This window comes from Salmo salar, chromosome 01 (genome assembly GCF_965601325.2).
Source record: "Salmo salar chromosome 01, fSalSal1, whole genome shotgun sequence".
Taxonomy (NCBI): Eukaryota; Metazoa; Chordata; class Actinopteri; order Salmoniformes; family Salmonidae; genus Salmo; species Salmo salar.
Window position 1 is genome coordinate 99144738 of NC_138291.1, and position 144179 is coordinate 99288916.

General features: G+C 43.7%; 1 pseudogene; it reads right to left on the reverse strand.

The window, feature by feature from the left end:
• Positions 1-17326: 17326 nt before the first annotated feature.
• LOC106610944 (toll-like receptor 13) lies at positions 17327-20039 on the reverse strand (annotated as a pseudogene).
• Positions 20040-144179: the final 124140 nt, after the last annotated feature.

Below are 144179 nucleotides of genomic sequence, written 5' to 3' on the forward strand. Positions count from 1 at the left end.
ACCACAGACCACTTCTCAGTTCATATGCTTCCTGGCTGATGTTTTGGTCACTTTTGAATGCTGGCGTTGCTTTCACTCTAGTGGTAGCATGAGACGGAGTCTACAACCCACACAAGTGGCTCAAGGTAGTGCAGCTCATCCAGGATGGCACATCAATGCGAGCTGTGGCAAGAAGGTTTGCTGTGTCTGTAGTGTCCGTAGTGTCCAGAGCATGGAGGCGCTACCAGGAGACAGGCCACTACATCAGGAGACGTGGAGGAGGCCGTAAGATGGCAACAACCCAGCAGCAGGACCACTACCTCCGCCTTTGTGCAAGGAGGAACAGGAGGAGCACTGCCAGAGCCCTGCAAAATGACCTCCAGCAGGCCACAAATGTGCATGTGTCTGCTCAAACAGTCAGAAACAAACTCCATGAGGGTGGTATGAGGGCCCGACATCCACAGGTGGGGGTTGTGCTTACAGCCCAACACTGTGCAGGACGTTTGGCATTTGCCAGAGAACACCAAGATTGGCAAATTCGCCACTGGCGCCCTGTGCTCTTCACAGATGAAAGCAGGTTCACACTGAGCACATGTGACAGAGTCTGGAGACGCCGTGGAGAACGTTCTGCTGCCTGCAACATCCTTCCTCCAGCATGACCGGTTTGGCGGTGGGTCAGTCATGGTGTGGGGTGGCATTTCTTTGGGGGGCCGCACAGCCCTCCATGTGCTCGCCAGAGGTAGCCTGACTGCCATTAGGTACCGAGATGAGATCCTCAGACCCCTTGTGAGACCATTTGCTGGTGCGGTTGGCCCTGGGTTCCTCCTAATGCAAGACAATGCTAGACCTCATGTGGCTGGAGTGTGTCAGCAGTTCCTGCAAGAGGAAGGCATTGATGCTATGGACTGGCCCGCCCGTTCCCCAGACCTGAATCCAATTGAGCACATCTGGGACATCATGTCTCACTCCATCCACCAACGCCACATTGCACCACAGACTGTCCAGGAGTTGGCGGATGCTTTAGTCCAGGTCTGGGAGGAGATCCCTCAGGAGACCATCCGCCACCTCATCAGGAGCATGCCCAGGCATTGTAGGGAGGTCATACAGGCACGTGGAGGCCACACACACACACTACTGAGCCTCATTTTGACTTGTTTTAAGGACATTACATCAACGTTGGATCAGCCTGTAGTGTGGTTTTCCACTTTCATTCTGAGTGCGACTCCAAATCCAGACCTCCATGGGTTGATAATTTGGATTTCCACTGATTATTTTTGTGTGATTTTGTTTTCAGCACATTCAACTATGTAAAGAAAAAAGTATTTAATAAGATTATTTCATTCATTCAGATCTAGGATGTGTTATTTTAGTGTTCCCTTTATTTTTTTGAGCAGTGTATATCTCATGATCACTACATAACAAAAGTTGTTTTGTCAAGATAATCAAAAGTACCAAGCATCATCCATTAATTTGTTCAGATGCATGATAACCACCTTATCAATTGATGGCAATATGCTTGTGGGGGATTTAAGCCCTAAGATAATCAAAGACCACATCCATTCGCATGCAAGGAACAAAGCAGCTAACCTTCCTAGTTTAATGAGCTAGCTAGTTAGCTAGGTAGTCTTATTAGCTAGCTTACCTAGCTAGCTAGCGAGCTATCTTGTCATCTATGCTGGTTGTTAGCTTGCTTAACTGATATGTGTATAATTAGAAGGGACACTTCATGTTTGGTGGATAATATTTACATTTACATTGGGGTGAGCTCCATTTCTGACAGGCTGCTCAGATTCTATTTCAGCCTCAGAGGCTAATAAATCGGGATGCTGTAATCTCCTTGCAGACAGCATATAAAGTAACATCCTGACTTATCAGCCTCTGAGGCTACTAATGAATCTGATCAGCCTGCCAGGAATAGAGTGCACCCACTGTTGATCATATGCATAATGCACTGACTGCTATCTGCCTGCCAGGAGCTTTACCTATAAAGGTGAAACATCTGTTGAAGTGCTCTTGAGCAAGGCATGTAAACCTAATTGCTCCTGTAAGTAGCTCTGGATAAAAGCATCTGCTAAATGACTAAAATGTTAAATGTAAACAGCCTACAAGGCAGAATCCTGACTTATCAGCCTCTCAGGCTACTACTGAATCTGATCAACCTGTCAGGAATGTATTGTTTTATTTTACCTTTATTTAACTAGGCAAGTCAGTTAAGAACAAATTCTTATTTACAATGACAGCCTAGGAACAGTGGGTTAACTGCCTTGTTCTGGGGCAGAACAACAGAGTTTTACCTTGTCAGCTCAGGGATTCGATCTAGCAACCTTTTGGTTACTGGCCCAATGCTCTAACCACTACCTGCCGCCCAGGAATAGAGCTCACACAAATGTAAATGTTATCCATAAAAAATTAAGTGTCCCTTCCAATTATACACATATCAGTTCTGCAAGCTAACAACCGGCTCAGATGACAAGCTAGCTAGCAACAGTCCAAACAGACCGGGTTTGGGGTATGAGTAGTCAATGGGAAAAGTGAAACATTCTTCTTTAGATGTTAACCTGCTCAAAATCTAGATTCGAGACAATGTCTTAAGCAGTTGAACATGTTATTACTCCAACCTTTAGAAAGTGACAAACTGACACATAACTTTGATTTGACGGCCTGGTTATGTGCAGTTCAGCGCAAGACGGCTGTTAGACAAAATGAGTGTTTCTACACATAACTTGCTTACTTACTGACTATATTGTCCCTATGGGGAAATTTTGTTGCAGTGTCATGTACTTGTTTAAAGTGGCGTTTAAATACAAAACAAATTGACAATACAACTTTCATAACAGTTACATACCAAAGAAAAATATATTTTTTAAAAAGGCTAGCCTGCTGGCCTTACTGAGTCGATAGGAACATTAGCCCGAGCTATTTAGGAGGGATATCACACCTGGCACAAATGATTGTCTAGTTGTGTTTTTCCTGCTGAGGGGTGCCCTGTACCTGCGCCCAGAGGGGAGAAGTTCAAAGTCCTGGTACAGGGGTTGGCTTGGGTTTAAAATGATTTTGTGAGCATTGTGGAGGGCCTTGACCTTAAAGATCTCATCAAGGCCTGTCTGTTTGACTCCAAGTACCTTGCTTGCTGTGGTGATAATCCTTCTCAGCATATTTCTCTGGCTGACAGTGGCATTGCCAAACCAACAAACAATACAAAAAGTTAAAATGCTCTCAATGAAAGATTTGTAAAACAGAGTCAGTATAGTACAGTCTACATTAAAAGATCCCAGCTTTTTGAGAAAGTACAGTCTCTGTTGGCTCTTTTTGTAGATCAGGTCTGTACATTTACTCCACTGAAGTTTATTGTCCAAGAGGACACCCAGGTATTTGTATTCCTCTACAATCTCTATATTCTGACCTCTGATAGATGTTGCAGAGGTAGGTGTTGTAATATTCCTGAAGTCTATGCATCTCTTTGGTCTTGTTGGTATTGAGGACCAAGTGTGATTCCTCGTCATCATGCAACCGGCTGATCAAGGCAGTGTCATCAGCAAACTTAACGAGGTGTCTGTCAGGATGGGAACTAGTACAACTATTAGTGTACAAGATGTACAGGAGTGGGGACAAAACACATCCCTGAGGAGAGCTTGTGTTGGTATTGCGTATGTCCGACACGTGGGAACCTATTTTGACTCGCTGTGAGCGTAAGCTCAGGAAGTCCAAGCATAATCTTAGCTAGCCAACGTAGCCATGATATCGCCTACAAGTGTGATCGGGGATTTCTATTGGAGAAGAAGTTTTAGCCATACTGTAAGGTTCTTTGATTGTGTGATTACGAGTAGTAGCAGTTCCTGGTTTGTGGGTTTTGTCATTGATTATTTGGACAAATCAGAATTGGGCGAAGGCAGTGCCTAAACTGTTGCAGTGATTTTCAAGACTGCGTGTGGATTATAAACGGTTTACACTAGATTCCACAGCCAAAAATTCTAAATGAGCTATATCGTAAAAATGGATGGAAATGAAAATGCCTTTTTTTGCCAATATAGACACCGGTGAAATTAGCGGAAGGGAGGAGTTTGGCTGAGCTTGAGTTTCCGTTTGCACAATTGTTAACTGCATTCCCCCGAGAAGTAAAACAGGAAATTATAAACTTTCGCAAGATAATTTTACTTCTGGGTAACTGAGATTAGCATGAAATGTGTCATCTCTTAGTGTAGCAATCAATAAAAACATATGCACTGATCCACCGAGTGCTCTGCTGCCTCAGCCATACTGTCAATCTATCATCAATACTTCCACTCCTATAGAGTACCACGGTATGAGTTAATATACCCATAAAACTTAGTGGTCAAACAGGGAAATGGTTCCAATCGTTTTTCCACCATTCATTTTTCCTATAGAGGATTTTAGAAAAACTTCAGATAAGGGCTGTGTTTTGTGTAGGCTTACACTGGCATGATGTTTTGATAACAGTGTAAATCTTTCTAGGACAAAGTGACTTTTATCAACATATTCGCTTGTATTCCCCCCCCCCCAAAAAAAATATCAAATGTTAATTAGCTGCTAATGTGGCTTTCATAAAGAACTACACATGCCGTTATGATCTGGACAAGAATCGAGGCAAAGGTAAGAATCTCTGGATTAACTATCTAATATTTGCTAAATGTAGTAATGAATAAATTGGCAACATGTCTTTATTCTGTGAACAGTCTAGTGCAAGTTTTAAACTAGCCCAATACCTGTTAACAAAGGTGTTAGCTAGAAATGATGTACAAGAGCTTGCAGGGATTGGTAGTTTTGCATGATGTCTACTTTGATGCAATTAGCATTTTCAATCTGAGAGTAAATAGAGCTGAATATATTGATAAAATTCACCTTGTCCTAGAGAGATTTACATGGTTATCAAAACGTCACGCCAGGGTAAGCCTACACGAAACGCAGCCCTTATGTTAAGTATTTCTATAATCCCCTATGGGAATAATGAATTGTGGAAAAACGATTGGAACCGTTTCCCTGTTTGACCACTAGGATTTATGGGTAAAATGACACCTCCAAAGTCGGACTTTATTTATAGTGTTTATCTTGTGATCTTGACAAAACAACTTCTGTTATGTCGTGATCATAGGATAAATAAGTTGTGATCTTGACATAACGAGGGAATATTTTTTTTATTCATATATCCTCTCTGGACTTCCATACATTTGATATTAAAGATGTTGAGCTTTGTGGACTTTTAATGTTATGTATTAAATTATAAGTTGAGTCACAAAACAACAGTGGGGCACATGGAGCGATAAGTTTGATATTCAGTGGGGTGTTAATATATAATAATATATGCCATTTAGCAGACGCTTTTATCCAAAGTGACTGACAGTCAGTCATATGTTCATACATTTTACGTATGAGTGGCACCAGAAGGAATCTAACCCACTACCCTTAGCATTGCAAGCACCACGATATACAGTTGTGTTATTGTCAGCAATAACACGTTTTTGACTATATAACACCTTATGTATGATACTTAATCTCCCTAACAAGGCATATATACAGTTGAAGTTGGAAGTTTACATACACCTTAGCCAACTACATTTAAACTCAGTTTTTCACCATTCCTGACATTTAATCCTCTTAGGTTAGTTAGGATCACCACATTATTTTAAGAATGTGAAACGTCAGAATAATAGTAGAGAGAATGATTTATTTCAGCTTTTATTTCTTTCATCACATTCCCAGTGGATCAGACATTTACATACACTCAATTAGTATTTGGTAGCATTGCATTTAAATTGTTTAACTTGGGTCATACGTTTCGGGTAGCCTTCCACAAGCTTCCCACATTAAGTTGGGTGAATTTTTGCCCATTCCTCCTGACAGAGCTGGCGTAACTCAGTCAGGTTTGTAGGCCTCCTTGCTCGCACATGCTTTTTCAGTTCTGACTACAAATTTTCTATAGGATTGAGATCAGGGGCTTTGTGATGGCAACTCCAATACCTTGACTTTGTTGTCCTTACGACATTTTGTCACAACTTTGGAAGTATGCTTGGGGTCATTGTCCATTTGGAAGACACATTTGCAGTCAAGCTTTAACTTTCCGACTGATGTCTTGAGATGTTGCTTCAATTTATCCACATAATTTTCCATCCTCGTGTAACCATCTATTTTGTGAAGTGCACCAGTCCCTCCTGCAGCAGAGCACCCCCACACATTTTATCATAATATAATAACATTACAACTGGTATATATAATATAATTATATTGTAATTGGTATATATAACATAATGATATTATAACTGGTACATATTAGAAAATATATTTTTTGACTGGTATGTTTAAAATAATAACATTACAACTGGTATACACAATATAATAACATTATAACTGGATTGTATAATATAATTATATTAAACTGTTATATATAATATAATAACATTGTAAATGGTGTATATATAATACTATTGTATTGTACAATATAATAATATCATAATGGGAATATATAATAACATTTGAACTGGCATATACAGTATAATAGCCTTATAACTGGTATATATGTACTATAATAACATTTATAACTGGTATATATAACAAAATAACATTATAACTGGTATATATAATATAATAACAATATAACTCGTATATATAATATGATAACTTTATAACTGGTGTATATGATATGATACTATTATAACTGGTATATATAATATAATATATAACTATTATAGCTGGTATACATAATATAATAACGTTATAACTGGTATTTCAAAATATAACATTATAACTGCTATGTTTAAAATAATAACATTATACATTTTAAATATAATACAGTCGAAGTCAGAGGTTCACATACACTTAGGTTGGAGTCATTAAAACTCGTTTTACAACCACTTCACAAATTTCTTGTTAACAAATTATGGTTTTGGCAAGTCGGTTAAGAATGTACTTGTGCATGACACAAGTACATTTCCCAACAATTGTTTATTTAACTTATAATTCAATGTATCACAATTCCAGTTTGTCAGAAGTTACATACACTAAGTTGACTGTGCCTTTAAACAGCTTGGAAAATTCCAGAAAATTATGTTATGGCTTTAGAAGCTTCTCATAGGCTAATTGACATAATTTGAGTCAATTGGAGGTGTACCTGTGGATGTATTTCAAGGCCTACCTTCAAACTCAGTGCCTCTTTACTTGACATCATGGTAAAATCAACAGAAATCAGCCAAGACCTCAGAAAAAAAATTGTAGACACAAGTCTGGTTTATCCTTAGGAGCAAATTCCGCACGCCTGAAGGTACCACGTTCATCCGTACAAACAATAGTACGCGAGTATAACACCATGGGACCACGCAGCCGTCATACCGCTCAGGAAGGAAACGCATTCTGTCTCCTAGAGACGAACGTACTTTGGTGCGAAAAGTGCAAATCAATCCCATAACAACAGCAAAGTAGCCTAGATGTAGCCTAGTAGGCTCACGTTAACTAGCTAGCTAACTATATAATGTAGCTTTGTTGATTTGATTATGCTTAAATGTTTAAGTGTAAATGGTGTTGGAATAGCGAAGCCAGTGCTCCTGTTGTATGTGCTGCCTTGCGGTAACTCCATGGTTCTAAATCACTAGTTGTTTAGGAAACTGAAACTCAGGCAACTCTCTGTCGGTGATGCTGATGTTAAATCACAGTTCAGAAAATGCCAAATCATATGGGAGACAAACAACTCTGTACCTTCAACATGCACAAACACACACGCACACACTCATGTGCACGCACGCACGCACGCATGCGCGCACACACACACACACACACACACACACACACACACACACACACACACACACACACACAGTCTTGTACAGCTAACCTTGTGGGGACACACAACTTCTGGTCCCCACAAGAATAGTTAAACACGTCCACACACACACACACACACACACACACACACACACACACACACACACACACACACCACACACACACACACACACACACACACACACACACACACACACACACACACACACACACACACACACATTTATCAGCAGAGCAGCTGTTTATTTTAGGAACAGAGAGCTTTAGTGAAGCACAGCTCATCCTCATCTCAGCTAGATTCAGTGTCTTCACGGGCAGAAGATGCCAACTCTGGCTTCTCAACTACTGCTCTGTCTATGTTAAGTTGTTTTTCAAGACCTATAATCCCTGCAAAAAGCTTTCTGTCTGTAGCCTATTCCTCAACTCAAAAGGAGACAGAGATGAGATAGTGAGTAATAAAATACTAAAAGACAAAAATAAGGGAATTCACTTCATAAATGTCAACTTGTCACAAAGAAATCCCCCGTATGGAGAGAGGAAAGACAACGGCATTATTTATTTGTCTCCATATGCATACTTTAATCTAATGTGGTAGTCGGCTAAAAATGGCATCAGCTGGACGAAAACTGTGAAAAACTATTTAGCAACGGCTTCTGGAATAATGTGCTGCAGTATTGTCTTAGCCAGCAGATCCGAGCCTCTTGCTTACAGCTGCACTAGGGTCAGGCAGCATTCCTCTGTATATTAAGACACTGCAGAGCTGGCAACGAGATATTGCTCGGAAAACAGACCTCAATCCAGGGATGAGATATGCTTTCCACTCCGAATTGTCCTATTATCCCAACTGTTACACGAAGAAGATTGAACTACTGCTAGTTTTTCCGGAAAACTGTCCTTTTCATCTTCATACTAGGTAGCAGAAGCCACAGCAGCTATTTTTGAATCTGAGTGACAGCTAATCAGCTCCTTTGTTGTTCAATGCAACGTGCCATTCCAAAATATGATATCTGAGTGAGAGTGACTAATAAAATCAATGGGGGACCCCTGGAGGTCAGGGCCACTGGGCATGTGCCCTGTGTGCTCGGTATTCGGCCATGATTACTACATGTTTAGTTAGCTGGCTAGACTAAATCACCAATCTAAAAAATGTTAGCTGACATGGCTAATTGAGTGACTGTCACTGACTAACATAACAAGAGAAAAACTGTTGCACAATCAAATTTCGAAATGGTACCTTGTGTATTCTATTATTCTAACTCAGTTAGAAAGGTAACAGTAAATTGAGATCCCGACTGAGTTCCTAGCGGCAGGGGGCCCTAAGCGACTGCTTATGTCCCTTTTGCCTGGAACTGGCCCTGCCTGCATGTAGATTTATTGGCAACAAACCCCAATGATGATTATGCCATCGGTTTATCGATAGGCATAGGTTACTATAAACCCATACCATTTGCTATGATGATTACTGAACGGTGTTTTGTAACATTGAAAAACCTAAATCACCAATATCATGTAAAGAATGTACAAAGAGGGGCAGATGGGGCAAACTCTTTATTTTAATGTAACACGACACCAAAGATTGTGGATGAATTAAGATGTCTTACTCAGGCCGTTTACCATTGGAAGAAATGGTCACAGCTCCGGTGTGCATTAAGGGGGTAGCTCTCCCATAGGCACCAATGCGATTGCAGCTGGGTCTGGTCTGCTTAGTTCATTGACTGTGTATGAATCAGAAAAAAAGAGTAGGATGTCTCGCTTTCTCTTCCGTCTCTGATGACACCAACTTGACTTCCTCTGTTGTTTCTTCTCTGTTTCCATGACAGCTGGCAGCAGAGAGAGGACACAGGGGCCTAAGAAGGGAGGCCTACTCTTAACATCACCCATCCAGCAGGATACTCACTGTAAACAATGGCTAACCCCACCCCCATCTCCAGCTTCAGCCAGGTATTTATTGTTCTCTGCACTAATCCAGCTTCTTCCTGAGTCCTGTCTCTCTTCCTCCACTGTGTTACTCATGTCTCTGAAGTGATTTTTTTAGGTTTTTAATAGGGTAGACTACATAATGGGGTAAACTACTCTTCTTGAACTGCACTGTTGGTTAAGGGCTTGTAAGTAAGCATTTCACGGTAAGGTCTACACTTGTTGTATTTGGCATATGTGACAAATAAAGTTTGATTTCATTTGATAATGGACATTTACTACAAAATCGAAAACAGTGAGGTAAAGAATTGGAAAGAATATATTTTTATACCCTGTTGATGATCAGTCTTGATTGTCAGGGTATCGTGTGTCTCTGTATAACATACATGGATTTTAATCCAAGTAAACATTACATACATTTTTGTACCTGAATGAAATAAACATAGAATTGTATTGATGAACTAACCCTTTGACCTTGATCTTTACCGTTTGCCCAAAGCAGGAATAGAAGTATGAGGTCGTATCTGATTACATTTAGAGTTAGTAACAGTAAATCATGCTTTGAGGGCTAATCTGTTCCGCAATATAAAAAGGTTCTAGGCTATTTAGGTTATATTACAGGGAATCATTTCCCTTCCTTAGAGAAGCTGAAGTTTACAGAGACAGTTGAATATGAAAATGAAATAACTGTACTGTACTGTATGTGGTAAGCGAAACCCTCAACAGAATTGTTGTCAGTTTGTTACCTTGACTAGATGGCTTAGTGGGATGGTAACTGATCGTTTTACTTGGGAGGTGATAGATTTGAAGTCTGTGGCTATGCGGGCAATAACTTAAAACATCTTAGAAATATTATCTAGTTGTTTCATGAGTGTGATGTTCGCTTCTAACGCGTGACTGAAATAATTGACAAATAACGAGTGATTTAAAAAAAAGTAAAATTACCTCATGATAGTCCAGACAGAGATCATATGTGTCATATTACCTCCTGTACACACTGTATGAGAAGACTGTTTTGATTTGTCTTTACATTTCACAGAAATTGACCGACCACAGTGTATCTGGACAGAAAAGGCACCGATGCAGCAGGTTTCTTGACAAGGTCAAGACCTAGCGAGCGTGTTGCCTATCCGTGTTTGGGGGCGATCAGAACCAGATGGGTCAGGTTGTACCTTCCCGCCAGGCTAGGGCATTGGAGCGACTGTCACTCAGACCCCGGCTGTGTATGGTCGAGGGGGAGGAGGGGGGGCATGTTATGGCGCTGAGGTGTAAGTCTAAAAAGAGTCTCCAGGATATATAACTGACACTCTGCAACCATCTGTTTCAGTGGAAGACCTGCCATCCTCCATTTAATACAGAATCAAAGAGAAATGTAGCAACAGCCAGCTCGAGAGGATGAGAAACATGCTGTAGACAGGAAAGGACTGGAGAGGTGAAAAATACTGATTTTGGAAAAGTTTCAGCCAAGGGAGTCAGGTGACAGGAAGAAGTATCAATCAGGGGAGTCAGGTGACAGGAAGAAGGGAGATACCCATGTAGAAAAGGCTTTATAGAGATTATCATGAAACACAGACATATTCTAGCTCTGTCTGCACATGATGGGGTTTAAAGATGAGCACACATGGAGAGGGAATGGCGAGAGGGTGCAGTGGTGAGTGACTTTACCCTTCTCTTCTCCTTCCTCTCATTCTTTAATTCCGTCACTCTCTGACGATCAGGTTTCTCCCAGTCCTTCAGCTGAGTGGTCGGGTGGGGCTTGATCAATGGCAGGACACCAGCGGATCAAATGGTGATTAATCTGAAAGCGATAGGCCAGTATCTACACAACCATACCTCTGAGACCTCTGTGACTTTACCTCCATGTGATGTTGGGGTTGTGTGTAATCTTCTCCCCTAAAGTACACAGTAACCCTGAGGGTAGATGAATACAGTACACAGTCCTAGGGGTTGTTTATTATGCTCAATATGCTTATTACTCACTCACTCTCCGCCAGCTGTATGCAAATATAAAACATATTGCCTTGGGTCTCTGTGGAGAACCTCACTACTCGCTCAGACTCACCATAGGCCTTTATCTGTAATTAAACACACTAACTTCGTCTCTGGGGTTATTGATATTGATATTTGTATCATGAATAAAAAACGTGCTGTAAGGGATTGCACTGCTGTTTCCTTTTGGCGGCTGTTTGTCTGTCATTCTGAAATTGTTTAAATAACTTGATTATATTATGTATCTTCAATAAATGTTATGAGCTGATATTGGATTAATTGTCCACATTCTCAGAATGCTGTATAGTATTATATATTAAGGTACTTAAATATGATACCTCATGAATCATGGATTTGCTCATGTATAATAGATATGCTCATGTATCATGTATTGCAGCAGACATAGGCCCCCCTTCTTGTCAATTAGAACTACCCCAAGGGCAAAACTCCAACTGTACTACAATGCTGTCCAATAAACAAGACAATACTGTATTTTCTACCGCATATCTGGAAACACTTAATCCAATGTTTGACAACACAATTCATTGATCATTATCATGTTCTGTTGAATGACTGATTGAAAGACTGATTGATGGCAGGTTGTTCTGAAAAAATCTTTACTAATCCACTAACTGAGCTGGGGGATTGTGCTTTCCTGAGGAGAGGAGTGTTCCTAATATGGACCCCTTACATATATTATGGGGTGTTCCAAATCTGGACCCCTTACAGTGTGGTAGGGTGTTCCTGATCTGGACCCGTTACAGTGTGATGGTGTGTTCCTAATGTCAATCCCTTACAGTTTGATGGGGTGTTCTTAATCTGGGTCCCTTACATTGTGATGGGGTGTTCCTAATCTGGATCCCTTACAGAGTGATGGGGTGTTCCTAATATGGACCCCTTACAAGTGTGATGGGCTCTCCTGCCACTCCTGGTAACACTTTGCTTCTGTCAAAATAGACTTTCTTAAATTGAATTAAGGTCCTGTTCTGTGCTGCAGCCCCCTCGGCCCGGCCCTGTTCCCCTCATCTAGCCGCCTCAGACTACTTAAACCAGTGTGGCCTTGTCTTTGCTGGATTAAACCTAACGAGGGTCCACTGACTCCAACAACATGTGCCGCTTGATGAGAGATAGAGAGAAAGAGAAAGCCCTTAAATTGAAATTGAATTGAGAGAGGGAGAGAGAGCAATGGGGGGATTTGTCCAGGCAGCCTTGAAACCTAATACACTTAATTCCCTACAGATGATACAGAGGAGAAACAGACTATTTATGTTGATAGGTTAAATCACTAGGGTGTGTTTTAAAAACTGTTAGTGAACTCATCTAAATGTGGCATTATTGTGGAGAGTCATCTCAGCTTTTTATGAATCCATTTGATGCCATTATACAGACAGATGAATGTCTGTCTGTCTGTCTGTCTGTCTGTCTGTCTGTCTGTCTGTCTGTCTGTCTGTCTGTCTGTCTGTCTGTCTGTCTGTCTGTCTGTCTGTCTGTCTGTCTGTCTGTCTGTCTGTCTGTCTGTCTGTCTGTCTGTCTGTCTGTCTGTCTGTCTGTCTGTCTGTCTGTCTGTCTGTCTGTCTGTCTGTCTGTCTGTCTAATTAGAAACACACTAATTAGGCCATTGCAGTCGGTATACCGTCGGTATACAGTCGTTCTGGCATGGGTCAACCTGAGTTTCCCATGTCACTCATAGCCAATCTCTGGCTATCACAGATAAACGACTTTGTGAATGAAGTGTTCGAGTCCAGATAGTACACACATATCTGGGACATCGCCTTTGCGGTGACTATTGAGCGGAGCTGAGGCCACAGCGGTGCAATTCCACTCTGGCTTTTTGTCCGATGAAGAGCTTGCCATAGTAACCTGTCCAACTTGTACTGTGGCTTCATTTGCTTTTTAACCGTAATCCTTTAAGCACTGCTAACGGACAGATTTCAGGTCACCGTGTCATGAAATCTCAGTGTTTTTGTTATATTGGCGAACACTGGCTGCATTCGATTTCAAAAGACATTGCCTTACCTAAGCTGCTATGGTTATTCAATCTAGTGCACAATATTCGCATTCATTTTAAATTAGGTTATTTTCACTCAGAATAATTACTTTAAAAAATAATTTATAAAAAAATAAACGTCAGTAATAAATTCGGGAATAACTAATTAAAAATCAGTTTAATTTTGCTAAATGTTTAGACTAACATTCGAAATGCTAAAAAATTGTGATATTATTTCAAGACAAAGGAAGAAAGATGCATGCATATGTTGACCTAAACATATTGACCTAGGTATATTATTACAACAATAAAATTAACAGTTTAAATTAGTTACAAATTTCAAGTGAATTTCTCCCCAAGCTTAAACATCTGAATGCAACAGCAACAATTACACAACGGTTTCTGCAAGATATATTATGGCAATACAATTATTTGAAATAATTATAATTACAGTATAATGACATTTCAAATATTATTATAATAAATATTATTATTATTTTAGTTATTATTACAATTGTCATTATTACCATTATTATTATCATAATTACTTGTATTGAAAGAGAGAGGAATTACCAGGCCAAGTATACTGATCTTTAAAGTGGTTGTGAGTAAACCGTTTTACTCTATTGGTTTATATGTGTCACCAGTAATACTGAACAACGATGCAACTCTTTCTAATGGTGTAAATATGTATGTATAGCAGTCAATGTCCCTGACTGTTTAGTGTTGGTCATTAGGTTTGACTGGTGCGTGCCCTGCCTCTTATGGTTACTTCAGAGGAGCAGCATCATTGTTTGTTGTGATATTGTAATGAAGCCCTCAGGCCCTCTTTAAAGTAATTACCCACTCTGCCTACCTCTCTGCTTTGCGTAACCAGGCCTCCTGCTCAGTGCTTACTCTAGTCATCATAAAAGACACACTAAGCCTTCCTCTCTCATGTATCCATTCTATCCCAGTGTCAGTTGGCATCTGGCTGGGCTGTAGGGGCTTCTGCCAGCACTGGCCAGCAGTACACACATTCCCATGTGTTACTGTAAAGAAGCATCTCCAGGGTCAAGCTGTGCTCCTCTGCCACACGCCTGGCTGGCCTTCTCTCCCAACTTGTGGCACCAGGATTTTACCTTGCTGTCAGTATTCTACCACTCTCATTATTTTGCACTCAATGATGCCAATGCTAAACTGTAACTAACCAAACAAATCAATTCATATTTTGGGTTGGTGACTCCTGATACATATACACTTATTAGATATTCCAAATAGGTTGTTTTAACTTGAGTCAATAATCTTGTGTACATTTTATTCCTTTACTAACTTGAACAAGCAGCCTACATTTTTTGGGGTTAATGTAAACATTTACAAGTGATTTTAACTCGTTACTAATTTGAACAATTAGCCTGAGAAAAATAGTCCTCATGTTATGGTTGTTGTAGGCATGAGCGGACCAAATTGCAGCGTGTGTCGTTCCACATTTTATTTATACTGTGAAACTATGCAATACATAAATAAACTGAATGACAAAAAACAACAAACCGTGATGCAGAGGTGAAACATACACTACTCAAAATTAATCTCCCACAAACCCAGGTGGGACAAACACCAACTTAAATATGACCTCCAATTAGAGACAATGATGACCACCTGCCTCTAATTGGAGATTATCCAAAACACAGCCCAACATAGAAATAGAAAACTAGAACAAAACAACATAGAAAAACTAAACTAGAAAAAAAAACTGTCACACCCTGACCTACTCTACCATAGAAAATAACAACGTACTATGGTCAGGACGTGACAGTACCCCCCCCCCCCCCCCCCCCCCCGAAGTGCAGACTCCGAATGCAACTAAACAACAAAATAAAACAAATAAAAGGGAGGGTAGGGAGGGTGACAAGTATCTATGGCGGCTCTGGTGCAGTACACAGAATCTTATTATCCAGCGGATCCTCCAGCAGAGGAGGCGACTCCGGTTCAGGGCGTCTCAGGAGGTTCCGGACTGCGGGCCGTCTCAGGAGGTTCCGGAATATAGAACGTCGCCGGAAGCTCTGGACCGGGAACTGTCGCCGGAAGCTCTGGACTGGGAACTGTCGCCGGAAGCTCTGGACTGGGAACTGTCGCCGGAAGCTCTGGACTGGGAACTGTCGCCGGAAGCTCTGGACTGTGAATGCGCACTGGAGGCCTGATGCGTGGGGCTGGCACAGGTGGCGCCAGACTAGTAACATGCGCCTCAGGGCGAGTGCGGGGAGCAGGAACAGGACACCCTGGACTGGGCAGGCGCACTGGAGGCCTGATGCGTGGGGCTGGCACAGGTGGCGCCAGACTGGTAACACGCAGCTCAGGGAAAGTGTGAGGAGCAGGCACAGGGCGTACCAGGCTGGATAGACACACTGGAGTTGGGGTATGTGGGGCAGGGACAGGATATACTGGGCCGTGGAGGCGCACTGGAGGGCTTGAGCGTATAGCTGGCACAACCCGTCCTGGCTGGATGCTTACTTTCACCCTGCAAACGTGGGGAGCTGGCACAGGACGAACTGGGCTGTGAATACGCACTGGCGACACATTGCACAGCGCCGGTGCAGGATATCCTGGACCGAGAAGGCGAACTGGAGACCAGGAGCGCTGAGCTGGCACCACCCTTCCTGGCTGAATGCTCAACCTAGCTCAGCAAAATGCGGGACGCGGGCACAGATCGCACCAGACTGTGAATGCGCACTGGCGACACAGTGCGCCTCATCGCATAACACGGTGCTTGCTTCTTCACTCGCTTCCCACGGTAAGCACGGGGAGTTGGCTCAGGTCTCCAACCTGACTCTACCAATCTCCCCGTGTGCCGGGGGGCTGCCTCTCGCACTTGCCTCATGGTTGGTTTAGTGACTCGTAGTATCGCCGCTCCACTCTTGCTGCCTCGATTTCCTCTTTAGGACGGTGATACTCCCCAGCCTGCCTCCAGGGTCCTTTCCCATCCAATATCTCCTCCCAAGTCCATTTGTCCTGCTGATCACACTGCTTGGTCCTTTGGTGGTGGGAGATTCTGTCACGGTTGTCGTAGGAATGAGCGGACCAAATTGCAGCGTGTGTGTCGTTCCACATTTTATTTATACTGTGAAACTATGCAATACATAAATAAACTGAATGACAAAAAACAACAAACCGTGATGCAGAGGTGAAACATACACTACTCAAAATTAATCTCCCACAAACCCAGGTGGGACAAACACCAACTTAAATATGACCTCCAATTAGAGACAACGATGACCAGCTGCCTCTAATTGGAGATCATCCCAAACACAGCCCAACATAGAAATACAAAGCTAGAACTACCCAACATAGAAATTCAAAACTAGAACATAACATCATAGAAAAACTAAACTTGAAAACACCCCTGTAAAAGCCCTGACCTACTCTACCATAGAAAATAACAACTTACTATGGTCAGGACATGACACCTCATTACTAAAATTAACAATTATCCTAAGAAAATGGTTTGTTTCATTAGTTTGTTTTCTTCTTTATACCTACTAAAATGTCAAGAATTCTTAATGCTATGTTATGAATTAATTTATTACTTTCATGTGATATTTAATGCTATGTTATGAGTTAATTAATTGCTTTCAGGTGATGAGTAATCTTGCCTAAGAGCAAACATTGTGTTAGCTCTTAAAGATATCAAGGTTTTAGCTCAGTGGTCCAAGACAGTCTTGAGTAACTCTGACAACCTGGATTTGAGACCAGGTTGTTCACACAGGCCCTGGAGAAGCCAGTTTGGTCAACACGCAGTCCCATAAGTGAGGCTGCAAGTGAGTCCTGGGGCCAGTCCAGATAGGTCCTGGTCTTGACCAGTCTTGCCAGACGGTGCTGGACTGACAGTTGCCGAGGGGGATGTCCTCCAGGACGACCAGGATGAGAATGTTCCTGTGCTCCACAAGCAGACGGAGGGTGGCCAGGCGTAGCTTTAAAGAGCACCAGTTACTGCACAGGTAGTGACAACGCAGGGAGTAGCGCTGCCATAGAGGCTGTCTGTGATGTTGTCATGATGTCCTTCCCCAGCAGGAAGTCCCTGCTGTGCAAACTGAGATACAGGAATGGGGGCCTCCTCTGCTCCATGCCTGGCAGCAGCTTCTCCACCACCCAGTGTTTGTCTCTCCTGCTGAACGACACAAAGGCATCCACATGGCCTCCTCCAGACAGCTGCGGGCGATGTGTCCGAGGGCCAGCAGGTAGTCCCCGGCCAGCTAATGGAGCAGCACCACCAGCATGAAGAGGAGAAGGCCCATGGAGTTGCAGATGAACAGGACAAAGCCCACATCTAGGGAACAGTTAGCCTTTGAGTACCTATTACATTTCTGGATAGCATTTTCATTATTGTATGATAGCTCTGCCTCCCCAAGGTGATACATGATGACCTGGGCATGTCTATATTTTATTTATTTTTATTTCACCTTTATTTAACCAGGTAGGCTAGTTGAGAACAAGTTCTCATTTGCAACTGTGAGCTGGCCAAGATAAAGCAAAGCAGTTTGACACATACAACAACACAGAGTTACACATGAAATAAACAAACAAACATACAACCAATAATACAGTAGAAAAATCTATATACATCATGTGCAAATGAGGCAGGATAAGAGAGGTAAGGCAATAAATAGGCCATGGTGGCGAAGTAATTACAATATAGCAATTAAACACTGGAATGGTAGGGTGGGCAGAAGATGAATGTGCAAGAAGAGATACTGGGGTGCAAAGGAGCAAGATAAATAAATAAATACAGTATGGGGATGAGGTAGTTGGATGGGCTATTTACAGATGAGCTATGTACAGGTGTAGTGATCTGTGAGCTGCTCTGACAGCTGGTGTTTACAGCTAGTGAGGGAGGTAAGAGTCTCCAGCTTCAGAGATTTTTGCAGTTTGTTCCAGTCATTGGCAGCAGAGAACTGGAAGGAGAGGTGGCCAAAGGAAGAATTGGCTTTGGGGGTGACCAGTGAGATACATGCTGGAGCGCGTGCTACGGGTGGGTGCTGCTATTGTGACCAGTGAGCTGAGATAAGGCAGGGCTTTACCTAGCAGAGACTTGTAGATGACCTGGAGCCAGTGGGCAATCATTTGAGAAACCAAGGCTGTTGAGTCTGCCAATAAGAATGTTGTGATTGACAGAGTCGAAAGTCTTAGCCAGGTCGATGAATACGGCTGCACAATAATGTATCTTATCGATGGCGGTTATGATATCGTGGCTGAGGTGCACGCATGACCAGCTCTGAAACCAGAATGCATAGCAGAGAAGGTACGGTGAGATTCGATGTGGTCGGTAATCTGTTTGTTAACTTTGCTTTCAAAGACCTTAGAAAGGCAGGGTAGAATAGATATAGGTCTGTAGCAGTTTGGGTCTAGAGTGTCTCCCACTTTGAAGAGGGGGATGACCGCAGCAGCTTTCCAATCTATGGGAATCTCAGACGATACGAAAAAGAGGGTGAACAGGCTAGTAATAGGGGTTGCAACAATTTTGGCAGATCATTTTAGGAAGAGAGGGTCCAGATAGTCTAGCCCGGCTGATTTGTAGGGGTCCAGATTTTGCAGCTCTTTCAGAACATCAGCTATCTGGATTTGGGTGAAGGAGAAGTGGGGGAGGTTTGGGCGAGTTGCTGTTGGGAGCGCAGGGCTGTTGACCTGGGTAGGGGTAGCCAGGTGGAAAGCATGGCCAGCCGTAGAAAAATGCTTATTGAAATTCTCAATTATTGTGGATTTATTGGTAGTGACAGTGTTTCCTAGCCTCAGTGCAGTGGGCAGCTGGGAGGAGGTGCTCTTATTCTCCATGGACTTCACAGTGTCCCAGAACATTTTTGAGTTTGTACTACAGGATGCAAATTTCTGTTTGAAAAAGCTAGCCTTAGCTGTCCTAACTGCCTGTGTATATTGGTTCCTAACTTCCCTGAAAGGTTGCATATCACGGGGGCTATTCGATGCTAATGCAGAACGCCATAGGATGTTATTGGGTGCAGGGTCCTTGGGTCCAGGGGACCAGCCAGTTCTTATCACAGCTGATGACCTGGACATGTCACTGTCCTTGGGCCCAGGGGACCAGCCAGTACTTATCACAGCTGATGACCTGGACATGTCTCTGTCCTTGGGCCCAGGGGACCAGCCAGGAGTTATCACAGTTGCAATGTATTCGAGGATCATAGAATACAAGGGACCTCAGGCTGGTCAGGGTCTCTGGGAAGCTCTCTATCACATTGAACTCTTCTAGAGATTCCACCATCAACTGCCTGAGGGAGTGGAGGTCTCTGCTCAGCTCTTCCTCCAGAGTGAATTGAATTCAGGCTCTCCAGCCTGGTCAGGTTGTGAAACATGGTGGCCAGCCTTTCCCATCAGGTTCAGAAACCTCAGCTACACAAGCATGTTCAGGTCAGATAAGTATTCCAGGGAGGGAAGGTACCTTGCGGCGAAGTGATGCCAACATAGAAGTTGATCGACTACTGCCGTGAGGCTGACGACAGACTGGAAGAATGGCCTTCAGCAGTTGAGCACATAGCTGAAGAGTGAGGCCGGGTTTTAGGGTGCTGTTTCTGCCAATGATGATGGTAAGGGGGTACCCAATGGAGGAAATGTTCAAATTAGTCAGGCCTTGAGGGAAGGCACCAAATATATGTGTCACATTCAAACTGTTCTCCACCTCAGAGGGAGGAGGGAGAAAGTCCCTTAAATCTACGTTCTTCAGCGAAATGAGGTGGATGAATGCAGACACGTCGATATGTACAAGGGGGTTTTCTCACAACATGAGGGTATCCAAGCTGTCAAGGCCAAAGAAATGATTATCTGTAATCTGAGAGATCATGTTTAATGTTAGGTCTAAGAATCTCAATTTACCCAGTCCCTGAGATGTTAAGTCTAGAATAATGGTTATGGCATTGAGTCCTGAATCTAGCCACTCCAGATGTCTCAAGCAACTGAAATGCTCTGAGGTGATGTTTGTGATGCCATAGGCATGCAAGGACAATCTCTTTAGCCTTGGGACAGGACTTTTGAATGTCACAAAGCAAAATTAACTGAGGGATAACTTTCAAAAGAAAACTAACTGCCACATCGGTACGATTCTTCAAATAATGAATCAAGCCTAAATTGACACTGTCATTATCTCTAGAAAAGATTACTATTTCTCAGTGCAGACCATGACTAGTTTCCAATTTTATGGATCCTTAAATCAAGTTTTGTGATTGAGAGTTTGTGTACTGTCCCAAAAACAGACACAAAGGAAATGTTTTTGTCATCGAAATCGAAAGAACGCAATCTACTGATACCAGACTGCAGAAGCTGAGTCTGTCATTCATCAATGTCAGGCAAAATCAGAGATGAGATGTTTTCGAATCATATTTTATTGTGACGCGCTCCACTGAATGAAAAGTCCACTTCTTGCAGACAATAGAAATAAGGAAGCTCAAGAAAAGCTCTGTTTCTGTCAGAGCAGTTCTGGTGTCTCAAAATGTATATCTCTTCTGAGTGAAAGACATACATCCCAGCAGGAGACACTAAGCTGTTGTAAGAGTAATTTTAATAGATACCTAAAACCGGATTGTCTTCTCAGAAAGAATGCATTTGTTACTCAACCAACCCAAGGAACAAAAATCCAAACCGCATAAAATCCCAACAGAGGAAAGACCAACCACATTTTTCTCATGAAGTAGAGACACCTGCAGATTATGTTGGCTGTTTTGTTTGTCCAAGGGAATTGATTTCAGTTTCTTGTTCATTTTAATTCAGTTAAGGTCAGTTTATCCAATGTCTGGAATAGATGATTGAGAAGCAGGTTTCTGCTTTAAAAAATGGCATGAGACCCTGTTGGGATTACTTGTCAATGGATTAAAGACCTGGAGTTATTTCACTGCTTTGTCTGTTACCTGTGTTCTAGCTCCTCTTTGTCTGTTACCTGTGTTCTACCTCCTCTGTGTATTTTACCTGTGTCCTAGCTACACTTTGTCAGTTACCTGTGATCTAGATCCTCTTTGTCTGTTACCTGTGTCCTATCTCCTCTACGTCTGTTACTTCTGTTCTATCTCTGTGTCTGCTACATGTGTTCTTTCTCCTCTGTGTCTTTTACCTGTGTTCTATCTCCTCTGTGTCTGTTAACTGTGTTCTAGGTCCTCTTTGTCTTTTACCTGTGTTTTAGCTCTTCTTTCTCTGTTACCTGTGTTCTAGCTCCTCTGTGTCTGATACCTTTGATCTAGATCCTCTTTGTCTGTAACCTGTGTTCTAGCTCTTCTTTGTCTGTTATCTGTGTTCAAGCTCCTCTGTGTCTGTTACCTGTATTCTATCTCTGTGTCGTTTAGCGGGCTACAGTGCATAATTACCCACCGCAAATCTGCATGAAGACTAGGGTTGAGTTATTGTAGATTTTGGGGAAGCTCCATTTCTCATCTCTTTTCTGTGGTGCCCGGTGTGATTGTATTTTCTCTTTTTGTGGTCTGGTGTGTTCAGTAGAGGGGTTGAGTGAGAATTTTTTTGACTATGGCGTCTAAAGTAGACGAGTTCATTCGCTTTCCATCAAAGGAACTGTTAGATGTATGTACTAAAGAACAGCTGTTGAAGGTTGCTGAACACTATAAGGTTGAAATTAGTGATAAACGTAAAAAAAATTATATTAGGTTAATATTGAAAGCCAATCTGATGGAGAGTGGTATTCTTGAAGATACCACTGGGGCAGCCTCTGCTGAGGACACGCCGTCTACCCGATATGTTACAATTACCGCTCCATCGGTTAGTCCTAGTAGTCTTATTTTTGAACAGCAGAAAGAGCTGCTTCTGTTACAGCTAGAGCACGATCGTGAGAAGCTAGAGCATGATCGTGTAAAATATGAGAAGGAATTGGAATTTAAACAGGATATGGAGCGTGCTAAAATCAAGCTGCAACAAGAGCGACTAGAGTTGGTTAGGGAAGGAAAGCTCTCAGGGGAGAGTTTGCTCTGGGAAGGTGATGCAGATTTACTTAGGAGTCGTTCCTCTTTTGGTCGTGCCCCGGACACATTTGACATTGTTGGGAATTTACGGTTGTTGCCTCAGTTTAATGAAAAGGACCCTGAGACGTTCTTCTCGTTGTTTGAGCGTGTTGCTGACGCTAGGAGTTGGCCTGTTTCTGACCGCACTTTGATGTTGCAGTGTGTGCTGACTGGTAAAGCGCAGGAAGCATATTCAGCTCTTAGTGTAGCCGACAGTGTCAGTTATGTTAAGGTTAAAATGGCGGTGTTACAGATTTACGAATTGGTTCCTGAGGCTTACCGCCAACGATTTAGAACTTTAGAAAGGGATGATAGGCAGACTCATGTTGAGTTTGCGCGAAAATTATCTTCACAGTTTAATCGCTGGTGTTCCGCCTCTGCGGTTATGACTTTTCAAGGGCTGTGTGATCTGATTATGCTAGAGCAATTTAAGGACACAATCCCTGGTCATATAGCGACGTATATTAACGAACGAAAAGTAAAGACTGTCGCTGAAGCTGCGGTTTTGGCGGACGAATATGTTTTGACTCACAAAAGTGTTTTTGTAGAACCCCGTACTTGGAGTGAGTGGGGGCGTTCGGAGAGATTTGGGCCTCGCTCACCGAGATACTCTGGTTCACGGGCAGAGTTTTATTCAACTAGGGTTGAGCCTGACTCCCGTGGTAAAACTGACTTTGGTCAAGAGTGTCACTACTGTCAAGGCTCAGGTCATTGGAAAAACGAATGTCCGGTTCTCAGGTCTAGGGGTAAATTCAGTACGTGTGTTAACGTTAAGTGTAGGCCTACGGCGTTAGCTGCGTCTGTTCCACATCAGTTTACTCCTGACACATTGTCTCAGGCCCATGGGCATGTGAAAGTCCATATTGACCCAGGCTATTTACCTTTCATTACGGAGGGTTTTGTGTCTATGTTAGGAAGTAAGAACCTAGTGCCAGTGAAGATCCTACGAGACACAGGTGCCTCGGAATCGTTTGTGTTGGAATCTGTGTTACCTTTCTCTGCTGAGACTGATTCTGGGAATAGTGTTCTAATTAGGGGAATAGGTTTGAACAATCTGTCAGTTCCATTGCATAAACTGATATTGGATTGTGGACTGGTGAAAGGTGAGGTTGTTGTGGGGGTGCGTCCTTCGTTGCCTATTGAGGGTATCGACGTTATCCTTGGGAATAACTTGGCTGGTGAGCGTGTGTGGCCTGTCGTGTTTCCATCTCTAGTGGTTTCCACTAAACCGTCAATTGTAGGGATTCCTGATGAGAGTGCGCAGAGTTTCCCAGCGGTGTTCTCTGCGGGTGCAGTGACGCGGTCTATGAGCCATGGTGACCTGGTCCCTGCTCCGGTAAATGAGAATACCACAAAGAAGTCTATCACTGTTTTCCCTGTTATTCCGTTATCTGTATTCCGCTCCGATCTAATCAATGCGCCACGGACTGACCCCACATTAGAAGAGTTGCGTGACCAAATTGTGCCTGTGGAACACTTGGGAGATGTCGCACATGGTTATTTTCTCCAAGAGGATGTTCTGATGCGAAAGTGGAAGTCTACAGAGGATGGTAAACCTGTTCGTTTGGCTGATACCGTTACTTCCCTTAGTTCTTGCAATGCTAGGTCTGTGCATGAGGACGAAAATGTTCCTGGTCCCGATGATTGTATACTGCAGGGTAGATTGAAAAATTCAGAGACACTGGATATTTTGGATAGCCCTTTTACTCAGCTACCTGTTGACAGGCGGAAAGAGCTGGTTGGTCTGATTCGGAAAATTCCAGGTTTGTATTCTGTGACACCTACACGTACAAACTTGATAGAGCATGATATTGACATTGGAGATGCTGACCACATTCGTCAGCGGTTCTATAGAGTTTCTGTAGAGAAACTGCGTTGTCTGGATGCTGAGGTCAGGTACATGCTGGAGAGTAAGATAGCAGAGTCTTCTTTCTCCAGTTGGGCTTCTCCCTGTATCTTGGTCAGTAAACCGGATGGAACGGACCACCGTAAGGTAAACGGAGTCACTAAGCCAGATTAATTTCCTCTTCCTCGGAGGGAGGACTGCGTTGATCAATTCGGCGCAGCTAAGTTTGTGAGCAAATTTGACCTGTTATTGTGCTATTGGCAGGTGCCACTGACGAGTAGGGCACATGAAATTTTTGCCTTTATTACACCCTCTGGTCTGTACTCGTACTCGTATTCGATGAGTTTAGTGACTATGGATCGTTGGGAAATGACAACCGTTGAGAAGTGACTATGAACCGTTGGGAGATGTTGTTTGCGTTTGTAGCTGATGTGGTCTCTTGTGCGCCCTGTTCCTGAGTGTTATGTGACTGACCATTGTTTGGTTTTGTCATGTTCTAACTTTGCTGTCTGTTCCCTCCTGGTCTTGTGTTCTCCTTTCCTCTTAAATTTTGCTTCCTGTGCACAAAGGTTGCTGAGGTCTGGGGAGAAGGAGGTTGGCTGGGGCAAGTGGAAGGTGAACATGTAACCCCTCATAAATTTGGGACGCAGAGGCCTGTGTCAATTTGGGACGCAGAGGCTGGTACGTTGTTCCGGGGCCCTTGTTGGTCCCCGGTTTTATGGGGGGATGTGTGACGACCCTCCCACTGTCTGCCGTATTCTCTCTCTTTGTTCTTGTTTCCTTATTAGGATGCCGGTGGGCGGAGTTGGAAGGGTCGTCAGCTAAATGGGAAGCACCTGGGCCCGGCTGGGTCCCAGGATAAATAGACCTCTTCCACAGTCATTAAGGGGAACTCTCTCCATGCAGACACTTTGTTGATTTTGGTTGTGTAGTTTTGTGGCTTTTTTGGTTATTTGCTTTGGTACCTTTCAACACCCTGCATTATTACATTCAGGTATGCAAAACACTCACTTACACTACTGATTACTGATTACACACGCCATTGTTAATTATTTAGTTACTTTAGTTAATAAATATATATTTTGATACTCCTTGTCTCCACGTTGTCTCCCTTTTGTTGTGAACTCAGAGCCGGTTCGTAACACGTTTACCTGTGTTCTTTCTCTTCTGTGTCTGTTACTTGTGTTCTATCACTGTCTGTTAAATGTGTTCTTTCTCCTCTGTGTCCTTTACCTGTGTTCTATCTTCTCTTTGTCTGTTACTTGTGTTCTATCTCCTCTGTGTCTGTCACCTGTGTTCTAGCTCCTCTTTGTCTGTTACCTGTGTTCTAGCTCCCCTTTGTCTGTTACCTGTGTTCTAGCTCCCCTTTGTCTGTTACCTGTGTTCTACCTCCTCTGTGTATTTTACCTGTGTCCTAGCTACACTTTGTCTGTTACCTGTGATCTAGATCCTCTTTGTCTGTTACCTGTGTTCTATCTCCTCTGTGTCTGTTACCTGTGTTCTATCTCTGTGTCTGTTACATGTGTTCTTTCTCCTCTGTGTATTTTACCTGATTTCTATCTCCTCTGTGTCTGTTACCTCCTATCTCCTCTGTGTCTGTTACATGTGTTCTTTCTCCTCTGTGTCTTTTACCTGTGTTCTATCTCCACTGTGTCTGTTACCTGTGTTCTAGCTCCTCTGTGTCTGTTACCTGTGTTCTAGGTCCTCTTTGTCTGTAACCTGTGTTTTAGCTCTTCTTTGTCTGTTACCTGTATTCTATCTATGTGTCTTTTACCTGTGTTCTTTCTCATCTGTGTCTGTTACCTGTGTCCTATCTCCTCTGAGTCTGTTACTTATGTTCCATCTCTGTGTCTGTTAAATGCATTCTTTCTCCTTTGTGTCTTTTACCTGTGTTATATCTCCTCTGTGTCTGTTACCTGTGTTCTAGCTCCTCTTTGTCTGTTACCTGTGTTCTAGCTCTTCTTTGTCTGTTATCTGTGTTCAAGCTCCTCTGTGTCTGTTACCTGTATTCTATCTCTGTGTCGTTTACCTGTGTTCTTTCTCTTCTGTGTCTGTTACTTGTGTTCTATCACTGTCTGTTAAATGTGTGCAATCTCCTCTGTGTCTTTTACCTGTGTGCAATCTCCTCTTTGTCTGTTACTTGTGCTCTATCTCCTCTGTGTCTGTTACCTGTGTTCTATCTCCTCTGTGTCTGTAACCTGTGTTCTATCTCCTCTGTGTCTGTTACCTGTGTTCTATCTCCTCTGTGTCTGTAACCTGTGTTCTAGCTCTTCTGTGTATTTTACCTGTGTTCTTTCTCCTCTGTGTCTGTTACCTGTCTTTTTTCTCCGCTGTGTATTTCACCTGTGATCTGGCTCCTTTTGTCTGTCACCCATGTTCTTTCTCCTCTGTGTCTTTTACCCATGTTCTATCTCCTCTGTGTCTCTTACCTGGGTTCTTGCTCCTCTTTGTCTGTTACCTGTCTTCTATCTCCTCTGTGTCTGTTAACTGTGTTCTTTCTCCTCTGTGTTTTACCTGTGTTCCAGCTCCTCTTTGTCTATTACCTGTGTTCTAGCTCCGCTTTGTCTGTTACCTGTGTTGTAGCTCTATTTGTCTGTTACCTGTGTTCTAGCTCCTCTGTGTATTTTACCTGTGTTCTAGCTTCTCTGTGTATGTTACCTGTGTTCTAGCTCCTCTGTGTCTGTTACTTGTGTTCTATGTCCTCTGTGTATTTTACCATTGTTCTAGCATCTCTGTGTCTGTTACCTGTGTTCTAGCTCCTCTGTGTCTGTTACCCGTGTTTGATCTTCTCTGTGTCTTTTACCTGTGTCCTAGCTTCTCTATGTCTGTTACCTGTGTTCTAACTCCTCTCTATCTGTTAAGTCTCGTTCTGGTCTTTTTTTCTATTGTTTGGACATAGAGAGAGGCTTTGAGGCACAAATACTGTTGTTACTGATTACCACTGTCTAACTTCCCTTTGCACATGCGCCAAATACAACAGGTTTAGACCTTACTGTGAAATGCTTACTTACAAGCCCTTAACCAGCAATGCAGTTCAAGAAATTAATTCAAGAAAAACATTTACTAAATAAAAGAGAAAAAAAAGTAACACAATAACTGTACAAAACAATAACGAGGCTATGTACAGGGGGTACCTTTACTGATCCCTACAAAGAGGTAATGAGTTGTATGTGTTGTTGGTATATTTGACATGCAACACAGTCTAGGGTCACTCTCGACTAACTAACTTTGATAGGCCCAGGTCTATAGGTAACGTGGTACCTTTTTCAATAAAGGAACACATATTTTTTAACCAATAATGTCAGTTGTATCTTAATTTTCCCATTCAATTCATATCCATATAATGTCAAAATAGACCTTTCGCAATTACATCACATACAGTATGATTGCCTGCATATTTGGTGAGCTTCTCTCTTTAAGAAAAATGTAATGAAAATAAAGTAAACCAACATGGTGTAAACTATGGTTGGATGTGAATCACCCATGTGTGTTTTGTGTGTCTATGACAATGAAGACTATGATGATGATGATTGGTTAATTGCAGGCAGGTTGTAAAATAGCTTGCGCTGTGGGAGGGTCCATATTTCACAGATTGGAGGAGAAAGGACAAGGGTGCTGGCGATCGGCATGTAATATGTTAAACTACGGTAAAGTAGTGTTTTGAGAATTGGAAATTGCTTACATCCCTCTCTCTCCACGGGGACACTGTCCAGATCTCAAGGTACACACACACACACACACACACACACACACACACACACACACACACACACACACACACACACACACACACACACACACACACACACACACACACACACACGTTTCCTTATGTAGCGTGTTTCAGGGCCTTCATGGCATAGTGCCAAAGCGTCACTGAAATTTCAAGGCATTGTCTGAGTGGCAAAAACAGTAGAAGGGCATATAAGAGAGGCTTTACTTTTGCAGAGATAAATGCAGAGATACATACATAGATAAATGCAGAGATAAATGCATCACGTTAGATACATCTAACACCACTCCTCTGTTTTGGAGTCTCGGTTCATCATTTAATAATCCTCGTCTGAGCGGAGAGTGAGACAGTCAGACATAACCACAATACTACTTTTTGAATATGAGGAACTTTTCACACGTAATATTTACTCTGATGTTTTCATGACGTGGCAACACAGAACTGTGAACCTCTCTCCGACATGACATTCTTCATGTAATTTAAGAACAGACTGGATAATGTTTCTTTTACTTTCTTAACTTTGCATAAATAAGACACCCTTTCAGGCCTTTCTATGTGAGCCTTCTGTGTGCCATAGGTTTACCCTAACATGCTCACTTCATAGAGTCTATCTTTATTTGTTTGAAGGAAATGGACACAAAAACATACAGAATTATGTGTAATTACATGTGAAGGTTTATTTAAGTTTGAAGGAACCATGAAAGGAAAACAAACTAGACAAGGGTCTATAGTGTTCACCAGGAGTGAGTGCCTGATGTTGTCTGGGCCAAACTGGCTGAATGGTTTGAATTTACTGCTCCACCACAGTAAAATTGTCCTAATCACTAGGTAAACAGATACTTCCCCTCCTATCAGAGCGCTTGGCAAATGGGGGGATAACTTTCACTGTTGTTTTCCTTCTTATTCGGACTTAAAAACACCAGCATAATTATTTGTAAGTACCACTTTGATTTTGTGAATTTGTTTGAAAGAGGCTGAAGGTGTTTTACTGAATTATTCACTTACGTTTGGTCGTGGAGTTTCCTTGCAGCATTTCAAGTCAAATTAGAAAGGAAAGACGGGAGCTGGGTAGTGTTACATATCTTTAGGCCTTTTTGAATTTCCTGATTTTAATCTGACTTCACCTCTTGAAGACTTTATGTTGCCCAATTATTGTAATTTTATTTTACCCATACATAAAAGTATAACTAAGAATGCCACACTCACTCAATGAAATAAACCAATGTATTAATTCATTCTTCATTTAATCACAATACGTAATCAATGTATCATTTCATATAGTATATGAAACATTTCATTTGTAAAAAAATGAAAAAGATCAATAACATTCATTGAGATATGTTCAGCAACCATAACGTTCATTGAGATATGTTCAGCAACCATAACGTTCATTGAGATATGTTCAGCAACCATACTATTCATTGAGATATGTTCAGCAACAATAACATTCATTGAGATATGTTCAGCATCAATAACATTCATTGAGATATGTTCAGCAACCATAACGTTCATTGAGATATGTTCAGCAACCATACCGTTCATTGAGATATGTTCAGCAACAATATCATTCATTGAGATATGTTCAGCAACAATAACATGAATTTGAGCAAGCTGAGGAAGAGTAAAACAGACCAGGGGTAGATGAGGCTGAAGAGAGGGAAGCAACATGACTGACTCATGTACAGTGATTTTGGAAAGTATTCAGACCACTTGACTTTTCCACATTGTTGCTTGGCTTTCAGGCCAAAAAGTTCAATCTTGGTTTCATCAGACCAGAGAATCTTGTTTCTCATGGTCTGAGAGTCGTTACGTGCCTTTTGGCAAACTCCAAGCGGACTGTCATGTGTCTTTTATTGAGGAGTGGCTTCCATCTGACCACTCTACGATAAAGGCCGGGTGGGTGGAGTGCTGCAGAGATGGTTGTCTTTCTGGAAATTTCTCCCATCCCAATTTCTCCCAGAGGAACTCTAGAGCTCTGTCAGAGTGACCATCAGGTTCTTGGTCACCTCCCTGACCATGGCCCTTCTTCCCCGACTGCTCAGTTTGGCCGAGTCTTGGTGGTTCCAAACTCCTTCCATTTAAGAGTGATGGAGGCCACTGTGTTCTTTGGGACAAATTTTCATAAATGTTTTGATATCCATCCCCAGATCTGTGCCTCGACACAATCCTGTCTTGGAGCTCTACAGACAATTCCTTCAACCTCATGGCTTGGTCTTTGCTCTGACATGCACTGTCAACTGTGGGACCTTATATAGACAGGTGTGTGCCTTTCCAAATCATGTCCAATCAGTTGAATTTACAACAAGTGGACTCCAATCAAGTTGTAGAAACATCTCAAGGATGATCAGTGGAAACAGGATGCTCCTGAGCTCCATTTCGAGTCTCATAGGAAAGGGTCTGAAAACTTATGTAAATGAGGTATTTATTTTTAATATATAAAACATTTGCAAAAAAATGTAAAACCTGTTTTAATTTTGTCATTATGGGGTATTGTGTGTAGATTGCTGAGTTTTTTATTTTTATTAATCCATTTTAGAATAAGGCTGTAATGTAACAAAATGTGGAAAAAGTCAAAAGGTCAGAATAATTTCCAATGCATATCTCACTATGGGAGTGTAGGACTGGGCCTAGGTGTAGAAATGAGGCCTTGACACTTTCAGGAAGGACAGAAAGCAGATGTTGGGAACGTGCTAAATGACTGTCTTGTTGATAATCAACCTGCTATCAGAGATGTATGTTGCAGTAGTCCTGCAGGCTTGGAGAGGATTATTAGTCAAAGCCCTCCAGTGGACTTGACAAATTACTTCACTTGCACATCTCCACTTGTATCCTCTCCTGTGCCTCTGCGGAGTGCAGACAGAGGGAATTCTGGGTAGAAATATGTATGTGTTTGGCAGTTCAGGAGGTCCTGTAAAAGCAACTTGATTTATTTGATTTCCACCAAATCAGGGAGTGAAACAATATACTAACCTAACAAATCTCCAAAACGAACACATCTCCTAACCAAACACATCTCCTTGGTGGTGGCAGGTAGCCTAGTGGTTAGAGCATTGGACTGGTAACTGAAAGGTTGAAAGATCAAATCCCCAGGCTGACAAGGTAAAAATCTGTCGTTCTGCCCCTGAACAAGGCAGTTAACTCACTGTTCCTAGGCCGTCATTGAAAATAAGAATTTGCCTAGTTAAATAAAGGTTAAAAAAATATCACAACACATGGAAATGAAGACCTGGGGAAAAGGTAATAGTAATTTTTACATTTGAGTCATTTAGCAGACGCAACAGCCACTCTCAACTTTCAAAGGCAGAGAAAGTGGGTGAGCAAGAGAGAGAGAATGAGAAAGAAAGAGGGAGAAGGGAGGGTGAAAGAGAGAGAGAGAGAGAGAAAGAGAGGAAGAGGGAGTGTGGGATCAGGATAGGGAGAGGGAGGGAAGGAGAGAGAAAGAGAAATAGAGAGAGGGATAGAGAGAGGGAGGGAAGGAAGGATAGAGAAAGAAACAAAGGGATAGAAAGAGGGAGGGAGAGAGGGAGGGAGGGAGGGAGGGAGGGAGAGGTAGGTAGAGAGAGTGGGAAAAAAGTTTGAAAAAAGTTTGAAACCAAGGTCTGAGACTCCCAGTTGCAGCCAGGCTCAAGTGAGACAGCTGCAACTTTTCATGGCTCCAACTCAGCAAATTTCCATCAGCCGCCACTGCCAGAGACCACAAAACGCTTTCAAACAACGCCTCACTTGTGGTTTGGGGTGTGGGGGAGTACCAAGGTGAAGACGGCGTGTTTCGTCTCAAACTCCTCTCCCTCTCTCCCCCCTACATTAGCGCTTGTCAGGGATGGCCATTATGCTCAAAGCCGGTGAAGAAATGTAATTACCAAACCGTTTATTTAATTGAAAGAAAAATAAATCCCCAGCACCTCGGAATGCATCGGGGTAGGGTGCTGATGTTTTTTGGAGAGGTTGATAACACCAAGGACCCCGAAACGACACAAGCCTAGCGGCTGAAAATAATGTTGCTTTTACTTGAGGCAAGGAGCTTTCTCTCCATTAGAATCAGCTGCCCCACATAAGTCATTCTTGATTTAAGCTCAATTAAAATAACCACTAATTTAATGAAGAAGGCTATTTATACCTGCTTGTTACTCGTTAGTAACCATCCATTGATGAAGAGGGGGAGGGAGGAGAAAGAGAGGGGAGGCTGTCTCAATAAACCAGTGGGTTTACATAGCATGCATGTAAAACAACTGGGCCCAATCGAATCGTGACCTGGAGTTACGACAACAGACAGCCTTTGTCATGTGCAGCCAGATATTGGTCATGGAACAGAGGACTAGGAGGGAAACACAAATTGACAGCTCTCTTTAATGAATGGGCACCAGTTCAGATTGAAAGGAAGTAGTTAGCTGAATTTGACTGGTGAGAGATTGGAAGTAGGTAGCTGATTTGGACTGGAGAAAAAGGAAGTAGGTAATTGATTTGGATTTGAGAGAGAGGAAGTAGGTAGCTGATTTGGACTGGAGAGAAAGGAAGTTGTAAGTAGATGATTTTTGACTGGAGAGAGAGGATGTAAGTAGCTGATTGGGACCGGAGAACGAGGAAGTATGTATCTGATTTGGACTTGAGAATGAGGAGGTTGTCGGTAGCTGATTTGGACTGGAGAGAGATGAAGAAAGAAGCTGATTTGGACAGGAGAGAGAGGAAGCAGGTAGCTGATTTGGACTGGAGACAGAGAAGGGTTTAGGTAGATGATATGGACTGGAGAGATAGGAAGTAGTTAGCTTGTATTGAATAGAGAGAGAGGAAGTATGTAGCTGATTTGGACCGGAGAAAGAATATGTAGGTAACTGAATTGACCTGCAGAGAGGAAGTAGATAGCTGGTTTGGAATGGAAAGAGAAGAGAAGAGGTTGTAGGTAGTGGATTTGGACCTGAGAAAGAGAAGGTTGTAGGTTGCTGATTTGGACTGTAGAGAGAGGAAGGAGGTAGCTCATGTATACTGTAGAGAGAGGAAGTAGAAAGCTGATTTGGACAGGCGGGAGAAGATGAAGGTAGCTGATTTGGACTGGAGAGAGATGTAGGTAGCTGATTTAGACTGGAGAAAGAGGTTATAGGTAGCTGATTTGTACCGGAGAGAGAATATGTAGGTAGCTTATTTGAACTGGGAAGAAAGTTTGTAGGTAGCTGATTTGGACTGGTGAGAGAGTTTATAGGTAGCTGATTTGGACTGGAGAGAGAAGAAGATTTGGACTGGTGATAGAGGAAATAGGTAGCTGATTATGAATGGAAAGACAAGAAGTAAGAAGCAGATTTGAAATGGAGAGAGAGGATGTATGTTGCTGATTTGGACTGGAGGGAGTGGATGAAGATAGCTGATTTTGACTGGAGAGAGAGGAAGTAGGTAGCTGATTAGGACTGTAGAGAGAGGAAATAGGTAGCTTATTTGGACTGGAGAGAGAGAAAGTATGTAGATGATTTGGACTGGAGAAAGAGGAAGTAGGTAATTGATTTGGATTTGAGAAAGAGGAGATTATAGGTAGCTGATTTGGACTAGAGAGAGAGAGCGAGAGAGGAGGTAGGTAGCTGATTTGGACTGGAGAGAAAGGAGGTTGTAAGTAGCTGATTTGAGACTTGAGAGAGAGGACGTAGGTAGCTTATTTGGACTGGAGAGAGAGGAGGCTGTAAGCAGCTGATTTGGACTGGAGAGAGAGGAAGTAAGTAGTTGATATGGAATGGCAAGAGAGGAAGTAGGTAGCTGATTTGGACTGGACAGAGATGAGGTTGTAGATAGCTGATGTGGACTGGAGAGAGAAATGCCGTTGGTAGCTGATTTGGACTGGAGAGAGAGGTTGTATGTAGCTGATTTGGACTGGAGAGAGAAGATGATTTGGACTGGAGAAAGAGGAAGTAGGTACCTAATGTGGACTGGACAGAGAGGAAGTAGGTAGCTGATATGGAATGGAGAGATAGGAAGTTGGTAGCTGATATGGAATGGAGAGAGAGGGAGTATGTAGCTGATTTGGACCGGAGAGAGATGAACTAGGTACCTGATTTGGACCTAAGAAAGAGGAGGTTGTAGGTAGCTGATTTGGACTGGAGAGAAAGGAGGTTGTAAGTAGCTGATTTGAGACTTGAGAGAGAGGACTTAGGTAGCTTATTTGGACTGGAGAGAGAGGAAGTAAGTAGCTGATATGGAATGGCAAGAGAGGAAGTAGGGAGCTGATTTGGACTGGACAGAGATGAGGTTGTAGGTAGCTGATGTGGACTGAAGAGAAAAATGCCGTAGGTAGCTGATTTGGACTGGAGAGAGAGGTTGTATGTAGCTGATTTGGACTGGAGAGAGAAGATGATTTGGACTTGAGAAAGAGGAGGTTGTAGGTAGCTAATTTGGACTGGAGAGATAGGAAGTAAGTAGCTGATATGGAACGGAGAGAGTGGAAGTAGGTAGCTGATTTGGAATGGAGAGAGAGAAGGCTGTAAGTAGCTTTTTTGGACTGGAGAGAGGTTGTAGGTAGCTCATATGGAATGGAGAGAGAGGAATTAGGTAGCTGATTTTGACTGGACAGAGATACAGTTGTAATTAGCTGACGTTGACCGGAGAGAGAGGTTGTTGGTAGTTGATTTGGACTGGAGAGAGAAGATGATTTGGACTGGAAAGAGAGGAAATAGGTAGATGATTTTGACTTGAGAGAGGAAGTATGTAGCTTAATTGGACTGGAGAAAGAGGAAGTAGGTAGTTGATTTGGACTGGAGAAAGAGGAAGTTGTAGGTAGCTGATTTGGACTGGAGAGATAGGAAGTAAGTAGCTGATATGGAATGGAGAGAGTGGAAGTAGGTAGCTGATTTGGACTGGAGAGAGATGTTGTATGTAATCAATTTTGACTGGAGAGAGAAGATGATTTGGACTGGAGAAAGAGGAAGTAGGGAGCTGATTTGGATTAGAGAGATAGGAAGTAGGTAGCTGATATTGAATGGAAAGAGAGGAAGTAGGTAGCTGATTTGGACTGGAGAGAGAAGATGATTGGTACTGTGGAAAGTGGAAGTATGAAGCTCATGTGGACGGGAGCTAGAGGAAGTCGGTAGCTGATTTGGAATGGAGAGAGAGGAAGTAGGTTGCATATTTTAACTGGAGAGTGAATAAGTAGGTAGTTGATTTGGACTGGAGAAAGAGGAATTAGGTAGCTGATTTGGACGGGAGAGAGAGGAAATAGGTAGCTGATTTGGACAGGAGAGAGCGGAAGTAGGTAGTTGATTTTGACTTGAGAGAGAGGAATTAGGTAGCTTATTTGAAATGGAGAGAGTGGAAGTAGGTACCTTATTTGGACTTGAGAGAGAGGAAGTAGGTTATTGATTTTGACTGGAGAAAGAAGAAGTAGATCATTGATTTGGACTTAATAAATTGGAGGTTGTAGGTAGATGATTAGGACTGGAAAGAGAGTAGATTGTAAGTAGCTGATTTTGACTGGAGAGAGTACAAGAAGAAAGATGATTTGGACAGGAGAGAGGAAGTAGGTTTCTGATTTGGACTGGAGAGAGAGGAAGTAGGCAGCTTATTTGGACTGGAGAAAGAGGAAGTAGGTAGGTTATTTGGACTGGAGAGAGAGGAAGTAGGTAGACGATTTGGACTGGAGAAAGAGGAAGTAGGTAATTGATTTGGATTTGAGAAAGAGGAGATTATAGGTAGTTGATTTGGACTAGAGAGAGAGAGGAGGTAGGTAGCTGATTTGGACTGTAAAGAAAGGAGGTTGTAAGTAGCTGATTTGAGACTTGAGAGAGAGGACGTAGGTAGCTTATTTGGACTGGAGAGAGAGGAGGAAGTAGGTATCTGATTTTTACTGGAGAGAGAGGAGGCTGTAAGCAGCTGATTTGGACAGGAGAGAAAGGAAGTAAGTAGCTGATATGGAATGGCAAGAGAGGAAGTAGGTAGCTGATTCGGACTGGAAAGAGATGAGGTTGTAGGAAGCTGATGTGGACTGGAGAGAGAAATGCCGTCAGTAGCTGATTTGGACTGGAGAGAGAGGAAGTAGTTATCTGATTTTTACTGGAGAGAGAGGAGGCTGTAAGCAGCTGATTTGGGCTGGAGAGAAAGGAAGTAAGTAGCTGATATGGAATGGCAAGAGAGGAATTAGGTAGCTGATTTGGACTGGAAAGAGATGAGGTTGTAGGTTGCTGATGTGGACTGGAGAGAGAAATGCCGTCGGTAGCTTATTTGGACTGGAGAGAGAGGTTGTATGTAGCTGATTTGGACTGGAGAGAGAAGATGATTTGGACTGGAGAAAGAGGAAGTAGGTAGCGGATTTGGACAGGAGAGAGAGGAAGTTGGTTACTGATTTGGACTGGAGAGAGAGGAAGTAGGCAGCTTATTTGGACTGGAGAAAGAGGAAGTAGGTCATTGATTTGTTCTTAAAATGGGTAGGTTGTTGGTTGCTGATTTGGACCGGAGAGAGAGGAGGTTGTAAGTAGCTGATTTGACTGGAGAGAGAGGAGGTTGTAAGTAGCTGATTTGAGACTGGATAGAGGGGAAGTAGGTAGTTGATTTGAACTGGAGAGAGAGGAATTAGTTAACTGTTTTGGACTTAAAAGAGGAGGTTGTAGGTAGCTGATTTTGACTTGAGAGAGAGGAATTAGGTAGCTGATTTGGAATGGAGAGAGTGGAAGTAGGTACCTTATTTGGACTTGAGAAAGAGGAAGTATGTAGCTGATTTGGACTGGAGAGAGAGGAGGATGTAGGTAGCTGATTTGGACTAGAGAGAGAGGAGGATGTAGGTAGCTGATTTGGATTGGAGAGAGATAGGTTGTAGGTTGCTAATTTTGGACTGGAGAGAGACTAGATTGTATGTAGCTGATTTTTACTGGAGAGATAGGAAGCATGTAGCTTATTTGGACTGGAGTGAGAAGATGATTTTGACTGGAGAGAGATGAAATAGGTAGATCATGTGGACTGGAGAGAGAGGAAGTTGATAGCTTATTTGGACTGGTGAGAGAGGAAGAAGGTAGCTGATTTGGAATGGAGAGAGAGGAAGTAGGTAGCTTATTTGGACTGGAGAGAGAGGAAGTATGTACAGTAGCTGATTTGGACTGGAGAGAGAGGAAGTCGGTAGCTGATTTGGACTGGAGAGAGGGGAGGTTGTAGGTAGCTAATTTGGACTGGGGAGAGAACGATTGTAGGTTGCTGATTTGGACTGGAGAGAGAGATTGCAGGTAGTTTATTTTGACTGGAGAGAGAAGATGATTTGGGCTGGAGCGAGAGGAAGTAGGTAGCTGTTTTGGACTGGAGAGAGAGGCACTAGGTAATTGATTTGGACTGGAGAAAGAGGAAGTTGGTAATTGATTTGGACTTAAGAAATAGGAGGTTGTAGGTAGCTGATTTAGGACTGGAGAGAGAGTAAGTAGGAAGATGATTTGGACTGGAGAGAGTGGAAGTAGGCAGCTAATTTGGCCTGGAGAAAGAAGAGGTTGTAAGTGGCTGATTTGAGACTGGATAGAGGGGAAGTAGGTAGTTGATTTGGACTGGGGAAAGAGGAAGTAGGTAGCGGATTTGGACTGGAGAGAGTGGAAGTAGGTAGCTGATTTGGACTGGTGAGAGACGAAGTATGCGGCTGATTTGGACTGGAGAAAGAGGAAGTAGGTAGCTGATTTGGACTGTAGAGAGAAGCGGTAGTTAGTAGCTGATTTGAGACTGGAGAGAGGGGATGTAGGTAGTTGATTTAGACTGGAGGGAGAGGAAGTAGGTACTTTATTTCAACTTAAGAATGAGGAGGTTGTAGGTAGCTGATTTTGACTTGAGCGAGAGGAATTAGGTAGCTGATTTGGAATGTAGAGAGTGGAAGTAGGTACCTTATTTGGACTTGAGAAAGAGGAAGTTTGTAGCTGATTTTGACTGGACATGAGTGGAGGTTGTAGGTAGCTGATTTGGATTGGAGAGAGAGAAAGGTTGTAGGTATCTGATTTTGGACTGGAGAGGGAGTAGATTGGAAGTAGCTGATTATGACTGGAGAGAGAGGAAGTAGGTAGTTAATTTGGACAGGAGAGAGAAGAAGTAGGTAGTTAATTTGGACAGGAGAAAGAGTTAGTAGGTAATTGATTTGGACTTGAGAAAGAGCAGGTTGTAGGTAGCTGATTTTGGACTGGAGAGAGAGGAAGTTGGTAGCTGATATGGAATGGAGACTTTGGAATTAGGTAGCTGATTTGGACTGAAGAGAGGGGAGATTGTAGGTAGCTAATTTGGACTGGAGTGAGAAAGGTTGTCGGTAGCTGATTTGGACTGGAGAGAGAGATTGCAGGTAGCTTATATTGACTGGAGAGAGAACATGATTTGGACTGGAGAGAGAGGATGTAGGTAGCTGATTTGGACTGGAGAGAGAAGAAGTAGGTAGCTGATTTGGACTGGAGAGAGAGGAAGTAGGGAATTGATTTGGACTGGAGAAGAGGAAATAGGTAATTGATTTGGACTTAAGATATTGGAGGTTGTAGGTAGCTGATTTAGGACTGGAGAGAGAGTAGATTGTAAGTAGCTGATTTTGAGTGGAGAGAGAGTCAGTAGGAAGATGATTTGGACTGGAGAGAGAGGAAGTAGGCAGCTGATTTGGACTAGAGAAAAAGGAAGTAGGTAGCTGATTTGGACTGTAAAGAAAAGAGGTTGTAAGTAGCTGATTTGAGACTGGATAGAGGGGAAGTAGGTAGTTGATTTGGACTGGAGAAAGAGGAAGTAGGTAATTGATTTGGACTTAAGAAATATGAAGTTGTAGCCTGCTGATATTGGACTGGAGAGAGAGTAGATTGTAAGTAGCTGATTTTGTGTGGAGAGAGAGTAGGAATTAGGAAGGTGATTTGGACTGGAGAGAAAATAAGTAGGTAGCGGATTTGGACTGGAGAGAGTGGAAGTAGGTAGCTGATTTCCACTGGAGAGAGAGGAAGTAGACTGCTGATTTGGACTGGCGAAAGAGGAAGTAGGTAGCAGATTTGGACTGTAGAGAAAAGAGGTTGTAAGTAGCTGATTTGAGACTGGATAGAGGGGAAGTAGGTAGTTGATTTGGACTGGAGCGAGAGGAAGTTGTTACTTTATTTGGACTTATGAATGAGGAGGTTGTAGGTAGCTGATTTGGTTTGGAGAGAGAAAGGTTGTAGGTAGCTGATTTTGGACTGGAGAGAGAGTATACTGTAAGTAGCTGATTTTGACTGGAGAGAGAGGAAGTAGGTAGTTAATTTGGACTGGAGAAAGAGTTAGCAGGTAAATTATTTGGACTTGAGAAAGAGCAGGTTGTAGGTAGCTGATTTTGGACTGGATCGAGAGGAGGTTGTAAGTAGCTAATTTTGACTGTGGAGAGAGGAAGTCGGTAGCTGATTTGGACTGGAGAAAGAGGACATTGGAAGTATATGATTTGGACTTGAATGAGTGGAAGTGTGTTGCTGATTTGAACTGGAGAGAGAGGAAGTAGGTAGCTGATTTGGACTGGAGAGAGAGATTAGGTTGTAGGTAGCAGATTTTGACTGGAGAGAGGGGTTGTATGTAACTGATTTGGACTGGAGAGAGAAGATGATTTGGACCCTCATGCCAAATTGAGTCAAAGGCTTTTTTGAAATCAACAAAGCATGAGAAGACTTTGCCTTTGTATTGGTTTGTTTGTTTGTCAATTAGGCTATGAAGGGTAAATACGTTCTCTGTCGTATGATAATTTGGTAAAAAGCCAATTTGACATTTGCTCAGTACATTGTTTTCACCGAGGAAATGTACAAGTCTGCTATTAATGATAATGCAAAGGATTTTCCCAAGGTTGCTGTTGACACATATCCCAGAGTAGTTATTGGGGTCAAATTTGTCTCCACTTTTGTGGATTTTGTCTCTCTCGCACTCTCTCTCTTATTAAACAGGTCTGTCGAGCCAGAGAGGTTTGTTTGAAGTCTGGGATGTAGAAAGGCTGCAGCAGTAAAGGGACTCCGCCTGCCTTCCTCTGACCGTATAAATGACAGCCAGTGAAACTGGATCTGCTTCCCCTCCGTAAAATAGTCCCGATATCTGCACCACCCTCTCTGTTAATCAAATGAGCTGTAATTGTCATTTGCAGATTTTTAAAGGCACGGAGGGGAAATACTAACTTGACCTGTGACCTGTGCCTTGGGGTCGTTTGAGAGTTTGTATATAGTCATGCTCCGAGGTATATTAATGTCTGCAAAGCCTTTGGGTTTCAGGGAGGGAGTCTGTGTCCACCTCTCTCTCTCTCTCTCTCTCTCTCTCTCTCTCTCTCTCTCTCTCTCTCTCTCTCTCTCTCTCTCTCTCTCTCTCTCTCTCTCTCTCTCTCTCTCTCTCTCTCTCTCTCTCCAACAACCATTTAATCCCTCTGATCTTCAAAGCTGGAGTGGGGCATAAGTCACCCAGAGACCAGAATATAAACCCATTTAAAATCTGGAAAGAGGACACTTCAACACGCTTTGTGCTCCACTCAACTACTTAACCGTCTTCCCTCTCACCACACAACCGTTGCATCACTAGAACACTGGGCCTCTGTGTCAATCACTGGCACCATGACAATTCTCTACTCACTAGGCTCTGGATGTGCAAGTGACCGCTCAGCCCCTCTACAACTCTACCCACCCACCCACCCCCTACCAGCCAGCCCCTTTACCAGTCTACCCAGCCATCACACATCAGTCTACCCACCCACTACCAGCCAGCCCCTCTACCAGTCTACCCAACCTCACCAGCCACCACACACCAGTCTACCCACCCCTACCAGCCATCACATACCAGTCTACCCACCCCTACCAGCAAGCCCACACCAGTCTATCCACCCCTACCAGCAAGCCCATACCAGTCTATCTACCCTTACCAGTCTACCCACCTCTACCAACCAGCCCACACCTGTCTATCCACCCCTACCAGCCAGCCCACACCAGTCTACCCACTCCTACCAACCAGCCCACACCAGTCTATCCACCCCTACCAGTCAACCCACCCCTACCAACCAGCCCACACTATTCTAACCACCCCTACCAGCCAACACCAGTCTACCCACCACTACCAGTCAGCCCCTCTACCAGTCTAACCACCCCTACCAGCCAGACAACACCAGTCTACCAACCACTACCAGTCAGCCCCTCTACCAGTCTAAACACCCCTACCAGCCAGACAACACCAGTCTAATCACTCTTACCAGTCAGCCCCTCTACCAGTCTAAACACCCCTACCAGCCAGACAACACCAGTCTAACCACCCTTACCAGTCAGCCCCTCTACCAGTCTAAACACCCCTACCAGCCAGACAACACCAGTCTACCCACCCCTACCAGTCAGCCCCTCTACCAGTCTAAACACCCCTACCAGCCAGACAACACCAGTCTAACCACTCTTACCAGTCAGCCCCTCTACCAGTCTACCCACCCCTACCAGCCAGACAACACCAGTCTACCCACCCCTACCAGTCAGCCCCTCTACCAGTCTACCCACCCCTACCAGTCAGCCCCTCTAACAGTCTTCCCAACCCTACCAGCCAAACAACACCATTCTACCCACCCCTACCAACCAGCCTCACCAGCCTATCCACCCCTACCAGTCTACCCATCCTCAACAGCCAGGCCACATCAGTCTACCCACCCTTAACTGTCAGCCAACACCAGTCTACCCAATCATTTCAGCCAGCCCCTCCACCAGTCTACCCACCCCTACCAGTCAGCTCCTCTACCATTTTACCCACCCTTACCAGTCAGCTCCTCTACCATTCTACCCACCCCTACCAGTCAGCTCCTCTACCATTCTACCCACCCTTACCAGTCAGCTCCTCTACCATTCTACCCACCCCTACCAGTCAGCTCCTCTACCATTCTACCCACCCTTACCAGTCAGCTCCTCTACCATTCTACCCACCCCTACCAGTCAGCTCCTCTACCATTCTATCCACCCCTACCAACCAGCCCACACCAGTCTATCCACCCCTACCAGTCTACCGACCCCTTCCAGCCAGAAAGCACCAGTCTACCCACCCTAACAGCCAGCCCCTCCACCAGTCTACCCACCCCTACCAGTCAGCCCCTCTACCAGTCTACCCACCCCTACCAACCAGCCTCACCAGCCTATACACCCCTACCAGTCTACCCATCCCCAACAGCCAGCCCACATCAGTCTACCCACCCTTAACTGTCAGCCAACACCAGTCTACCCAATCATTTCAGCCAGCCCCTCCACCAGTCTACCCACCCCTACCAGTCAGATCCTCTACCAGTCTACCCACCCCTACCAGTCAGCTCCTCTACCATTCTACCCACCCTTACCAGTCAGCTCCTCTACCATTCTACCCACCCTAACAGCCAGCCCCTCCACCAGTCTACCCACCCCTACCAGTCAGATCCTCTACCAGTCTACCCACCCCTACCAGTCAGCTCCTCTACCATTCTACCCACCCCTACCAGTCAGCTCCTCTACCATTCTACCCACCCTTACCAGTCAGCTCCTCTACCATTCTACCCACCCCTACCAGTCAGCTCCTCTACCATTCTACCCACCCCTACCAGTCAGCTCCTCTACCATTCTACCCACCCTTACCAGTCAGCTCCTCTACCATTCTACCCACCCCTACCAGTCAGCTCCTCTACCATTCTACCCACCCCTACCAGTCAGCTCCTCTACCATTCTACCCACCCTTACCAGTCAGCTCCTCTACCATTCTACCCACCCTTACCAGTCAGATCCTCTACCATTCTACCCACCCCTACCAGTCAGCTCCTCTACCATTCTACCCACCCTTACCAGTCAGATCCTCTACCATTCTACCCACCCCTACCAGTCAGCTCCTCTACCATTCTACCCACCCCTACCAACCAGCCCACACCAGTCTACCCACCCCTACCAGTCAGCTCCTCTACCATTCTACCCACCCTTACCAGTCAGCTCCTCTACCATTCTACCCACCCCTACCAACCAGCCCACACCAGTCTATCCACCCCTACCAGTCAGCTCCTCTACCATTCTATCCACCCCTACCAACCAGCCCACACCAGTCTATCCACCCCTACCAGTCAGCTCCTCTACCAGTCTATCCACCCCTACCAGTCTACCCACCCCTTCCAGCCAGAAAGCACCAGTCTACCCACCCCTAACAGCCAGCCCCTCCACCAGTCTACCCACCCCTACCAGTCAGCCCCTCTACAATTCTATCCACCCCTACCAACCAGCCCACACCAGTCTATCCACCCCTACCAGTCTACCCACCCCTACCAGCCAGACAACACCAGTCTACCCACCCACCCCTACCAGCCAGCCCCTCTACCAGTCTACCCACCCCTACCAGTCAGCCCTTCTACCAGTCTACCCACCCCTACCAGCCCACCTCTATACCAGACTACCCATCCCTGCCAGCCAATCAATCCCAGCCCTTTGTACTCTACTGTACTGATTCTAGTGGGAGGGGCAGGGGACCAGCTGGAGAGACAGGAAGCTGCCTGGTACTGCCCTGTAGGGTGCTGAATTATGAGAGGTGTCAGTGATATGCACCAGTCTGCAATGAGGGTGGCCCCTTCAACTGACATCACCGTCACTGGTGTCCCACCACGCAGGCAGCCGTTGGCCAAGCCAACTCCTCTTGCTTAATTCAGGTTCACACGTTTAACTCGCCAAATTTGAGAGCCCTCTGAGGCGTGGAGGAAGGGGAAGGGGAGCATGAGGAAGGAGGATGAAGTCTGAAACGGTCCAACCGGAAAGGCTTAAGAACTTGAGTGAATGGTTTTGTTATAAAAAATAGGTAAGTGTCAGTAAATGTGAATCCCTTGGAAATAGACTTGACCAATTCATGATTGCTGACATATTACTGTGGTTCAGGACCTCCGAGGTTTAGAAGCCTGAAATGTCAGATCAAATTTTCGTATCAAATATATCCATGACACCAACTTTCAGGATTTGTGTTGAAAATATAATATTGTGTTTTAGGTCCAGTTTGTTTTCTTTCCCTATTCCACATGAATTGATATTTGTTGATATTTGTTTAGCCTGTGGTGTTATGGGTAATTGATTCGATGGAGACGCAGTGTGAAGCTGTCGAGGGTAAATAAATATGTCCTTCATCTATTACAGTGCATTTGGAAAGTATTGAGACCCCTTGACATTTTTCACTGTTTTTATTTTTAATACATTTGATAACATTTCTAAAAACCTGTTTTGACTTTGTGATTATGGGGTATTGTGTGTAGATTGACAAGGAAAATGATTTATTTAATCCATATTAGAATAAGGCTGTAATGTAATAAAATGTGGAAAAAGTGAAGTGGTCTGAATACTTTCCAAATGCACTGTATAGTGATACAGACCTTCCATCCTATTCACAGCTGAATAACAGCAGAACTGACTCTGAGCTTTCATTTAAACAGACATACAGATACAGACCTTTCATCCTATTCACAGCTGAATAACAGCAGAACTGACTCTGAGCTTTCATTTAAACAGACATACAGATACAGACCTTTCATCCTATTCACAGCTGAATAGCAGCAGAACTGACCTCAAGCTTTAATTTAATCAGACACAAAGGAGAAGTGCAGAGAGGACCAGTGGTGTCTGGCCATGAGAATGTCTCTCCCTCTTTTAATATGTCTGCTGACAGTAACTCTGACTGTGTTTTCAATTTCTCTCCCTACTTGGAAGAGGACAGTGTCATCGCTGGTTCGGGTCCAGTCCGACATGTGGCACCTCCATTGTGTTCTGAGTAGCTCTTTATTGGGACAAGAGTTTCATGGGGAAATTGACCATATTACAGCACTGAGCAAGTATGCACTTTATCGCCTCGGACTGAACGGGCACGTTTGATTTGAGTTCCAGTCCATTTGAATTGACATAAACTAGTCTTGATTTCTTCCCAAGAGATTTCATTGAGTCGGACAGAACCCTGACCATGTGAACATTACAGCAGGCCTGTGTGTGTGTGTGTGTGTGTGTGTGTGTGTGTATGTGTGTGTGTGTGTGTGTGTGTGTGTGTGTGTGTGTGTGTGTGTGTGTGTGTGTGTGCGTGCGTGTGTGCATGCCTACATGTGTGTGTGTGTGGTCCAGTGCATGCATATGTGTGTTCGCGACGCATGGTTGTGTACAGTGCATTCAGAAAGTATTCAGACCCCTTGACGTTTTCCAAATTTTCTTAGGTTACAGCCTTATTCTAAAATTGATTAAATCGTTTTTTCCCCTCATTAATCTACACACAATACCCCATAACGACGAAGCAAAAAACAGCTGTTTTTTGTGCAAATGTATTAAATAAAAAAAACTGAAATATCACATTTACATAAGAATTCAGACCCCTTACTCTGTACTTTGTTGAAGCACCTTTGGCAGCAATTACAGCCTCGAGTCTTCTTGGACATGACGCTACAAGCTTGGCACACATATAATTGGGGAGTTTCTCCCATTCTTCTCTGCGATCCTATCAAGCTCTGTCAGGTTGGATGGGGAGCGTCATTGCACAGCTATTTTCAGGTCTCTCCAGAGATGTTTTATCGGGATCAAGTCCGGGCTCTGACTGGGCCGCTCAGGGACATTCAGAGACTTGCCCTGAGGCCACTCCTGCATTGTCTTGGCTGTGTGCTTAGGGTCGTTGTCCTGATTGAAGGTGAACCTTCGCCCCAGTCTGAGGTCCTGAGCACTCTGGAGCAGGTTTTAATCAAGGATCTCTCTGTACTTTGTTCATCTTTCCCTTGATCCTGACTAGTGTCCCAGTCCCTGCCGCTGAAAAACATTCCCACAGCATGATGCCACCACAATCATGCTTCACTGTAGGGATGTTGCCACGGTTCCTCCAGTGATGCTTGGCATTCAGGCCAAAGAGTTCAATCTTGGTTTCATCAGACCAGAGAATCTTGTTTCTCATGGTCTGAGAGGCCTTTAGGTGCCTGTTGGCAAACTCCAAGCGGGCTGTCATGTGCCTTTTACTGAGGAGTGGCTTCCATCTGACCACTCTACCATAAAGGCCGGGTTGGTGGAGTGATGCAGAGATGGTTATCTTTCTGAAGATTTCTCCCATCTCCACAGAGGAACTCTGGAGTTCTGTCAGAGTGGCCATCGGGTTCTTGGTCGCCTCCCTGATCAAGGCCGTTCTTCCTCGATTGCTCAGTTTGGCTGGGCAACCAGCTCTAGGAAGAGTCTTGGTGGTTCCAAACTTCTTCCATTTAAGAATGATGGAGGCTACTGTGTTCTTGGGGACCTTCAATAACGCATACATTTTTTGATATCCTTCCCCAGATTTATGCCCCAACACAATCCTGTCTCGGAGCCCTACAGACAATTCTTTCAACCTCATGGTTTGGTTTTTGCTCTGACATGCACTGTCAACTGTGGCACCTTATATAGAGAGGTGTGTGCCTTTCCAAATGCCCAAGCATTTGAATTTACCACAGGTGGACTCCAATGAAGTTGTAGAAACGTCTCAAGGATGATCAATGGAAACAGGATGCTCCTGAGCTCAACATTGAGTCTCATAGCAAAGGTTCTGAATACTTATTTAAATAATGTATTTATACTTTTATATTTTAAAACTTATTGAGGGCCGGGGGCAGTACTTGGACATTCGGATGACTGACGTGCCCAAAGTAAACTGCCTGTTACTCAGGCCCAGAAGCTAGGATAGGCATATAATTGGTAGTACTGGATAGAAAACACTCTGAAGTTTCTACAACTGTTACAATAATGTCTGTGAGTATAACCGAACTGATATGGCAGGCAAAAACACGAGGAGAATCCATCCGGAATCTTTTTTTTTAGGTGTCTGCCCATTCAAATCCTTGTTATTGGGAAAATCAAAGGAATACCTCCCAGATTGCAGTTCCTAGGACTTCCACTAGATGTCAACAGTCTTTAGAAAGAGTTTCAGGCCTTTTTTTGAAAAATGAGCTAGAATTTGTAGTTTTTCTAGGTGGCTCCCATTTTGACTGTAATATTGTGGCCCGCGTGAATGAGGGCGCACACTTCGTTATTTATCTCCGGTAATGAACATACTATTCTCCATCTTACATTTGATCATTTATTTACATATTAGGGTACCTGAGGATTGATTAGAAATGTTGTTTAACTTGTTTGGACGAAGTTTATTGGTAACTTTTGGGATTCCTTTGTTTGCATTTTGAACGAGGGAAACAGGTGGATTACTGAATCAAGCGGGCCAACTAAACTTTTTTGGGATATAAAGAAGGACTTTATCTACCAAAAGGACCATTTGATGTGTAGCTGGGACCTTTGGGATTGCAAACAGAGGAAGATCTTCAAAGGTAAGTGATTTTTTTTTATCGCTATTTCTGACTTTCGTGACGCCTCTGCTTGTTTGGAAAATGCTTTTGTACGCGGGGCGCTGTCCTCAGGTAATCGGAAGGTATGCTTTCGCCGTAAAGCCTTTTTGAAATATGACAAAGCGGCTGGATTAACAAGAAGTTAAGCTTTTAAACTATGTAAGACACTTGTATTTTTATGAATGTTTAATATTACGATTTTGTATTTTGAATTTGGCACGCTCCGATTTCACCAGATGTTGTCGAATTTGATCCCGTTAACGGGATTTCCACACTAAGAGGTTTTAATACATTTGAAAACATTTCTAAAAACCTGTTTTCACTTTGTCATTGTGGGGTATTGTGTGTAGATTGATGAGGGACAATAATTATTTATTCAATTTTAGAAATAAGCTGTAACGTATCAAAATGTGGAAAAAGAGAAGAGGTCTGAATACTTTCCGAATGCACTGTATGTGTTAATGTGCATGTGCTCTGCCCACATGTTTAACAAGCAGGCTTTTTTTGTGATACAGGGGGCTGAAGTGTTCACTCAGTACTCTGACCTTCTCTCTGTGACACTTATAAATACCAACGCCTCTCTAAATCGCCCAGCAGCCACACAGGCAACACGATCCTAATGCTCCACGGGCCCTCCTATTGGTCAAGCTTACGCACATGGGCCCAATTTGTACCAATAGGATTTCAGAACGTAGATGGCCGAGGGATATTTTTATACAGTGCTTGTTGTTGAGAAGCCATCTGTAAAATTTGTGTTAGGGTGACTGGGTGTTGAGTTTCACGTTGAAACCAGATCGCACTAATACATCCAAATGTACGCTAACTACAGGATGATAATGCACAGTGATCACATTCCCTGACGCCAGTGAAAGGGAAGCCCCTGCTGTCCCCAGAGCTGCAAAAATGTCATATAATGTCTATGGAGCATTTGCCAGGTCGGGTGATGCAAGTCTAATACTAGGCAGTCATACCAGGTGGTCACATATCACATGGGCAAAGCATAGCGACCCCCAGCCTGATGGGCATAGATGGCTGGACAGGGTGTGCTGCTGTTCCCTCAGCGAATAACAGCCTAACCCATGACATGGTGATTCAGCAGTTCATTTCTTTCATCAAAAACACTAGGCTACATGTAGTAGCACTTAGTTGTGGGACTGAAGACAGCACTGGGTTAAAAGACAGATGTCAGTCATGAATCATTTATAACAGTATAACAAAAGACCAGAACACTTGAAATATTTGCAGTTGATACCTGGGACCAGGGGATTGTATTTAGAGACATCTGACACAATCAGGACACACAAGTTGAAATATCAAAATCTCAATACCAACTATATTAATTTGCGAACAGGTCGAAACACACACAAAATATTCATGGACATTTAGCGAGCTTGCTGTTGCTAGCAAATTTTTGTCCAGGGAGATAAACATTGGGTGGTTATACTTTTTTTGCTGGATCTTTGTAGAATCTTGTGTTCTCTACGGACAATTCCTTCAACCTCATGGCTTGGTTTGTGCTCGGACATGCACTGTCAACTGTGGGACCTAATATAGATGGATGTGTATCTTTCCAAATCATGTCCAATCAATTGAATTTACCACAGGTAGACTCCAATCAAGTTGTAGAAACATCTCAAGGATGATCAATAAAAACAGGATGCACCTGAGCTCAATTTCGCATGAGCTCAATAGCAAAGGGTCTGAATACTTATGTAAATAAGCTATTCTGTTTTGTTATATTTTTATTATTTGTTTCAAAACACATATTTTCGCTTTGTTATTATGGGGTATTGTGTGTAAATTGCTGAAAATTATATATTTTTAAAATGCATTTTAAAATAAGGCGGACGAAGGTGGCTAAGGATGGGAATGTCAGTATAATCAAACTAGCCAGGACAATGACCACAAATCAGTCATAACGTGGCTAATAGGCTTGCGTGTCTATTTATGTGAATTTATGAACAGACAATCTGACAACGTTCTGATTTTATGAACACCAAGAGCTCACTTTGACGCACTGATGGCAATTTACCAACACACGCATAGTTGTCAATCAAATGTATTTTGCATCAATCAAATGGGAGGGCAGGCATGTTCCCTTTTAGTTGTCAAAACGTGTGTTGGGACAAGCATGCATTGGCCGGCAAGCTGCAGGATGAGAGCAGGCTACTGTTCCCCATCGTTTATCAGCACAATTGTAACTGCCAATGGGTGGTAAGTCTGCGTACGAGTTCGGCTGGAGACAGTCTAGCCCTGCCAAGCTGAATCGGCTTGGGAAGAGGTACATCGGCAGGCTTCGGAGGCTCTTGGAGGAACTCTGGTAAGCTTGAATCCTCTCTGGGACGTAGACACCGGGGACTTCCGGGAGTCCATCAGATGCAAGGTGGGATTGTTGAGTGAGCGATTGGGACTGCAATCAGACCACTTCTCTCTCCTACTTTCCTGTAGCCATCCATCGATCTGGATGGTCAAGGCGATGAGTGAGTCAAGATCCGTTGGTAGTTCCCTGGCTGCAAGCTCTTTCTTACTTCCTCCAATACTCCATGCAGGAACGTGTCGAACAGCGCTTCCGGGTTCCAGGCACCCTCCTCTGCTAGCGTGCGGAAATCCACCGCATAGTCGGCCACACTGAGGGAGTCCTGCCAAAGCTGGAGTAACCTCCGAGCAGTCTCTTTCCTGGACACCGGAGCCTCGAACACCTTTCTCACCTCTGCCACGAATTCCTCCAGACTGAGGCAGACAGCGGATTGTTGCTTCCACACCGCCGTGGCCCAGTCCAGTGCCCTCCCGGACATCAGCGTAATGATGTACGCTTTCCTCAAGTGGTCCGAAGGGAACGAAGAAGGCTGCAGCTCGAAAATGAGGGAGCACTGGGAGAGAAAGGCCCGGCAGGTTCTGGAATCTCCATCGTAGCACTCCGGGGGAGATAAGCGGGGTTCCCGAGAAACCTGGGTGACGGAGCTGCTACCAGCTGGGTTACTGAGGGGCTGGGAGGTTACCGTCATGGTAGGCTGCCTAGTAGGCAACACATGGAATTGCTCCCGCAATGTGTCCAAAGCTAGGTCATGACATTCACCCACGGCCTGGAACCTTTCCATCAGATTACAAAGCAACTCCTCATGCCTACCAATGGTAGCTCCTTGGGAGAAGATGGTCCAAGTCTGCTGGGTCAGTCATGGCCAGTTTGTACTATAACATTTCAGGTAAGACCCAAATGCAGACTATGTTGAAGTAACAATGTTTATTACAGCAACAGGGGCAGGAAAACCACAGGTCAAGGCAGGCAGGGGTCGATAATCCAGAGTGGTGTGGCAAAGGTACAGGACAGCAGGCAAGCTCAGGGTCAGGTCAGGCAGAGGTAGGTAATCCAGAGTAGGGGCAAAGGTATAGGGCGGCAGGCAGGCTCATGGGCAGGCAGAGTGGTCAGGCGGGCGGATTCAGTCCAGTCCAGACAGGCAAGGGTAAAAACCAGAATGGTCAGAAAAAGAGAGACTGGGGAAAAGCAGAAGCCTAGAAAATCGCTGGTTGACTTGACAAACAAGATACACTGGCAACAGACAACAGTCAAACAGAGAACACAGGTATAAGTACCCAGGGGATAATGGGGAAGATGGGTGACACCTGGAGGGGGGTGGAGACAAGCACAAAGATAGGTGAAACAGATCAGGGAGTGACATTTATATACAGTACCAGTCAAATATTTGGACACACCTACTCATTCAAGGGTTTTTTGTTATTTGTACCATTTTCTACATTGTATAATAATAGTGAAGACATTAAAACTATTAAAAACACATATGGAATCATGTAGTAACCAAAAAAATTAAAATATACACTGCTCAAAAAAATAAAGGGAACACTTAAACAACACAATGTAACTCCAAGTCAATCACACTTCTGTGAAATCAAACTGTCCACTTAAGAAGCAACACTGATTGACAATACATTTCACATGCTGTTGTGCAAATGGAATAGACAACAAGTGGAAATTATAGGCAATTAGCAAGACACCCCCAATAAAGGAGTGGTTCTGCAGGTGGTGACCACAGACCACTTCTCAGTTCCTATGCTTCCTGGCTGATGTTTTGTTCACTTTTGAAAGCTGTGGTGCTTTCACTCTAGTGGTGGCATGAGACGGAGTCTACAACCCACACAAGTGGCTCAGGTAGTGCAGCTCATCCAGGATGGCACATCAATGCGAGCTGTGGCAAGAAGGTTTGCTGTGTCTGTCAGCGTAGTGTCCAGAGCATGGAGGTGCTGCCACGAGACAGGCCAGTACATCAGGAGACGTGGAGGAGGCCGTAGGAGGGCAACAACCAAGCAGCAGGACCGTTACCTCTGCCTTTGTGCAAGGAGGAGCAGGAGAAGCACTGCCAGAGCCCTGCAAAATGACCTCCAGCAGGCCACAAATGTGCATGTGTCTGCTCAAATGGTGAGAAACAGACTCCATGAGGGTGGTATGAGGGCCCGACGTCCACAGGTGGGGGTTGTGCTTACAGCCCAACACCGTACAGGACGTTTGGCATTTGCCAGAGAACACCAAGATTGGCAAATTCGCCACTGGCGCCCTGTGCTCTTCACAGATGAAAGCACGTTCACACTGAGCACGTGACAGACATGACAGAATCTGGAGAAGCCGTGGAGAACGTTCTGCTGCCTGCAACATCCTCCAGCATGACCGGTTTGGTGGTGGGTCAGTCATGGTGTGGGGTGGCATTTCTTTGGTGGGCCGCACAGCCCTCCATGTGCTCGCCAGAGGTAGCCTGACTGCCATTAGGTACCGAGATGAGATCCTCAGACCCCTTGTGAGACCATATGCTGGTGCGGTTGGCCCTGGGTTCCTCCTAATGCATGACAATGCTAGACCTCATGTGGCTGGAGTGTGTCAGCAGTTCCTGCAAAAGGAAGGTATTGATGCTATGGACTGGCCCGCCCGTTCCCCAGACCTGAATCCAATTGAGCACATCTGGGACATCATGTCTCGCTCCATCCACCAACGCCACGTTGCACCACAGACTGTCCAGGAGTTGGCGGATGCTTTAGTCCAGGTCTGAGAGGAGATCCCTCAGGAGACCATCCGCCACCTCATCAGGAGCATGCCCAGACGTTGTAGGGAGGTCATACAGGCACGTGGAGGCCACACACATTACTGAGCCTCATTTTGACTTGTTTTAAGGACATTACATCAAAGTTGGATCAGCCTGTAGTTTGGTTTTCCACTTTAACCTGTTAGGGCTAGGGGGCAGTATTTACATGGCTGGATAAAAAACGTACCCGATTTAATCTTGTTATTACTACTGCCCAGAAACTAGAATATGCATATAATTATTGGATTTGGATAGAAAACACACTAAAGTTTCTAAAACTGTTTGTATGGTGTCTGTGAGTATTACAGAACTCATATGGCAGGCAAAAACCTGCGAAGATTCTGTACAGGAAGTACCCTCTCTGACCATTCCTTGGGCTTCTTGGCTCTGTTTATTGAAAATTTAGGATCTTTGCTGTAACGTGACACTTCCTACGGCTCCCATAGGCTCTCAGAACCCGGGAAAAAGCTGAATGATGTAATTCCAGCTGCTGGCAGAAAAACTTTAGCGCCTTTGGTTAAGTGGTCTATCAGAGGACAATGAGCTGAGGCGCGTGCAGGGGGCGACACCATGTTTTTATTTTCTCTCTCTTTGTACTAAAACACAGATTCCCGGTCGGAATATTATCGCTTTTTTACGAGAAAAATGGCATAAAAATTGATTTTAAACAGCGGTTAACATGCTTCGAAGTACGGTAATGGAATATTTAGAATTTTTTTGTCACGAAACGCGTCGGGCGCGTAACCCTTATTTACCCTTTCGGATAGTGTCTTGAACGCACGAACAAAACGCCGCTATTTGGATATAACTATGGATTATTTGGGACCAAACCAACATTTGTTATTGAAGTAGAAGTCCTGGGAGTGCATTCTGACGAAGAACAGCAAAGGTAATAACATTTTTCTTATAGTAAATCTGACTTTGGTGAGGGCTAAACTTGGTGGGTGTGTAAATAGCTAGCCCTGTGATGCCGGGTTATCTGCTTAGAATATTGCAAAATGTGCTTTCACCGAAAAGCTATTTTAAAATCGGACATAGCGAGTGCATAGAGGAGTTCTGTATCTATAAATCTTAAAATAATTGTTATGTTTTTTGTGAACGTTTATCGTGAGTAATTTAGTAAATTCACCGGAAGTTTGCGGGGGGTATGCTAGTTCTGAACGTCACATGCTAATGTAAAAAGCTGTTTTTTGATATAAATATGAACTTGATTGAACAAAACATGCATGTATTGTATAACATAATGTCCTAGAAGTGTCATCTGATGAAGATCATCAAAGGTTAGTGCTGCATTTAGCTGTGGTTTGGGTTTATGTGACATTATATGCTAGCTTGAAAAATGGGTGTCTGATTATTTCTGGCTGGGTACTCTGCTGACATAATCTAATGTTTTGCTTTCGTTGTAAAGCCTTTTTGAAATTGGACAGTGTGGTTAGATTAACGAGAGTCTTGTCTTTAAAATGGTGTAAAATAGTCATATGTTTGAGAAATTGAAGTAATAGCATTTCTAAGGTATTTGAATAACGCGCCACGGTATTCCACTGGCTGTTACGTAGGTGGGACGAAATCGTCCCACTGGCCCTAGAGAAGTTAATTTTGAGTGTGACTCCAAATCCAGACCTCCATGGGTTGATAAATTGGATTTCCATTGATTATTTTGGTGTGATTTTGTTGTCAGCACATTCAACTATGTAAAGAAAAAGTATTTAATAAGATTATTTCTTTCATTCAGATCTAGGATGTGTTGTTTAAGTGTTCCCTTTATTTTTTTGAGCAGTTCCCTTGATGACAGCTTTCCACAGTTTTGGCATTCTCTCAACCAGCTCCACCTGGAATGCTTTTCTAACAGTCTTGAAGGAGTTCCCAAATATGCTGAGCACTTGTTGGCTGCTTTTCCTTCACTCTGGGGCAGCAGGTAGCCTAGTGGTTAGTGCGTTGGACTTGTAACTGGAAGATTTCAAGATCAAATCCCCGAACTGACAAGGTAAATATCTGTCATTCTGCCCCTGAATAAGGCAGTTAACCCACTGTTCCTAGGCCGTCATTGAAAATAAGAATACGATCTTAACTGACTTGCTTAGTTAAAAAACGGTAAAATAAAAACAATTAAAACTCTGCTGTCCAAACCATCTCAATTGGGTTGAGGTTGGGTAATTATGGAGGCCAGGTCATCTGGTGCAGCACTCCATCACTCTTCTTCTTGGTCAAATAGCCCTCACACAGCATGGAGGTTTGTTGAGTTATTGTCCTGTTGAAAAACAAATGATAGTCCCACTAAGCACAAACCAAATGGGATGGCGTATCACTGCAAAATGCTGTGGTATCCATGTGTCATGCCCTGACATTAGAGATCCTTTTATGTCTCTATTTTGGTTGGTCAGGGCGTGAGTTGGGGTGGGCATTCTATGTCCTTTTTTCTATGTTTGGTATTTCTTTGTTTCGGCCGGGTATAGCTCTCAATCAGGGACAGCTGTATATCGTTGTTGCTGATTGGGAGCCATACTTAGGCAGCCTATTTTCCTTTGGGTTTTGTGGATGGTTATTTTCTGTTTAGTCATTTGTTACCTGACAGAACTGTTTAGCTGTTGCACTTTGGTTTTTTGATTCAGTGTTCATTCAAATACATTTCATGTTGAGCACTAACCACGCTGTGCCTTGGTCTACTCTTTCAGACGGCCGTTACAGAATCACCCATCATAAGAACACCATGCAGCGTGGATTGGAGCATCGGGTTGACGGATGGACTTGGCAGAAGGAGCGAAGATTCTGGGAGGACAAGCTACGGGAGCTCGAGAGGCAGCCCCCCAAAAACTTTTTGGGGTGGCACACGAGAAGTTGGCCTGAGTCAGGATGGAATACTGAGCCAACTTCCCGTGCTTACAGGAGGCATCGTAGTACTGGTCAGGCACCGTGTTATGTGGTAGAGCGGAAGGTGTCCCCAGTATGCGTTGAGAGCCCGGTGAGCTACATCCCAGCTCCTAACATCTGCCTGGCGAGAGTGGGCATTGAGCCGGGGCGGAGTGTTCCAGCTCAGCGCGTCTGGTCTCCGGTGCATTGTCTCGGTCCAGGTTATCCTGCGCCGGCGCTGCGTACTGTGTCTCCAGAGCGATGGGATGAATCAGTCCGTCCTGTGCCTGCGCTCCGCCTGCGCCGGGCTAGGTTGGGTATTCAGCCTGGAAGATGGGTAACAAGCCTACGCACCAGATCTTCAGTGCGACCCCACAGTCCAGTACTCCCTGTTCCTGCTCCTCGCACTAGCCTTGAGGTGCGGGTCTCCAGTCTGGTACCTCCAGTGCCATCATCAAGCACCAGGCCTCCAGTGCGTCAGCCCAGTCCAGTACGTCCTGCTCCTGCTCCTCGGGCTAGCCCTGTGTGCGTGTAAATAGTCTGGCGCCTCCAAAGCCAGCCCCAAGCATCAGGCCTTCAGTGTGCAGTCCCCGTCCAGAGCTTCCGACGACAGTTCCCCGTCCAGAGCTTCCGGCGACAGTTCCCCGTCCAGAGCTTCCGGAGACAGTTCCCCGTCCAGAGCTTCCGGCGACAGTTCCCCGTCCAGAGCTTCCGGCGACAGTTCCCCGTCCAGAGCTTCTTGCGACAGTGCCCCGTCCAGAGCTTCCGGCGACAGTGCCCCGTCTAGAGATGGTCCAGAGCCTGCAGAGACGGCCCACAGTCCGGAGCCTGCAGAGACAGCCCACAGTCCGGAGCCTGCCGAGACGCTCCTCTGCCCTGAGTCTCCAGAGACGCTCCTCAGCCCTGAGCGAGAGTCGCCCACCAGCCGGGCGCAGCCAGAGTCGCCGGGCGCAGCCAGAGTCGCCCTCCAGTCCGGGGCCCGCTGCGAGGGTCCCCAGTCCGTGGTCGGCGGCAAGAGACCATGCTCTAGGGGAGCCATTAAAGTGGGGTGAGCCAGCGGTGGAGCGGGGTCTGCGTCCTGCTCCTGAGCCGCCACCACGGGTAGATGCCCACCCGGACCCTCCCCTATAGGTATAGGTTTTGCGGCCGGAGTCCGCACCTTTGGGGGGGTGTACTGTCACGCCCTGACCTTAGAGATCCTTTTATGTCTCTATTTTGGTTGGTCAGGGCGTGAGTTGGGGTGGGCATTCTATGTCCTTTTTTTCTATGTTTGATATTTCTTTGTTTCGGCCGGGTATGGCTCTCAATCAGGGACAGCTGTATATCGTTGTTGCTGATTGGTAGCCATACTTAGACAGCCTGTTTTCCTTTGGGTTTTGTGGGTGGTTATTTTCTGTTTATTCATTTGTTACCTGACAGAACTGTTTAGCTGTTGCACTTCGGTTTTTTGATTCAGTGTTCATTCAAATAAATTTCATGATGAGCACTAACCACGCTGCGCCTTGGTCTACTCTTTCAGACGGCCGTTACACCATGCTCGTTAAGTATGCCTTGCATTCTAAATAAATCAATGACATTGTCACCAGCAAAGCACCACCACACCATCACACCTCCTCCATGTTTCACAATGGGAACCACACATGCAGAGATCATCCGTTCACCTATTCTGCATCTCACAAAGACACAGAGGTTGGAACCAAACATCTCAAATTTGGACTCAGACTAAAGGACAGATTTCCACTGGTCTAATGTTCATTGCTCTTGTTTCTTTGCCAAAGCAAGTCTCTTCTTATTATTAGTGTCCTTTAGTAGTGGTTTCTTTATAGCAATTCGACCATGAAGGCCTGATTCATGCAGTCTCCTCTGTCTGTTACTTGAACTCTTTGAAGTATTTATTTGGGCTGCAATTTCTGAGGCTGGTAACTCTAATGAACTTATCCTCTGCAGCAGAGGTAACTCTGCGTCTTCCTTTCCTGTGGTGGGCCTCATGACAGCCAGTTTCATAATATCGCTTGATGGTTTTTGCAACTGCACTTGAAGAAACTTTCCAAGTTCTTTGAAGATCCTAAAAGATAAAATATATTTTGATTTGTTTAACACTTTTTGGTTACTACATGATTCCATATGTGTTATTTCATAGTTTTGATGTCTTCACTGTTATTCTACAATGTAGAAAATAGTGAAAATAAAGAAAAACCATTGAATGAGTAGATGTCCCCAAACTTTTGACTGGTACTGTATATGGTATAGAGATCCAGTGGAAAGACCTTACAGACCTGGGATCTATTTCACCTCTGGAATTAGATGGATCAAACGTCTCCACCTCTCCCTTCCCTCAGCCCTGGAAGCCGAGCCCAGTGGATGTAAGAAGACACCACACCCTGCAGGCTGCAGACAATCTCCAGGGCCATGCCATGGCTCTCCCACACTGCCGGCCAGCAAGCCACAGGATCCCGCCCCAGACTACAGACCCAGACCTAGGAGCCAGGGCCCAGAGTCCCAGCCCAGGAGCAGATGGAGGAGGCCTGGTTTTCCTGGCCCCATCCTGGGTGGGCATCGTGGCCACAGACTCAGACTCCCCAGGGGGAGAGTGGCAGGCGGGCCCTGCTGCAGCTGCCTCCAAAATTCAATCACGCACATTAACCACAGCCATTCATCCCCACTCAGACTCCATACAAAATGATTGCTTTGTACCAATAATGGTTAGCGCTACATTTAAAACAGGACGAGAGAGTGTGAAAAGCTGACTAAACTGGTATTCGTCAGTTTGCTATTTCTTTATATTGAAAGTTGTTTGCTGTACGAGCCCAAGTATTCCCTTAATATGGCAAAATGAAAGTTAGTTTCTATCAACAAAAAACATTAGTGCTCCTTTGGCGATATACTTGACATGCACAGACAGCACTTCTAATAATTCACTGCCTCCAGCTAAAAAAGGTCAACTATGAAAATGCAGACAATGTGAGAAAGGAGCTCTGTTCCGCTGCAGCTCAATGCTTATTGACGGCTGATGGATTTTCTGCATTTAGTCCAATTGTTTTCTCTGGAACACAATCTGCACATTGTTTATAGCTGGGCTTCAAAATAAAAGTCTCAGGCTTCGATGAACATGACTGTTTGCAACCCAACACCCATCTTTAATTGCAGTGAGGAAGAAGAGGAGGTTGTGATGGCTAGGTTAGTGAGGTGGGGGTGAATGGAGAGAAAGAAAGGAAAGGACAGGAAAAGAAAAGAAAAGAGATTTCACAAAAGATGGTGTCAGTCATGACAGACTGGACTGTCCCTGTGTGTCTGTGGTACAGTACCTGTAGACCTGAGACTATCCCAGGGTGGTGTCTGTGGTGCAGTACCTGTAGACTGGAGACGGTCCACGTGTGTCTGTGGTTCAGTACCTGTAGACTGGATACCGTCCCACTGTGTCTGTGTTGCAGTACCTGGAGACTGGAGACGTCCCAGGGTGGTGTCTGTGAGCAGTACCTGTAGACTGGAGACTCACCCAGCATGTCTGTGGTGTGGTACCCATAGACTGGAGACCGTCCCATTGTGTCTGTGGTGCAGTACCTGTAGACTGGAGACCGTCCCATTGTGTCTGTGGTGCAGTACCTGTAGACTGGAGACCGTCCCAGTGTGTCTGTGGTGCAGTACCTGTAGACTGGAGACCATCCCAGTATGTAGACTGGAGACCGTCCCAGTGTATCTTTGGTGCATAACCTGTAGACTGGAGACCGTCCCCCTGTGTATGTGCTGCAGTACCTGGAGACTGGATACCATCCCAGTATGTCTGTGATGCAGTACCTGTAGACTGGAGACCGTCCCAGTGTGTCTGTGGTGCAGTACCTGTAGACTGGAGACCGTCCCAGTGTGTCTTTGGTGCATAACCTGTAGACTGGAGACCGTCCCCCTGTGTATGTGCTGCAGTACCTGGAGACTGGATACTGTAAAAGGGTGGTGTCTGTGATCAGTAGCTGTAGACTGGAGACTCTCCCAGTGTGTCTATGGTGCAGTACCCATAAACTGGGTACTGCACACCAAACACCACCTACTTTCGCAGGGTGGTGTCTCTGATGCAGTAGCTGTAGACTGGAGTCCATCCCAGGGTGGTGTTTGGTGTGCAGTACCTGTAGACTGGAGACATCCCCAGTGTCTGTGATGCAGTGCCTGTAGACTAGAGGCCATCACAGTGTGTCTGTGGTGCAGTGCATGTAGAATGGAGACCGTCCCAGTGTGTCTGAAGTACAGTACCTGTACACTGGAGAACGTCCCAGTGTGTCTGTGGTGCAGTACATGTAGAATGGAGACCGCCCCAGTGTGTCTCTGGAACTGTACCAGTAGACTGGAGACCATCGCAGTGTGGTGTCTGTGGTGCAGTACCTGTAGACTGGAGACCGTCCCAGGGTGGTGTCTGGGGTGAAGTACCTGTAGATTCGAGTCCCTTCCTGTCCTCTTGACTGTGAGACTGTCTGTCTGTCTTTCGGCTGGAGTCCCTTCTGTTCCCGTGATTGTGAGACTAATGACCGTCCCAGGGTGGTTTCTGTGATGCAGACCTGTAGACTGGAGACCATCCCAGGGTGGTGTCTGGGGTGCTGTACCTGTAGACTGGAGACCATCCCAGGTTGGTGTCTGGGGTAGTGTACCTGTAGACTGGAGTCCGTCCCAGGGTGGTGTCTGGGGTAGTGTACCTGTAGACTGGAGACCGCCCCACGGGGGGCCAGCACAGAAAAAAAAAAAAATGAAATGTATGCATTCACTACTGTAAGTCGCTCTGGATAAGAGCGTCTGCTAAATGACTAAAATGTAAATGTAAATGTAGACTGGAGTCCGTCCCAGGGTGGTGTCTGGGGTGCTGTACCTGTAGACTGGAGTCCGTCCCAGGGTGGTGTCTGGGGTGCTGTACCTGTAGAATGAAGTCCGTTCCAGGGTGGTGTCTGGGGTGCTGTACCTGTAGACTGGAGTCCATCCCAGGGTGGTGTCTGGGTTGCTGTACCTGTAGACTGGAGTCCGTCCCAGGGTGGTGTCTGGGGTGCTGTACCTGTAGACTGGAGTCCGTCCCAGGGTGGTGTCTGGGGTGCTGTACCTGTAGAATGAAGTCCGTTCCAGGGTGGTGTCTGGGGTGCTGTACCTGTAGACTGGAGTCCATCCCAGGGTGGTGTCTGGGTTGCTGTACCTGTAGACTGGAGTCCGTCCCAGGGTGGTGTCTGGGGTGCTGTACCTGTAGACTGGAGTCCGTCCCAGGGTGGTGTCTGGGGTGCTGTACCTGTAGACTGAAGTCCGTCCCAGGGTGGTGTCTGGGGTGCTGTACCTGTAGACTGGAGTCCGTCCCAGGGTGGTGTCTGGGGTGCTGTACCTGTAGACTGGAGTCCGTCCCAGGGTGGTGTCTGGGGTGCTGTACCTGTAGACTGAAGTCCGTCCCAGGGTGGTGTCTGGGGTGCTGTACCTGTAGACTGGAGTCCGTCCCAGGGGATATTCCTCATCCACTACTAACCACACTTAAAGGAAACCATATGAGAACTATGAGCTTTGATGGGGATTTGTAATTGAGCTCACTATAAAATAATATGTCTGATGACTACACTGAGTTGTTAAAGTAGGCTAATGGGATACAGTAACTGAGATGAAATCCTGTGCAAGAAAGGACTATGACTGAATAGAAAAACATGTGACTGTACTGCGGTATCTGACTGTGTACTGTGCAGTACTGTCGTTATACTGTTCAGCAGGACAGGCTTTCAAAAGTATTGGACACCTCTGCAGTAATCTCTGGACATTGGATTTATATATTTCAAAGACCAGGACTGAGAATGACTTAACAAAATGTCACCCTCTCTAGATAGAGAGTCTCCGGATAGAGTTTACTCTGTGATGGTTTAGAAAGATTGTCTCCAAAACATAACCTTGTCTCTAATCTACTTTGGCCTGTGAGTAGAGTGGGCTTGATGTCAAGGTGGTCTTTCATGAACAGAGACAGGTCACACCTTGATTGGTTTCAACGTCTCTGAATTGACCATGACCGTGTAATAGAGGAGACCTACTTCCCGGTCCATGTGTTTTCATCTCTTGAATTCTCATAGGAATCAGGAGAGATGATCATCAGAGTTTAGCAGCAGTGTGATCTACAGTGGAGCGTTCGAGTCATGAACTCTCTGAACACTCTGCAGTCTGTGCTAGCAGCACTGACCTTCCGGCATTGTTCTCCAGGAAAAAAAGGAGATGGATCATCTTACCTTTTCAGGAAGATAGAAAAAAAACACTACAACCTAAAACTCTGGAACACAGGGGGAAAGGGGGGAGTAGTTTAGTGTGAGAGAGAGAGAGAAAGAAATATAGGGTGGAGTTAGAGAGCGAGAGAGGGGGTGAGATAGAGAGAGGGGATAGAGGGGAAAGAGATATACAGGTTAGAGAGAGAGAGAGAGAGAGAGAGAGAGAGAGATGGGGGGAGAGAGAGAGAGAAATAAGACAGGGTGGAGGGAGAAAGCGAGCCATGGGGGTGGAGATAGAGGGGAAAATGATATACAGGTTAGAGAGAGAGAGAGAGAGAGGGGGGGGGGGGGGAGAGAGAGAGAGAAATAAGACAGGGTGGAGGGAGAAAGCGAGCCAGGGGGTGGAGATAGAGAGAGAGATCGGATAGAGGGAAAGAGAGAGAGAGAGAGAAAGAGAGAGAAAGAGAGAGATGCCATGGCGTGCAAATCAGGGCCTTATATATGTCTTCCAACCTGTCCATCTATTGGCTGGAGTCCCTTCCTGTTCTCCTGATTGTGAGACTGTCTGTCTGTCTTTCGGCTGGAGTCCATTCCATCCCCGTGATTTTGAGACTAGTGTCTGAAGAATTACTGCACATCCTGTACTTATCCTGATCGTGTGTGTGTGTGTGTGTGTGTGTGTGTGTGTGTGTGTGTGTGTGTGTGTGTGTGTGTGTGTGTGTGTGTGTGTGTGTGTGTGTGTGTCCTGTTCTCATTATGTCCACTCCAATCTCAGCCATCAGACTACTGTCCAGGGACCACAGGTACCCACAGAGTGTAACCTGCTGTAACTCAATATATACATAATACACATGCTACTACTGCTACTACTACTACAACTACTACTATTACATCTACTACTACTATTGCTGCTGCTACTACTACATCTACAGCTACTACTACTACTACTGCCGCTGCTGCTACTACTACCTCTACTACTGCTACTATTACTACTACTACTACTACTACTACTAATGCTGCTGCTACTACTACTACTGCTGCTACTACTACCACTACTGCTGCTACTAGTACCTCTATTACTACTAGTACTACTACTGCTGCTGCTGCTGCTGCTACTACTACTACTACTACTACTACTACTACTACTACTACTACTACTACTACATTTTAAAAAGTTTAATTTCTTTTCAAATGTTAATAGTATATTTTTGACAAATCCTTTATTTTTTTTACATACAGATGTGTCTTGTTGCCACTCATAAAATAAATGAACTTAGTTCCTGCTGTACATTCATTTCCTCTCTCACTTCTTCAATGTAAAGCATGGAGAAGATCTTGTGTAACAACGTTCAGGTAACTGTAGCGAAATTAGCTACTTATCAAGGTTGAGTCTTTTTTTTTTCACCATTAATTTTACTTTTACTTGAGTAGGATATTTCAGTACTCTTTCCACCGCTGATGCACGTTCACATGCATGCACATACTTGGCACAACAGCAACAATTCCCTTCCATACCAGTGTGGTAAGAGTACCTCAATCATTCTCACAACAATGCCCTGAGTGATTTATGACAGAAATGATTACAATTGGTGCTAAATGCTATTAATAATCTTATAATGATCACCATCACTGTCATTGTCACCGGTGCCATTGTGAGGCCTGTCTCTCTGCCTCCTGGCTGTTTCTTGGGGATCCTTTGGTAAGCTGAGATCTTTCAGACACTAACATGATCTTATTACTCCTCCCCATACTGTATTTACTTATTTATTTTGCTCCTTTGCACCCCAGTATCTCTACTTGCACATTCATCTTCTGCACATCTATCACTCCAGTGTTTAATTGCTATATCGTAATTACCTCGCCACTATGGCCCATTTACTGCCTTACCTCCCTTATCTTACCTCATTGCACACACAGTATATATACTTTTTTTCTACTGTATTATTGACTATATGTTTGTTTATTCCATGTGTAACTCTGTGTTGTTGTATGTGTCAAACCTTGGCCAGGTCGCAGTTGTAAATGAGAACTTGTTCTCAACTAGCCTACCTGGTTAAATAAAGGTGAAATATATATTTTTTAAATTAGACGGATCAGGTATGTATGGGAAAGTGATACAGAGAGACACTTCTCCCCTAGATAAGGCGGTACAAGGTTCCAGTTTGCGCTGCAGGCGTATCCTGTTACTAATACTGATCTGTATCCTGTTACTAATACTGATCTGTATTCTGTTAATAATACTGATCTGTATCATGTTACCAATACTGATCTGCATCATGTTACAAATACTGATCTGTATCCTGTTAATAATACTGATCTATATCCTGTTTCTATTACTGATCTGTATCATGATACTATTACTGCTCTGTATCCTGTTACTAATACTGATCTGTATCCTGTTACTAATACTGATCTGTATCCTGTTACTAATACTGATCTGTATCCTGTTAATAATACTGATCTGTATCCTGTTACTAATACTGATCTGCTTTTCTTGCTGTGCCCCAAGGACCAGGAACATCAACTTCCACCCTCGCCCCCCGTCCCTCTTACTCCCTAGTTTTCTAGCTCCACCCAGTCCCCAGTCTCTCTCTCTCTCTCACACACACACACACACACACACACACACACACACACACACACACACACACACACACACACACACACACACACACACACACACACACACACACACACATACACACATACATACATACATACATACATACATACATACATACATACATACATACATACATACATACTGGAAACACTTATCTCCTTCACTAGCTTTAAGCACCAGCTGTCAGAGCAGCTCACAGATTACTGCATCTGTACATAGGCCATATATAATTTAGCCCAAACAACTACCTCTTCCCTTACTGTATTTATTTATTTATTTTGCTCCTTTGCACCCCATTATTTATATTTCTACTTTGCGCTTTCTTCCACTGCAAATCTACTATTCCAGAGTTTTACTTGCTATATTGTATTTACTTCGCCACCATGGCCTTTTTTGCCTTTACCTCCCTTATCTCACCTCATTTGCTCACTTTGTATATAGACTTATTTCTCTACTATACTATTGACTGTGGGTTTGTTTTACTCCATGTGTAACTCTGTGTTGTTGTATGTGTCAAAGTGCTTTTGTCACAGTATCCAACGAAGGTGGCGCCCCTCCTCGGTCGGGCGGCGCTCGGCGGTCGTCGTCGCCGGCCTATTAGCTGCCACCGATCTATGTTTCTGTGTCTTTTGGTTTTGTCTGTCTATCCCGCACCTGTTTCATGTCTGTCATTAGTGGGGGGTTATTTAGTGTGTATTTTCAGTTTGGGTTCTCGTGCGGGATTGTTTATTGTCCACTCAGGACAGTTGTGTGTGTGGCCTGTTTCGCTGGCCTGTGTCAGCTTTATTGCCGGGCTGCGCCCCGTGCGCTTTTTCCTCGTGTTTATTTTGGTAATGTGTTTTCCCTGGTGGACTTTATTGAGCGCCCTGTGCCTTTCGGCTATTGTGTTTTTTCCCGTTGCATTAAAACACTGTTGCTCCGGCCCTCTGTCTCCTGCGCCTGATTCCGCATCTCCACTGGTCCTAGAATTCCGTAACAGCTATGCTTTATCTTGGCCAGGTCGCAAATGTAAATGAGAACTTGTTCTCAACTTGCCTACCTGGTTAAATAAAGGTGAAATAAAATAAATAAATACATACCTACATACAGCACTGCAAACGTCTGCACAAACCCAACAGTCCCACACATCTTTCATGGACAAAAAAGAAAACACACAACATTGGAGCCCTAAGTACCACACATATCAAATGTTATTGGTTACATAAACATTGTTAGCAGATGTTAATGCGAGTGTAGCAAAATGCTTGTGCTTATAGTTCTGACAGTGAAGTAATATCTAACAAGTAGTCTAGCAGGTAGCCTAGTGGTTAGAGCATTGTGCCGGTAACCAAAAGGTTGCTGGATTGAATCCCTGAGCTGACAAGGTAAAAGTCTGTTGTTCTGCCTCTCAACAAGGCAGTTAACCCACTGTTCCCCGGTAAGCCAATGTAATAAGAATTTGTTCATAACTGACTTGCCTAGTTAAAAGAAATCTAACAACTACCTAATACACACAAATCTTAAGGGTGGAGTAAAAATGTGCACATATAAATATATGGCTGAGTGACATAGGCAACATGCAATAGATGGTATAAGATAAGTGGGGGAAAAAGTATTTGATCCCCTGCTGATTTTGTACGTTTGCCCACTTACAAAGAAATGATCAGTCTATCATTTTAATGGTAGGTTTATATGAACAGTGAGAGACAGAATAACAACAAAAAATTTCAAAAATGTTATAAATTGATTTGCATTTTAATGAGGGAAATAAGTATTTGACCCCTCTGCAAAACAAGACTTAGTACTTGGTGGCAAAACCCTTGTTGGCAATCACAGAGGTCTGACGTTTCTTGTAGTTGGCCACCAAGTTTGCACACATCTCAGGAGGGACTTTGTCCCACTCCTCTTTGCAGATCTTCTCCAAGTCATTAAGGTTTCGAGGCTGACGTTTGGCAACTCGAACCTTCAGCTCCCTCCACAGATTCTCTATGGGATTAAGGTCTGGAGACTGGAGACTGGCTAGGCCACTCCAGGACCTTAATGTGCTTCTTCTTGAGCCACTCCTTTGTTGCCTTGGCCGTGTGTTTTGGGTCATTGTCATGCTGGAATACCCATCCACGACCCATTTTTCAATGCCCTGGCTGAGGGAAGGAGGTTCTCACCCAAGATTTGACAGTACATGGCCCCGTCAAATGATGCGGTGAAGTTGTCCTGTCCCCTTAGCAGAAAAACACCCCCAAAGCATAAGGTTTCCACCTCCATGTTTGACGGTGGAGATGGTGTTCTTGGGGTCATAGGCAGCATTCTTCCTCCTCCAAACATGGCGAGTCGAGTTGATGCCAAAGAGCTCCATTTTGGTCTCATCTGACCACAACACTTTCACCAGTTGTCCTCTGAATCATTCAGATGTTCATTGGCAAACTTCAGACGGGCATGTATATGTATTCTTGAGCAGGGGGACCTTGCGGGCGCTGCAGAATTTCAGTCCTTCACAGCGTAGTGTGTTACCAATTGTTTTCTTGGTGACTGTGGTCCCAGCTGTCTTGAGATCATTGACAAGATCCTCCTGTGTAGTTCTGGGCTGATTCCTCACCATTCTCATGCTCATTGCAACTCCACGAGGTGAGATCTTGCATGGAGCCCCAGGCCGAGGGAGATTGACAGTTCTTTTGTGTTTCTTCCATTTGCGAATAATCACACCAAATGTTGTCACCTTCTCACCAAGCTACTTGGCGATGGTCTTGTACCCCATTCCAGCCTTGTGTAGGTCTACAATCTTGTCCCTGACATCCTTGGAGAGCTCTTTGGTCTTGGCCATGGTGGAGAGTTTGGAATCTGATTGATTGATTGCTTCTGTGGACAGGTGTCTTTTATACAGGTAACAAGCTGTGGTTAGGAGCACACCCTTTAAGAGTGTGCTCCTAATCTCAGCTCGTTACCTGTATAAAAGACACGTGGGAGCCAGAAATCTTTCTGATTGAGAGGGGGTCAAATACTTATTTCCCTCATTAAAATGCTAATCAATTTATTTTATTTTTGACATGCGTTTTTCTCAATATTTTTGTTGTTATTCTGTCTCTCACTGTTCAAATAAACCTACCATTAAAATTATAGACTGATCATTTCTTTGTCAGTGGGCAAATGTACAAAATCAGCAGCGGATCAAATAATTTTTCCCCCCACTGTATAGATGAGTAATGTAAGATAAAGTGACTAGTGATCCATTTATTAAAGTGGCCAATGATTTGAGTCTCTATGTAGGCAGCAGCCTCTTTGAGTTAATGATTGCTGTTTAGCAGTCTGATGGCCTTGATATAGAAGCTGTTTTTCAGTCTCCGTCCCAGCTTTGATGCACCTGTACTGACCTCGCCTTCTGGATGGTAGCGAGGTGAACAGGAAGTGGCTCGGGTGGTTGATGTCCTTGATGATCTTTTTTGGACTTCCTGTGACATCGGGTGCTGTAGGTGTCCTGGAGGTCAGGCAGTTTGCCCCCTGTGATGCATTGTGCAGACCGCACCACCCTCTGGAGAGCTTTGCGGTTGAGGGGGTGCAGTTGCCGTACCAGGCGGTGATACAATCCAACAGGATGCTCTTAATTGTGCATCTGTAAAAGTTTGTCAGGGTTTTAGGTAACAAGCCAAATTTCTTCAGCCTCCTGAGGTTGAAGAGGCGCTGTTGCGCCTTCTTCACCACACTGTCTGTGGGTGGACCATTTCAGTTTGTCTGTGATGTGTACGCCGAGGAACTTAAAACTTTCCACCTTCTCCATTGCCATGTAGCCTTAGAAATAAGGTTCATGAAATCAATAACTTGCTAACATCAAATAACATTCATATATTAGCCATTTCTGAGACTCACTTAGATAATTCATTTGATTATACATCAGTAGCAATACAATGATATAGTATTTATAGAAGAGACAGAAATGCTTATGGGGTAGTTGTGTGTTGCTGTACATATGTACAGCAATATCTCTGTAATGCTTAGAGAAGATTTTATGTCAAGTGTTGTGGTTGCAGGTTCACTTGGCACATTTAAAGCCTTTTCTTTTGGGGTGTTGCTATAGGCCACCAAGTGCTAACATTCAGTATCTAAATAATATGTCTGAAATGCTTGATAGTGTATGTGGGGACCTGAAAATGGAATGGTTTTCATCAAGCTGTCCGCTCAAGTGGAAGCTTCTTAATGTACCCAGTGCCTGTAATCTGGTTCAGGTTATTAATCAACCTACCAGGGAGTTTACAAACACTACAGGAACAGGAATATCCACATGTATTGATCACATTTTTAGTAATGCTGTAGAATTCTGTTCTAAAGCTATATCCATACCCATTGGATGCAGTGATCACAATATAGTGACTATATCCATGAAAGCCAAAGTTCCAACAGCTGGGCCTTAAATAGTGTATAAGAGATCATACAAAAGACTGCTGTGACTCTTATGTGGATGATGTTCAAAATATTTGTTGGTCTTATGTGATTAATGAGGAGCATCCAGACACTGCACTTGATGAATTAATGAAATTGCTTCTTCCAATTATTGATAAACATGCACCTGTTTAGAAACTGACTGTTAGAACTGTTAAGGCTCCATGGATTGATGAGGAATTGAAAAATTGTACGGTTGAAAGAGATGAGGCAAAAGGAGTGGCTAATAAGTCTGGCTGCACATCTGACTGGATAATTTACTGCAAATTGAGAAATTATGTGACTAAACTCAACAAAAAGAAAAATGAACTTTATTATGAAGCCAAGATCAATGAAATAAAGAATGATGGGAAAAAAATCTTTGGAGTACTTTAATTGAAATGATGGGCAGAAAGACAAATTCAACTCCATCTTTCATCGAATCAGATGGCTTATTCATCACAAAACCATTTGATGTTGGCAATTATTTTAATGATTATTTTAATGGCAAAGTGGGCAAACTTTGGCAGGAAATACCCACAACGAACAGTGAGCAATTGTATTCATACATAAAAAAAAACTAAGAATGAAACTAAAGCAGTGCATTTTGTAAAGTTAGTGTGGGAGAGGTGGAAAAATTATTGTTATCGATCAGTAATAACTGTAACGGTTGTCGTCGGGGATAGAGGACCAAAACGCAGCAGGAATGTGGATGCTCATCTTGTATTTATTTTTAAACAAAGAGAACACCAAAATAACAAAAACGAAGAACTCGCGAACAACAAAACAGTCTTGTCATGCTCACACAGACAAAACAAAAAACAATCTCCCACAACACCAAACCAAACAATTACCCATATATAGGACTCTCAATCAGAGGCAACGAGAAAGCACCTGCCTCAAATTGAGAGTCCAACCCCACATCAACCTAAACATAGAAATACAACAAACCAGAAAGAACATAGAAATACAAAACATAGAACATAGACCAAAACCCGGAAATAATAAATCAAACACCCTACTACATAAATCACCACCCCGAACCACATAAACAAAATACTCTCTGCCACGTCCTGACCAAACTACAATAACAAATAACCCTTTTACTGGTCAGGATGTCACAATAACAAACCTCCTGGCATTGACAACTTAGATGGAAAGCTACTGAGGATTGTAGCTGACTCACTCCTATCTGTCATATTTTTAATCTGAGCCTAGAGTAAAGTCTTTGTCCTCAGGCCTGGAGGGAAGCCAAGTTATTCTGATATCCAAGATCAGTAAAGTGGCCTTTCTGGTTCTAACAGCAGACCTGTAAGCTTTCTGCCAGCACTTAGCAAACTGTTGTAAAAACATTGTGTTTGACAAAATGCAATGCTATTTCTCTGTAAACAAATTAACAACAGACTTTCAGCATGTTTATAGAGAAGGGCACTCAACATGTACTGCACTGACACAAATGACTGATGATGAAATTGATAATAAGAAGATTGTGGGAGCTGTACTGTTAGATTTCAGTGCAGCCTTTGATATTATTGACCAAAACGTATGTGCTATGGCTTTTCAGCTTCTGCCGTATCGTGGATTCAGAGCTATCTATCTAATAAAACTCAAAGGGTTTTCTTTAACTTTTTAGTGGCAGCAGTATTTGGAAATTCAGATGAATGACGTGCCCAAATTAAACTGCCTGCTACTCGGGCCCAGAAGGTAGGATATGCATATCATTTGTAGATTTGAATAGAAAACACTCTTACGTTTCTAAAACTGTTTGAATGATGTCTGTGAGTATAACAGAACTCATATGGCAGGCAAAAACCTGAGAAAAATCCAAACCAGGAAGTGTGTAAATCTGAGGTTTGTAGTTTTTCAAGTGATTCTCTATCCAGTATACAATGACTTAGGGTTCATTTTGCACTTCCTAAGGCTTCCACTAGATGTCCCAACAGTCTTTAGAACGTTGTTTCATGCTTCTACTGTGAATAGGGAGAGAATAAGATCTCCTGGAAGTAGATGAGTGAGAAAATGACATGAGCTCAGTGGCGCACGCTCCCGTGAGTTAGCTGTGTTCCTTTTCTTTTTTGAAGACAAAGGAATCGTCCGGTTGGAATATTATGGAAGATTTATGATTAACCTGTTAGGGCTAGGGGGCAGTATTGACACGGCTGGATAAAAAACGTACCCGATTTAATCTGGTTACTACTCCTGCCCAGTAACTAGAATATGCATATAATTATTGGCTTTGGATAGAAAACACTCCAAAGTTTCTAAAACTGTTTGAATGGTGTCTGTGAGTATAACAGAACTCAAATGGCAGGTCAAAACCTGAGAAGATTCTGTACAGGAAGTACCCCGTCTGACCATTTCTTGGCCTTCTTTGCCATCTCTATCCATTACAAAGGATCTCTGCTGTTACGTGACACTTCCTACGGCTGCCATAGGCTCTCAGAAGGCGGCAAAAAGCTGAATCTGACTATTTTACAGCATTGACTATTTTACAGCATTTTAAAGACAAGACTCTCCTTTATCTAACCACACTGTCCGATTTCAAAAAGGCTTTACAGCGAAAGCAAAACATTAGATTATGTCAGCAGAGTACCCAGCCAGAAATAATCAGACACCCATTTTTCAAGCTAGCATATAATGTCACAAAAAACAAAACCACAGCTAAATGCAGCACTAACCTTTGATGATCTTCATCAGATGACAACCCTAGGACATTATGTTATACAATACATGCATGTTTTGTTCAATCAAGTTCATATTTATATCAAAAACCAGCTTTTTACATTAGAATGTGACGTTCAGAACTAGCATTCCCACCGAACACTTCCAGGTGAATTTACTAAATTACTCACGATAAACGTTCACAAAAAACATAACAATTATTTTAAGAATTATAGATACAGAACTCCTTTGTGCAATCGAGGTGTCCGATTTTAAAATAGCTTTCGGTGAAAGCACATTTTGCAATATTCTGAGTACATAGCCCGGCATCACAGGGCTAGCTATTTAGACACCCAGCAAGTTTAGCCTTCACCAAACTCCGATTTACTATTAGAAAAGTTTGATTACCTTTGCTGTTCTTCGTCAGAATGCACTCCCAGGACTGCTACTTCAATAACAAATGTTGGTTTGGTTCAAAATAATCCATAGTTATATCCAAATAGCGGCGTTTTGTTCGTGCGTTCAAGACACTATCCGAAGTGTAAATAAGGGTCACGCGCATGACACATTTCGTGACAAAAAAATTGTAAATATTCCATTACCGTACTTCGAAGCATGTCAACCGCTGTTTAAAATCAATTTTTATGCCATTTTTCACGTAAAAAAGCGATAATATTCCGACCGGGAGTGGTGGTTTTCGTTCAAAGATAAAACATGGAGTCCACTCGTGCACGAGCCTGAGTCTCACAGTACTGTGACCAGCCACTAATTATATGCATATTCTAGTTTCTGGGCAGGAGTAATAATCAGATTAAATCGGGTACGTTTTTTATCCGGCTGTGAAAATACTGCCCCCTAGCCATAACAGGTTAACAAAGCATGTGTTGGCGTTACTTTAGATTGCAAACTGTCATGGTCAAAACATATAGATTCAATGGTTGTAAAGATGGGGAGAGGTCTAGCTGTAATAAGGACATGCTCTGCTTTTTTGACACCACACTCCAAAAAGCAAGTTCTGCAGGCTCTAGTTTTGTCTTATCTTGATTATTGTCCAGTCGTGTGGTCCAGTGCTGCAAGGAAAGACCTAGTTAAGCTGCAGCTGGCACAGAACAGACCGGCATGTTTTGCTCTTAATTGTAATCAGAGGGCTGATGTAAATACTGACCCTTTTCGTGTAAATCTTCTTCATTCTTCTGACCCCTGACCTTTCATTCAGCTCAGTTCAGCCACCTGCTTAACCTGCTACCTCCAACTACCCCAGAGATTCACCTGAGCAGGTAAACACCTATACCAATGAGTACATGCATTTGCACACACACACACACACACACACACACACACACACACACACACACACACACACACACACACACACACACACACACATACACATACACACACACACACACACACACACACAGTCTTATTAGCATGCCTTACTATCTGGTATCAATATGAAATCTTATTATCTGGTATCATTATGAAATCGTATTATCTGGTATTATGATGTAATGACATGTGCTGTGTTGTTTACAACAATTCCCTCACTTATTGCAATTCCTTACATCCAAATCACATTGAATCGCATGGAAATATTTTCTTGGTTGCGTGGTATTCTAGCCCCAGAACTAGAGTTAAAAGGAACTGGAACTTAACTTCAAAATGCCATTCGGACCGGGGACCTATCGACTGATGGACGTCCACCTCGTTGCTGCTGCTCCTCTCTGCCTGCTGTGGGACAAAGACCTACATCACAACGCTCTCTCTATAGCACTATTAAGGGGAAGGGCTTGTTTCCAATGTGTTAGTGTGACTCCAATTGTTGGCCATTACATGCTGTAATTGTATGTTTTGTGTCCCCCATGACAACAGACAACGGAGACACGCCGGACACAGTTGCATGTGGCTACACCTAACGCTACCAGGCCAGACATGTTGGGGGGAATGGATGGGAGTTTGAGTGAATGGGGTGGGAGGTTGGGGGAATTGATTTTATCTTTATTTAACTAGGCAAGTCAGTTAAGAACAAATTCCTATTTTCAATGACAGCCTAGGAACAGTGGGTTAACTACCTTGTTCAGGGGCAGAATGACAGATTTGTACCTTGTCAGCTCAGGGATTCAAACTTGCAACCTTTCAGTTACTAGTCCAACACTCTAACCACTAGGCTACCCAACCGCCCCATGGGGTGGGGTTTGAGGATGGAGGATCACTTATTTTTGCTTCTTTTCCTTTACATACTACATCTATTATTTTTTAACTCTATAATATAATGATCCAAACTTTGTATTGATGTACCTTTTTGTTGTTTTCTGTTTAAGTGGCAGCCCACAGGTGAATACAAACTGAATATGAAATTATATGAATTTGTATGTTATACCCATGACTCCCCCATAAAAAAAGACAAAGTAAATAAAAATGTGGTGGAAAGATAAAAGTTACATCTAGTTAACTGATTAACTCTGACAGACCAAATTATTTCACAAGACCACTTGGGTAAAACACATATCAAATGAAAGTAGTTCAGTTGTGCTTGATTCATCTTAGTTTGCAATTAGTGACTATTCCAACATCTCTATTGTAATAGAAAAACTAAATAATGTTCAGCTTCAGTATTTGACGTCTGCTCTTATGCCATGTCTAAATCATGTGCAACTTTAGTATTTGACATCTGTTCTTAACCCAGGTCTCTTATTCTCTGTGGTCAGTCACCATTCCAACTATTTACCTCTGTCCCCACCTTCATAAGTTTCATCCTTTACCTCTGTCCCTGTCACGTCCTGACCATAGAAGCTTTAATATTCTATGGTAGAGTAGGTCAGGGCGTGATGGGGTTGTGTCTAGTTTAGATTTTCTATGTTGTCATGTTCTTGTTTCTGTATTTCTATGTTGTTGTTTTTTGGGATGATCTCCAATTAGAGGCAGCTGGTCATCGTTGTCTCTAATTGGAGATCATACTTAAGTAGTTGTTTTTCCCACCTGGGTTTGTGGGAGATTGTATTTTGAGTAAGTGTATGTTGCACCTCTTCGTCACGGTTTGTTGGTTAGTTTATGAGTTTATTTGTATGTCTTGCATAGTTTCACAGTTAAAATAAAATGTGGAACGATACACACGCTGTGCCTTGGTCCCATTCTTCAGACAGCCGTGACAGAATCTCCCACCACCAATGGACCAAGCAGCGTGGTCAGGAGGACTGGACCTGGGAGGAAATCCTGGATGGGGCAGACCCTGGAAAAGGCCCGGGAAGTATCGTCGTCCAAAAGAGGAGATTGAAGCAGCGAGAGCAGATCGGCGAGGGACGAGTCGGAGAGCAAAGAGGAATATTGGGGTGAGTCAGAGTCCGTTGAGGAAATATTGGATAAAATGGAGGAGAGTGAACGGAGGGGAAATTTAGAGACGTTTGAGGAATTGTTGGATAAATTGGAGGAGAGTGAAGAGAGAGAGCTGTTGGTTTGACGTAGTATACACGTCATTCACCCTGAGGAGCGTGTTAGTCGTCCAATGCCACCTGTGTCAGCTTCCCGTACTCGTCCTGAGAAGTGTGTTAAAGTTCCGGTACAATTGAGGCCAGCTATATGCACCAGGTCTCCAGTGCGCCTTCACAGCCAAGTAAGTCCCGTGCCTCCTCCTCGCACTCGCCCTGAAGTGTGTGTCACCAGTCTGGGGCCACCTGTCCCGGCTCGACGCACTAGGCCTTCAGTGAGTCTCTCCAGTCCGGTGTGTCCTGTTCCTGCTCCCCGTACTCGCCCTGAGGTGCGTGTTACCAGTCTGGCGCCACCTGTGCCAGCCCCACGAATCAGGCCTCCAGTGCGCATTCCCAGTCCAGAGCTTCCGGCGACGGCCCGCAGTCCGGAGCCTCCTGAGGCGGCCCGCAGTCCGGAGCCTCCTGAGGCGGTCTGGAGCCTCCTGAGGCGGTCCACAGTCCGGAGCCTCCTGAGGCGGCCCGCAGTCCGGAGCCTCCGGCGATGAACCACGGTCCGGTTCCGACGACGATGATCCATGGTCCGGTGACACAAAAGCGGGGGGATCAGCGGGAGAAACGGGGGCTACGCCCCGAACCGGAGCCGCCTCCTATGATGTTGGATTCGCAGGAGGAGAGGGTTCGTCGTCCTGCACCCGAGCCACCTCCTATGCTGGCAGATAAGCAGGATGAGAGGGTTCTTCGTCCCGCACTAGAACCGCTTCCGATACATGAGGATCCGCGGGAGGAGAAGGTTCTTCGTCCTGCACCAGAGCCGCCACAGACATTAGACACCCACCCTTTTTTGTTCCATTTTTGTGTTAGATGTTTTGCGTTTGGAGTCCACACCTTTGGGGGGGGGGGGGGGGGGGTACTGTCACATCCTGACCATAGAAGCTTTTATTTTCTATGGTAGAGTAGGTCAGGGCGTGACGAGGGTGTGTCTAGTTTCGATTTTCTATGTTGTCATATTCTTTTTCTGTATTTCTATGTTGTTTTTTGGGATGATCTCCAATTAGAGGTAGCTGGTCATCATTGTCTCTAATTGTAGATCATACTTAAGTAGTTGTTTTTCCCACCTAGGTTTGTGGGAGATTGTATTTTGAGTAAGTGTATGTTGCACCTCTTCATCACAGTTTGTTGTTTTGTTTATGAGTTTATTTGTATGTCTTGCATAGTTTCACAGTTAAAATAAAATGTGGAACGATACACACGCGGCACCTTGGTCCCATTCTTCAGACAGCCGTGACAGTCCCCACCTTCATAAGTTTCGTCCTCTACCTCTGTCCCCACCTTCATAAGCTTCATCCTCTACCTCTGTCCCCACCTTCATAAGTTTCATCCTCTACCTCTGTCCCCACCTTCATAAGTTTCATCCTCTACCTCTGTCCCCACCTTCATAAGTTTCGTCCTCTACCTCTGTCCCCACCTTCATAAGCTTCATCCTCTACCTCTGTCCCCACCTTCATAAGTTTCATCCTCTACCTCTGTCCCCACCTTCATAAGTTTCATCCTCTACCTCTGTCCCCACCTTCATAAGCTTCATCCTCTACCTCTGTCCCCACCTTTATAAGTTTCATCCTCTACCTCTGTCCCCACCTTCATAAGTTTCATCCTCTCTACCTCTGTCCCCATCTTCATAAGTTTCATCCTCTCTACCTCCATATCCATCTTCACACGCTCCGCCGCCTCTTTCTTCCCATTTTCAAACTCCTCCCTCTCTGTCTCCTTCTCCCTATCTTTCCCTCTAATCTTCTCCTCCAATCCCTTCAACTCTTCTTTCATTTTCTTCATCTCCATCTTTGCCTTTTCTTCGACATGATTTTCTTTCTCTCCATCTTTCTTTTTAATCATCTCTCCTATTGTCATATTCTTCAGTCTCTCATCCACATCCAGTTTAAACCTTTCCACTATCTTATTCTTCTTCTCCAACATCTCTTTCTTCCTTTCCAATATTTCCAGCTTCTTACTCTTATTCTCTAGTTTCCCTTTCTGTCTATGCACGTACTTCTCCTTCATCACCCTCTGCTTCTCCTTCACCACATATCGCTGCTTGGCCACCACTGTCTCCTTCCTCTCTACCTTCTCCCTCTCTGCCTGGCGACCTCGGTCTCCATCCTCTCTTCCTCCTCTCTCCTGTTATTCAGAGCCTCATTTGTGTACTACACTCTCTTCAACAGCTCCTCCCTCTTTCTGGATCTTCTACAGCAGTTTATAGAGAACCTTCACAGTGTCTTCCTTCATCTCCATACTCTCTATCGCTCTCTCTCCATTTCCCTCCTCCAGCCCTCTTGCTCCATCCGAGGAGCGGACTGGGAAAGCAAATGTGAATTAGAGTATGAATGAAGGTTCAACTGTAGGGGTTAGTGGTAACTTTGAAGGTATATGGGGGGTGGGAGTGATGTGATGAGCTGATCTGGGGAATCCCAGGTCTGGGAGAAGAATATCTAGCAAAATGTGATCTGCTTAATCAGAGGGCTGCTGGCAGGAATATCTCCAGTGACACCTCTCATTGTGCCTTGGAGCACTGAACCCCTAGACTGCTCCAGGAGCGCTGCTCTGGGGCTGACTCTCTCTCAGTATATGTTTAGCTGGGTTAGGTACTGGGAAAGCAATACTCATGGGTGTGAATAATACTCCTGGGTGTCTTTCAGGCCTATAGGTCACAGAGGTTTGCACTCTGCTCTGTTCCAAGTGTTCAGCAGAAGTTACTGAGAAATTGTATTAATTTGCGCAACAATCTGAATTGTTGGGTATGTTGTCATGATAACCACATTGTAACGAGCGTCATATAGAGGGGACCAAAACGCAGTGTGTTGAGTGCTCATGATGAATTTATTAACTCAAAACACTAATAACAAAATAACAAAAGGAAACGATCAATTTACAGTTCTGTCAGGTACAAAGACTAAACAGAATGCAACTACCCACAAAAACCCAGGAAGAAAAACCCCTACTTAAATATGATCTCCAATCAGAGGCAACGAGGACCAGCTGCCTCCAATTGGAGATCAACCCCCCAAAAAAACATAGAAATAGAAAACCTAGAACTAAACATAGAAATAGAAAAACACAAAACACCCACTGTCATGCCCTGACCTACTCTACTATAGAAAATGACATCTTACTAGGGTCATGACGTGACACACATTTTGATTCTCCAGAATGATGGTGCCAGAGCTCCAGTATTGTCATATCGGTGCCTAGGTTTATTGTGCTGACCTAGTGCCGATGTAACTGACTAGACTGGAGTGGACTGAATAGAATCATTTTACTAAAGTTCCCTCACAGGAAAAATTAATTCTACTTAGTCCAGTGTAATCTGGTTTAGTCGAGGCTAGTCTAGTCCAGTCTAGCCAGTTAAAATGAATCTCCATTTATCTTAACATGATTTACAGTAAAACAGACAGTCAGATTTAATGAGAAATGTCAACATTCAACATATGGGAAGTTGTATAACACAAATTACAGCTACATTGTTTATAAAAACTGCCCATCAAAATACCCTCCAATTTGGCTACTTAATTATAGATTATTTATGAGGGCAAACTCATAGCATACTGTAGGATGTTGTCCGTTGTCTTCTCTCTTGTTTTGCTGGTCGTGAAGTTTAATTTTTTTTTTAAATAAATAAATAAGTGAAAGGTCTCGCAGTAGGCCCCTCTAGCTTAGCACCTCCCTTCCCCAGGCCCGTAAGTATCTACACTTCTGGGTGTCATTCAGGCCAATAGGTTGATGATAGATTTGCTTGTGCTCTGCTCCAAGTGTTCAGCATATTTTAGAATTTTTTTCAAACAAGTCATTTTTTTCATTTCACTAAACCAATTTGGACTATTTTGTGTATGTCCATTACAAAACATCTAAATAAATATCCATTTAAATTACAGGTTGTAATGCATCAAAGTAGGAAAAACGCCCAGGGGGGATGAATACTTTTCCAAGGCACTGTAGCTAGCTAACTATCTAATATGAAGTTAGCAAACTGAAGATATTTATTTCACCAGTATGTTAACTTAGCTAACTTGCGAACAATACGTTAGCAGCTCATTTGAGTTAGCCTGCTAATAATACATCGTTTTTGATCACTTTCAAAATGCTGTATATTTACTTACCTGAATGGGCTCCAGAGTGGCGTAGCGGTCTAAGGCACTGAATCTCAGTGCAAGAGGCGTCACTACAGTCCCTGGTTCTAACCAAGGCTGTATCACATCTGGCTGTGATTGGGAGTCTCATAGAGCGGTGCACAATTGGCCAAGCTTCGTCCGGGTTTGGCCAGGGTAGGCCGTCATTGTAAGTAATAATTTGTTCTTAACTGACTTGCCAGTTAAATAAAAGGTAAAATAAATAGTTTCTCCAACTGCCTCCATTTTCTGGGTCCTTAGGAAAACGAAATAATGGCATTCTTCCCAGAAGTTTCCGGTGGTAGCAAAACACAGCCAGCCATGTGAACAATTGGAGGACATCCAACATGGTGCCTGGTGTGGTTGCTTGGTGATTTGTGACACAACTGCAAGGCCTCTATACAGTAGGATATCTGTGGTCTAAGCCTACTGAGCTCTTACAGTATACTACCCAATGTGGACTGCCATTTCATCAAAGTATACACCCTCATCAAATATGCTAATAAATAATTGCTTCTCTTCAGTTTGTCTACATGAAGTGAATTCTCAGTTGATCAAAGACATGCTTGTCTGCTATTACACATCTGTTCAGTGGGTGTATATCTCTCTCTTCAGAATGACAATTAAGAGAGATGTTGTACAGTGCAAAACAACCTAAATAAAAACCATCACTTCATATCCCTCCCTCTCTCCCTCCTCTGTCTCATGCAGCTTGATCACACTCTCCCTCTCTCTCATGCAGCATGATCATACTCTCCTGTTCTCTCTCCCTCGCTCTCTCTCTTTCCCTCCTCTCTCTAATGCAGCTTGATCACACTCCCCCTCTCTCTCATGCAGCTTGATCACACCCTCCCTCCCTCCCTCCCTCCCTCCCTCCCTCCCTCCCTCCCTCCCTCCCTCCCTCCCTCCCTCCCTCCCTCCCTCCCTCCCTCCCTCCAAACCCTTGTATCTCATCCTGATTCTGTCAACACTGAGCTTCCCAGAAACAGCCAGTTGACAACCTGCCACTCCACCCCCCCCCTCCAACCCCCACCCCAACCCCACCCCGTGACCTGCCCTGGAGAGACAGAGGGCCTTACTATTAGAGAGCATTTCTCACATTCCTGCCCTGTTATCTTAAACCTGTTGGTTTCCTTTTTTGTCTGTCTGTCTGTGGGCCGGACCCGAATGAGCATGCACTCTTCACAGCTTTGCTGAATGAAGTTGTCAGGGCCGTGCAGAACAGGATTCCACGTCTTGGCTCCGACCCAGCGCACGCCACTCTCACCTGCACAAATAGTCATTAGGGCTGACCCCCCCCAATTTCCCCACGCGCCCAACTGTTCTTCTCCGTCAACACTCCTAATCCAGCAGCCTAAAAGCACTTCACCACTCTAAGCCGACCTGCTTTCACAACCTCAAGTGCTTTTCATGCCAAATGAAAGTTCTAAGGACAGATGCTGCTGTAATATGAGAGACCTCTTGTTTCTTCTTGTTGGTTAGTGTCAGGGGATTAAAAAAACTGGATGAGAACAGCATGTACAGTCAGGTTATTAACAGCAGTTTACCTGCATGCAGGTATACACACATAGACACACATGCAAGCAGACACACACACGCGCACACACACCAATCTATTAGTCTACAGCAGGTAGACATCGTGTCCCTCTATCCATCAGCCACCTGACAAACTGACTGACATCTGCTGGAGGAGGTAACCTGTTAAGGGCCCACACTGACTGACTTCTGCTGGAGGAGGTAACCTGTTAAGGGCCCACACTGACTGACTTCTGCTGGAGGAGGTAACCTGTTAAGGGCCCACACTGACTGACTTCTGCTGGAGGAGGTAACCTGTTAAGGGCCCACACTGACTGACTTCTGCTGGAGGAGGTAACCTGTGATGGGTACACACTGGATGCATACACACACACACGCACGCACACACACACACACACACACACACACACACACACACACACCCTTATCAACAATGCATTTCAAGAAATAGAGTTAAGAAAATATTTGCTAAATAAACTGAAGTAAAAAAAAAAAGAAACGAACACAATACGATTACATTAAAATAACGAGGTTATATAAAGCGGGTACCGGTACCGAGTCAATGTGCGGGGGTACAGGTTAGTCAAGGTAATTTGTACATGTAGGTCGGGGTAAAGGCTACGACTAACCGGTATTATTTATTCATATCACATTCAGTAAAGGCTACGACTAACCGGTATTATTTATTCATTTCACATTCAGTAAAGGCTACGACTAACCGGTATTATTTATTCATTTCACATTCAGTAAAGGCTACGACTAACCGGTATTATTTATTCATTTCACATTCAGTAAAGGCTACGACTAACCGGTATTATTTATTCATATCACATTCAGTAAAGGCTACGACTAACCGGTATTATTTATTCATATCACATTCAGTAAAGGCTACGACTAACCGGTATTATTTATTCATTTCACATTCAGTAAAGGCTACGACTAACCGGTATTATTTATTCATTTCACATTCAGTAAAGGCTACGACTAACCGGTATTATTTATTCATATCACATTCAGTAAAGGCTACGACTAACCGGTATTATTTATTCATATCACATTCAGTAAAGGCTACGACTAACCGGTATTATTTATTCATTTCACATTCAGTAAAGGCTACGACTAACCGGTATTATTTATTCATTTCACATTCAGTAAAGGCTACGACTAACCGGTATTATTTATTCATTTCACATTCAGTAAAGGCTATGACCATCAGGCATTATTTACTCATATCAGGTTCAGTAAGGCTATGACTAGGACAAAAAGGCTTCTCAACAGTTTTTATGCCCAAGCCATAAGACTCCTGAACAGGTAATCAAATGGCTACCCGGACTATTTGCATTGTGTGCCCCCCCCCTCTTTTTACGCTGCTGCTACTCTCTGTTTATCATATATGCATAGTCACTTTAACTATACATTCATGTACATACTACCTCAATTGGGCCGACCAACCAGTGCTCCCACACATTGGCTAATCGGGATATCTGCATTGTGTCCCACCCACCACCCACCACCTGCCAACCTCTCTTTTACGCTACTGCTACTCTCTGTTCATCATATATGCATAGTCACTTTAACCATATCTACATGTACACACTACCTCAATCAGCCTGACTAACCGGTGTCTGTATGTAGCCTCACTTCTGTATATAGCCTCGCTACTGTTATTTTTCACTGTCTTTTTACTGTTGTTTTTATTTCTTTACTTACCTATTGTTCACCTAATACCTTTTTTGCACTATTGGTTAGAGCCTGTAAGTAGACATTTCACTGTAAGGTCTACACCTGTTGTATTCAGCGCACGTGACAAATAAACTTTGATTTGATTTGACTAACCGGTATTATTTATTCATATCATGTTCAGTAAAGGCTACGACTAACCGGTATTATTTATTCATATCACGTTCAGTAAAGGCTACAACTAACCAGTATTATTTATTCATATAAAATAAAATAAAATGTTATTGGTCACATACACATATGTAGAAGAAGTTATTGCAGGTGTAGCGAAATCCTTGTGTTACCTAGCTCCAAGCTCCAGTAATATCTAACAATTCACAACTACAGTGAGGGAAAAAAGTATTTGATCATCTGCTGATTTTGTACGTTTGCCCACTGACAAAGAAATTATCGGTCTATAATTTTAATGGTAGGTTTATTTGAACAGTGAGAGACAACAAAAATATCCAGGAAAATGCATGTTAAAAATGTTATAAATTGATTTGCATTTTAATGAGGGAAATAAGTATTTGACCCCCTCTCAATCAGAAAGATTTCTGGCTCCCAGGTGTCTTTTATACAGGTAACGAGCTGAGATTAGGAGCACACTCTTAAAGGGAGTGCTCCTAATCTCAGCTTGTTACCTGTATAAAAGACACCTGTCCACAGAAGCAATCAATCTATCAGATTCCAAACTCTCCATGTCAGGGTCAAGACTGTAGACCTACACAATGCTGGAATGGGCTACAAGACCATCGCCAAGTAGCTTGATGAGAAGGTGACAACATTTGGTGTGATTATTCGCAAATGGAAGAAATACAAAAGAACTGTCAATCTCCCTCGGCCTGGGGCTCCATGCAAGATCTCACCTCGTGGAGTTGCAATGATCATGAGAACGGTGAGGAATCAGCCCAGAACTACACGGGAGGATCTTGTCAATGATCTCAAGGCAGCTGGGACCATAGTCACCAAGAAAACAATTGGTAACACACTACGCCGTGAAGGACTGAAATCTTGCAGCGCCCGCAAGGTCCCCCTGCTCAAGAAAGCACATATACATGCCCGTCTGAAGTTTGCCAATGAACATCTGAATGATTCAGAGGACAACTGGGTGAAAGTGTTGTGGTCGGATGAGACCAAAATGGAGCTCTTTGGCATCAACTCAACTGTTTAGAGGAGGAGGAATGCTGCCTATGACCCCAAGCACACCATCCCCACCGTCAAACATGGAGGTGGAAACATTATGCTTTGGGGGTGTTTTTCTGCTAAGGGGACAGGACAACTTCACCGCATCAAAGGGACGATGGACGGGGCCATGTACCATCAAATCTTGGGTGAGAACCTCCTTCCCTCAGCCAGGGCATTGAAAATGGGTCGTGGATGGGTATTCCAGCATGACAATGACCCAAAACACATAGCCGAGGCAACAAAGGAGTGGCTCAAGAAGAAGCACATTAAGGTCCTGGAGTGGCCTAGCCAGTCTCCGGACCTTAATCCCATAGAAAATCTGTGGAGGGAGCTGAAGGTTCGAGTTGCCAAACGTCAGCCTCGAAACCTTAATGACTTGGAGAAAATCTGCAAAGAGGAGTGCGACAAAATCCCTCTTGAGATGTGTGCAAACCTGGTGGCCAACTACAAGAAACATCTGACCTCTGTGATTGCCAACAAGGGTATTGCCAGCAAGTACTAAGTCATGTTTTGCAGAGGGGTCAAATACTTATTTACCTCATTAAAATGCTAATCAATTTATGACATTCTGGATTTTTTTGTTGTTATTCTGTCTCTCACTGTTCAAATAAACCTACCATTAAAATTATAGACTGATCATTTCTTTGTCAGTGGGCAAACATACAAAATCAGCAGGGGATCAAATACTTTTTTCCCTCACTGTATACACACAAATCCAAAAGTAAAATAACAGAATTAAGAAATATCTAAATATTAGGACTAGCAATGTGGAGTGGCATTGACTAAAATACAGTAGAATAGAATACAGTATATACATATGAAATGAGTAAAGCAGCATGTAAACATTATTAAAGTGATCAGTGATTCCATGTCTATGTATATAGGTCAGCAGCCTCTAAGGTGCAGGGTTGAGTGACCGGGTGGTAGCCAGCTAGTGACGGCTTTTTTAACAGTCTGATGGCCTTGAGATAGAAGCTGTTTTTCAGTCTCTCTGTCCCAGCTTTGATGGACTTGTACTGACCTTGCCTTATAGATGATAGCAGGGTGAACAGGCCGTGGCTCAGGTGGTTGATGTCCTTGATGATCTTTTTGGTCTCCCTGTGACATTGGGTGCTGAAGATGTCCGGGAGGGCAGGTAGTTCGCCCCCAGTGATGAATTTGGGCAGACCACACCACCCTCTGGACCGCCCCGCAGGGCGGTGCAGTTGCTGTACCAGACGGCGATATAGCCCAACAGGATGCTCACAATTGTGCATCTGTAAAAGTTTGTGAGGGTCTTAGGGGCAAAGCCAAATTTCTTCAGCTTCCTGAGGGTTCCCGAGTGGCGCAGCGGTCTAAGGCACTGCATCTCAGTGCAAGAGTTGTCACTACAGTCCCTGGTTTGAATACAGGCTGTATCACATCTGGCTGTGATTGGGAGTCCCATAGGGCAGCACACAATTTGCCAGTGTTGTCTGGGTTTGGTCGGTGTAGGACGTCATTGTAAATAAGAAATTGTTCTTAACTGACTTGCCTAGTAAAATAAATAAAAATGTAAAAAGGTTGAAGAGGTGCTGTTGTGCCTTCTTTTCCACACTGTCTGTGTCGGTGGACCATTTCAGATTATCAGTGATGTGTACACAGAGGAACTCGAAGCTTTCCACCTTCTCCACTAAAGTCCCTCTGTTTAACCCTGAAATCCACAATCAGCTCCTTCATTTTGATGACCTTAAGGGAGAGGTTAAAATGTATGGCACCACTCTGCCAGGGCCCACACCTCCTCCCTGTAGGCTGTCTCGTCATTGTTGTTAATCAGGCCTACTATGGTTGTGTCGTTGTCACGTCCTGACCATAGTAAGATGTTATTTTCTATGGTAGAGTAGGTCAGGGTGTGACAGGGGGTGTTTTGTGTTTTTCTATGTTTTGTATATCTATGTTTAGGTTATAGTTTTTCTATTTCTATGTTGTTTTTTTGGGATGATCTCCAACTAGAGGCAGCTGGTCCTCGTTGTCTCTAATTGGAGATCATACTTAAGTAGGGTTTTTTTCCACCTGTGTTTGTGGGTAGTTGTCTTCTGTTTAGTTTTCTGTACCTGACAGAACTGTGCGCTTTCGTTTTCTCTTTGTTATTTTTTTTCTTTAGTGTTCTGAGTTTAAATAAATATTCATCATGAGCAATCAACACGCTGCGCTTTGGTCCCCTCTCTACGACAGCCGTTACAGTCGTCTGCAAAGTTGATGATTGAGTTGGAGGTGTGTGTGGCCACGCAGTCATGGGTGAACAGGGAGTATAGGAGGGGGCTGAGGACGCACCCTTGTGGGGCCCCAGTGTTGAGGATCAGTGAAGTGGACGTGTTGTTTCCTACCTTCACCACCTGGGGGTGGGCGTCAGGAAGTCCAGGACCCCGTCGGACAGGGCGAGGTTCAGACCCAGGGCCCCGAGCTTGATGATGAGCTTGGAGGGTACTATTTGTATTTGTATTTATTATGGATCCCCATTAGCTGCTGCCAAAGCAGCAGCTACTCTTCCTGGGCTCCAGCCAAATTAAGGCAGTTTATACAATTTTAAAACATTACAATACATTCACAGATTTCACAATACACTGTGTGTCCTCAGGCCCCTCCTCCACCACTACCACATATCTACAGTACTAAATCCATGTTTATGTAGAGTGTGTATCTTATCGTGTGTGTGTGTGTATGCATGTGTCTGTGCCAATGTTTGTGTTGCTTCACAGTCCCCGCTGTTCCATAAGGTTTCTATTATCTGTTTTTTACATTTAATTGTATTGCTTGCGTCAGTTACATGATGTGGAATAGAGTTCCATGTAGTGATGGCTCTATGTTGTACTGTGTGCCTCCCATAGTCTGTTCTGGACTTAAGGACTGTGAAGATACCTCTTTTGGCATGTCTTGTGGGGTATGCATGGGTGTCCGAGCTGTGTGCCGGTAGTTTAGACAGACAGCTCGGTGCATTCAACATGTCAATACCTCTCATAAATACAAGCAGTGATGAAGTCAATCTCTCCTCCACTTTAAGCCATGTGAGATTGACATGCATATTATTAATATTAGCTTTCTGTGTACATCCAAGGGCCAGCCGTGCTGGCACCTGACCACACTACTGAACAGTAGTCCAGGTGCGACAAAACTAGGGCCTGTAGGACCTGCCTTGTTCATAGTGTTGTTAAGAAGGCAGAACATTGCTTTGTTATAGACAGACTTCTCCCCATCGTAGCTACTCCTTCATTAATATTTTTTTACCATGACAGTTTACAATCTAGTGTTACTCCAAGCAGTTTAGTCATCTCAACTTGCTAAATTTCCACATTATTTATTACAAGATTTAGTTAAGGTTTAGGGTTTAGTGAGTGTTTTGTTCCAAATACAATGCTTTTAGTTTTAGAAATATGTAGTGTTAACTTATTCCTTGCCACCCACTCTGAAACTAACTGCAGCTCTTTGATGAGTGTTGCAAACATTTCAGTTGCTGTAGTAGCTGACGTGTATAGTGTTGAGTCATCCACATAGACAGAAACTCTAACTTTACTCAAATTCAGTGGCATATCGTTAGTAAAAATTGTAAAATGGCGTTGACGGCTGAGCTATAGTCAATGAATCCCATTCTTACATAGGTATTCTACTTATCTATGTGGGATCGAGAAGCGTGCAGAGCAATAGCGATTGCATCATCTGTGTATCTATTGGGGTGGTAAGCAAATTGAAGTGGGTCTAGGGTGTCAGGTAAGGTAGAGGTGATATGATCCTTAATTACCCACTCAAAGCACTTCATGATGACAGAAGTTAGTACTACGGGCGATAGTCATTTAGTTCAGTACCTTTGCTTTCTTGGGTACAGGAACAATGGTGGACATCTTGAAGCATGTGGGGACAGCAGATTGGGATAAGGAGAGATTGAATATGTCTGTAAATACACCAGCCAGAAGTTCTGCGCATGCTCTGAGGACACGGCTAGGGATGTTGTCTGGGCAGCCTTGCGAGGGTTGGGCCGGCAGCCTATCACGTTCAGTAAAGGCTACGACTAACTAGTATAATTTATTCATATCACATTCAGTAAAGGCTATGACTGACCGGAATTATTTAATCATATCACATTTAGTAAAGGCTACAACTAACCGGCATTATTAATTCATATCATGTTCAGTAAAGGCTATGACTAATCGACAGGTTTTGTCTGTTGCATTACAATGTGCTTCTTTTGGCTCCCGCTGTACCTTTCACTCTTCCTGTTGTCTCTGCGGTTTCTTGTCATTCTCAGTATTTATTATTGTCCTTTGTGTGTAACCCAGCAGTAACACAGGTGTCCTGTCATTCTCAGGATGAGTGTGTAACCCAGCAGTAACACAGGTGTCCTGTCATTCTCAGGATGAGTGTGTAACCCAGCAGTAACACAGGTGTCCTGTCATTCTCAGGATGAGTGTGTAACCCAGCAGTAACACTAGTGTCCTGTCATTCTCAGGATGAGTGTGTAACCCAGCAATAACACAGGTGTCCTGTCATTCTCAGGATGAGTGTGTAACCCAGCAGTAACACAGGTGTCCTGTCATTCTCAGGATGAGTGTGTAACCCAGCAGTAACACAGGTGTCCTGTCATTCTCAGGATGAGTGTGTAACCCAGCAATAACACAGGTGTCCCGTTCTGTCTTAGGTGTGTAGCCATAGTCATGAGAATGCTGCTATCCGAGACATAGACACACTCACCGGAGTGTCAACGAGAGTTCATCCTAGCTGAAGAGAAAGTCTGCCAGACTAGTCATGCCTGAACATACTTCAACAGGAAGCCTCTCCAATATTGTCTGACAGCCAGGATGCTGTTATATGTGCTACAGCAGTGCCTGATAGAGTTGAAAAAGAGATTGAAAGAGAGAGAGGTCTGCCAACAAACATACCCAACAGGACCTATTGGCTGAACAAATACTTGTTTTTCCTTGACGTTATATACTTTGTCTCTGAAAGACGTTTGATAGAGCTATTGGACAAGGACAACCATACCTACTCTCACAGAAACATAGTGTGATCAGTATAACGTAGAGGCTTAGTGAAATGCCACAAAGCAGGACTACATTTATTTTCAGATGTCAATCAACACACTGGAAGCCATCATATGGTGTTTCTTTCAGCCCAGTCCTACCATAGTGTAGCCCAGTCCTACCATATTCGTGGCCAATTTTGTGTAAAACACATCTCATTGACTTAGAAATCCCTAGGATTACAAATTCCCCTTTACGCACCTTGCGAAGAGGACAATTCATTTTTGGATGAAAGAGCCAGGAATCTAAACAAGCTTGGATTCAACCCAATTGCACTCTGTTGACAATCCAGCTTTTAAAGGTGATGTTCCCGTGTTCGCAGAGATCGAATTCACGGTAAACACTTGATATGTCAGCACAAATGGAAATGACCTTTAAATGTCAAGCATGCTAGAACGCGGAATCAGATTGAATCCCAGCCTACAGCCACATAGAGTGAGCGGGTCAATGTGTGATGGCCTGCATGCGGTTTACAGGTGTCATCTTCTTCTGCTGGCTAGCTATGCTGCAACCACATCCTAACAACACAGCTAACATTAGACATCTCTTTTAGAAAGGAACCCATGGCACATTATGCCAGTTAAGTGGAGCTCACATTGAAAGAGTCAATGGATCATAAGGCTTATCCACTGCCACCTCCTCTCTGTCCCTCATTGCAGTCCTGTTCCCCTGGTGGGGTTTCAATATGTCCCTTCAGACCCTGGAAGTCTTCCCAATGCTGAAAGCCAAACTAGTCTGGGGTTCTGGGTCTGGGCTATGGTGCCCAGACCTGGCCAGTCAAGGGCCCTATCCCTCAGGTGCCAGTCAGGCCTGGGCCTGGGGCAAGAAGGTGCTAAATTAGAGGGGCTTACTGCGAGCTTGGGGAGCGGGTTGAAGTGAGGGGGCCGCTAATGCCTCCTCTCTTGGAGAAGAGGAATGTCAGGCCAGGGCCGGGTAGTGGAGGGGAGGTGGCCCATGCCAGGCCAGGGCTGGGTAGTGGAGGGGAGGTTGCCCATGCCAGGCCAGGGCCGGGTAGTGGAGGGGAGGTGGCCCATGCCAGGCCAGGGCTGGGTACTGGAGGGGAGGTGGCCCTGGCTAGGCAGATTGGAACCAGGCTGTGGCCTCAGCATGTAGACCATTAGAAGATTAACTCAGCACTTAATTTATTAAACACTGAACACATCTATCATCTGGTAACACACACACATGCACGCGTACACACACACACGCAGTGGTGGAAAAAGTACTTCATTGTCATTCTTGAGTAAATTTAAAGTTATGGACCTTAATAGAAAACGACTCAAGTAAAAGTAAAAGTCACTCAGTAAAATACTACTTGAGTAAAAGTCTAAAAGCATCTGGTTTTAAGAGTACTTAAGTACAGTGGTGGGGAAAAGTATTAAATTGTCATAGTTGAGTAAAACTTAAAAGTTAAAGTAAATGCTATACATCAAATTCATTATATTAAACAAACCAGACAACACCATTTATTTTCAGACAGCCAGGGGTACACTCCAACACTCAGATATCATTTACATGATTTGTTTTTAGTGAGTCTGCCAGATCAGAAGCAGTAGGGATGACAAGGCGTTAAATTGATAGGCGTGTGCATTGGACCATATTGCTGTCCTGCCTGAATATTCAAAACGTAACTAGCACTTTTGGGTGTCAGGGAAAATGTATGGAGTAAAAAGTACATATTTTCTTTAGGAATGTAGTGAAGTAAAAGTATCAAATATATAAATAGTAAAGTATAGCTACCCCAAAAAACTACTTAAGTAGTACTTACTTACTTAACACCACTGCATGCACACACACACACACACACACACACACACACACACACACACACACACACACACACACACACACACACACACACACACACACATTTCCTAAACACTTTATTCTTCATGAGCACCAGGGCTCTGTATGAGCTTTCATCAATCAACCTCTCATCACGCCACCAATACCTATTCTCAATGGATCACAACCAACTAGTTACACCATAAAATGCATGCAGTAAACTGAGTTATTATATTGTAGATGTGTCATTCATAGGACTAACATTCATCATGGCTACTGTATAGTGGGGGAAAACAGTATTAGTTCTCCTGAAATGGTCCCCACACCCCAGCAGGCTAATCCAACTTCCCCCTGGCTGGTCTGCATGATCAGGGATGTCTGCTCTTTCTCTTCCTCCCTTCTCACGACAATGGAGGGGTGAGGAGAGGGAAGAGTGGAGAACGAAGAGATCTGCTTGTGAAAATAAACATGTTAAATAAACACTCTGCATGTCCGTATCGAGTTACAGTGGTGTAACGACGAGGAGAGGCGAGAAGGGAACTGCCTGTGGTAACGTGACCAGGATAATAGTACCAGGGGAGGTACTGCTCTAAAACACATACACCCAGTGAGGGCTTCAAGCAGCTGGGGAGAGAGATTGTCCACTCACATCTCCGTAGGACTTGACTTTGCAGTCGTGCTTCATGCCAAGTGGAGGTACAGTGGGGTCCGGAATTATTGGATCCCTTGATAAAGAAGAGCAAAAAACGATAAATAATACATAAATAATACAAATACTGAAAGGGGGGGGGGAAAGTATATTATTCTATACTAATACAATTGCTCAGAGAAGGAGATTTTGCTTAACAAGTACAAAAAAAATCTCTCATGAATTATTGGTTCTCTTGTTTCAACACTCCAGTACCTCCCCTTGTACGGATAACGACAATGAGCTTTTTTCTCTGAGAAATTCTATTAGTATAAAATAATATACTTAAAAAGAAATGTAGCCTACAATATAGCTCAGTATTTGCAGCATCTCTTTTATAGTATTTTTTGTCTTGATATGGAGAGGGCAAGGATTCTGGTTGAAAGTGTCAAGTATCAGTGTAAATTTATGAGTATCTTACTGAAGGGACAGACGTGTTGTGGTCATGGCCAGTTGTTATTGGGATGCGGAGACAAACACACAATTGTATAAATGCATCGCCCCCGTGCCAGCACACACAGATCTGTGTAACCAGATCTGGCTCTGAGCTCCAGTAGCAAGTCCCAATGGGTCAGCCACAGACATGAGCGGGAAAAATGACACTGCCAATGCTCTTTTGGGAAACCCCCACTCATCCGTACAAACACACACACACACATAATCATATAATAGAAATCATACTACCAGCGCAATGGAAAGCATATCCCGCCCAAGTTGTTAAAGTCATAGTAATAGTCTGGACAATCCTCTCTCTTCAGTCTTTAGTAATATGAATGGTTACAATGAAGACTCAATGTCGGGCTTTACCATCTATGCATTGTTCTCTAATACATAATGCTACTAACTCATTTTATGGAGTGCAACTTTACTGTCAAGTTTTGACTGTGTGTTTCTGAAGGTTCTTGCTTGTGTACTAGTAAGTGGTATTAATATTTTGGTGAAGTTGATGTGAAATGAGGTGAGGAGCAGGATGGAAGAATGTACAGTATCAGATATCAGCTTATGTGAGGACGCTATCTCTCCCCTCTCTCTCTCTCCCTTTTTCACTCCTTACCTGAGAGGGCCTGGGAACAGCAGCCCTGCAGTACCTGTGAGTGACAGCTTATCTCTCGGGGTAACCACCCCGCCTTCAGGTGAGGTGTAGGCATCTCAGATTCACCCCCCCTTTCCTTTCCCCCTCTCCTCCTCCCTCCAGGCTTGCTCATCCACCTGCTGTACTGCCCCTCTCCCCCCCACTCTGTGGAACAATGGCAGGCAGGGTTGCAGCTACCCCCTGGGGCAGTGAGATTTACACCCTCTATCCCCTGAACTGTGCCTGGGAAAGGAAACACTCCTGTAACACTAACCTCCCACCTGAGGGCAACACTGGCACTCACAGCCACCTTAAAGGCATGCTGCAAGTTCAAGTGGCCAATATACATAGAATATTCACCCTTTGTAGATGGCAATACAAAAAAATGAATAATAATAATCAGAAAAAATAAGCTGGCTGCTAAAGAAAACAATGTGTGAAGCACTAGTAAGCCACGCCCCTCAAGTGCATGACGCAGCCTGGGTTCTGGTGAAGACTGGAGCTGACTGGGGCAACATCTGGTAAGGACTGGAGCTAACTGTGACAACATCTGGTGAAGACTGGAGCTGACTGGTACAACATCATGCCTCCTTGCAGCATGCCTAAGGCACGTTCACGCAGATGAGCGGGGACCTTGGGCATCTTTCTTTTGGTGTTTTTCAGAATCGGAATCAGTAGAAAGGCCTCTTTAGTGTCTTAAGTTTTCATAACTGTGACCTCCGGGTGAAAAGGGTGCCCAAAGTCAACTGCCTGCTACTCAGGCCCAGAAGATAGGATTTGCATATAATTTGTAGATTTGGATAGAAAACACTCTAAAGTTTCCAAAACTGTTAAAATAATGTCTGTGAGTATAACAGAACTGATATGGCAGGCGAAAACCTGAGAAAAATCCATCCAGGAAGTGGGATTTTTTTTATTTTTGTAGTTTTCTATTGAATGGCATTACAGTATCCAGTGACTTAGGACTCAAATTGCACTTCCTATGGCTTCCACTAGATGTCAACAGTCTTTAGAAATTGTTTCAGGTTTGTATTCTGAAAAATGAGGGAGTAAGACCAGTCTGAATGAGTGGACACTGCAGTGTCCCAGAGGTTTTTCATGCACACGACCGCCTTTCTTTTTCCTTTTATATTGACGAAGCTATTGTCCAGTTGAAATTTTATTGATTATTTTGACTAAAAACAACCTGAGGATTGATTATAAACATCGTTTGACATGATTTTACATCTGTCTGTTGTTACTGCTCTGAGCCTGTGGATTGCTGAACAAAATGTGCGAACAAAACTGAGGTTTTTGGATATAAAGAGGAACTTTATCGAACAAAACAAACATTTATTGAGTAAATGGGAGTCTTGTGAGTGCAACCATATGAAGTTCATCAAAGGTAAGTGATTAATTTTATTTATTTTATTACTGACTTGTGTAACTCCTCTAATTGGCTGCTAACTGTTTGTAATGATTTGTCTACTGGGCGCTGTTCTCAGATAATCGCATGGTATGCTTTCGCCATAAAGCCTTTTTGAAATCTGACACCGGGGTTGGATTAACAAGAAGTTAATCTTTAAACCGATGTATAACACTTGTATGTTTTATGAATTTTTTCATGACTATTTCCTTTTTTTAATTTGGCGCTCTGCAATTTCACTGGATTTTGGCCAGGTGGGACGGTAGCGTCCAACACCCCCTAGAGAGGTTATTAATTGCCTACCGTCTGTAAGCTGTTAGTGTCTTAACAACCATTCCACAGGTGCATGTTCATTAATTGTTTATGGTTCAATGAACAAGCATGGGAAACAGTGTTTAAACCCTTTACAATGAAGATCTGTGAAGTTATTTGTATTTTTTTTTTTATTATCTTTGAAAGACAGGGTCCTGAAAAAGGGCCGTTCCTTTTTTTGCTGAGTTTATTATGAATATACTATTCAACTTAAGCGCACACAATCCATCATGATTCGCCTAGGCCAAGTCTGAGCTTACTCTTACTCACTCTGTCATAATTTGTTGCTGCAGCTTTTTTCCCCTGGCAGGCAGCTGTAATTCTGTGGTAAATAATTACATTTCCTCATTCCAGGCTGCACAGCCACAGTTCCTCTAGCTTCTCTGGCCAGAGGTAGCATGACAACAGGCTGCGGGATCACCTCTACAGCAAAGCAGGTGGAACAGTCTGAGCTTAGCTCATACACTTAGAAACGTGTCAGGGTCACAACCTTTATACATACATATTCTTATTCATTCCTTTACACTTGCGTGTAAAAAGTAGTTGTTGTGAAATTGTTAGATTACTTGTTAGATATTACTGCACGGTCGGAACTAGAAGAACAAGCATTTCGCTACACTCGCATTAACATCTGCTAACCCTGTGTATGTGACCAATAAAATTTAATTTGATTTGATTTTTAACTCCACAGGCGTGTGACAGCTACCACTTTTTAGCTGTGTTATTTACCTAATCAGCAGAGGCAGCTCGGTGGTCATGCTAAACATCAGATGTAATCTTGTCACAGCAGATAGAGATAATATATGTGGCTCAGTTGGTAGAGCATGGTGTTTGCAACACCAGGGTTGTGGGTTCGATTCCCACGGGGGGCCAGTACAAAAAAAAAAAAAAAAAAAAAAAAATGCATGTAATTAAAATGAAATGTATGAAATGTATGCAATCACTACTGTAAGTCGCTCTGGATAAGAGCGTCTGCTAAATGACTAAAATGTAAATGTAAATGTATATATCAGGTATTTACTGAATCTCATGGGATTCACTTTGTTCTGTGTGTCACTCTCATTCCAGACTGCACTCTCAAACCAGACTATGACGTTTGACTGGAAGACAGAGGTTGTTTAAGCTAGGCTAGGCTAATGGTGCGTAAACATGAGAACAGACACAGTCATTGGCAACAGTGTGGCGAGTTACAATAATGGATAATGCAGACCTGTTTCTGAGCCTCAGGGTTAATATACACTCCAACTGTTGTGTAATGTAGCATATCTGGAACAGGTGATGATGAAATAGAGAGGATGAAATAATGTGCTGCACCTTTTAACTGTAAGTCAGTGGGGATGCGTTGGAGCTGGCACCTGGTTAAGACAAGAAAAACCTCAGCACATCTCAGAGAGGGTTTTATTGAGCTTCGAGCCTCAAGCAGGGTGAGAGAGATAATTGGCCAATGGATATTTCAGACGCTCCTCTCTGGTTGTTTCCAGGTTTCAGGGCCCCGGCTGGGCGGAAGTAGAGGCTTCTGGGATAGATTTATACGGGGCTCTGGCCTAAATTGCACATCAGGGTCGACTCTCTCTAATATTAAAATGAATTCCTTTTGGACTCAGCACAGATTCTGGCAAGCGTTAGCTGTCTGGAGTTCTCCAAGTAGTTTTCCATAAACCTACCACAGCACAGGGGCTTAGGAGATATGATAGTTATAACTTTCTCCCTCCCTCACACTCTCCTTCATAAATGCCAGCGGTGCGAGAAAAACTATTTCCTTCGTTTCCTCAGATATGTTTTTCTAAAATCCAATCATTTGATGTCACACTGAAGTGAGCAGTGGCCAAATTCCAATTCTTTAGCAGTATAGAATATTTTAGAGGACTCAAGCATTTTAGTACAGTTCTGATAAACTTAGCTTCAACACAATCTGGAAAAACAGACAGAGCCTGTAGGGCCACAGTCATAATAAACATATCAGCCTAGTTGACCAAATTCCTACAGCTCCTCTGCACAACAAGTGCCAAGCTCTAAGTCTGGGTCTGATGTGTCCCTGGACAGCCCAATACCCTATTAACACAGGCACTGATTTCACACTCAGAACTCTGTTAGTCAAAGACAACATGATACCCTTCCCTCCCTTCTCCACCCGACTGTCTGTAGCCTCTACCATTACACAGAACCAGGGGTCTGCTCCATCATAGAGAAAAGGACCCCACAGAGCTACCCAGCAGCCAGCCCTAGGCTTTCACTAAAACCATCACAAAACAATTAACAGCTCCACCTTAGTCAAACCCCTGTTTGCATTGGAAAATGCTGGTAAAAATGTGAGCTTCAGTTACTTGCTTTGGCTAAAACCTGATTGGAAGTTATGGATAAAATGTTCCATTAACTTAGGATAGACAACCTGGCAAAAAGCAGTGTCATTGGGTTCCTCTGATGTTTTCTGTAATGTTACCCGTAGGGTTTGTATCCAGTTTTCCCATTAGGCGAACATTCTATATATGTTTTCTTAAAACTTCTTAATGCATTGCTGGTTAAGGGCTTGTAAGTAAGCATTTATTTCACTGTAAGGTCTATCTGTTGTATTCGGCGCATGTGACAATTACAATATGATTTGATTAAGAAAACATCTGAGAACCTTTATAACATGTTTTGGTGTTAGGAGAACATTCCCTTAATGTCAAGCAAAACTTACAGTGCCTTCAGAAAGCATTCACACCACTTGACCAATTCCACATTTTGCTGTTACAGCCTGAATTCAACATTTATATTAAAAAAATAAATATAGATTTTTTTTCTCACCCATCTACACACAATACCCCATAATGACAAAATTGAAAACATGTGTTTAGAAACCTTTGCAAATGTATTGAATTAAGTACAGAAATCTATCATTTACATAAGTATTCACACCCCTGGGTCAATACATGTTACAATCACAGTTGTCAGCGATTACAGCTGTGAGTCTTTCTGGGTATGTTTCTAAGAGCTTTACACACTTGGATTGTACAATATTTGCATATTATTCATATAAAAATTCTTTAAGCACTGACAAGTTGGTTGTTGTTCATAGCTTGACAGCCATTTTCAATGACTGCCATAGATTGTCAAGTCATATAAGTCAAAACTGTAACTAGGCCATTCAGGAACATTCAATGTCGTCTTGGTAAGCATCTCATTGTGTTTTAGGTTATTGTCCTGCTGAAAGGTGAATTTGTCTCCCAGTGTCTGTTTTAACCAGGTTTTCCTTTAGGAATTTGCCTGTGCTTAGCCCCAGTCCGTTTATATTTATCCCCCCAAAAAACTCCACAGTCCTTGCAGATGACAAGCATACCCATAACATGATACAGTCACCACCATGCTTGGAAATATGAAGGGTGGTGCTTAGTGATGTATTGTGTTGGATTTTCCTCAAATAACACTTTGTATTCAGAACATTAAGTTAATTTCTCAGCATTTTTAAAATAGTTTTACTTTAGTGCATTATTGCAAACAGGATGCATGTTTTTGAATATTTCAATTCTGTACATGCTTCCTTATTTTCACTCTGTCATTTAGGTCAGTATTGTGGAGTAACTACAATGTTGTTGATCCATAGTCAGTTTTCTCCTATCATAGCAATTAAAGTCACCATTGGCCTCATGGTGAAATCCCTGACCTCTTTCCTTTCTCTCTGGAAACTGAGTTAGGAAGGATGGATGTATCTTTGTAGTGACTCAATGTCTGCTTTTTTTCATCTACCAATAGGTGCCCTTCTTTATGAGGCATTGGAAAACCTCCCTGGTCTTTGTGTTTGAAAAACAGCTCGACTGAGACAAAATGTGGAAATATTCAAGGGGTGTGAATACTTTCTGAAGGCACTGTATCTAGAAAGTGGTTGCCATGTTCTCAGAATATACAATATTAATGTTCTAGACACACTTCATGGGACATTGCAAGAACATTCATGTGTCCAGTTTTCTGAGGGTTAGGAGAATATTCCATCAACGACCCACCAAACATGGTTGCAATGTTCTCAGAATGTAATACATTAATGTTCTAGACAAGTTTCATGGGAACACTGTAAGAACATTTTTGTGTATCAGTTGACAGTTGCCTGATGGTCCCAAAGAAACATTCTCCCCCAAAAATGTTCATTACACATCACGCCTTGTTACTGTTGCCAAGACCATCAAGGCTCTGATTAGTGGACCACAGATCCATTCACAGCTCTTTTTGTCTGTTGGCAAGGCTTCATTGTATAGCTAGATGACTTCTGATATCTCCAGGACTGTTAAGTATATTTTGTCTTTAGCTGTTGTGGTCTAGTAGTCTTTTTGCTAGCTAAGGCCATGTACTTTAAGTGCTGGCTGTCTTCCCAGTAGCTTACTTGGTGTGTAAACTGCTGACTGCTCATAATTTGCAGATAGTTATTGACACATCAACCAGGATCAAGTGGGCAGGGCAACTTGTGACTTGTTTTGGTAATCAGTGGCTGTATTGGAGCGGGAGTAGTTTCAACTCTCCTAGACAATTAGCAATTAGTGTTAGTTCTTCAGTCTCCCTTGATTTCTCACCGGCAGCTGTAAGCGGCTTCAACCCTTATAATTTAGTGTACCCTGCACACACCACCGATGTGGAATTCCAGGTCTCTGGCAGCGTTTGGAACTGCCGCTCTGCGGTCAAGAACGGCAAGTTCATCTCAGCCTATACTGCCCTTCAGTCCCTTGACTTTTTGGCCCTGATGATATGGATCACCCAAGAGAACACTGCTATTCCATCTGCTCTTTCTTCATCTGACTGTTTTCTTTCATAGCCCGAGAGCGTCTGGTCGTTGCAGTGGTGGCACAGGTCTACTCACTTCTCCTAAGTGGAGATTTTCTCTTTTCTCCCTCTCTCACCTGTCCATTTCCTCATTTGAATTCAATGCTGTCACTGTCACTTGTCCACTCAAGCTTAAAATTAGTCATCTATCGCCCACCAGGTGCCCTTGGAGAGTTCTTCAATGAGCTTGACACTTTGATAAGCTCATTTCCTGACGATGGCTCTTCATACTTGACCATCCTACCGATCCTCGACTTCGGCGATGTCATTTACAAAATAGCCTCCAATACCCTACTCAACAAACTGGATGCAGTCTGTCACAGTGCCATCCGTTTTGTCACCAAAGCCCCATACACTACCCACCACTGCGACCTGTATGCTCTCGTTGGCTGGCCCGCGCTTCATAATCGTCGCCAAACCCACTGGCTCCAGGTCATCTACAAGACCGTGCTAGGTAAAGTCCCCCCGTATCTCCGCTCACTGGTCACCATAGCAGCACCCACCTGTAGCACGCGCTCCAGCAGGTATATCTCTCTGGTCACCCCCAAAGCCAATTCCTCCTTTGGCCGTCTCTCCTTCCAGTTCTCTGCTGCCAATGACTGGAACGAACTACAAAAATCTCTGAAACTGGAAACACTTATCTCCCTCACTAGCTTTAAGAACCAGCTGTCAGAGCAGCTCACAGATCACTGCACCTGTACATAGCCCATCATTAATTTAGCCCAAACAACTACCTCTTCCCCTACTGTATTTATTTTTTTATTTTGCTCCTTTGCACCGCATTATTTCTATTTCTACTTTGCAGTTTCTTCTACTTCAAATCTACCATTCCAGTGTTTTACTTGCTATATTGTATTTACTTTGCCACCATGGCCTTTTTTACCTGTACCTCCCTTAACTCACCTCATTTGCTCACATTGTATATAGACTTGTTTTTCTACTGTATTATTGACTGTATGTTTGTTTTATTCCATGTGTAACTCTGTGTTGTTATATGTTGTCGAACTGCTTTGCTTTATCTTGGCCAGGTCGCAATTGTAAATGAGAACTTGTTCTCAACTTGCCTACCTGGTTAAATAAAGGTGAAATAAATAAAAAATACAAAATAAATAAATAAATAAATACTTGGCGACTTCAACCTCCCGACGTCTGCCTTTTATTAATTTCTTTCCAACTCTCTTTCCCCTCCTTGCCTCTTTTTACTCACCCTTTCCCAATACCCTCCAACTCACAAGGCAAGCAATACGCTTGACCTCATCTTTAATAGAGGCTGCTTGCCTACTAATCTCACTGCAACCCTCCTCCAGGTCTCTGGTAACTACTTTGTGTCCATTTCTGTTTCACTTTTCTCCAACCCTAACCACTCAGCTCCATTGCAATCTTTGCTCTCTCTCTCCCACTACTCTTTCCTCTTATCATCTCTCCCTTCTGCTAAATACTTTTCCCTCCTGTCTCCTGATTCTGCTTCTTCGACCCTACCCTCCTCCCTTTCCACATCCTATAACTTGCAATGCTCCCTTTCCTCCCGGCCGGCTTGGCCTTCCCCTCCTGCTCTGTGGCTGTGTGACTCATTGCGAGTTTACAAAACAGGGCTGCGGGCAGCTGACCAACAATGAAAGAAAACAAAACTTCCGGAGGACCTATCATCCTTTCACTCCCTCCTCTCTACCTTCTCTTCCTTTGTAGCCGCTGCTAAAGCCACTTTCTATCACTCAAAATGTCAAGCTCAAAATCTTTTCCACCTTCTCCTCCTTCCTTAATCCTTCACACCCTCCCCCACCCTCCCTGCAGATGACTTTATCAACCACTTTGAAAAAAAGGTTGATGACATCCGCTACTCATTCACTCAGCCTATTTAGTCCACTGGTCTCACTCACACAGAGCTACACAACACCTTGTCCTCATTCTCCCCTCTCTCTCCAGATGACATCCTTCGACTAGTGAGGTCTGGCCACCCGAGAACCAATCTGCTCAACCCCATCCCCTCCTCCAAACCATCTCTGGAGACCTTCTACCATTCCTCACTTCCCTCATGAACTCATCCCTGACCACTGGCTGCGTCCCCTCTGACTTCAAAATGGCCCGAGTTGTCGGCCCACCACCTCAAGTTCAACCTTGACAAGACAGGACTGCTCTTCCACCCAGGGAAGGCCTGCCTGCTCAAAGACCTCGCCATCACGGTTGACAACTCCAGTGTCACCCTGGACAACACACTGTCTTTCTCTGCAAACATCAAAGCAATGACCCTCTCCTGCAGGTTCATGCTCTACAACATCCGCAGAGTACGACCCTACCTCGCACAGGAAGCGGCGCAGGTCCTAATCCAGGCACTTGTCCTCTCCTATCTGGACTACTGCAACTTGCTGTTGGCTGGTCTCCCCACTTGTGCCATCAAACCCCTGCAACTTATCCAGAATGCTGCAACCCACCTGGTTTTCAACCTTCCAAAGATCTCTCATGTCACCCTGTTTCAGTCGAAGCGCACATCCATCCACTTACCTATGGAACAGCAAGAGGAGCTGCCCCTACTTACCTTCAGGCTATGCTCAAATCCTACACCCCAACCCGAGTACTTTGTTCTGCCACCTCAGGTCCCTTGGCCCCCCCACCTCTACGGGAGGGCAGCTCCCGCTCAGCCCAGTCCAAGTTCTTCTCTGTTCTGGCACCCCAATGGTGGAATCAGCTTCCCCCTGAAGCTAGGCAGAGTACCTGCCCATCTTCCAAAAACATCAGAAACCCTACCTCTTCAAACAGTATCTTAAATAATCCTCCTCCTCACCTCACACCCCCCCCCATTTTTTTAATTTTATAAATAAATAACCCCCCCCCCCCTTCTATCTCTGACTCTGACTAAAATGTAAAATGTTAGGAATAATTAATGCTTTTAACATAGTGTTTTCAACTAACATATTTGTTCATGTTCATTTATACAGCAATTATTATTCAACATGTCCTCAACTGGGATGTAAACTCACAACCTCTTTGTTCATGGCATTCAGATCTTGCTGCTACGCCACCAAGTCTGTCAGTTGTCCATTAATTTGACTATTCTCTCAATTTATTTAATTTTCTTATTTTAGCAGTTTAAAAGGGATTTCTGTATAGTTTTCTAATATTGGTGGGGCATATTAACATGTTTAATTATACTCCTGAATCACTATGATCAATACAAATTTTTCTTGTACTTTTAACTATTTTTTAACAGAGCTGAGATTAACTTCAAAGTGCACTAACCCTATTGCTTAATCCTATCAAGTTGTGTCAGATCTACACAAATGCCTAGGGAGGAGGGGTTAGGGTTTCTTCTGGACAGGGCCTAACTATACTGGCCCAATAACCACATACTCTAGGGATATCCCTTATTGGGACAGTGTTTAGGGTGTTAGTGCTGGTGGCCTCGGCTTGAGACCCACTAGGGGAGTCACCATACTCTCACATTCTTAGCGATATGTTAATAGGAGTATAATTAAAACAGGTGAATATGCCCCACCTACATTACACAACCGTACAGAAAGCACGTACATTGTTGATATCAGTAAATTCATCTGGCTATTATTTCATCATTGATTTAACTGATACCTGACACGGTGGTGTAACAGGAAGATCAGAATACATTCGTATTTACAGATGGCATACAAGTTGGATTTTAAGGCACATGAAAGTTCACTTGTTCGAGAAGGCATTTCTTCCCCCCAAAAAACGCATTTTGATTAAAAAAATGTTTTACGCTCAAACGGCTCTCCTGTGAAGTAGTGACCCGTGACATGCCTAGTTTCCTGAAACAGGTCACATTTGTTGTTAGCTGAGTTAGGCCTTCTTTGGACCACCATACATGTCGGTTGGTAAAGGTCAAACTGCACACGGATAAAAGGGCATGTAACAAAATCTACTTCAGTACATAGGCACATTCATGCATTTGATGTTATACAGGGCAGTAATGGTATTTCCATATAGTAGGCTTGCTGAAATAGTAGACAGTTCATTTGATGTTACAAAGGGCTGGAAGAGTGTTTCCAATCAGTAGGCTTTCTGAAAACAGTAGACAGTTCATTTGATGTTACACAGGGCTGTAATGGTGTTTCCATTTAGTAGGCTTGCTGAAACAATTCATTATCTTTTTAGCCCTGGGTACAAAATGAGGTGCCCACTGTCTCTGCTTTTAACTTAACTGGTCACATGACCACTACAAGCCCCTACGATTTCCCGGGTGTGTAACATCAAGAACTGAGCAATTGACTGGGTGACAACGGCTGGAAGTAGAATTATGCATGCAGTGCCTGGAACCATCCCAAAGCGTGACTGTAACGGCTGTCGTAATGAGGGGACCAAAGCGCAGCGTGGTAAGTGCTTATGATTTTATTCCACTATGAAACACTTGAACAAAATAACAAAATGAAAACAAGCCCACAGTTCTGTCAGGTACAGAAAACTAAACAGAAAACAACTACCCACAAACACAGGTGGAAAAAGCCCCTACATACTTAGTATGATCTCCAATCAGAGACAACGAGGACCAGCTGCCTCTAATTGGAGATCATCCCCCAAAAAAATCAGAAATAGAAAACTAGAACCTAAACATAGAAATACAAAACATAGAAAAACACCCCCTGTCACACCCTGACCACTCTACCATAGAAAATAACAGCTTACCATGGTCAGGATGTGACAGTACCCCCCCAAAGGTGCAGACTCCGAATGCCACCAAAAAACAAAAACAAAAGGGAGGGTAGGGAGGGTAACAAGTGTCAACGGCGGCTCTGGTGCAGTACCCAGAACCTTATCATCCAGCGAAATCCTCCAGTAGAGGCGACGGCTCTGGTTCGGGGTGTAACCCCCGCTCCGCCCGCTGATCCCTCTGCTTCTGTGCCACCAGACCGTGGATCATTGCCGGAGGCTCTGTACTGCAGACCGCCGCTGGAGGTTCCGGGCTGCAGGCCGCCGCTGGAGGCTCCGGGCTGCAGGCCGCCGCTGGAGGCTCCGGGCTGCAGGCTGCCGCTGGAGGCTCCGGGCTAGAGGCCATCTCAGGAGGTTCCGGGCTAGAGGCCATCTCAGGAGGTTCCGGGATGCAGGCCGTCTCAGGAGGCTCCGGGCTGCAGACCGTCTCAAGAGGCTCCGAGCTGCAGGCCGTCTCAGGAGGCTCTGAGCTGCAGGCCGTCTCAGGAGGCTCCGGGCTGCAGGCCGTCTCAGGAGGCTCCGGGCTGCGGAGCGTCGCTGGAGGTTCCGGGCTGGGGAGCGTTGCTGGAGGCTCCGGACTGGAGTGCGTCGCTGGAGGCTCCGGACTGGGGTGCGTCGCTGGAGGCTCTGGATTGGAGAGCGTCGCTGTAGGTTCCGCGCCATGGATCATCGCTGCAGGCTCCGCGCCATGGATCATCACTGGAGGCTTCGTGCCATGGATCATCACTGGAGAAGAACTGTGGGCATGGATTATCCCTACAGGCTTCTTGCCATGGATTATCCCTACAGGCTTCTTGCCATGGATTATCCCTACAGGCTCTGGGCCATGGATCATCACTGGAGGCTTCGTGCCATGGATCATCACTGGAGGCTTCTTTTGTGGAGCTGGAACAGGTCTCACCGGACTGGGGAGACGCACTGGAGACCGGGTGCGCAGAGCTGGCACAGGGTATGCTGGGCCGTGGAGGCGCACTGGAGGGAGAGTGCGAGGAGCAGGCACAGGACGTACTGGGCTGTGGAGGCGCACTGGAGGGAGAGTGCGAGGAGTAGGCACATGCTCACCACGATAAGCACGGGGAGTTGGCTCAGGTCTCAAACCTGACTCCACCAATCTACCCCCATTTTTTGGGGGGGCTGCCTCTCGTGTTTCCCCAGCAGGCTTCTGTATCTCTCCAATACTTGCCCCCAAGTCCAGTCTATCCTCTCACGCAACTCCTCCAGAAACCAGGAATCCATCTCCTCCCGGGCATGCTGCTTGATCCAGTTGTGGTGGGTAGTTCTGTAACGGCTGTCGTAATGAGGGGACCAAAGCGCAGCGTGGTAAGTGCTCATGATTTTATTCCACTATGAAACACTTGAACAAAATAACAAAACGAAAACATGCCCACAGTTCTGTCAGGTACAGAAAACTAAACAGAAAACAACTACCCACAAACACAGGTGGAAAAAGCACCTACATACTTAGTATGATCTCCAATCAGAGACAACGAGGACCAGCTGCCTCTAATTGGAGATCATCCCCCCCAAAAAACATAGAAATACAAAACTAGAACCTAAACATAGAAATACAAAACATAGAAAAACACCCCGTCACACCCTGACCACTCTACCGTAGAAAGTAACAGCTTACCATGGTCAGGACGTGACAGTGACATATTTCCACAGACAGGTGAGACAGAAGCACACACAGGCCTCTTACGAGTCAGATTCCTGATCCAAAGCTGTGTCTCCATTGCATCCAAAGAATTTTAACAGCCGCCTTCATTTATGAAGATGTTCCGACCCACTTTGAATCAGTATATATATATTCATTAGGCTTAATTTTTGATGTTCCACCACAATAAAACCTCAAACCGGGTCACATTTTTGTGTTGCAGTTTGATTTCATCTCCAGCCAGGATGAGAGTTCAACTGGGATCTGAAGCACAACCTGCTGGATCTATACAGCATAAGACCAACCAACCAACAAACCCACCAACCGGGGGGAAACGCAGGAAATTCCAGATTCCTGAACCCAAAGCCGACAAAAGGCTGTGTTGTATTCCGGCCTGCACCCAGATCTGATTGCAGTAGCAGACCATAGGAGAGTGAGACACAGACGGATAACACCATTCTCCCCCTCCCTCTCCTCCCCTTCCTCTCCCCTGTATCACATTTCCCTACCCATACACAGCCGCACTCTGCCAGATCTCCCTGGTTTTAATTAATTCGCTCACCTATTTATTTATTTATTAAGGTATTACGTTTCATCCCTGTCCTTGGACCTTCTCCCCATTGAGGGCCCTTGGAGGACAGTAGTTCTTTGGTAAGATGGGGCTAAAGGAGGTAAAGGGGGTGTGCTGGTGCCTGTGTGGTTGGGACGTAGTGCTGTGCAGACGTGGAATAACATCAGATTGGCAGTGGTGGTGCTGAGAGAGGGCGGTGAGGATCAGGTGGATGTGGGAGCATCTTTGATTACAGTGCCGCTGTACTGCTGCGTAATTACACCGCTGGCCGCTCAGCTCTCATTCTGCTCTACAGCTCTCATTCTGCTCTACAGCTCTCAATCTGCTCTTACAGCTCTCATTCTGCGCTACAGCTCTCATTCTGCTCTACAGCTCTCATTCTGTTCTACAGCTCTCATTCTGCTCTACAGCTCTCATTCTGCTCTACAGCTCTCATTCTGCTCTACAGCTCTCAATCTGCTCTTACAGCTCTCATTCTGCTCTACAGCTCTCATTCTGCTCTACAGCTCTCATTCTGTTCTACAGCTCTCATTCTGCTCTACAGCTCTCACTCTGCTCTGCAGCTCTCACTCTGCTCTACAGCTCTCACTCTGCTCTACAGCTCTTATTCTGCCCTACAGCTCTCATTCTGCTCTACATCCCTCTACTCTACATCCCTCTACTCTACATATCTCAAAAACCGTAGTTGTTATGGCTTTACACCCCCTGCTATAATGTGAATAAAGAGTTACTTGTCTAACAGAACACAGAGGGTGTTAGACTCTCAAACATAATCCATGTAGAATCAGGAAATCTCCGGGGTAGGTTGTTTATGATCCTTACTTTTTTTCAATCTTTACTAATGACATGCCGCTAGCTTTGAGTAAGGCCAGTGTGTCTATGTATGTGGATGACTCATCACTATACACGTCAGCTACTACAGCAACTGAAATGACTGCAACACTCAACAAAGAGCTGCAGTTAGTTTCGGAATGGGCTACAAGGAATAAGTTAGTCCTAAGTATTTCCAAAACTAAAAGCATTGCATTTGGGACAAATCATTCACTAAACCCTAAACCTCAACTACATCTCGTGATGAATAATGTGGAAATTGAGCAAGTTGAGTTGACTAAACTGCTTGAAGTAACCCTGGATTGTAAACTGTCATGGTCAAAACATACTGATACAACAGTAGCTAAAATGGGGAGAAGTCTGTCCATAATAAAGTGCTCCTCTGCCTTTTTAACAACACTATCAACAAGGCAAGTCCTACAGGCCCTAGTTTTGACGCACCTGGACTTGTGTTCAGTCGTGTGGTCAGGTGCCACAATTGGGATTTAGGAAAATTGCAGTTGGCTCAGAAAAGGGCAGCACGGCTGGACCTTAAAAGTAAAAGGAGAGCTAACATTAGTGACATGCATGTCAATCTCTCATGGCTCAAAGTGGAAGAGAGATTCACTTCATCACCACTTGTTTTTGTAAGAGGTGTTGACAAGCTGAATGTACTGAGCTGTTTGTTTAAAATACTTGCACACAGCTCAGACACCAATGCATACCAAACAAGACATGCCACCAGAGGTCTCTTCACAATCCCCAAGTCCAGAACAGACGATGGGAGGCACACAGCACTACATAGAGCCATGACTACATGGAACTCAATTCCACGTCAGGTAACTCATGCAAGCAGTCGAATCAGATAAAAAAAAACAAGTAAAAATAAACCTTATGGAACAGCAGGGACTGTGAAGAGACACAAAAGGTTCAGACACATACATACGCATACATTGTTATATTGTTGTACTGTGGTATTAAACATGTTGTATTGTAGATATGTAGTGGTGTAATAATGTTGTGTGATGTACTATTTTATGTTTTGTTTTATATGTCATGTAAGTGTTATAATATGTTTGGACCCCAGGAAGAGTAATTGCTGCCTTGGCAGCAGATAATGGGGATCCCTAATTAATACAAATACAAATATTACATATCTCTACTACATCTCTCTCTTCTACATCGCTCTACTCTACTACATCTCTCTACTCTGCTACATCTCTCTACTCTGCTACATCTCTCTACTCTGCTACATCTCTCTACTCTGCTACATCTCTCTACTCTGCTACATCTCTCTACTCTGCTGCATCGCTCTACTCTGCTACATCGCTCTACTCTGCTACATCTCTCTACACTACTACATCGCTCTACTCTACTTCATCGCTCTGCTCTACTACATCTCTCTACACTACTACATCGCTCTACTCTACTTCATCGCTCTACTCTACTTCATCGCTCTACTCTACTACATCGCTCTACTCTACTTCATCGCTCTACTCTACTACATCGCTCTGCTCTACTACATCTCTCTGCTCTACTACATCTCTCTGCTCTACTACATCTCTCTGCTCTACTACATCTCTCTGCTCATCTATCTCTACTTGGAGGACAGTAGTTATTCGGTAAGAGGGGGCTGAAGGGGGTGTGGTCGTGTACGGGTGCCTGTGTGGTTGGGACGTGGTGCTGTGCAGACGTGGAATAACATCAGATTGGCAGTGGTGGTGCTGAGAGAGGGCGGTGAGGATTGGGTGGATGTGGGAGGATGTTTGATTAGAGTGCTGCTGTACTGCTGCGTAATTACACTGCTGGCCGCTCAGCTCTCATTCTGCTCTACAGCTCTCTAGTCTACATCTCCCTACCATACATATCTCTACTACATCTATCTGCTCTGCATATCTCCCCACTACATATTTCAATATCTCTCTACTCTACATCATTACACCTGTCGTCTCTACACCTCCCTACTCTACATCTCTCTACAGCTGTCTACTATACATCTTTCTACTCTACTACATATTTCTTCTACATTTCTCTACTCTGTCTCTACTCTACTACATCTCCCACTACATCTTTCTACATCTCTCTCTACTCTACTACATATCACTACATCTCTCTAATCTACATCTCTCCACTCTACATTTATCTCCATCTCTCTGCTCGCCATCTCTGCTTTCCATCTCTCCATCTCTCTACATCTCTTTATACTCTATTACATATATCTACTCTACTACATCTCCCACTACATCTTTCTACATCTCTACATCTCTCTACTATACAACATCATTTGACATCTCTCCACTCTACATCTATCTCTATATATCCACCTCTCTGCTCTACATCTCTCCACTCTACATCTCTCCACTCTACATCGCCACACTCTACATCTCTTCACCTGACATTTCTCTATGCTACATCTCTCTATGCTACATCTCCCTACATATATCTACCCTACATCACTCTACATCTCCCTAACCCTACATCTCGCTACATCTCTCTACTACATCTTTCTACACTACTACATATTTATTCTACATCTCTCTACTCTATTACATATCCCACTACATCTTTCTGCATCTCTCCACTCTACATTTATCTCTATCTCTCTGCTCTCCATCTCTACATATCTCTATTCTTCATCTTACTCTACTCCAAATCTACAGTGCCTTGCGAAAGTATTCGGCCCCCTTGAACTTTTCGACCTTTTGCCACATTTCAGGCTTCAAACATAAAGATATAAAACTGTCATTTTTTTGTGAAGAATCAACAACAAGTGGGACACAATTATGAAGTGGAACGAAATTTATTGGATATTTCAAACTTTTTTAACAAATAAAAAACTGAAAAATTGGCCGTGCAAAATTATTCAGCCCCTTTACTTTCAGTGCAGCAAACTCTTTCCAGAAGTTCAGTGAGGATCTCTGAATGATCCAATGTTGACCTAAATGACTAATGATGATAAATAGAATCCACCTGTGTGTAATCAAGTCTCCGTATAAATGCACCTGCTCTGTGATAGTCTCAGAGGTCCGTTTAAAGCGCAGAGAGCATCATGAAGAACAAGGAACACACCAGGCAGGTTCGAGATACTGCTGTGGAGAAGTTTAAAGCCGGATTTGGATACAAAAAGATTTCCCAAGCTTTAAACATCCCAAGGAGCACTGTGCAAGCGATAATATTGAAATGGAAGGAGTATCAGACCACTGCAAATCTACGAAGACCCGGCCGTCCCTCTAAACTTTCAGCTCATACAAGGAGAAGACTGATCAGAGATGCAGCCAAGAGGCCCATGATCACTCTGGATGAACTGCAGAGATCTACAGCTGAGGTGGGAGACTCTGTCCATAGGACAACAATCAGTCGTATACTCCACAAATCTGGCCTTTATGGAAGAGCGGCAAGAAGAAAGCCATTTCTTAAAGATATCCATAAAAAGTGTTGTTTAAAGTTTGCCACTAGCCACCTGGGAGACACACCAAACATGTGGAAGAAGGTGCTCTGGTCAGATGAAACCAAAATCGAACTTTTTGGCAACAATGCAAAACGTTATGTTTGGCATAAAAGCAACACAGCTCATCACCCTGCACACCATCCCCACTGTCAAACATGGTGGTGGCAGCATCATGGTTAAGGCCTGCTTTTCTTCAGCAGGGGCAGGGAAGATGGTTAAAATTGATGGGAAGATGGATGGAGCCAAATACAGGACCATTCTGGAAGAAAACCTGATGGAGTCTGCAAAAGACCTGAGACTGGGACGGAGATTTGTCTTCCAACAAGACAATGATCCAAAACATAAAGCAAAATCAACAATGGAATGGTTCACAAATAAACATATCCAGGTGTTAGAATGGCCAAGTCAAAGTCCAGACCTGAATCCAATCGAGAATCTGTGGAAAGAACTGAAAACTGCTGTTCACAAACGCTCTCCATCCAACCTCACTGAGCTCGAGCTGTTTTGCAAGGAGGAATGGGCAAAAATTTCAGTCTCTCGATGTGCAAAACTGATAGAGACATACCCCAAGCGACTTACAGCTGTAATCGCAGCAAAAGGTGGCGCTACAAAGTATTAACTTAAGGGGGATGAATAATTTTGCACGCCCAATTTTTCCGTTTTTTATTTGTTAAAAAAGTTTGAAATATCCAATAAATTTCGTTCCACTTCATGATTGTGTCCCACTTGTTGTTGATTCTTCACAAAAAATTATAGTTTTATATCTTTATGTTTGAAGCCTGAAATGTGGCAAAAGGTCGAAAAGTTCAAGGGGGCCGAATACTTTCGCAAGGCACTGTATCTCTACATCTCTCTCTACTCTACTACATCTCTCTACTCTAATACAGCTCTCTATTACATCTCCCATTTCATCTTTATCTCTCTACTCCACAACATCATTCTACATCTCTCCACTCTTCATCTATCTCCGTCTATCCATCTCTCTGCTCTACATCTCTCTATTCTCCATCTCTCCACTCTACATCTTAACCAACTCTACATCTCTCCACTTTACATCTCTCTACTCTACAGCTGTCTACTATACATCTCTCTACTGCATCTTTCTACTCTACTTCATATTTCTTCTACATCACTTGACTCTACTACATGGCTCTACTCTACTACATCTCCCACTACATCTTTCTACATATCTATACATCTCTCTCTACTCTACATCTCTCTACTTTACATCTCTCAACTGTACACATCTCTATTATATGTGTCTTCATCTCTCTACCATATCTCTACTCTCCATCTCTACTCTCATCTCTCTGCTCTCCATCTTTCCACCCTACTACATGTCTCTACTTTACTACATCTCCCACTGCATCTTTCTACTGTACTACATCTCCCACAACATCTTTCTACATATCTCTACATCTCTCTACTCTACTACATATCTCTACTTTACATATCTCTACTCTACATATCTCTATTATGTCTCTCCATCTGTACTCTCCATCTCTCTGCTCTACATCGCTCTACTCTACATACCTCTACACTACATCTCTCCACTCTACATATCTCTATGCTACATCTCCCTACATATATCTACCCTACATCACTCTACATCACCCAAACACAACACCTCTCTACATCTCTCCACTCTACATTCATCTCCATCTCCCCATCTCTCTACTCTGCATCTCTCTCTACTCTACTACATCTCTCTATATCTCTACTCTATCTCCACACTCTACATCTGCACACTCTACATCACTCTACGATCCATCTCCAAACATATATCTACCAAAATCACTCTACATCTCCTTAACCCTACATCTCTCTACTACATAGTTCTACTCTACTACATATCACTTCTACATGTCTCTACTCTACTACATATACCACTACATCTTTCTACATCTCTCCACTCTACATTTATCTCTCTGCTCTCCATCTCTCTGCTCTCCATCTCTATATTCTCCATCTTACTCTTCTCTAGATCTATCTCTACATCTCTCTCTACTCTACTACATCTCTTTACTATACTTCATCTCTCTACTCTACTACATCTCTATTACATCTTTCTACATATCACTTCACCTCTCTACATCTCTCTACTCTACATCTCTGCTCTACATCTCTACTCTACACCTCTCTATTCTCCATCTCTCCACTCTACATCTCCCTACTCTACAGCTGCCTACTATACATCTCTCTACTCTACTACATATTTCTTCTACATCACTCTACTCTATGTCTCTACTCTACTACATCTCCCACTACATCATTCTACATATCTCTACATCTCTCTCTACTCTACATCTCTCTACTTTACATCTCTACTGTACACATCTCTATTATGTCTCTTCATCTCTCTACCATATCTCTACTCTCCATCTCTACTCTCCATCACTCTGCTCTACATCTCTACTCTACATCTTACTCTACATCTCTCTACTCTACATCTCAGTACAAAAAAATGCAGGAAATGTATGAAATGTATGCATTCTCTACTGTAAGTCGCTCTGGATAAGAGCGTCTGCTAAATGACTCAAATGTAATGTAAATGTCTATGCTTCATCTCCCTACATATATCTACCCTACATCACTCTACTTCTCTACATCACCCAAACCCAATATCTCTCTACATCTCTCTGCTCTACATCTCTCTACTCCACATTTATCTCCATCTCTCCATCTCTCTACATCTCTCTCTAATCTACTACATCTCTCTACATCTACCTACATCTCCCACTACATCTTTCTACATATCTCTACGTCTCTCTCTACTCTACAACATCGTTCTGGAAGTGATGGTGGTGGAAGTGATGGAGGTGATGGAGATGATGGTGATGGAGGTGATGGATGTGATGGTGATGGAGGTGATGGTGGTGGAGGTGATGGTGATGGAGGCGATGGTAATGGAGGTGGTGGTGGTGGAAGTGGTGGAGGCAGTGGAGGTGATGGTGGTGTTGGAGGCGGAGATGGTAGTGGAGGTGGTGGAGGTGATGGTGGTGATGTTGATAATAGAGGCAGTGGAGGTGGTGGAGGAGGTGGAGGTGATGGTGGTGGAGGTGATGGTGGTGGAGGCTATGGAGGCAGTGATTGTGGAGGAGGTGGTGGTGGTGGTGGTGGAGGAGCTGATTGTAGTGGAGGTGTGGCTCAGTTGGTAGAGCATGGTGTTTGCAACGCCAGGGTTGTGGGTTCGATTCCCATGGGGGACCAGTATGGAGAAAAAATGTATGAAATGTATGCATTCACTACTGTAAGTCGCTCTGGATAAGAGCGTCTGCTAAATGACTAAAATAAAAATGTGGCGGTGGCAGCAGCGGTTGTGGAGGTATTCGTGATGGTGGCGGCAGCAGCGGTGGTGAATGTGATGGTGGCGGCGGCACCATGTTTGTTTAGCCACAATTTTAGCTAGACATTAATGCTGTGGCTAATATAGCAATGCTATTAGCCCAGCTAGGGTTTAGCCACAGCAGCCAGATTGACCATTAGTGGTTAGACTTAACACAGATGCTATCTGGCCCAGCCATAGATACATCATTGTGCACAGCTGGGATCGTTTCAGGACTGGAGGTCGTTCCAGAAATAGAGAGCATCAATGAAAGCTATGGTCACTGATTCAGTAGCCTGCTCATTCATGTACTGTAGCAATCCTCCAGCCGTTCACCATTGCCCTAGTTTTTTCTGTTGTCATCAGGAGTGGAGGCAGTGTTACCAATGACTTGGGTTATAGGGCAGGGCACGAGAGACACTACTGACAGGGAGCTGAATATACAGTAACTTATTATCGGAAAAAAGTTAGTGGAGGGAATACCTCAGGGAAGGGACAATGTTATTTATAACTGTTTGTCTTGTTTTGGCACAGAGACCGTATCATAATGGAGTCATACGTTGTTTTGTGAGGACATTGACTTTAAGCAACCTTGTAGAGTTGATTTATTCTGATTACTCTCACTTTATAATGTAGCTACTATTCATTTGGACACATTTTCAAAGCCAACACCACCTCACCTCTGATCACTAAAACATTCTTACTCTCTGCCCCCTGGACATGAGAAAACTGTAAAAGTGTATTTCACTGATCTTCAAAGCCAGAGAGCTTGTTTCAAGGCTCATCAGAAAGAGCCAGAGTTTCACGCTGATTTCTCTGAATCCTGCTGTAGGCTAAACACAACACTTATGTTTCATACCTTAAAGCCCATGATGGGTTGAAATGACCACAGAGCACCAGTCTGACTCAATGGAGCTCTTTCCAGTGACGATGAGGCCTATTTTAAGAGCTGGCTGCGGCAGGCTCCAGACTACATTAACAATGGCAGGGAAGTCCTCTCCTGGGGGCCGACTGAGACCTGTGTTCTAGTGTTCTACTAACATTGGTCTGCTGGGTCTTCCATTGGAGCAGGAAGGGAAAGAGACAAGGAGCGCTTCATGCTCAATGTGATTTTAGCCATGTGTGTATTGTGTCATAATAGGTCATATTGTAGCACATGGGCTCTGCTCACTGATAAAATACATACTATGATTCTGACAGCTATTACTGTACATACGCTCCAGCGTTTGTGCCAATTTTCATAAGTGAGTGTTGGTTATATGCTCTGGTTATTCTGAAAATAACTCATAGGACTTGCTCATAGAACCTATAGTGTGCAACAAATTACAAGTATTTTTGTTATAAGCCAACTGTGAAAATAGCAATTGTACTCATGAGGAAGCAGTTGATTTTTATTTGAGATGTCTAATGCCCTGTGGATTCCTTCAGCATGCACTGAGACAAACTTTTTCAAGGAGAGAATATTTAGCTGGTTTAGCTGCTTGCCCAGGGGTTATTTCCAGTTGTTTTTGTGTGTGTGCTTTTGATTCCTGAATTTGTAGAGAAATATTGCACTATTTATTTTAGCTCTGAGAAAAATGAATTGTTCAGCAAGCAAGAGTAGATACTCAACAGGCTTTGTTCAGACAAATTGTGAAATGTATACTAAACAGTTCCTGGACAAAACAGTAAATGACAATTTCAATAAGTTTCTGTTCATAAACAAATATATGGGCTACCAAACAGAGAAAGGTTCCCTTCGTAGAATAAACACAGTGTCCCCTAGTGTACATTTAAGGGGCTAGACTAGTGAAAAGGTCTAATACAGATTACTTCCCCTGTTGATGGGCCAATTACTGTAGAGAGATGTAGAGTAGAGAGATGTACAGACATGTAGAGTAGAGAGATGTACAGACATGTAGAGTAGAGACATGTACAGACATGTAGAGTAGAGAGATGTACATACATGTAGAGAGATGTAGAGTAGAGAGATGTACAGACATGTAAAGTAGAGAGATGTACAGACATGTAGAGTAGAGACATGTAGAGTAGAGAGATGTACAGACATGTAGAGAGATGTAGAGTAGACAGATGTACAGACATGTAGAGTAGAGAGATGTACAGACATGTAGAGAGATGTAGAGTAGAGAGATGTACAGACATGTAGAGAGATGTAGAGTAGAGAGATGTACAGACATGTAGAGTAGAGTGATGTACAGACATGTAGAGTAGAGAGATGTAGAGTAGAGAGATGTACAGACATGTAGAGAGATGTAGAGTAGACAGATGTACAGAAATGTAGAGAGATGTAGAGTAGAGAGATGCAGGGGCGGAAATCCCAGGGGGGACGGGGGGGACACGACCCCCCCATCCTGGGAAAAATATGATTTGTCCCCCCCAATATATCACTGTAAACATAACTATGTAATTTAAATAATATTAATAATACGCAATGAAAGCAATTGTGCTGATTATAGACACTTAATAGCGCGTTTTTAAGTTTCAAAAGATTGCGACCCCCCCACCCATTGCCTCACAATGGTTTGATCCACTGCCAGTTCCTTAGTTGGCAAGGTAACAGAGGGGTTGTGTCTACTGTCTGAAAGGATGCACGTAACTGAGGTGAGGTTCATCCAGTCAATTGCGCCAATGCAATGTTTTGTTTTATGTTGGCAGGGTTCACACACACACTAGCTGAATATGCAGAGCTAGCGCGCAAATATTAACTATTAAGCTAGCTAGTACCTATTCCATTTATGTGGCGTCGTCAAAGATGGAATCTTTGCTATCGTCAATTTATTCCAAGATCAGCATGCAGATGATGTAAGTTAGTGCTTCAAAGTCACTGTGATAAGGTTAGCAATAAACTGAAGTCCAAACTGAACAGAACTACACTCTCTTCTACCATTGTCTTAAATATATTTAATGGTCTCGTTGCAAAATCTAAATTGTCGCAAGGGAACTTTTATTTATTTATTTTATTTCATCTTTATTTAACCCGGGTAGCAAAGATTATAGCAAACACCACTGAAACGGAATTGGTGCTCACTAGCTTTGCAAATTCAGCTATTGTTGGAAGCCAGCCAATATGAAACAAACTATTAAAATTACAAAAGGTTGCAGCATATGTTGTGTAAATGGTGAACTCATACAGCTGTCAACTCTTGTCACTGCAATCCGTTTCACATTTGCTAGCTACCTTTTAGATCGAAGCCCAAATAGAATGATAGAAGATAAGATGATAGAAGCCCATCTCCTACTGTAAATAACCTACACACTGTGTGTGTGTGTGTGTGTAGCCAGCCAGCCAGCCAGCCAGCTAGAAAAATGGCAGAAAAATTTAAAAGATGGACATCAGAGTATTTTTCAGTACACCAAAACGCAAAGTAAGAACCCTAGTAGCCTAATATCTCAAAGACTAGTTGATAAAATGTCCATAAGAAAGAAATTACATTCTAATGGAAATGTTTCACAATGATGTCATTAGGCAGAGCAGGCAACAGATGGCACACAGACAGCAGAGTTGGGGACAGATATGCAGGGACAGACTGGCAGAGACAGGGAGTCTCAGGTAAGTTTGTTGAGTCTTTGTTTGGCAACATTATGAAAGGTTCTCAATTTTTTTGACTTGTAAAATAGGAACATAATTGAAAAATGCCATGGATACCCCCACTCTCAACTTAAACTGGTGATTGAACTAAGATTTGTTAAAGGCAATGGTATTGCTGTTGTGATTAGTTGTGTAGTTTTGGGTACCGGTAGTTAGGAGTACGGCAAACACCTTATTTCTTTGGTTCCTCAATATACATTTACCATATTACAATGTAGGCTATGTGTTACAGCACTACTTTTGGTGTCCCCCTCAGGAATTGCTCTTGAGAAAATTTCATGTAATTGTCCCCTCCAAAGTTGATATCAGATTTTCGCCCCTGGAGAGATGTACAGACATGTAGAGAAGGGAGATGCGTAGAGTAGAGAGATTCATAGAATGGAGAGATGCGTAGAGTGGAGAGATGCGTAGAGTGGAGAGATGCGTAGAGTGGAGAGATGCGTAGAGTGGAGAGAGGGTTAGAGTGGAGAGAGGGTTAGAGTGGAGAGAGGGTTAGAGTGGAGAGATGGTTAGAGTGGAGAGATGCGTAGCGTGGAGAGATGCGTAGCGTGGAGAGATGCGTAGAGTGAAGAGATGTAGAGAAATATAGAGTAGAAAGATGTAGAGGAGAGTTGTAGAAAGATGTAGAGTATTCACCCCCTTGGCATTTTTCTGATTGCATTACAACCTGTAATTGAAATAGATTTTTATTTGGATTTCATGTAATGGACATACACAAAATAGTCCAAGTTGGTGAGGTGATATGAAAAAAATTGTTCATATTGATAATCTGTCGTATGACTTAAAGATTGCTGTACACCAGTGAAACCCATCCAACTTGAAGGAGCTGGAGCAGTTTTGCCTTGAAGAATGGGCAAAAATCCCAGTGGCTAGACGTGCCAAGCTTATAGAGACATACCCCAAGAGCCTTGCAGATGTAATTGCTACAAAAGGTGGCTCTACAAAGTATTGACTTGGGGGGGGGGTAATAGTTATGCACGCTCAAGTTTTCTGTTTTTTTTTAATCATATTTCTTGTTTGTTTCCCAATAAAAAATATTTTGCATCACAGAGTCCTTTCAGCCAACATTCACAGATTTTGTCATTAGTATAGTTTAATATATATGTTTGTATGCAGGTATGTTGTGTAAATCAAATGATACAAACCCCCAAAAAATCTATTTTAATTCCAGGTTGAAAGGCAACAAAATAGGAAAAATGCCAAGGGAATACTTTCACAAGCCACTGTAGAGTAGAGAGAGATGTAGAGTAGAGAGAGATGTATAGAAGAGAGATGTGGTATAGAGAGAGGGATAGATGTGGAGAGATGTAGAGCGGAGAGAGATGTAGAGAGGAGAGAGATGTAGAGATATGTGGAGTGGAGAGATTGGAAAAATGTAGTGGAGAGATATAGAGTAGAAATATGTAGTAGAGAGATGTGTAGAGATGTAGAAATATGTAGTGGAAAGAGATGTAGAGTATAGAGATGTAGAGTACAGACGTAGAGAAGTAGAGTAAAGAGATGTATTGGAGAGATGTAGAGAGATTTAGGGTAGGGAGATGTAAAGTGGAGAGTGATGTAGAGTAGAGAAATGGAGAGAAGTAGAATAGAGATATTTAAAGTGATGTAGAGTAGAGAGATGGAGAGCAGAGAAATGGAGGGCAGACAGATGGAGAGATGGAGAGACATGTAGTGGGAGATGTAGTAGAGTAGAGAGATGTAGTAGAGATATGTAGTAGAGTAGAAAGACGTAGTAGAAAGATGTAGAGTAGAGAGATGTAGCGAGACGGAGGGTTAGGGAGATGTCGAGAGATGTAGAGTAGGGAGATGTAGCATAGAGAAATGTAGCGTAGAGAGATATAGCATAGAGAGATATAAAGCAGAGACGTAGAGTAGAAAGATGTAGAGATGGAGAGATGTATAGTAGAGAGATGTAGAGTAGAAAGATGTCGAGAGATGGAGAAGGAAAGCAGAGAGATGGAAAGGTGGAGATATATGTAGGGTGGAGTAATGTACAACGATGTGTAGTGCAAAATTATTCATCCCCCTTAAGTTAATACTTTGTAGCGCCACCTTTTGCTGCGATTACAGCTGTAAGTCGCTTGGGGTATGTCTCTATCAGTTTTGCACATCGAGAGACTGAATTTTTTCCCAATCCTCCTTGCAAAACAGCTCGAGCTCAGTGAGGTTGGATGGAGAGCGTTTGTGAACAGCAGTTTTCAGTTCTTTCCACAGATTCTCGATTGGATTCAGGTCTGGACTTTGACTTGGCCATTCTACACCTGGATATGTTAATTTGTGAACCATTCCATTGTAGATTTTGCTTTATGTTTTGGATCATTGTCTTGTTGGAAGACAAATCTCCATCCCAGTCTCAGGTCTTTTGCAGACTCCATCAGGTTTTCTTCCAGAATGGTCCTGTATTTGGCTCCATCCATCTTCCCATCAATTTTAACCATCTTCCCTGCCCCTGCTGAAGAAAAGCAGGCCTTAACCATGATGCTGCCACCACCATGTTTGACAGTGGGGATGGTGTGTTCAGGGTGATGAGCTGTGTTGCTTTTATGCCAAACATAACGTTTTGCATTGTTGCCAAAAAGTTCGATTTTGGTTTCATCTGACCAGAGCACCTTCTTCCACATGTTTGGTGTGTCTCCCAGGTGGCTAGTGGCAAACTTTAAACAACACATTTTATGGATATCTTTAAGAAATGGCTTTCTTCTTGCCGCTCTTCCATAAAGGCCAGATTTGTGCAGTATACGACTGATTGTTGTCCTATGGACAGAGTCTCCCACCTCAGCTGTAGATCTCTGCAGTTCATCCAGAGTGATCATGGGCCTCTTGGCTGCATCTCTGATCAGTCTTCTCCTTGTATGAGCTGAAAGTTTAGAGGGACGGCCGGGTCTTCGTAGATTTGCAGTGGTCTGATACTCCTTCCATTTCAATATTATCGCTTGCACAGTGCTCCTTGGGATGTTTAAAGCTTGGGAAATCTTTTGGTATCCAAATCCGGCTTTAAACTTCTCCACAACAGTATCTCGGACCTGCCTGGTGTGTTCCTTGTTCTTCATGATGCTCTCTGTGCTTTAAACGGACCTCTGAGACTATCACAGAGCAGGTGCATTTATACGGAGACTTGATTACACACAGGTGGATTCTATTTATCATCATTAGTCATTTAGGTTAACATTGGATCATTCAGAGATCCTCACTGAACTTCTGGAGAGAGTTTGCTGCACTGAAAGTAAAGGGGCTGAATAATTTTGCACGGCCAATTTTTCAGTTTTTTATTTGTTAAAAAAGTTTGAAATATCCAATAAATTTCGTTCCACTTCATAATTGTGTCCCACTTGTTGTTGATTCTTCACAAAAAATGACAGTTTTATATCTTTATGTTTGAAGCCTGAAATGTGGCAAAAGGTCGAAAAGTTCAAGGGGGCCGAATACTTTCGCAAGGCACTGTATATGTAGGGAGATGTAGCATAGAGAGATGGCGCGTAGAGATAGATGTAGAGTAAGATGTACAGTAGAGAGATGTAGAGTAGAGATAGTTTTAGAGATGTAGAGTGGAAGGATGTAGAATGGAGAACTGTTGACATGGAGAAATGTAGAGTAGAGTGATAGACATGTAGAGTAGAGAGAGATAGAGCAGTGAGATGTAGAGTAGATCAGAGAGATGGGGAGGTGGAGATACAGTTGAAGTCGGAGGTTTACATAAACCTTAGCCAAATACATAAAAAAAAGTTTTTCACAATTCCTGACATTTAATCCTAGTATAAATTCCCTGTCTTAGGTTAGTTAGTATAACCACTTTATTTTAAGAATGTGAAATGTCAGAATAATAATAGAGAGAATGATTAATTTCAGCTTTTATTTCTTTCATCAAATTCCCAGTGGGTCAGAAGTTTACATACACTCAATTAGTATTTGGTAGCATTGCTTTTAAATTGTTTAACTTGGGTAAAATGTTCTGGGTAGCCTTCCACAAGCTTCCCACAATAAGTTGGGTGCATTTTAGCCCATTCCTCCTGACAGAGCTGGTGTAACTGAGTTAGGTTTGTAGGCCTCCTTGCTCGCACACACTTTTGCAGTTCTGCCCACAAATGTTCTATAGGATTCAGGTCAGGGCTTTGTGATGGCTACTCCAATACCTTGACTTTGTTGTCCTTAAGCCATTTCGCCACAACTTTGGAAGTATGCTTGGGGTCATTGTCCATTTGGAGACCCATTTGCGACCAAGCTGTAACTTCCTGACTGATGTCTTGAGATGTTGCTTCAATATATCCACATACTTTTCCTACCCCATGATGCCATCTTTTTTGTGAAGTGCACCAGTCCCTCCTGCAGCAAGCACCCCCACAACATGTTGCTGCCACCCCCATGCTTCACGGTTGGGATGGTGTTCTTCGGCTTGCAAGCCTCCCCTTTTTTCCTCCAAACATAGCGATGGTCATTATGGCCAAACATTATGGCCAAACTATTTTTGTTTCATCAGACCAGAGGACATTTCTCTAAAAAGTACGATATTTGTCCACATGTGCAGTTGCAAACTGTAGTCTGGCTTTTTATGGCGGTTTTGGAGCATTGGCTTCTTCCTTGCTGAGCGGCCTTTCATTATTACAAAGAGGAGATTCTCCTGATTAAAATGGTGCCCGTGTAACAGTTTTGCTTCCGTTCCTCTCCTCGCCCCTAAATGGGCTCGAACAAGGGACCCTCTGCACACATAGACAACAGCCACTCTCGAAGCATTGTTACCCATCTCTCCACAAAAGCCACGGCCCTTGCAGAGCAAGGGGAGCAACTACTTCAAGGTCTCAGAGTGGGTGACGTCACCGATTGAAACGCTATCAGCGTGCACCCCGCTAACAAGCTAGTCATTTCACACCGGTTACAAAGAAATCGAAATATACACATTGCGAGATATTTGGAGAAATAGACAGACATGCTGTAATGGCTGTCTGAAGAGAGAGTAGACCAAGGTGCAGCGGAGTTAGTGTTCATCTTCAGGTATTTATTAATGATGAAAGAACACTATACAAAAAACAAGAAAACCGACAGCCAAACAGTACTGTCAGGTGCAAACACGAACGAGACAGAAAACAATCACCCACAAAACCCAAAGGAAAAATTGGCTACTTATGTGTGACTCCCAATCAGCAACAACGAACTTCAGCTGTGCCTGATTGGGAGCCACACACGGACCAAAACAAAGAAATACAAAACCATAGAAAAAAGAACATAGAACGCCCACCCAATGTAACACCCTGGCCTAACCAAAAATAAAGAACAAAAACCCCTCTCTATGGCCAGGGCGTTACACATGCCTATATTTCCCCCATAGGAAACAATGGGAAGACCGCAGAGTTCCAATATTATTTTTGTTGTTTACATTTTGTTGTTTACATTTTAACTATAAAACAACGTCTCATTAGCAACAATAGCGAAGCAGGCATTGTGACATTGAACAATTAGCAGGGAATAGCCTTCCCTGTAGCTCAGTTGGTAGAGTATGGTGTTTGCAACGCCAGGGTTGTGGGTTTGATTCCCACGGGGGGCCAGCACAGGAAAAAAAATAAATGTATGAAATGTATGCATTCACTAATGTAAGTCGCTCTGGATAAGAGCGTCTGCTAAATGACTAAAAATGTAAAAATAGAACATTCGGAAGGCGAATTGGTGCCATGGTGCTCAATAGAACTAATAGGAGCTGGCAGGGTGAAAAATGCACTGAAATAAGGCCTGTTTTTTCGCGATTAATTCAAAACGACGGCAAGCTTGACTGCCGTTGCAAGGCCAGAACGCTCAAATCAACCCTACTACTCGGTCCAAACGTCCAGTGTGCACTCCGAGAGCGAAACCGTCTGAATTTACAAACTGACAATTTTTCACTGAATGGAAACACCATAATATTAATTAAATTAATTAAGCCAAATTTCTTAAAATCAATCCAATATACTATGTTATTACAAAAAAGGTTTTAAATTCTCTGGTAATGCCAATACGGAATACTCTTAAATGCTTCTCAAAGATGCCCTCTGGTGGTCAAACTAACAATAACTTGCAGTAACAGAAGAAATGGCTGAGAATTAAATTACGTGCCACAGAATGCTGCAGCAGCAGGCAGGGTGTGCCGCAGTATGACGCAACTTTTAAAGGAGGAACCACTGCTATGGGTGTACTTCAACATCAAACAGTGACCTGGGTTCTGGGATCCTGCAACACCGGCAAGCCATACCACGCCTCAGAAGAATGTTTCACATTGTATTAGGCTGATTTACCCCTATACCCCTTCCTTCTTCTAGCCAGCGTTGGTCCCAGCTCTAACGATGATCCCTGTGGGATGAACAGGAGATATGAATATGAATAAGTGTGTGACAGTTGGCTGGCCTCCTGTGAGGGGCTCCTGGATAAAAGCCTCCCCTATACTGAGGCCCTTGCGGGCCCAACCTAACCAAACACTGTTCTTTTGTCTCAGCTGTCAATCACCGTCAGCCACCAACGGCTGCCACGACTTGGGGGACAGGAAGGGGCCTGGCGTGTCCCAAAACAGATCTTGCTATGCAGTACTAGTTGTGTGTGTGTTGTGTGCGTGTGGGTGGTAGGGGAATGCAAGTTGGGAATCTGCAATTCTCAAACACAATTAAACCCATGTACACAAAGCATTCTAAGAGCCGTATACCTTAAAGGCAACAATGTTCCCCTTCTCCCTTCCCTCTGTCTCTCTCCCCCCATTCCCTTCTGTCTTTGTGGGGCCTGGGCTGCTGTAAAAATATTTACCCAGGGAGGGTTCACTGCTGGAGGGGCTGCTCCCCCCCACCACCCCACATAATCAGTCTAAATACATTATCCACTTATTGGAGATGAGCAGCGATGCTGGAGGGGATGTGCAGTCTGGGTAACATAGTTACGGTTATGGCCGCTAGTATGACAGGGTAATGAATTTCTGCTCTGAGCACACAGAGAGGAGGAATGACTGCTCAAAGGAAGGGCCGCTAATCAGACACCCGGAGAGGAGGAATGACTGCCCAAAGGAAGGGCCACTAATCAGACACCCAGAGAGGAGGAATGACAGCCCAAAGGAAGGGCCGCTAATCAGACACCCGGAGAGGAGGAATGACTGCCCAAAGGAAGGGCCGCTAATCAGACACCCGGAGAGGAGGAATGACAGCCCAAAGGAAGGGCCGCTAATCAGACACCCGGAGAGGAGGAATGACAGCCCAAAGGAAGGGCCACTAATCAGACACCCTGAGAGGAGGAATGACAGCCCAAAGGAAGGGCCGCTAATCAGACACCCTGAGAGGAGGAATGACAGCCCAAAGGAAGAGCCGCTAATCAGACACTTGTGTGCCACTGTTAATATTCCCCTTGTTTGGGGATGCAGGCTTTTATAAGCTCTGCTGATGAGGTGCAAACAGCCAGCCTGTCACCTGTCTCCAGGCATCGACATTGAGTTTATTAGGGAGAACAGTATCTCAATCAAATGTATTTATAAAGCCCTTTTTACATCAGCTGATGTCACAAAGTGCTATACAGAAACTCAGCCTAAAACACCAAACATCAAGCAATGCAGATGTAGAAACACGGTGTCCAAAAAAAACTCCCTAGGAAGCCATTTATGTGAACAGTATCTGAACACTATCTGCTGTTGATATACAGGGGGTTAGCAGTTGGTATACAGGGGGTTAGCAGTAGCTATACAGGGGGTTTGCAGTAGGTATACATGGGATTAGCTGTTGGTATATGGGGTTAGCATTATGTGTACAGTGGGTTAGCTGTTGGTATATGGGGTTAGCATTATGTGTACAGTGGGTTAGCTGTAGGTATACAGGGGGTTAGCAGATATGAAGAAGCTGTATGTATATGTGGGTTAGCATTAGGTGTACAGGGGTTAGATGTAGGTATATAGGGGATTAGCTGTTGGTATATGGGGTTAGCATTATGTGTACAGTGGGTTAGCTGTTGGTATATTGGGTTAGCATTATGTGTACAGTGGGTTAGCTGTTGGTATATGGGGTTAGCATTATGTGTACAGTGGGTTAGCTGTAGGTATACAGGGGGTTAGCAGATATGAAGAAGCTGTATGTATATGTGGGTTAGCATTAGGTGTACAGGGGGTTAGCTGTAGGTATACAGGTAATAGGTATACAGGGAGTTAGCAGTAGGTATACAGGGGGTTAGCTCTATGTATACAGGTGGTAGGTATACAGGGGGTTAGCAGTAGGTATACGGGGGTTAGCAGTAGGTATACAGGGGGTTAGCTGTATGAACTAAGGGTATGAACTAGGGAATGAACTAGGGAATGAGCTAGGGAATGAATTAGGGAATGAACTAGGTTATAAACTAAGGAAAGAAATAGGGACACCAGATTTGCAGCAGACGAACAATGCTGTGCTTCACCAGTCTATGATTGCCTTCCCCACACTATTACCAAAAGGCCACAATGTAATTCTCTAAACTCTGTGAAAGTAACATATTGTGGAGACATGTTCCATGGCACGAAGTCCATACATCCTATGAATAACCGCCCAAGCCTTAACACAGCTGGCTGATTTGTTAAACGCTAATGTTGTCTAATTTCAGAATTTAGCTAATGAAGCACTACATCATCACAGGGAGAGACTGGGGAGATGACTGGAGTCCAACAGTGATGGAAGGAGGTGCAGGGTGTCATCTTATGTCGTCACATCATAAAGTGACTCACACACGCTCTCTCACACAAGGACACAACATGATGAACAAATTCATGGCCAACTTGGAGAACTATTTTTCTTTGGCACACCATGGATGATCTTTCCATTGGCCACTGCAGGCTTCTCAGAGCTCATCTACCTCTTCAATCACACAAGTGTCATGAAGATACAGAGAGCACAGTGGCAGTGAGCCAACCTCTATGGGACAGAGACGGGAGAGATGGATGAATGGTCATAGAACTCAGTCAGAAACACAGCAAAGAGACAGAGAGGAGACAGGATCCCTCCCCTCCTCACTGTTAGTCATTTGAATCCTCCATGGTTGAGGCTGGCTGCAGCCTGGCTTCTACAGTAACACTAACCACTTGTATGGGGGGCTCCACCAGTTTGTCTGATAGACATAGCCGACAATAGCTGTCTCTCGTATCTGCGTGGTCACGTTTGGAGGGGAGAGGGAGCTGTAGTCCTGAAGAGAGGGTTGTATTGACGTGGCTCTCTCTGGCCAGACGGCAGGACAGGACTCTGTGGGGAGAGACCATGGACAGCTGTGTGTGTGCCTAGGAACCCTTGTGAGAGGGCAAGGATTTAACACACTATCAGATCCTATTCCTCTCACACACATGCCACAGATCAACCAGGCAAACACACACACACACGGAGGGAGAACATGAAAAACACCTCTCAAAAGTTAAACGATATATAACCCTGATTGGGAGACAACATGAAAAATGACAAGGCCACTAACGGGCTAAACAATAACACTGAAGTAGAAACTAAGGAGACAAGGCAATGGAGCCGATCTGCATGTATAGTCTTTGATCACCAGAAAGCACTGCCACTGTCGGTTAGGCTTGATGAAGCATCTCCGTAACACAACGCCAGTGTTAGATGCACTATGTAAATGTGCAGGGGGAGGAACAGTAATCTGGTATTCTCCAAGGTTTTCTCAGGAGACCTCAGGCCTTATTTACAGTATTTCTCTATGTGTGCCACATAAACACAAACAGATTGGATAATGCAGAGGGGACTATGGGATTAATTTTGAAGTGTCTGATTAGTGTGGCGCAGTGGCTCTGTCCTGGGGTAATTGTGTCTGGGCTCATCTCTCTGTGGCCCTCTGGCTTATTGCAGTCTGGCAGAGACCCTCCATCTACCCCCGCCCCTGCCCTAAGAGACTGTCAATCAACTCACTGGCAGGATCGCCTGGGTAACATGACACAATAATGGCATCCAGCAAGTGGGAATGACTTCAATTTGTCACAATAGTGGGTTTGAACAACAATTTACTTTGGCTTGACTTTGATCACTTTGGCTGATCATTTTCATGTAATAATACATAAAAAAAAGGTTTAATGTGTTTTAATTCAAACCGAGTCACACAAAGAAATGGTCCAACCGCGTGAAGAGTAAATAAAGATAACGTGATAAATAACTGAATACTGTATAATGAATACTACATGGTCAACAGTCAGCCTTCTGTCATAGAGATGCTCCAGGAGTGGCTACACAGAAGGGTAAACAGTCAGTCTCTTTGATGATAGGAATGCACAGAAGGGTCAACAGTCAGTTTCTTCAGCCGTAGGAGTGCACAGAAGGGTCAACAGTCAATCATTTCGGTCAAAGGAGCGCACAGAATGGTCAACAGTTAGTCTCTCCGGTCATAGGAGGGCACAGAAGGGTCAACAGTCAGTTTCTTAGGTCACAGAAGGGTCAACAGTCAATGTCTTAGGTCATAGGAGTACACAGAAATGCTCAAACAGAGTGGCATTTTCCACTGGGACAGTCAGAACCACCCTCTCTCTCAGGTCACTCATAGACCCAATTTCACAATTGAAGTGCGCCTGCTCTAAGTCTGGGGAGAAGGGAGGTGGAGGTAGAGAGAAGGAGTGGAAGGAGGGAAGGAGGGAGGGTAAACAGTTTAATTAATTTTATTTATTTAATTAAACATTTATTTAACTAGGCAAGTCAGTTAAGAACAAATTCTTATTTACAACGACGGCCTACCAAAAGGCAAAAGGCCTCCTGCGGAAACGGGGGTCAAAAATGTAAATAAATTCAATAGAAATATAGGACAAAACACACATCACGACAAGAGAGACAACTCTACATAAAGAGAAACCTAAGGCAGCAATATAGCATGGCAGCAACACATGACAACACCGCACGGTAGCAACACAACATGACAACACATTAGCAACACATGACAGCAGCACAACATGGTAGCAGCACAAAACAGGGTACAAACATTATTGGGCACAGACAACAGCACAAAGGGCAAGAAGGTAAAGAAAATAATACATCACGCAAAGCAGCCACAACTGTCAGTAAGAGTGTCCACGATTGAATCTTTGAATGAAGAGATTGAGATATAACTGTCCAATTTGAGTGTTTGTTGCAGCTCGTTCAAGTCACTAGCTGCAGCGAACTGAAAAGACGAGTGACCCAGGGATGTGTGTGCTTTGGGGACCTTTAACAGAATGTGACTGGCAGAACGGGTGTTGTATTTGGAGAATGAGGGCTGCAGTAGATATTTCAGATGGTGGGAGATTCAAAAATGTAGTTTTATAAATAAGCATCAACCAGTGGGTCTTGCGACGGGTATACAGAGATGACCTGTTTACAGAGCAGTACAGAGTGCAGTGATTTGTCCTATAAGGAGCATTGGTGGCAAATCTGATGGCCGAATGGCAAAGTGCATCTAGCCGCTCAAGAGCACCCTTACCTGTCGATCTATAAATTACGTCTCCATAATCTTGCATGGGTAGGATGGGCAATTGAATCAGGGTTAGTTTGGCAGCTGGGACGAAAGAGGAGCAATGACGATAGAGGTAACCAAGTCTGCAGCTTTGATATGTGCTGAGATAAGGACAGTGTACCGTCTAGCTATACTCCCAATAACTTTTATGAGGTAATAACACCTGTGAGGAGAGGGGCATTCTTCTTGCCAAACCACATTACCTTTGTTTTGGAAGTGTTCAGGACAAGGTTCAGGCAGAGAAAGCTTGTTGGACTCTAAGAAAGCTTTGTTGTAGAGCATTTAACACAAAATCCGGGGAGCAGTCAGCTGAGTATAAGACTGTACCATCTGTATATATATGGATGAGAGAGCTTCCTACTGTCTGAGTTATGTTGTTGATGTAAATTGAGAAGAGCGTGGGGCCTAGGATCAAGCCTTGGGGTACTCCCTTGTTGACAGGCAGTGGCTGAGACAGCAGATGTTCTGATTTATACACTGCACTCTTTGAGAGAGGTAGTTAGCAAACTGGGCCAAAGACCCCTTAGAGACACCACTAGTACTTAGCCAGCCCACAAGAATGGAATGGTCTACCGTATCAAAAGCTTTGGCCAAATCAATAAAAATAGCAGCACAACATTGCTTAGAGTCAAGGGCAATGGTGACATCATTGAGGACCTTTAAGGTTGCAGTGACACATCCATAACCTGAGCAGATACCAGATTGCATATCAGAGAGGCATCAAGAACCAGTCAGTTGATTATTGAAGTTTTTCTAACACTTTTGATAAACAGGGCAAAATAGAAATAGGATTATAACAGTTAGGATCAGCTTGATCTCCCCCTTTAAATAAAGGACAAACTGTGGCTGCCTTCCAAGCAATGGGAACCTCCCCAGAGAGGAGAGACCGGTTAAAAAAGGTCAGAGACAGGGGCAGCAACCTTAAAGAAGGGTCTAAACCATCTGACCCAGATGTTTTTTGGGGGTCAAGTTTAAGGAGATCCTTTAGCACCTTGGACTCAGTGACTGCCTGCAGAGAGAAACTTTGGAGCGGGACAGGGGAAAAGAGGAAGGAGAATCGGGGCTAGTCGTATTAGAAGGGGTGGGAGATGAAGAAATGTTGGACAGGCAAGGAGGCATGGCTGAGTCAAATGGGAATCATGAAGTGGTTCGTCACTTCACACCTCCGTGATAATTGAAGTTGAATCTGGTTTGTCTCAGTTCCAGGTTGGATGGTGTCCTCAGGTTTCTGCTGTTTGTTTGCCAAGAGCACCCTCTGTATAGCTTGGAAAAAGGAATCCTTGGTAGTAGTAATCCTCCCAGGTAATTTTGTCTAAAATGAGGTTGTAGGTTTGGAGTTTTGATCTGGAGTGAAGGTTTTGCTATGGAGGGTAGAATCCTGTGTATGTCCCTGCCGAAAATCCAAGTTTATCTAACTACCAAATCTATCTTTCTGTAAAAAAACGTTGAAAAATGTGAGAGCTCACATGCAGCTGTGTCTCTCTCCTTCCCATGCACTAAAGAATGAAGACCAGATATCATATTCCTAAGCAGGATACCAAATATTTTATTCTATATACTTCCACATTACTTGAAGTCTTTACTTGTATAAAAATTTTGTAGGGAGATTTCTCTCTTTTTCTGGAGAATTAACATAAACACAGGCTCACAGTCCAGGAAACACTCATCTACAATTATGCTCCTCTAGTACTCAAAACACATGCTATCTGTTGACACAGCTGAGTAACCACCAAGACACATCACAGCACAACCTGAGCACCTCAACCTGCTGCTGAACCCATGACCTCCAGACGCTGACTCCAAGCTCCCTACCTTACACACCCCCTACACTTCCCTCTCTCATTTAAATAGGATTGACAGAATCCCATGACTCTGATCTGAACTCACTGCACCAGTGCCGCTATCAGCATGTCCTTTAGATCCAGAACACGACCTCTTTAGATCCAGAACACGACCCTTTAGATCCAGAGCACAACCTCTTTAGATCCAGAACACAACCTCTTTAGATCCAGAATGTGACCCTTTAGATCCAGAACAAGACCCTTTAGATCCAGAACATGACCTCTTTAGATCCAGAACACAACCTCTTTAGATCCAGAACGTGACCCTTTAGATCCAGAACAAGACCCTTTAGATCCAGAACACAATTTCTTTAGATCCAGAACACGACCTCTTTAGATCCAGAACACGACCATTTAGATCCAGATCACAACCCTTTAGATCCAGAACACAACCTCTTTAGATCCAGAACATGACCCTTTAGATCCAGAACATGACCCTTTAGATCCAGAACACGACCCTTTAGATCCAGAACATGACCTCTTTAGATCCAGAACACGATCTCTTTAGATCCAGAACACGACCTCTTTAGATCCAGAACACGACCTCTTTAGATCCAGAAACACAACCCTTTAGATCCAGAACATGACCTCTTTAGATCCAGAACATAACCTCTTTAGATCCAGAACATGACCCTTCAGATCCAGAACACAACCTCTTTAGATCCAGAACACGACCCTTTAGATCCAGAACAAGACCCTTTAGATCCAGAACACGACCTCTTTAGATCCAGAACACGACCCTTTAGATCCAGAACATGACCCTTTAGATCCAGAACAAGACCCTTTAGATCCAGAACACAACCTCCAGACTAGCTTCAATGCCATACAACTCTCCTTCTGTGACCTCCAACTGCTCTTAAATACTAGTAAAACTAAATGCATGCTCTTCAACCGATCGCTGCCCATACCTGCCCGCCCGTCTAGCATCACTACTCTGGACGGTTCTTACTTAGAATATGTGGACAACTACAAATACCTAGGTGTCTGGTTAGACTGTAAGCTCTCCTTCCAGACTCACATCAAACATCTTCAATCCAAAGTTAAATCTAGAATTGGCTTCCTATTTCGCAACAAAGCATCCTTCACTCATGCTGCCAAACATACCTTCGTAAAACTGACCATCCTACCGATCCTCGACTTCGGCGATGTCATTTACAAAATAGCCTCCAATACCCTACTCAATAAACTGGATGCAGTCTATCACAGTGCCATCCTTTTTGTCACCAAAGCCCCATATACTACCCACCACTGCGACCTGTACGCTCTCGTTGGCTGGCCCTCGCTTCATACTCGTCGCCAAACCCACTGGCTCCAGGTCATCTACAAGACCTTGCTAGGTAAAGTCCCCGCTTATCTCAGCTCACTGGTCACCATAGCAGCACCCACCTGTAGCGCGCACTCCAGCAGGTATATCTCTCTGGTCACCCCCAAAGCCAATTCCTCCTTTGGTCGTCTCTCGTTCCAGTTCTCTGCTGCCAATGACTGGAACAAACTACACAAATCTCTGAAACTGGAAACACTTATGTCCCTCACTAGCTTTAAGCACCAGCTATCAGAGCAGCTCACAGATCACTGCACCTGTACATAGCCCACCTATAATTTAGCCCAAACAACTACCTCTTCCCATACTGTATTTATTTATTTATTTATTTTGCTTCTTTGCACCCCATTATTTCTATTTCTACTTTGTACTTTCTTCCACTACAAATCTACCATTCCTGTGTTTTACTTGCTATATTGTATTTACTTTGCCACCATGGCCTTTTTTGCCTTTACCTCCCTTATCTTACCTCATTTGCTCACATTGTATATAGACTTATTTTTCTACTGTATTATTGACTGTATGTTTGTTTTACTCCATGTGTAACTCTGTGTTGTTGTATGTGTCAAACTGCTTTTCTTTATCTTGGCCAGGTCGCAATTGTAAATGAGAACTTGTTCTCAACTTGCCTACCTGGTTAAATAAAGGTAAAATAAAAATAATGAAATGCATGTTCTCCCTCCACTCACGCTACAACCAGCACTGCAGCTGCAATGAATGAGTATAGAAAAGTGTATTGATAAGCTTGCGCTTGTGTCATTTTTTTTATATCAAGGAAAATTTTACTTTCTCTAGTCACAGGAGTAACAACATGAATTGGTGCATGAGGCAGAAATAATGCAGTGAGTTTTGCTGGAAGACTGCGTCCCCTTTTCTCAACAGAGGGAGGGAGAGAGGAGGGATGGTGAGTCGGGTGAGAGGCAGCCTCACCGCTGCTCCCTCCCTCCCCTCAGACTGACCATCAGGTACAGGCCATCAGTCCAGTAAAAAAACGGAAATCATACTGCTCACTCAGCTGTGCATCACAAGTAATACAACAAATTATCTATTACCAGTGTGATCATATACCTAACATGTTGAAATATAATTAAATGGTCAGGGAAATTCAAGCATAGCCAATATGCATGGGCCTATAGTGAACTGCATATACCTCCTTGCTACAGAAGTGTTTTTAATAGGTTAATGTTGCATAGACTTACATGATGATGTTGACTTAGAAAAGGTTGGTGACAACTGCTCTACTTCAGACTTGTCAGCACTGACCAGCCAGTGTACAAGCCCTATGAATTGAGGCTAACTGATACAGTTAGGACAGACAGACAGGGTGCCAGTTGCCTGGGCTGGGATTCTGGCGTCTCTCCCCTCATATAACATTCTCTCTCTCTTTTGTCTCCTTCCCATCCATACTGTATAATCTACTGCAGAGATAGCCTGCGAAGTTCTGTCATAATTTCCAGGTCTCTGCCCAAACAGTTCGAGCTTCTAATTTTAAAAATGAATCTCTCCAGAAATAAGTCTCTCACCTTGCCGCATGTTATAGACCCCCCTCAGCTCCCAGCTGTGCCCTGGACATAATATGTTAATTATTTGCCCCCCATCTATCTTCAGAGTTTGTTCTGTTAGGTGACATAAACTGGGATATGCTTAAACCTGTTAAGGACAGACGCCTAGCCAATATCCAATGGAATAGAGTGGCGCGAAATACAAAACCCCAAAAAATCCAATCATTTCAATTTCTCAAACATACGACTATTTTACACCATTTTAAAGATACACTTCTCCTTAATCCAACCACATTGTCCGATTTCAAAAAGGCTTTACAGTGAAAGCAAAACATTAGATTATGTTAGGAGAGTACATAGACCAAAATAATCACACAGCCATTTTCCAAGCAAGCATACATGTCACAAAAACCCAAAAGACAGCTAAATGAAGCACTAACCTTTGACGATCTTCATCAGATGACACTCCTAGGACATTATGTTACACAATACATGTATGTTTTGTTCAATCAAGTTCATATTTATATCCAAAAACAGCATTTTACTTTGGCGTGTGATGTTCAGAAAATGTATTCCCACCAAAAACTTCCGGTGAATTTACAAAAATACTCATCATAAACGTTGACAAAATACATAACAATTATTTCAAGAATTATAGACACAGAACTCCTTTATGCAACCGCTGTGTCAGATTTTAAAATAGCTTTACGGAGAAAGCACATTTTTCAATATTCTGAGTACATAGCTCGCCATCTATTCAGACACCCGCCAAGTTCGGGGCAACCTAAACTCAGAAGTAGTATTAGAAATATGCTCTTACCTTTGCTGATCTTCATCAGAATGCACTCCCAGGACTGCTACTTCCACAAGAAATGTTGTTTTTGTTCAAAATAATCCGTGTTATGTCCAAATACCTCCGTTTTGTTCTTGCATTCAGGTCACTATCCAAAGGGTAATGCGTGAGCGCAATTCGAGTCACAAAAAAATCAAAATGTTCCATTACTGTACTTAGAAGCATGTCAAACGCTATTTAAAATAAATTTCTATGGTATTTTTAACGTAAAATTGCGATAATATTCCAACCGGACAATAGCGTATTCATTCAAGGAGAAAAAGAAAAAACAGCGTGCTCGGGGGACCGCGCATATCCAATCCCTTTATTGCCAGGCAAACCACTCAGTAACTGAGCTCCTATACTCTGCCCCGTGACAGGAGAAGGCTCAAACCACTTTCTGAAGGCTTTAGACAGCCAATGGAAGCCTTGGAAAGTGCAACGTAACACCACAGATTCTGTAGTTTCGAAAGGGACTAGAAAGAAGAACTACAATTCTCAGATCCTCCACTTCCTGGTTGACTTTTCTCAGGTTCTTGCCTGCCATATGAGTTCTGTTATACTCACAGACACCATTCAAACAGTTTTAGAAACTTCAGAGTGTTTTCTATCCAAATCTACTAATAATATGCATATTCTAGTTTCTGGGCCAGAGTAGTAACCTGTTTAAATTGGGTACGTTTTTCATCCGGCCGTGAAAATACTTCCCCCTAGCCCAGACAGGTCCTAGAATTGAAGAATAATTTTCCGTATGGATCCTGACACATTATTTATATCTCACACGTATACAACCATAAATTATACTTATTTTCCTGTCGTTTCTTGTGACTGTTGACTGATCAATATATCTATCTCACACGCAAATAATTATCGTCTTATTCTATGTGCTTTTTTAAAACTCTGATTCAATTACTTCTATGTGTATCTCTTACCAACTGGTAATTTCCTCTAGGATCTCAGAACAATTACTTTTATGACTTTTGATAGATTATTGGGTCTCACATGTATCCAACAATTAGCTATTACCCAGAGGTTTTAAGGCCCTGGTCAACAGCCCATTTTTGCATTGTTACTTATGGCTTTTGACTGGTCAATATATCTATCTCACACGCAATTATCCTCTTACCCCTGTGGAAATTTCTAATTTGTCTATGTGTTGCTATGTGTATCTCTTTCTTGAAACTTTATCTACAGTGGGGGAAAAAGTGTTTGATCCCCTTCTGATTTTGTATGTTTGCCCACTTACAAAGAAATGATCAGTCTATAATTTTAATAGTAGGTTTATTTGAACAGTAAGAGACAGAATAACAACAAAAAAATCCAGAAAAACGCATGTCAAAAATGTTATAAAATTATTTGCATTTTAATGAGGGAAATAAGTATTTGACCCCTCTGCAAAACATGACTTAGTACTTGGTGGCAAAACCCGTGTTGGCAATCACAGAGGTCAGACGTTTCTTGTAGTTGGCCACCAGTTTTGCACACATCTCAGGAGGGATTTTGTCCCACTCCTCTTTTCAGATCTTCTCCAAGTCATTAAGGCTTCGAGGCTGATGTTTGGCAACTCGAACCTTCAGCTCTCTCCACAGATTTTTTTATGGGATTAAGGTCTGGAGACTGGCTAGGCCACTCCAGGACCTTAATGTGCTTCTTCTTGAGCTACTCCTTTGTTGCCTTGGCCGTGTGTTTTGGGTCATTGTCATGCTGGAATACCCATCCACGACCCATTTTCAATGCCCTGGCTGAGGGAAGGAGGTTCTCACCCAAGATTTGATGGAACATGGCCCCGTCCATCGTCCCTTTGATGCAGTGAAGTTGTCCTGTCCCCTTAGCAGAAAAACACCCCCAAAGCATAATGTTTCCACCTCCATGTTTGACGGTGGAGATGGTGTTCTTGGGGTCATAGGCAGCATTCCTCCTCCTCCAAACACGGCGAGTTGAGTTGATGTCAAAGAGCTCCATTTTGGTCTCATCTGACCACAACACTTTCACCAGTTGTCCTCTGAGTCGTTCAGATGTTCATTGGCAAACTTCAGACGGGCATGTATATGTATTCTTCGGCAGGGGGACCTTGCGGGCGCTGCAGGATTTCAGTCCTTCACGGCGTAGTGTGTTACCAATTGTTTTCTTGGTGACTATGGTCCCAGCTGCCTTGAGATCATTGACAAGATCCTCCCGTGTAGTTCTGGGCTGATTCCTCACCATTCTCATGATCATTGCAACTCCACGAGGTGAGATCTTGCATGGAGCCCCAGGCCGAGGGATATTGGCAGTTCTTTTGTGTTTCTTCCATTTGCGAATAATCGCACCAAATGGTGTCACCTTCTCACCAAGCTGCTTGGCGATGGTCTTGTAGACCATTCCAGGCTTGTGTAGGTCTACAATCTTGTCCCTGACATCCTTGGAGAGCTCTTTGGTCTTGACCATGGTGGAGAGTTTGGAATCTGATTGACTGATTGCTTCTGTGGACAGGTGTCTTTTATACAGGTAACAAGCTGTGGTTAGGAGCACTCCCTTTAAGAGTGTGCTCCTAATCTCAGCTCGTTACCTGTATAAAAGACACCTGGGAGCCAGAAATCTTTCTGATTGAGAGGGGGTCAAATACTTATTTCCCTCATTAAAATGCAAATCAGTTTATAAGAGTTTTTGACGTGCGTTTTTCTGGATTTTGTTTGTTGTTATTCTGTCTCTCACTGTTCAAATAAACCTACCATTAAAGTTATAGACTGATCCTTTCTCTGTCAGTGGGGAAACGTTCAAAATCAGCATGGGATCAAATACTTTTTTCCCCCCACTGTATAGAGGTGACTTTTGATCGGACATTAGGTCGCATACGTCTACGACTATAAGCTATTTTCCAGGGGTCGTAAAGCCCTAGTTAACCTGTTGGGGCTAGGGGGCAGTATTTGCATGTCCGGTTAAAAAACGTACCCGATTTAAACTGGTTACTACTCTTGCCCAGAAACGAGAATATCCATATAATTAGTAGATTTGGATAGAAAGCACTCTAAAGTTTCTAAAACTGTTTGAATGGTGTCTGTGAGTATAACAGAACTCATATGGCAGGCCAAAACCTGAGAAGATTCCATACAGGAAGTGCCCTGTCTGACAATTTGTTCTCCTTCTGCGGCATCTCTATCGAAAATACAGCATCTCTGCTGTAATGTGACATTTTCTAAGGCTTCCATTGGCTCTCAGAAGGTGCCAGAGAGGAATGACACTGGAGATGCCACTGCACATGAATTCATGTGAATTCTCCATGTTTTTCTTTCTCTGTCTTTGAATGAATACAACGTCGCTCGGTTGGAATATTATCGCTATTTTATGAGAAAAATCGGATAAAAATTGATTTTAAACAATGTTTGACATGCTTCGAAGTACGGTAATGGAATATTTGGATTTTTTTTGTCATGAAATGCGCTCGCGCGTCACCCTTCGGATACTGACCTGAACGCACTAACAAAACGGAGACATTTGGATATAACTATGGATTATTTCGAACCAAAACAAAATTTTTTGTTGAAGTAGAAGTCCTGGGAGTGCATTCTGACGAAGAACAGCAAAGGTAATCCAATTTTTCTTATAGTCAATCTGAGTTTGGTGAGGGCCAAACTTGGTGGGTGTCAAATTAGCTAGCCGTGATGGCCGGGCTATCTACTCAGAATATTGCAAAATGTGCTTTCGCCGAAAAGCTATTTTAAAATCTGACACCGCGATTGCATAAAGGAGTTCTGTATCTATAATTCTTAACCTCTTGACGGTCGCCTAGGATAGGGGGCGCTACAGCGATTTTTGAAAGAAATTCGTGCCCATTTTAAACGGCCTCCTACTCAAACTCAGAAGCTAGGATATGCATATAATTAATACTTGTGGATAGAAAACACCCTAAAGTTTCTAAAACTGTTTGAATGGTGTTTGTGAGTATAACAGAACTCATATGGCAGTCAAAACCCCGAGACCGATCGTAACAGGATGTGGAATTCTGAATTGCGGACTCAACTTCATCACTTTGCCTATTAATCACACCGTGAGCAATGGTTCATTGAGCACTTCCTATTGTTTCCACTAGATGTCCCCAGTCTTTACAAAGTGGTTTGAGTCTCCTACTGTGAAAACTGACTGAATGAGACGTTGTGGAAAGTGTCACATGATGAGGGCCATCACCATTATGACACCGGCGCCCCTGGCTACCCTCCCCTCGTCGATCATTTTATAAGACAAATGCAATCGTCCCCCTTGAATCTTATTTGAGCTCTGGTTGAAAAAGGCCCTAAAGATTTATGTTATACAATTTTTGACATGTTTATGAACAAACCTTTATTTTTCAAAAAATGCATTTTATTGAAAGAGGAGTCCCGCAGCCGACGGAAGTTTTGGAGCAGCCTTCAGAACGCGCTAACAAGAACAAGCTATTGGGACGTAAAGGATTAACTTTTTCGAACGAAAATACATTTGTTGTGGACCTGGGATTCCTGGAAGTGCTTTCTGAGGAAGATAATCAAAGGTAAGGGATTATTGACAATAGTATACAAGAGTAGATTTGATATGCGATTGTTCCAAGATGGCGCTGACCTGTAACGGTAGCCTATTTTTCTGAGTATCGCATCCCCTTTTATCGCAAAGTGTGATTACCCAGTAAAGTTATTTTTAAATCTGGCATCACAGGTGCTTTCAAGAGATATTCATCTATAAATCTTAGAATGACAATATTACATTTTAAAAATGTTTTCGAATAGTAATTTAGTAAATTGTAGCGCTGTTTCACCGGACACCGGAAAATAGTTAGTCAACGTTACGCGCCGATGTAAAATGCTGTTTTTATATATAAATATGAACTTTATCGGACAAAAGAATCCATGTATTGTGTAACATGATGTCCTAGGTGTGTCATCTGATGAAGATTGTCAAAGGTTAGTGCTGCATTTAGCTGTTTTTTGGTTATTTGTGATGCATGTGGTTGGTCGGAAAATGGCTATGTGGCTACTTTTACGATATACTCCTCTAACATAATCGAATGTTTTGCTTTTGCTGTAAAGCCTTTTTGAAATCGGACAACGTGGTTCGATTCAGGAGAGGTGTATCTATAAAACGATATAATTTGAATTATTATTATTATTTTTTTTTTATTATAAAATTTTGTTATGCTAATGGCGAAATTATTTTTAGCTGGATGCGGGACGGAGGCCGCACAGGGGTTACCGAGAGTCTTGTCTTTAAAATGGTGTAAAATAGTCATATGTTTGAAAAATTGAAGTTTTTGCATTTTTGGGGTATTTGAATAACGCGCCACGGGCAAGCGTCCCACCTAGCCCATAGAGGTTAAAATGTTCAAAAAAACACACATTTCTTTCCACAGAGCCGTGTGGTGAGACAGGGATGCAGCTTAAGCCCATCCCTCTTCAACATATATACACTGCTCAAAAAAAAATAAAGGGAACACTTAAACAACACAATGTAACTCCAAGTCAATCACACTTCTGTGAAATCAAACTGTCCACTTAGGAAGCAACACTGATTGACAATAAATTTCACATGCTGTTGTGCAAATGGAATAGACAACATGTGGAAATTATAGGCAATTAGCAAGACACCCCCAATAAAGGAGTGGTTCTGCAGGTGGGGACCACAGACCACTTCTCAGTTCCTATGCTTCCTGGCTGATGTTTTGGTCACTTTTGAATGCTGGCGGTGCTTTCACTCTAGTGGTAGCATGAGACGGAGTCTACAACCCACACAAGTGGCTCAGGTAGTGCAGCTCATCCAGGATGGCACATCAAATGCGGGCTGTGGCAAGAAGGTTTGCTGTGTCTGTCAGCGTAGTGTCCAGAGCATGGAGGCACTACCAGGAGACAAGCCAGTACATCAGGAGATGTGGAGGAGGCCGTAGGAGGGCAACAACCCAGCAGCAGGACCGCTACATCCGCCATTGTGCAAGGAGGAGCAGGAGAAGCACTGCCAGAGCCCTGCAAAATGACCTCCAGCAGGCCACAAATGTGCATGTGTCTGCTCAAACGGTCAGAAACAGACTCCATGAGGGTGGTATGAGGGCACGACGTCCACAGGTGGGGGTTGTGCTTACAGCCCAACACCGTGCAGGACGTTTGGCATTTGCCAGAGAACACCAAGATTGGCAAATTCGCCACTGGCGCCCTGTGCTCTTCACAGATGAAAGCAGGTTCACACTGAGCACATGTGACAGATGTGACAGAGTCTGGAGACGCCGTGGAGAACGTTCTGCTGCCTGCAACATCCTCCAGCATGACCGGTTTGGCGGTGGGTCAGTCATGGTGTGGGGTGGCATTTATTTGGGGGGCCGCACAGCCCTCCATGTGCTCGCCAGAGGTAGCCTGACTGCCATTAGGTACCGAGATGAGATCCTCAGACCCCTTGTGAGACCATATGCTGGTGCGGTTGGCCCTGGGTTCCTCCTAATGCAAGACAATGCTAGACCTCATGTGGCTGGAGTGTGTCAGCAGTTCCTGCAAGAGGAAGGCATTGATGCTATGGACTGGCCCGCTTGTTCCCCAGACCTGAATCCAATTGAGCACATCTGGGACATCATGTATCGCTCCATCCACCAACGCCACGTTGCACCACAGACTGTCCAGGAGTTGGCGGATGCTTTAGTCCAGGTCTGTGAGGAGATCCCTCAGGAGACCATCCGCCACCTCATCAGGAGCATGCCCAGGCGTTGTAGGGAGGTCATACAGGCACGTGGAGGCCACACACACTACTGAGCCTCATTTTGACTTGTTTTAAGGACATTACTTCAAAGTTGGATCAGCCTGTAGTGTGGTTTTCCACTTTAATTTTGAGTGGGACTCCAATTCCAGACCTCCATGGGTTGATAAATTGGATTTCCATTGATTATTTTTGTGTGATTTTGTTGTCAGCACATTCAACTATGTAAAGAAAAAAGTATTTAATAAGATTATTTCTTTCATTCAGATCTAGGATGTGTTGTTTAAGTGTTCCCTTTATTTTTTTGAGCAGTATATATATATATATATATATATATATATATATATATATATATATATATATATATCAACGAATTGGCGAGGGCACTAGAACAGTCTGCAACACCCGGCCTCACCCTACTAGAATCTGAAGTCAAATGTCTACTGTTTACAGATTATCTGATGCAACCAAGGAGGGCCTACAGCAGCACCTAGATCTTCTGCACAAATTCTATCAGGCCTGGTCCCTGACAGCAAATCTCAGTAAGACTAAAAATAATGATGTTCCAAAAAAGGTCCAGCTGCAGGACCACTAATACAAATTCCATATAGAGCACACAAAAAACTATATATATATATATATATATATATATTTTTTTTTTTCGGCCTAAACATCAGCACCACAGGTAACTTCCACAAAGCTGTGAACGATCTGAGAGACAAGGCAAGAAGGGCCTTCTATGCCATCAAAAGGAACATAAAATTTGACATTATTGTTTAATTCACTTTTGTTTATCCATTTCACTTGCTTTGGCAATGTTAAAATATGTTTACCATGCCAATAAAGCTGTGGTCTTACCTTGGTGCATGTCAAATCTATGAGGCCGGGTGAGTCTGTCTACGACGAGCTGCAGTGTTTCTGGGTTGGTGTTGAGGGTTTCAGCCAGGGCCTCCAAACATTGATGTTTCACACTGGCTTCCACACAGTCTGAGCTCTGACCGGCCCATCTGGTCCACACTACCCCCTACCAGGGACAGGAAAATGGGGAGGAGAGACAGGGGAGTCAGACACAGCACCAGGGACTGACTGGTGCATCAGCTAAAAACAAACACACAGACACACAAGAGACAGACCTTAGCACTGACCTGGTGCCCTGTCTGCCTGCCTAGCTGAGGAGCTGGAGTTATGTAGGGAGACAGGCAGACCCCACAAAAATGCTAATATAGGTATCATTAATTGCATGGGATTTGTGTCACAAAAGCTAAAACATAATTTGGAAACAGTGCAAGCGAAAGTTAACCAAACTAAACCAAAGCTGTTAAACCTTGTCCATAGACTGCTTACAGGCTAAGGAAACCAATATATCATTTTGTAATTTGGGTGAACTATTCCTTTAACCCAACTCCATCCATCCTCTCTCCGGCTCTCTGTCCTTGCAGGCCAGCCTACACACAGGTGGGGTAAGAAGTCTTAATTCATGTTTTTTCATGGTCCCTGGTCAACTGACAGAGGCCTCAGGGTGAATGGGAGGAGGAGAGGGGGGAGAGTGAGAGAGGGGGTTGAGGTGTGAAAATAATTATGCCCTAAATCTCTGGTTTCAGAGTATCAGCTCACACTTTCCCTGTTCATAAGTGCACACTGCGGGGACGTCACCCCTCACCTCTCCATAAATCCCCTCTGTCTACAGGGGCCAATAAACACCATCGCTACCGAGACCTGGGAGCCCGCCCCTTCTCAACCTGGACTGGAGCACTCAGCCACCAGTCATCTGATTGGTTAGGCCTCAATTCACCAGCAAGTATGATGGAGGCTCATCCCACTTTCTGAACAGTGACTCATCACTCGATGAATGAGCAGCCATTTCAATCTGACCATCACATAACATAATAGAAACCATCAGACACAATTAGAATGACTCTAGTACAATAAAGTATGTGTCAAGTAAATGACTAACAGGTACACATCCTGTGAATCTAGAATCTCAATTATTTTAAATCGCTCACACGTGACTTGTAGATAGAGAGCAGACAGCCAACAGACAGCAAGCCCAAAGGGATGAGGTCAGGCTGGCTGAGGTGCCTGTAGGAATGCAGCGGTCTGAAGGTTCTATAGGGGGGTTGTGGAGGGGGGGGTCACAGCAGGAATCCAGGCCACAGCTGAGGGCAGGAGGACCTGCTGGGCTGCTATCACTGGTGATGGATGTCCGTCTGTCTGTTGCAGTAGCACCCTGACGCCGTAGCACCCTGACGCCAGCCACTCAGCCACTGCAGCAGCTGCTGTCCTCACTGTGACTGACAGAGCAGGTGGGCCTCGACCACACCCACTTCCTGTAGCTGCCCCAGAGGACAACTGCTGCTGCTGGACACGCACAATTATACTCTACACACAGAATACACTATGTACACACAGAATACACTCTGTACACACAGAATAAACACACATTCATACTGTACACACAGAATACACTCTTAGTAATACACACAGACACATGCTTGCACACACTTCACAGACTGACACACACACAAACACACACACACACGTCTGGTTGAAAAGTGCAGTTGACAGGAAAGACTGTGGAGATGTAACTCTAGACTGGTTGTGTACAAACTGTCTCTGCCAGCCCCCCTCAACTCTTGACCCTCGCTCTCAGGCCCCCAGCATGTTTCTCCACTGAGATGGTGTCCTTACACTGTGACCCTGGCTAGAGCATTCCTCTACCTATCCAGACCCTCCACTGGCCCTAAGAACTAACCCTCTGCTAGGATCCTCTGACACTGAGAAAGCCAGACACAGGAATAGAATACTTCCTAATACATACTGAACTCACACAGTCAGTCAGTCAGTAACCATAAGACAGTAACCATCAGTCAGTCAGTCAATAACCGTCAGTCAGTCAGTCAGTAACCATCAGTCAGTCAGTCAGTGACCATCAGTCAGTCAGTAACCATCAGTCAGTCAGTCAGTAACCATCAGTCAGTCAGTCAGTAACCATCAGTCAGTCAGTCAGTGACCATAGTCAGTCAGTCAGTCAGTCAGTCAGTCAGTAACCATCAGTCAGTCAGTAACCATCAGTCAGTCAGTCAGTCAGAAACCATCAGTCAGTGAGTCAGTCAGTATCCATCAGTCAGTCAGTAACTGTCAGTCAGTCAGTCAGAAACCATCAGTCAGTCAGTAACCGTCAGTCAATCAGTCAGTCAGAAACCATCAGTCAGTCAGAAACCATCAGTCAGTCAGTCAGTAACCGTCAGTCAGTCAGTCAGTAACCGTCAGTCAGTCAGTCAGTAACCGTCAGTCAGTCAGTCAGTCAATCAGTCAGTCAGTCAGGCAGTATCCATCAGTCAGTCAGTCAGTATCCATCAGTCAGTCAGTAACCATCAGTCAGTCAGTAAGTAACCGTCAGTCAGTCAGTGACCATCAGTCAGTCAGTCAGTCAGTAACCATCAGTCAGTCAGTCAGTAACCATCAGTCAGTCAGTCAGTAACCGTCAGTCAGTCAGTGACCATCAGTCAGTCAGTCAGTCAGTAACCATCAGTCAGTCAGTCAGTAACCATCAGTCAGTCAGTATCCATCAGTCAGTCAGTCAGTAACCGTCAGTCAGTCAGTGACCATCAGTCAGTCAGTGACCATCAGTCAGTCAGTCAGTCAGTAACCATCAGTCAGTCAGTCAGTAACCGTCAGTCAGTCAGTGACCATCAGTCAGTCAGTCAGTCAGTAACCATCAGTCAGTCAGTCAGTAACCGTCAGTCAGTCAGTAACCATCAGTCAGTCAGTAACCATCAGTCAGTCAGTAACCATCAGTCAGTCAGTCAGTCAGTCAGTAACCATTAGTCAGTCAGTAACCGTCAGTCAGTCAGTAACTGTCAGTCAGTCAGTCAGTAACCATCAGTCAGTCAGTCAGTCAGTCAGTCAGTCAGTCAGTCAGTAACCATCAGTCAGTCAGTAACCGTCAGTCAGTCAGTCAGCAACCATCAGTCAGTCAGTAACCGACAGTCAGTCAGTATCTATCAGTCAGTCAGTAAGCATTAGTCAGTCAGTAAGCATCCATCAGTAACCATCAGTCAGTCAGTCAGTAACCATAAGACAGTAACCATCAGTCAGTCAGTAACCATCAGTCAGTCAATCAGTAACCATCACTCAGTCAGTCAGT